This window comes from Pongo abelii, chromosome 21 (genome assembly GCF_028885655.2).
Source record: "Pongo abelii isolate AG06213 chromosome 21, NHGRI_mPonAbe1-v2.0_pri, whole genome shotgun sequence".
Lineage (NCBI taxonomy): Eukaryota > Metazoa > Chordata > Mammalia > Primates > Hominidae > Pongo > Pongo abelii.
In genome coordinates, this window is record NC_072006.2 from 44,578,937 (window position 1) to 44,723,115 (window position 144,179).

Consider the following 144,179-nt stretch of genomic DNA (forward strand, 5'->3'; position numbering starts at 1 on the left):
GGTGGCCTACAGACAGGCCATAATACCCCAAGTACCTCTGAGGACATCACACATTGCAATAATTGACATTCATACTAATGACTTCAGGTGATCAAGAAATGTTTATGTTAGGCCTGTATATTCTAGTTAAAAGACTTGGAGGTGTATAGTACAATTAAAATTTTTCTCCATAATTAGTTTTTGATATTTTATGGGATTGGCTTTTACTATGGGTAGAATTCACTTGGGCAGAAAGCCTCTTTCCCCAGTGACTAGGCTTGTCAGATATAACAAATAAAAATACAGGATGCCCAGTTAAATTTGAATTTCAGCCAAACAACTAATCAACTAATCACTTTTCAGTATAAATATATCACATCCTATATTTGGAACACACTTATGCCTCATGCAATATTTGGGACACAATTATACTAAAAAAATTGTCTTTGAAATTTAGATTTAACTCAGTGTCCTGTGTTTCATTTGGAAACCCTACCAGTGACTAAAAAGCGACCTATATCTCAGAATCGATACATTCTGGAATCGTTGCACTTAAGAAATGTGGCTAATTCTATGAGTCAACTCCACAGAGCTTTTCAGAAGAACTCTATAAACTTGAGAATAAAATAGCCTTCTAATGCAAACTACTGTCTTTCCTCTCAAAGTCTCAAGTCAAGTGAGATGAAAACTTGAGACAAACCTGCAGGAGGAATGCAAATAAAGATTATAAGCTCTAGGAGAGTTGATTTCAAGGAGCAAATTAACTCACTAAGGCCCCTTGTGAAATCACCTGCATTGAAATGAGTTTTATGGTAAGGGCTAAGACTTTTATTGAAGACAAAGTATCATGACATTCATTATTAAAATTTCCATGTAATGTTATTGGAGATCCTGTAGTTTGTTTCTCTCCCTCAGTCTTGATCTGCCTGGAAGTCTTGTGTAACTCTCCTCTACCTGATTAGCTGCTTCTTTCTCTGCAAGTCTCCATTTTAGCTCTAATTCCATGATTCTGTAATTGCCTGTTTATCTGTAGAGTTCTTCCACTAGATTATTTAAAGGACAGGGATGTATTTTCTGACTTTGTATTCCCAGTGGTAGAACAGTGCCTGGCATGCAATGAATACACAATGGATGTTTGAATGGATAGAAGAGAGGGAGGAAGGATGGATGGATGGATGGATGATATGGTTGAAAATATTATGTTGTACTTATGGAGAGGCAAAAAGTTGGCTCTTATGCTTGTGTAAGAATAGTCGTGGTCACTTTATTCATATTTGCTACAGCTTAAAAAAGCCACCTTGTCCACAATAGAAAAATGTATAAACAAACTGGTATATTAACCCAATGGAATTCTACCTGGTAGTAAAAAGGAACAAACTACTGATGTAGTATGCACAACATGGATAAACTTCAAAAATACTGTGCTGAGCAATAGAAGACATGTAAGAGTACATAATATATGACTCCTTTTTTGTGAACATCTAAACATAGAAAACTAACTCGCGGTAGAAAAACTTAAAAACAAAGTTTTTCTGGGAAATGGAAGGTGCTGGGAATTTACTGGGAAGGGGCATAAGAGAATTTTCTGGGTGATGACATTGTTCTATATTGATAGTAATTTAGTTGGATAAGTGCACACATTCGTCAAAAGTCAATAAACGCACACTTGAGATTCACGTGTTTCATTTTAAACAAACTTTACCTCTTAAGAGAAAAAAATGTAAACAAATACTGAACTCTGTCTACATGCTGTAGTATTTAGAGGTAATGTAATGACGTCTGCAATTTGCCTTGAAATACTTCCAAAAAATAAAATGGATTGATGGCTGGACAGAGAGATACACTGATACAAGATAAAGCAGGTATAGTAAAATGTTAATGGTAGAATCCAAGTGATGAGTATACAAGTGTTCACTGTAAATTCCTCTCAATTTTGCTGTATTAGAAATTTTACATAACAAAATGCTGAGGTGAAAGGGAGCTTCTGGTTCACATAACTATCAGAGGGCTGCACACTAGAAAGGACTCTGAGGTTCCCTGAGGATATTTAAGACCTTGCTCAGGGTGTGCAAATTACCTCTGAGGCTTTCTAGAGAAACAATTCATCTATCACTAGACCCCCAAAAACCACTTGGCCAAACTAGGTATAACCAGAGAGAATTCTACTCAGAGTATTTTTCATTACCCCAGCCATTCCAGCACTTTCTCTCTTGGAAACACTCGCCGTTATTTAAAAGCGAGAATAAAGCCCCATCTCCAGGACTCCAGCTCCTTCTCTTGCACCCATTGGTCTCTGTTTGCTAGTGTCTGACTGAGGGAGGCCATGTCAAAGTTGATAACAGGTAGATGGGAGATGACTGACTCCGAGGATTCATGCCAGGCTCAGCTGCTCTCTTCTGCAGAAGTGTGTGCCTGAAGATCACTCTCCCTGACACAATCCTGCAGCTGCTGAAGGAGAGGATTTACTCAGATGAAATTTAGGCCCAAGGGGAACTGGAGCATCATGCCCACAATTAGAAGTGACATGTGACCCAGGAGCGAAAATCTGGCTGCCAGAGAAAGGAGTGAGCTGATTCTTTTGAGTTGTTCTGATTTAAGAAAACTGCCTTTGTAATTCCTCTGCAAAGGTCCCAGAAAGTTTTCTGTTTGGTCAGTTAAAATACAAAATAATAATAATATTGAAGGTAATAAATCCCTTTTAAGAATGAAAAATGTCACAGGCACCTTAGGGAAGAGAGAGGGCTGAAGAGTTCAACCACATACTACTGGAAATGTCTGGGCGTTGTGGTCTTCTACTCAGAGACAGATTTAGATTCTGTCCGCCGACACACAGGGGAGTAGTGCACTTCTCATCACTGAAGGTATGCAAACAGACAGTGGATGAGAGTAGGAGAGGTCCCTAAAGATGATTAAAGAATAGAATGGTGTATGGACTGAATTGTGTCCCCCCTAAAATTCATATGCTGAAGTCCTGATCCCCTAGTATCGGAATATAACCACATATGAAGATAAGGTCTTTAAAGAAGTGATTACGTTAAAATGAGAATCTTAGGTTGGAGCCCTAGTCCAATACGACTGATGTCTTTATAAGAAGAGAAACAGACACTAGGAGTGAGCACGCACAGAGGGCTGACCGTGAGAAGAAGCAGTGAGGGAGCCACCATCTGCAAGCCAATGGGAGAAGCCTCGAAGGAAACCAACACTGCCTCTAGAACTATGAGGAAGTAAATTATTTAAGCCACCCAATCTGTGGTATTTTGTTAGAGCAGCCTTAGCAAACTAATGCACTCTCTGAAAACTTCTGAGAAGTGCATTATCCATCTTTTTGACAATGAAGCTCTACTAGCCCAGAGGTGCTCAAACTGCATTGTGCATCCAAATCATCTGAACAACTGTTGAAATGCAGGTTCCTGAACTTCACACTGTAACTATGAGAACAGTCTTCCTGGCTTATTGAACTATGCTTTCAGGAACATTCTTTTGCATTCAAGTTCAGTGAGGATGAGGACTGTCAGTCTTGCTCCCTTTGATTCCCTACACTAGACTAGCGCTTGGCCTAGACTGGGCCTTCGATAACTATGCACAAGTGGGGCTTGAAGTAGATGGTTTTCCAAATTCCATCTTTGAAGGTAAGCTGCAAGGGGGAAAGATCTTCAATTTGTTCATAACATAGAGGATTTCTCTGTATTATTCCAGACACCTATTCTAGTCCTTGACAGATGGTAGGCATTTAATAAATAATTGTTGAATGAGTGAATCTTATAAGATGTTCTAGAGAACTCTGCGTTAGTGAAATTGCAGTGCCAAGAACAGAATCTTTTAAACTTCTATGTTGGCTCTTGATATAGTTTTATTATATCTATTATTTCATCTAATTATTTTATGGTTTGATTTTAGATATTTGGAAAATACAGGCAATTAGGGAGAACATTAAAGTCTCCTGAAATCCCAACCCTAAAATATAACTATGGTGAATATTTTGGTTCATTTTCTTCATTCATAAAAATATGTATTTAGATAAGTTCAAAAGAAATTGCAAATACAATAATTTATCTCTTTTCCAAAGATTACATTTTCCCATTTTGCTGCATATTTTCTGAAATAGAATCTTTAACAAATGCATAATATTCCATCATGAGGATGTCATATTTAATCATCTAAAATTTGACTTAAATATAATAGAAAAGAAGAAAATGAATGTGCATGTCCAAAAAAACATTAATTTTGGAAGTTGCATTTATGGAGGTGAAATTTGTTTCCATGTTTTATTAGGTTGGTGCAAAAGTAATTGTGATTTTTACCACCACTTTCCCTGGCAAAAACCTCAATTACTTTTACACCAACCTGTAATTGGCTATTTGGATATCTCCTCCTTTTCATAATTTTGTGATTGTTTTATGCTTAGAAAACCTTTTTCCACATTCAAATCAGTTAATTAATAACTTCCACTTTCTTTAGAGGTATTTCCATTACCGAAATAATACACGCTCGTGATGCAAGTTTTGAAAGTATATGAAACCTGAAAGAACTTAGAAAGTTGTCTCTAATATTTTGAACTTCTGTTGTATTCCTTCCCATCAATTTTCAGTGCATATTTTTATATATTTGTTATTATATAGTACCTATAAAATTGTATATACTAATTTTAAGTTTATTTGTATGATTATAAAATGAACATCTGATCACTGTATAAAATCTGGAAACTACACAGTACTACGTGGAGAAAATAAAAACAACTAAAACCCATTCCCGCAGACAGAATCACTGTTACATTTGGTATACAATACTTACTTCCAGTTTTTTTGGTTATATATATTTTTACATAATTGCAGATGTGCAATATGCACAAAATTACACTGATTTTAATCATTTATTATTTTGCATCTAGAATTTATACTCATGATAGAAAATTACACATATAAAAACAAAATGAAAAATTAAAATCACTAATAGTAGTAATTCAAAACGATATATTTTAATAACTTTGTATATTACCTTATAGAGTAGTATTCATGTCTTCTTTGAAAGGTAGTCAGAGAATATACATCTAATATTATGCATATATGTATATACATATATATCACATAATACACATGACACAATACTTGTATTCACAAGTTGTCTAGGTAAGGTAATACAAACAGAAGACTAATGACTGATGTGTACTCGTTAAGCCATTCAATGTTTTTTCTTTTCTTCTATATTTTGAACGTCTCTCAACTTTGCCCTTCAAGTTACCGCCTTGATTTTCTGCAGAGAAATTCTACCCTTTACTCCCTCCAATGATGAGTTTAATTATCTCCTTGAAAATTAGCTTCCTTATGTCAACCTGGTCTTTGCCAGTTTTTTTCCTCCATCTATTATTGTCTTACGGCTTTCTGTTTACCATTCAGAATTTGTACTCTGTTTTTTGGGTTTTAGTTTGTAAATTTTTTTTCTACTTTCTTTTTTTTTTGATTAAACTTTTTTTAATACAATTGTAGATCACATGCAGTTTTAAGAAACAATACAGAGAAATTGTGGTAACCTTTACCCAGTTTTCCCCAGAATTATAATGTTAACATCTTGCAAAATCATAGTACAATTTTCACAACCAGGTTATTGACACTGATACAGTCAAGATACAGAATAGTCCTATATACTTCTTGTTGTTCTTTTGATACTCATGCTCACCTCTGTCCCCCTCCTTTGGCCTCCCCTTGCACCTGATCCCTGGAAACCATTAATCTGTTCTGTGTTTCTATAATGTTATCATCATAGGAATGTTTCATATATGGAATAATACATTACACACCTTTTGAAATTTTTTTTCATTCAGCATAATATCTTAGAAATTCAAATAAGTTACTGGTTTTATTTTTATGTTTTGAGACATTTATATAAATGATACATGTAATTGTGAAGGACAAACTTTAAAGTGATTTCCATGATCAAGACTTTCTAGTATTTATACATTTGTGTAATCCTTTCCCCTTGAGTGTGAGCAGGACCTCTAATTTTCTTCTGATCCATGCAATGAGGCAAATGCCATGTATGTGATTTGTTCATGTGTTTATGTTAAGCATGTATCATCATCTTGCTAGAGTCTCTTTCTCCCTTGCTGATTTTGAAGAAGCAATATGCCATGAAGGAAGTAGTCATATTAGAAAATTTCATGTAGCAAGGAATTTTGAGTGGTCTCTAAGGGCTGCAGAAGATTTCTTGAAAGAAACTAGATCTTTCAGTTGTGCAGCCATAAGAACATAATTATCCCAACAGACTGAGGGATATTTGAAGTAATTCCTTCCCCAGTGGCGCCTCTGATGAGACCACAACCCTGGCTGTCACCTGGAATGCAGCTTGGTAAGATGCTGAAGCACAGAGTCCAATTAAGCCATGCCAAGATTTCTGACCTACAGAAACTGTGATATAATAAATGTGTATTATTTTAAGTCACCAAGTTTTTGGTAAAACCAATACAGTAATCTACTGCAACTTCCTTTTTCCACTCAATGTCATACTTTTGAGATTTGATATATTATTTAATTGTTTTACAGAATTTCAATGTCTATACAAACCACAACTTCTCTATTCTACCACTAATAAAGGGTGTGTTTCTGGTTCTTAGACATTAGAAAGCAAGTGTTTTAGAGAATATCCTTGTACTTACTCAGGACATATACAATAGTTTCTCTACAAAATACATCTCAAAGTGAAATTACAAGTATATGTGCATGTTCAACATTACTGCATATTGCCAATTTGCTCTCAAAAGTGGTTGCATAAATTTTGTACAGGACGATTCCTGGTTCCACACGTTGTGACCACACGTTGTGATCAAACTAAGTAATTTTGCTACTGTAATCCATGTGAAATGACAGCTTTTTGTTCCCTAGTATTGATTACTGTTGAAATTGAGCATTTCATATGTTAATTGGTCACCTGGGTTTCAAATTACCGATTCATGCCTTTTGCCCATTTTTCTATTGATGATCTTTTATTTTTGTTATTGATTCATAAGGGGCTCTTTTATACTCTGGATTCTTATCCTTTATTGATTATAAGTTGCCAAAAAGCTCTTCCAATTTATAAATGATATTTCATTTAACTTATGGTAATTTGTCTATTTTTTCAACATTTCAAAGTCCAGTATATCCATCTTTTTCTCTATAGTTTGCATATTTTATGCCCAGTTTAAGAAATGTTTCCTCCCCAAAAGCCATAAAGATATTCTTCTACATTGCTTCTAAATCATTTCAAATTTGCTTTCATGCTTGGGTCTTTAAGCACTTAGAATTTATACTTTTAGAGTGAAGTCAGAATTTAGTTTTACTTTTCTTCATGGTTAAGCAATTGTCCCAGCTTCATAAATTGAGTAGCTCATTTTTTATTGACATAAATGCTGCTTCTGTCAAACACCAGTTTGTCTTTATACATGTGGATCTATTTTGAGATCATTTATTGGTTACATTTATCTAATATGTCTATCTGTGAGACAAAACCACATTATTTTAATTACTAAAATTTTAATAAGTCTTGAAATCTGGTAAGGTTGATTCCAGTGATTATCTTTCTTAAAACTGAACCTTATTATTTTTGAATCTTTACTTTCATATAAATTTTAGGGTCAGTTTGTCAAGTTCAATAAAAGAAACAAATTGAAAACCCTGTTGGGATTGGGATCTTCATTGAAATTATGTTTAACCTATGAATTAATTTGTGGAAAATTGCCAGTACTATGATACTGATTCTTCCTAACTTATGCATGGGAATTGTATCATAATCCTCCAAAGATATCCACTTCCTATGAATATGTTAGGCTACCTGAAAAAGGGAAATTAAGGTTGCAGATGAAATTAAGGTTGCTAATCAGGTTACCTTGAGATGGGAAGATTATTTTGCATTATCTGTGAGCCCAATATAATCATAAGTGTTCTTAAAGGTGGAGAACAGTCAGGGTCAGCATGAAGCAATGTGAGAACTGCTCAATCAGCTATTGCTGGCTTTGAAAATATAGAGGGTACATGAACCAAGAAATGTAGGCATCCTCTAGAAGCCATGAACCTAGAAATGCAGGTGGCCTCTAGAAGCTAGAAAAGGCAAGAAGATGGATTCTCCCCTAGAGCCTCTAGAAAGAAAGTAGCCCTGCTGATACCTTGATTTTAGCCCAGTAAGGCCCATTTTGGACTTCGGACCTCAAGAATTGTAAGATAATAAATTATGTTGTTTCTAGACACTAAGTTTGTAATAATTTGTTAAACCAATACACAGAGATAGGTAGGTAGGTAGGTAGGTAGATAGATTAGACAGAGAGAGAAAAAGAGAGAGGGAGACAATAGGAAACTAACTCAGGTCAGTGTGCATGGATGGGTGTTTGTGTGGGCACTGCATGTGCATGTGTGTACTTAAATTTATGGTAGAAGTTTCTTATAGGTTTGCATTTTGATTAGAGATTGTTCTCTTTATAATATGACTTATTTACTTTTTTCAAGACTAGCTTTGAGTCCAAGTATATTGTCATTTCTTTTAAATGTCCCACCCTTGCTTAAAAAGAAAATATATTTTCTGATTTTCTCAGAGTTATTTGTCAAGTTCTATATATGTTCAATAGGACCACACTTGCTATCTACACTGTTCAATTTTTTGTCTCTTCTGACATTTGAATTACTGAAAGAGAAGTATTATATTTTCCATATTAATTGTGAATTTTGCAATTTTTCCTTGCAATTTCATTCATTTTGAGGAGTCATATTATGTGCATATAAGTTTTAAATACCATTATTTTCTGCCTTTATCTTTATGTCATTACTCTATTTATTCATAAAATGCATTTTGTCTTGAAATCTACTTTTCTGTATTAATATATTCACACTATTTTTATTTTCCTTCACTTTCAAGTTTTCTATATCATATTTTAGGTGTTTTTCTTATAAACAACAATTGGTTGGATTTTGTAATTTTTAATTCAATTTGTGAGCCTCTGTTCTAACAAGTTTATCTGCTATATTGTGTTGACTCATATATCCATTTATTTCTATCATTTTATTTTTTTCCATTTACTATGTTTTTTTCTTTGCTTCCCTTTTTTCCCCTTCTTCCTACCTTCCACTGGATTTTTTTTTACCCCTTTCTCCGTGTCTTCCTAGCCTCTGATTGGTTTGGAAAAGTAATGTTCTTTTATTAATTTTGAATGGATACTTCAAATATTTAATATGAACAAGTGGCTTAGGAAGGATAAAGTGATTAGTATCTCAATGCTTGTTCAAAACAATTTAAGAACTTGGAATCCTCCAGCTCCAAATGTCCCATTCTATTTTACCTGCTATTTGTAGAACTCAATGTAGTCATTGTTGTTTTTATTTTATACTATCAATGCTTCTATAGATCTAGTTATAAGTTAACTAACATAGGCTGGGCAAGGTGGCTCATGCCTGTAATCCCAGCACTTTAGGAGGGCGAGGCATGTGGATCACTTGAGCCCAGGAGTTCAAGACCAACTTGGGCAACATGGTGAAACCCTGTCTCTACAAAAAATACAAAACTTAGCTGGGCATGAATGCACACTCCTGTGGTCTTTAAAAATTTTACTTGGGAGGCTGAGGTGAGAGGATCACTTGAGCCCTGGAGGCAGAGGTTGCAGTGAGCCAAGATGGTGTCACTGCACTCCAGCCTGGGCGACAGAGTGAGACCCTGTCTCAATAAAAAATAAATTAACTAAAAATAAATAAAGAAAGAAGTTTACTAATGTCAATGATTACCAATGCTTCTTCTGCTCCTCTCTTTCCTTATGAATTTGATTCTTATTTTTCCTGAAATGTAATCTTTAGTATCTCTTCCAGGGAACATCTGTAAGTGGTAAGTTCACTCAGTCTTTGTTTCTATGACAATATCTATAGTTTACCATCATACCGAAATGATACTTCAGCTGGATATAAGATTCTGGGATAATGGCAAATTTTCTCTCATCCCATTGAGGGTATTATAAGACAGTATTTTGGAATTTCTGATAGCTGTTAAGAAGTTTGCTGTCAGTACAATTCTTTCCTTTATAAACAACCTGCTTATCCCAAGCTGTTTTAAATAGTTTTCTTTTATCTTTGAGGTACTCACATATATCTCCCAGTTACCTAATTTTCTTTTGTTTTTTTTCAAACATGTTCTTCATTATGTCAGTTGAGGGTATAATTTCAAACCATGTATTTTTATCTTTAAAAATTTTATTTGATTCTATTTCAATTTAATCGATTCTTTCACTCAGTACCTTGATCTTAATAGTGTATTTATTCCTATACTACCTATGCTTTTAGTGATCTTATACATGCATATTTTGCATGTCTGTCACTCTATTATTTGATTATCTCAATTTGTGCCTCTCTAGTATTATTTGTTATATATGCATTTTTTATAATTTTTGATACTGTAGCTATCTTTAGATATATTCTCATCATAGTAATCCTGCCATTTGATTTTAGGGAGGTACTTTCTATTGTGCTTCTGTACCGTAGAATAGGGGTATATCGTCATTTAAACCAATTTTTATAGATTTTTTTAACTTAGTGGATCTAGACACAAAACTCTGTGAAAAGCACATCTTTACAGACTTTGTTTTTCATGAGAAACTTTTCATTTTATCTTTAATCCTTTTGTTTTAGTTTCTTGTTATTTATTCAGTTTATTCAGTAATATGAGTGTATTATTTTTATGCAGATACAACTTACAGAGTACACAAATCTTAAGTGTATGACTCAAGGAATTCTTACATATGTATGCACGTAACTACCACACAAATCAAGTCGAACTTTTCAGCACTCCAGAGGATTCCCCTGTGCTTTCACCCAATTGGTCTATGATTTGGAGTATATCTTTCAGATTTCCAAAGATAGCCACTATGCTGACTTACAGCATCATTCATCAGTTTCATCTGTCTTTAAATTTTCTATAAATAAAATCACACTGTAAACACCTTTTTGGATTTTTTTTTTTTTTTTTTGAGACTGTCTCACTCTATTGCCCAGGCTCACTGCAACCTCCGCCTCCCAGATTCAAGCAATTCTCCCGCCTCAGCCTCCCGAGTAGCTGGTACTCTAGGCATGCGCCACCATACTCAGCTAATTTTTCTGTATTTTTACTAGAGACAGGGTTTCACCATGTTGGCCAGGATGGTCTCGATCTCTTGACCTCATGATCCACCCACCTCGGCCTCCCAAAGTGTTGGGATTACAGGCATGAGCCATGGTGCCCTGCCTTGTATTTTCTTTTATTCAAAATTATGTCTGAGACATTAATCCATGTTGTTGCGTTCATTATGGTCTTTGCTACCTGGTATTCCATTGTGTGTATATACCACAATGCATCCACCCATTCTACTGTTACTGGACATTTGAGTTATTTCTAGGCTTTGACTCTTATGAACAAAGCTACTATGAGAATTTTTGTGTATCCTTGTGGTAGGGTGTGAACTTATTCTAATTGTAAAAATTCCTAAAGAGCAAAAGTCCCATTTGACAGCTGTTTTCCCTCCTTCCTTTTCCTAGAGATAAGCACTGTTTCCAATTTAGTGTGTATCTTTCCAAATCACCATTTTTAAAAATTCTAGACATGTATAAGATTTTATTGTGTTTTAACATAGCAGCCATCATGTGAAATATATCATTGTAAACCTTATTGTCTTTGCCATTTAAAATATGTATTAAAGAACTTTCTATGTTTGTATACAGAGTGCTCATTCATTGTTTTTATTTGCTACATTGTATTCCATTCTATAATTGTTAAGTAGAATTATCATTTTAGTCAAATATGGAGTTTGTCCCTCAAAATAGATTTAACAGTATCTCATAAGCTTTAAAACATGGTATTCTTTTTTATTTTGTAAATAGTTTTTACTTCAATTTTATGACTGTGCACTGAAATTTCTGCAGCATATGATTGTTTTTCCTCATTTAAATTCCCAATTATTTTGGAGGGAGGTTGGATGGGAAGATATGTTTAAATTCAAATGATTAATTTCAATGTTTAGTGCATTCTAATCCAAAAAATAGCCTATAAAATTTCTTCTGTGAGGAATTTAGAGGCATGTATTTTGATATAATATAGAATAATTATTGTATTTGAAAAGAGGCATTCTATGTGAGATATTAAAAATTCTATATGGAGAGAGTTAAATATACATATTTACATGTGCCGTATCATGACAATCATTACTGCCCTTCTGTATTTTTGCTCACATGGTCTGTTTTTTGCAAATGTCTACTTATATGGGTTCTAGATATGTATTATGTTACCAAGTTCTTTATCATTATAAAATGATTTCTTTTCTTCTTCACTGCATTTTGACTTGGACCTTAATTTGTCTGAAATTAATCTGTCATTCCTTTTTTGCTGTTCTTTCATATTTTCCTCCTCAATTGTTTCATGTCCTGTTTTTTTTCTCTCTCTCTCCCCTTTTTTTTGTAATTTTGTTTCAGGTTATTTTCTTCAAAGAAACATATAAATGAAGATTATTTTTGATACAACCAAGAGTCTTGATTTTCTACAAAGTGGTATTTTAAACATTTACATTTATTGTTGTATCAAAATGTTAATCATATTTCTGTGTCCTGTTTTATTTCTGTAGCTTCCTCTTTTTTCTGCTTTTTTAAAATTATGGAAGCTGTACTTTATCTTTATCTAATCAGTTAATTGTGAAGGTATTTTTGCCACTTTCATTGATCAAAATGTTGTCTTTCATTAATATTTATCCAAAAACCTTATTTAAAATACAACTTATCATATAATTAAAGTTGGTTTTGCCAGTTACTTTGTGATAACCTCTGTGAAAGGACTAATCATATAAACCTATCATCCAAACAGGGACATTTGACAGAGAAAGGAGGCATTAGGAATGAATAGTTACTATATGTATAAAACAAGAGAACTGTAGCATGTTCTCATGTCTCTTTTAGTTATACCAAATTTTATTTAGATAATCTAAGTAATGTCTCAGATTACTGTTACAACATTATTTTAATATGTTCATAGACAGTTTAAATGATTTTATATGCATGTTCAGTTCTATCTTATATGTAAGTCTTTGCCCAATAAGAAAAGTATTCCTTCTTTCTGTAATAAATCTCATTAATACATTTATTATTATTTCTTTTGCCAAATATATCAAACATTGGGAAATTGGATCTTTGTTCTCTTACCACCATAACTATTTTCTTTTACCCCGTTCAGTGGCCAAAGACTTTTTCTCTAAAGAACCAGAGAGTAAATATTTTAGGCTTTGTGGATCATATAGGGTCTGTTACAACCATTAAATTTGCCAGTGTAACATGAATTAGCCACAGGTGATACTTAAAGCAACCACTGTGATGGTGTTCCAATAAGATTTTATTTATAAAAACAGGTGGGAGTCAGATTTATCCTGAGGGCTGTAATTGCTGACCTCTGAGCCAATTTGTCAATTTGTCTTTTTCTTCATATGTTTAGTTATTCTTATGGAGATCTTTTTCATGTTTTTTTGCACGTTGATTATAGTTTTACTGCCTCCCATGATAATTTTGACTATAAGATGAATTTTTTTTTCATAAACATTCTTAGCATTTTTTAAATCAACTCCTTTTTGTCTTTCTTCCTGCTTTTTTTTTTGGTCTCGGCATAGTTTACCTTTTAATGCTCTCCACTTTTATTTAACAGAATCAGTATTTCTTTATATTCTGTGAAAGAAACCCCAAAATTTCCTATGGTCTATCATTTCCCAAAATTTTAAACACATTTACATATATATATTTGTTTGCTTGATTGGCATTCTAGTTTATTATCACTGAAGAAGTGAAAAAAAAAAAAAAACATTTCACAATCACATTTTGTAACAGTCAGAACTACAACTCAGCTCTCGACCTGCCCAAAATCTCCTTGGTTGTGAAAAGATCAAATTCTTAGTTCTATAGCAGAACAGCTTTAGCCCAGTTCTAAAGGCCTAACAAGCACCAAAACCATATGGCTCTTCTGGATTATGCATGATTTTTTCCTGCCTTCCACTGCCTGTTTCTTCAATACTCTGGACCAATGGAACCAATGGAAAAATAGTAAGACTGCCAGCATGGGCCTCCACCCTGAGTCTCCCTCCCTGTGTGGCTATTTATACATATACATCCTAAATTCCTCCACCAACAATTAGTTGTTGAGAGCCTTCCAGGAGCCAAGCATTTCCCTGAGTGCTAAGGATTCATTGGCTAAGGATATTATATATCAAGCCAATGTGTTAGTTACAAATGAACTAATTTCAAGGAGGTGATCTTGAAGAAAAGACCAATGATATAGCTGCTGAGATGAGATTTAAATGATTAGAAGGAGCCACCATGTGAAAATCTGGAGAAAGAACTGACCAACTGCAGGGAACAAAAAGTGCAAATGTCCTAAAGAGGACATTTATATATATTATATATTCCAGGATCAGAGAGGCCAGTGTGGCTGCAGGATGGAGGATGGCGGGAGACAAAGCCAAATAAATAAGAAGGAATCAGCTGGGCGCAGTGGGTCATGCCTGTAATCCCAGCTCTTTGGAAGGCCAAGGCAGGCAGATAACCTGAGGTCAGCATTCTGAGACCAGCCTGGCCAACATGGTGAAACCCCATCTCTACTAAAAATACAAAAAAAAAAAAAATTAGCCAGGCATGGTGGCAGGCGCCTATATTTCCAGCTACTCAGGAGGCTGAGGCAGGAGAATTGCTTGAACCTGGGAGGCTGAGGTTGCAGTGAGCCGAGATAGAGCCATTGCACTCCAGCCTGAGTGACAATATTGAAACTCCATCTCAAGAAAAGAAAAAAAAAAGAAGGAATCAGATGACAATAGACTTTGTAAGCCATGGTCAGGAGTTTGGCTTATGTCAGAAGTACAACAGGAGCACTGGGAGGGTTTTAACATGGAAAGATCCATGATCTGATTTATGGTTTTGAAAGATCAAGAAACCAACACGAAGGATATTGTAATAATCTAAGTAAAAGATAATTGTGATATGGTTTGCAGTGTAGTAGTAGTGAAGAAAGAGAGAAATAAATGGATTTGAGTTTCTAGCCTAATGACAGTGCCAATAGATTCATATGAAAGTTGAAGAAAATCAAGGAACCAAGAACATTGGCCATATTTGGGCTTAAGTAACTGAGAGGAGGGATTTATTGCTATTTAGTGAGGTGGAAAAACTTGGAATCCAGCAGGAGATGGTAAAATCAAGATTTTTACCCTTGTCTATTAGATATCTAAGCGAAGGCAGTCTCCCAGTTTCCAAAGTTGAATTCTGAGGCTATTTCCTCTATGTATTTCCAGTGTCTTTTAGAAGTTGTTGAATCCAAATCAATGTAATTGGTAGTACTACTGAATACCTGTGTGTGACCACCTTAAAGAGTCGTGTAACATGTAACACAGGAGTCAAGGAGAAGGTCAAGGCCAAGATTTCTACTTTATTTCAGTCATGAGATTTTCTGTGTTGTTAAGTAGGTAAAGGTGGGCTGCCTGCTAGTTATGATTCTCAAGGTGGTGTCATGGTTCCATAGTTAGCTAAATCTCCCGGATTTTGGCAATAGATTCATTGGCGCAGCAGATTTTTGTCAATGCCTGGCTCATAGTCTCTTGATACTCAATGTTATTTATACCACAAACACTTGAAATTCAATTTTTGCCTAAGGACTTTTCTGGCTGCAGAAGCAGGCTTGATCTGTACACGGAGAAAGTCAGAAGTGCTTTCCCTGTTTATTTGCTGGACAAAGACCCCATCTTCCTGACCTAGGATGGTACAATTCTATGGTGTGTTCTACACCATCTTCCAGAGGTTCCCAGAAATAAACCCCAGCTTCCCATGGAGGTAACCTATCATTCATACACCTTGTACTGGCTTTCTTCCTTTCTCTCTCATTTTCCTACTTTTCCTATTAGTACTTCCTAGATTTAATTCCCAAATAAACTACTTGCACCCAGTCTCAGAGTCAACTCTTGGGGTACCCAAAGTAAGACACCTATTATCTTTACTATTGTTTTATAGTTATATGTTTTGTGGTATTCTTTGATTTCATCAGTATTTTAATTAATAGCATTTGGCCTGATTTAAAAAAAAAAAAACATATCCTAGAATATTTTCAAAATACAGAAAAAGCCAAAAATAAAAAATAAAAATCACCTTGTAAGCTACAGTTAACATTTTGATATTTGTGGTATATTTTTTCTCCAGTCTTTCTGCTCTCTCTTGTCCTTCTTTTTCCTATTTTCAAGACAAGTGAAAAGAGACTATGTCAGAAACAATTCCTTAAATGCCATTTATTGCAGACACAGCCCTTTGATATTTGACATAAGGCCGTTTTGTATGTGCACAAGCTTTACTATAGATACTGTGGTGTAACTTCATGAATCTGGAGAATCCAGTGAGTACTACCCTTGGTGAATTGTTTTACATAGCATAATCACTGACTACTCCCCAAATCACTTTTAAAAAGAGAGATCAGAAGCTTTGCCTCCATTTTATAGATGGTAAAACAGACAAGGCATGGCTTTCATACGTGGAAGGCATTTCAAAGGTCATTTCCTTCACTCCTTGACCGTATTGGCTCATTTCTGCTTTGCTTTTTGAAAAGTCAATCTTCTTCGTGACCATGCAGAATTATCTGACGAGTTAATGTTGCCTAGCTGGCAACTTGAAATTGAGTCATTTTAAAACCTGCATTGTAATAATGGGAGTCCCTCATTTCTGAGCCTATAACTAATTTAAAAGCAATTGAAATCTCCCAAGGAGATCACATTGTAGTGGGAAACAATCCCCCAGAGTGAGACCATGAGACAGGCTAAGTCCATCAGGCAGGTATGCAGGCAGGCAAGCAGACTCCAGGAAGAGGGAGAACCCAAAATAGAATGGGGATGTACAGTTGATCATCCCATAGTCAGGCTACTTGATTGACTCCCTTAAAGTCCATGTTCTCACAAAGCAAGCTAATCCTGATGCATTGCACCAACTGTAAACAGAGCTCATATATTTGTGCATAAGTCTGTTAATCAACAAACATTATTAGATACCATGTAAGTGCAGAGTGCTATGCCCTGGAGAACACAAGGGAACAAAACTTCACTCTGTCATTTTGAACAGCTCACAGTGGTTTCCTTAAACATTTACTGAGTGACTTCAACTGTGTTTGTGTCAGTGTTAAGCATGTTTCTGCTAACAATCTTGAGATTTGGTGAAGTACAAATATAAAATAATTATTACAACTAAGCAAGTGTCATTAATAAGATGTATGGAAAGGAATGAGAAAAATTTGCTCTATCAAAGTAAATGTGTGTGACAACTTAGAGAAAAGTGAAGTACTATTTGAATGAGATAATTTTTAAAAGCTATGAAAGGTGGTGAAATGTCAGTCGATTTGGGGATTCAGACCATCTCCATGCTGGTTTACTGCTCCAAAGAAAGGAAAGGCAGCCTTCAATGCTCAGCTCTGAGTTTTAATCTAGACTTATAAGTCCACAGAAAATAGTCTTGAGAGCAAGGCTTTCAAAGAAGAGAAAAGGATCTTCTCAGACCTCCTTAAACTCCATGTTTCCATTTAGGAAGTGAAGCTTAGAAAAAATAATCATAGACCGGGACAGACATGGATATGTGGAAAGGAAATGTCTCCACACAGGAAGGGTTAAACCATCCCTTGCTGGAGGATGCAAAAGAAAGTAGAGCAAAGTGTTAAAGACTAGCACCTCCCTCTCCAGTCCTAGTGGGATAGAGTTGCCCCCCACCCTGCAAGTGGGCAGGAGTTAAACATTGAGATGAGTATACCAGCTGTCATTCTCCCAATGCCACAAGGATGCATAAACTCTCCGCTACATCCATATGCTATCCAAGCAAGAAAGTGAGGTACAAGGGGTAAAACACTGGATGTAAGGAGAAAAAAAAGGATGTCTGAGTCATTAACCAGAGAGAGAGGAAGAGAGAGAGAGATTAGGGTTTAAACAGACTATGTAATTTTAATATCTTTGGTGACAAGATTGAGCATTTTTCACCAAAAGAGGTCCTGCGAATTAGAAGCAAGAGATAGAAAGTAAAGATAGTTGCATTCGCTTAATGAAATGAGTTACTTAAAAACCACCTTCAGATATTAGAGAAGTTGGTAAAATAGGAAGCTCTTTGATGGCATTATGGAGAAGGAACCTTAAAGTATTTGGATACTTAACCTGACAAAACATATCTTCCTTTAGGTTCACTAATGAGCAGGAGTGCTTGGAACCATAACAGTACATAGGAAACACACTTTATGCTGAGACTTTGCTTCAAACTACAAAATGGAGAACTACATTAGCCTGTGCTGAATCAGGTAGGTAAAACTTTATTAGAGGTGATTAGCTCCAATTGGTTTCACACCTAAACATGTCACTGGGATACCAAAATAAAAGTGATGAATACACTTTAGAATGTTCAAGAGAATGTTCATCAGTCCCTAGTGCCTAGTGCTGAGTTAGTCCAGGGCGGATAGAGGCAGTGGTCCTCTCTGGCTACCAGGTAAGAGGCAGAGGAAGAGAAGTCTTTGAGGGTGAGAACAACAAGCTTCTTCTCATATAAAGATAGCAGATGGGTCCTACCCAAAACTCCTAATGTAGATAAGAGTGAGAAAGCTGTGCCCACTTTCTCTACCTCATTTCATGCATGATGATTCCATGCACCACTGTTTCCAAAGATAACCCCAACAATTCACCCTGAGTGGTTACTATATGAATGTAAGTTTCCTCCTATCAAGAGGTGAAGTCTATTTCCCCTACCCTTGAGTAAGGCTGGCTTTATGATGGCTTTGACTAATAGAATGGTGGTGGAAGTGATATTGTATGTGATCCCAGCCCAACTTTCAATGAGCCTTGTGTTTTCTGGCTTTGTGATTTGGGACCACCACCATGAGACCACCACATAGACCACCAGGCTAGCCTACTAGAGTTAAGAGTCCACATGGAGGTAAACCAAGGCATACTAGATGACAGTTGACACCAACTGTCAGACTTAAGAATGTTCTTTTTTTTTTTTTTTTTTAGATGGAGTTTCACTCTTTTTGCCCAGGCTGGAGTGCAATGGCACGATCTCAGCTCACTGCAACCTCCAAATCCCGGGTTCAAGCAATTCTCTTGACTCAGTCTCCCGAGTAGCTGAGATTATAGGCGCCTACCAACATGCCTGGCTAATTGTGTATTTTTAGTAGAGATGGAGTTTCACCATGTTAGCCAAGCTGATCTTGAACTCCTGACCTCCAGTAATCCACCTGCCTTGGACTCCCAAAATGCTAGGATTACAGGTGTGAGCCACTGCTCCCAGCCAGAATGTTCCATCTTGTATGTCCCAGCCCAGCTGACCCTCCAGCCAAAGCAGCCACTTGTGTGAGCCTAGTTGAAGCCAGCAGAGGAACTGACCAGCCAACCCACAGAATCGTAACAAAAATAAATTGTGGTTGTTTTAAGTCACCAAGTTTTAAGGTGGTTTGTTAGGCAGGAATAGATAAATAAAGCAACTAACAAACATGATGTGTTTCTTGTTTCTGACCCATGTGATTAGCATCTTGGATTCCAGGGAATGATAGTGGGGGCACCAATAGAAGTGCGGGGACGGATGGGGTAAGATCAAGCAGGGAGAGTTTCAAGATTCCATTGAAACCACCCAGGATCAACTGGGTTTGGCATTAGAGCAATAGCTCCATTTTTCCTTTTCACTTTGCTTGTTGGAGAGTGCAGAGAAAGAGACACTAGCCTGGGAGTCAGGACCTGTGTGTTCTAATTATTCACCTTGACCTGTAGATGACTTAAGCCACCCATGCCTCAAAATGCTCAACTGCCCTGCCTATCTCACAGAAAGTGCTATTGTATGGACTTAAAGAGAAAAACAACTTTGGAAGCCCTGAAACTTGTTGCAAACATGAGACATTGCTATAAATTAGATCCAATGCTATTAATTAGATCCATTGCTGTTTATTGAATCCACAACCTCCTCAAATTATTAGATGGGATAAAAGGAAACATTTTATGGCTGGAAGTCATCAGTACTATCATCTTGCAAATACAGACCTTTACAGAAAAGGTGTGTCCAGCATTGGAACCCAGAGCACAAAGAGCAAGTTGTTCCAGAAGGATCCCTAAGCCACAGAAAAGAAGAAAATCTATAAAAACATGAATCATCTGAGCCTTCTGTCCTCATTTTCAGAGCAACAAAACTGGAAAATGTATAGCAGTATTTTCAGAGCTCTCCATGTGCTCTGGGGATGGAAAATGAATAGAACTAGCCATAACTCATCACCTGTCATGTGCCGGATACTCTGTGAAGATGTCTTCTATGTGTAATCTTCATTATTCCCTTCAACTGTCCTGTAGGATTACAGAAAATTGATATTCAAGAAGTTAAGCTATACTATAAGGTTCAAAGGAGGAAGGTGATGGGAGTGGAAAAGTTTCTATGGATGACAGAGAATATGAGGTGGTTTCAAAGGATAGGTAAAATTTTAAGTGGAAAAAATAGGAAAAACTCGTACTGTAAAATAAGCAAGTATGAGGTAAAAAATGATAAAACACGATGCTCGTGTGGCACAATTTGGCTGGAGCAGAGCCGTGTATGTAGAGAGTAGTGGGAGATGAGATTAGAATGTGGGGCTGAGACTCTATCAGCAAGGATTCAACCAAAGAGTAGAACCAGTAGGAAATATATGGACTTCATACATGGAAGCAACTTTACACAATTGTGGAAGCTGGTTAAGCAGTCTCTGCAAAGCTGTTGTTCTTTGCATCTGATGCTGGAGCTCAAATCCTCCATGGCAGGCAGTCAGGAAGGGAAGAAGAAGAGTGGGCTAGAACTCTTAGAACTCAATAATAAAAGAACAAATAACACAATTTTTAAGTGTGTAAATTATCTGAGTAGACATCTCTCCAAAGAGGATAAATAAATAATCAATAAGTACATGAAAAGATGTTCACCACCAATAGCCACTAGGTGATGCAAATCAAAACCACAATGAGATACCCCTCCATACCCACTTGGATGTCAATAATCAAAAACGCAGATAACAACCAGTATTGGAAAGGTTGTAGACCCATTAGAATCCTACTGCCTTGCTTACCAGGCAATAGGACAGTCACTTAGAAAAACATTTGGCAGTTTCTCAAAATAAGTTCTCATATGACCCAGCAATTCCACTCCTAGGTATATACCCAAGAGAAATGAAAACACATTTCCACACAAAAACTTGTACACAGATGTTCATAGCACTGTTATTCATAATAGCCAAAAAGTAGAAACCATACAAATGAAAGAGTAAACAAAATGTGGTATATTCATATAATGGGGTATTATTCAACAATAAAAGGGTATCAAGTACTGATACATGCTACAACAGGGATAAACTTTGAAAAAAATGCTAAGACAAAGAAGCCAGATAGCAAAGTCTACATATTGTATGATTCCATTCATATAAAATGTTCAGAATAAACAAATCCATAGAAGAAACAGAAAATAGATTGGTAGCTGCCTAGGATTGGGGTTGGGGAAGGGGTGAGAGAGGGGGTAGAAATAGGGAGTGACTGTTAATGGGTATGAAGTTTCCTTTCGGGGTGATGAAATGTTCTAAATTTGTTTGTGGTATTAGTTGCACAACTCTGAATCTATTAAAGACAAATTACACATTTTACATGTGCAAAATATATAGTATGTGGATTATATCAAAATACTGGTGTTTTTTAATTAAAAATAAGAGCAGGAATGAGCTGGAACCCCATAAGGATGGGCTAAAATCCTTGTCCATTTTTGTTGCTTCTGATCTTGGTGACAAAGGAGTCCTGCAGAAATGGGATCTCTTTATCAGGGAGCTAAGTGCACATGCAGGGCTAGGAGCCAGAGAAGCTAAAGAGGGATCCAAGGGCAAGTAAAGCAATTCATGCCCAAATGCTTCTTAATGCCAACAAGGTGAATCAGCACATTCCCAACCATGCATGCTGCAAAATGGCTGCCACTTTCCTTCTGCCCTCCCAGTCTCACAAGAACTTCCCTTGTGACTCACCCTAACTGGAAACATAAAAAAGAGGACCCTAAGAAATGTAGTCCAGCCTAGCCAAGTCGACACATTGCAAAGCCATTACAGACTCTGTTGCTGGGAGCTTTGAAGGCAGGAGGAGACATTCTTCAGTGGGAATCTACAAAGTGTTACAACTAGGGAAGTAAAATATTCTAACCTGAGCTTTGGGAAAATAACCTGGCAGCAAGAGGGAAAATAGTTTGTAGAGACAGGAAGATCAGCTAAGGGTCTGTTGCATAAGTGAGAGTTAGTGAAAGTCTGAAAGGAGGGACATGGGAAGGTAAGAGGAGAGAGAGACAGAAAGAAGGTGGATTAGTTCTACTTCTTAGTGTCATATGGGTGCTGTGTTAACATATTGGAAATAAGGGATGAGGTAAAGAAAGAAAAGAGACATAACTGAATTTTTAAAGCTCCGAGGCTGAGAAGATGGAGTTACCATTAACAGAGACAGCAATCCAGGAAAAGAAGCAGATTCGGGCAAAAGAAATGATGAACCTTCCAGGCGCAGTGGCTCATGCCTGCAATCCCAGCACTTTGGGAGGCCAAGGCGGGCGGATCACGAGGTCAGAAGATCGAGATCATCCTGGCTAGCAGAGTGAAACCCCATCTCTACTAAAAATACAAAAAATTAGCCGGTCTTGGTGGCGGGCGCCTGTAGTCCCAGCTACTTGGGAAGCTGAGACAGGAGAATGGCGTGAACCCAGGAGACGGAGCTTGCAGGGAGCCGAGATCGCACCACTGCACTCCAGCCTGGGCAACAGAGCAAGACTCCATCTCAAAAAAAAGAAAGAAAGAAAGAAATGAACTTTCAGGTGTGATAGTATGACCTATCTGGAAGTCAAAAACTTAGGAGTAAAATCAGAGGTTTGACATACAGTCTCCGAATCAGTCTCTGTAGTGGCCATGGGCCAATGGTTCAGATCAACAAGAGGGAAAGGATGTAGAGAGAATGGAGAAGGGTCATTGAAAGCCTGAGGGAAGCACTCAGAGAAACAGCAGGATAATCAGCAATGTTAGACTTCCCAGAAATCAGATGGTAATGTTTCAGGAAGACATACATAATTACTTCCAAAACTCAAGTCAGGACTAGGTATACACTGTGGTCACAACACCAACTAGATTGGGGCCCAATAAATGCTGTAGAATGAGAGGTGGAATTTTTTATCAAGATTTCCATTAAAGAGTTGAGCTTTCAGATCCATAAATACAGAGTGGTATAAGGTGAGCAAGCTAGGGCATGCAGTAGTCCAAAAGCAGAGGAAAATATGTTCCAAGAGGTGATTTTGTTGATGTTATTCATCAGCCATGCTTTCCCTGTCTAAGGTTTTTGAAGGCCACTTAGTGACAGATCCAGAGCCAGTTTTTGACAACAATGATGACAGCAACTTTGAAGATGTTTGACAGAAAACAAAAGTGGGAAGAAGGACAGTGTGTTGAGTCTTAAAGCATTGAAAGATGGTTTTGTTGGATGGAGGAAGTTTGGACATATTGGCAGGAATTAGAATGGATGGAACTGAGCACAAAGCGAGGATGATGTAGTCTCATTCTGGAGAAACATCATGGACTCATTGGAAAAGTTGATACAAAGGTGTGAAACCCTGGAAAAGTGTCACGTATGTGGGATTCCTGCATGCACTACATTCATCATGACGGCCCAACTCACCCACTGGCCAAGAGAGCTTGAAATCATTTCCTCAAGGGAAGGCCACATTGCTGAGGAAATCATCCCTCCCTGGAAATTTCTGATCCTGGTTTCCCTCGTTTCTCTAGAAATGATATCTTAATTGAGTTTTAATCATTTTCATTTCTCAAAGTTAATTACCCTCTAAAGGTGCCATTATGGCCTAATCACTGTGCCTGCCTACCTATGTGTGTGTATGTGTGCATGTGTGTATGTGTGCAGGTGTTGGTGTGCATGTATACACACAACTGTGATCATCTGATTGTCCTTCTTCATGAAAAATAACATTGTTACAATCTTGATACTACATGTAAATACAGTTGGTAACAAGCCTTTCAATACAGAAAAAAACAAAGGCAAACAAACAAAAAAATCCTGGGAAGTGTCTTCACGTTAATGTCTAGGTTATAATTTCTCACATTTTTCAGTTTCTTACACACTTACTGTCTCAGTAATATTCTCCTGGCAAGCGTAGGCCAAAAGGAAAACCTGATCCTTTTATTAGGGAGTTAGGTCCAAAACACTCAGTATTTATGTCTTAACTTAACAGCTATTGAAAAGAGTAACTCACATACATTCAAATAAATTCTCCAATCACCTGGTCTCCAATCAGCCTCATCTTTGTTTCCCACACCTCTCTACCTGAAACATCCTCCCAGCTCTGTCTCTACCCACAGCTCCTGTCCTCATCACACAGCTCAAGAATCCCCTGCCTGTCATGGCATGCCTCCACTCTCCAAGAGAATTGCTCACGCCTTCCTCTGTGCTTCCAGAGGACTCTAGCCCTGTCCTTAACATGCAGCATCGCAGTTATTCACTAGTGAGACTGTATACCTTCAAGTGAGGGAACATGTTTAATTCATGGCTCTTTCCTCAGCTCCTAATGGGGTCTGCCACCTTCTAGGTGCTTACTCCATGTTTATTCATTGAATGAATGATCTATGTCACCAAACTCACCAAGCAACTTTGAAGTGAAAATGTAAGAGAATTGTAGGTGCCAGCCTACATATAAATGCACAGCCACATATACATATGCAAGTCTACATATACGCATGCATTTATATGCATGCTAACATAAACATCTGCCTACATCCCAGTTGCCTGAATAGTAGTTCTGGATCCTCTCCCTGGGAAGAACACAGAGAAATTAAATAACTTGCTCTGGGTGTGTCGCATGGCTAGTATATTGCAGAATTAGGATTCAAACTCAGGCAGATTAACTCCAAAGTTCATGTTCTTGACCAATATGCACTCTGATTCTCACTCCTCCTAGCGAAAGGTCTTAGGAATGTATATACAACCAGGAAGTCTTTTCCAAAATAAATGAAGTAACTTAATTATACTTTGCCCCTATCCTCACTCCTGCTGCCCAATTCTCCCTCTGACTACTCATCATTATAAAAATATATGAATTCAACAAATTTAGCAAGTGGGCATTTATGACTCTCATCTTTTCCAAGCATTGGAATACTGATCTGAGCAAAATATGGCCTTTGTCATGAATGAGAAGGAAAGACAGAGACATTGAGGTCTGTAAGAGGACAATGCACAAGGTATTGGAGGAGCATTAAATAGGAGGAAGCAATTCAAGCTGCAAAAAAAGACCACAAAGGCCTCAGAGGAGTAGGATACCGGGGCCATAAAACCCACGGTTCCCATTCAAAACAGCCAGATAAAACATATTCCAAAAGATATAGTCAATTCCTGAATGCTGCAGATGCATTTGAGCAGGAAACCAGGGATCGTCTCAGATGTGCCAAAGCCTTGAGCAAGCCATTCCTCAACGCTGGGCCTCAGTTTCCTCCTCTGCAGATGCTCTATGGATCATGCTGGATTGAACTATCTTTAGCTCTAAAACCTCACCTCATCCTTCATTAGATTCCATATATATGATAAAGTATTCATAACAATGCTCCAAAAATAAGAAGAAAGCAAAGAATTTAAAGTAAATGCAGTTATTTTAATCTTGGGCAAAATAACCCAGAGACCTAAGGGAAGAGACCAATGGCCACAGAACCCATGGGTCTTCCAGCCCTGATCCATCATCTCCCTTCTGGAATTGCAGAGCAGGAGCACTTTGTGCTCCCTGCTGTTCCTCATACTCTGAAACTTACCCCCAGTGAGCACAGATGAATATCACCTAGCCCCTATCCTGTGCCTTCAGTTGTGCTAAACCTTCAATGCCTATGTTGCCTTGTTTCATCTTCTCAACAACACTGTAACACAAGATTATCATCTCATGCTGAGAAAACAAACTCAGAGAAATTAAGTCTCTGGTGTAAAGTCACACAGCAAAAGTCAGTTGAGAATCCAGATCAGTATTATTTTCCATTTAACCTTCCTTCTGCTATGGCACATAACCAGCTTTGACAGTGGGCGATAGAAAAGGGATACAGAATAAGAAATGGGTCTAGAACAAGGGATGTCTACAGAGACAAAGCTCAGGGAACCTGAAGCTTTTATTAGCTGAAAGTTTTCCCAGGATATCCATCCTCTGTTAAAAGCACAGAGTAGAGACTGAGCACAGTGGCTTACACCTGAGATCTCTGCACTTTGGGAGGCCAGGAATTCAAGACCAGACTGGGCAATTAGTGAGATCCCATCTCTACAAGAAAAAAAGCACAGCCTGTAAACGCTTTGATTGTTTAACTTAATTTAAAAGGAGGTATCTTGCATTACTATTTTCTTTCCATGACTGCTTGCTGCTGTCTTCCCTTCTCTCAAGTGCTCCCCACAGCTGGTTGTTGTCCTTTCCCATCCTTCAAATTTCCTCAAGAAAATGCCTCTACTGGAAACAAATCCTGAGAAGGGCAGCTCCTGGACTTTCCCGAACATGGGACAAAGTATGTCAAGCATCACACTTACATACCCTAGTTTGCCAACCCAGCCATCAAACGGCCCAGGCATTGTGCATCGGTTTAGGTCTTCTGAGAAGTGGGAGCCAAAATGGAAATAGATGTACAAGAGATTTATTGGGCGAAGGACCTGTAAAGGATAAAAGGGAGAGAAAGCAGAATAAGATTGGAGAGAACCTTTGGACTGCAATGCAGGTCTGACACTTGACACCAGGCCTGACACCTCTGAAGACAGAGGAGGAAAGAAGGAAGGAGTGCGTCACAAATTTGCAGCAACTGGCATCTGTCAGCTCACCACACTCCTCACAGCAGGTTCTTTCTTGAAAGGAAATGTGGGAAGCACATTTACGTGGCTGCCACACAGTTTGATCTTCTCCAAAGGCTTCTGCAATTCAAGTAGATTCCTGCACCTTGGGAGGAATGATCGACTCTCTGGAAAAAGTGGTTACATTTTGCAGGGTCGGTTCCTACACAACCCGCAAAAAATAGTTTGTTTATTTAAAAAAGCCAGGATGTCTTCAAAGATACACCTGTCTCTTGTATTAATGTCAGATAGTATTGAAAGAATGGTGGAAAAGGGGTTTTGTTACCTCTAATGAGTATGATTTCACAAAAAATAAAGAACAGGGAGAAAAAGAAAATCCACCAGAAGAACAGTTCTGTGGAGAATCATTATCTGTCACAGAATTTTTCACATATAAAATGCTCACTAATATGTATTGACTGAGTGAACCATTTCCATATTTCAGCTACTGACCTCTACTTTAATTGTCTTCTGGTGGAGACCATTCATTCTTCAAGCATATATGTGCACCTACTATGTGCCAGACATTATACTCAGTGTTGCAAATGCTGAGATAAATATATATGGCTCCTGCCTTTAAGAGATGAATACTTCAATGGGAAAATATTCAGAGTAAATGGAAATATAAGCAAATATTTATTTTTAGGTTCTCCTATAGCAGGATGCACAAGACACTTTGATGATTGCTATGATTAGCATGTAATCTGTTGCAAGGAACATAAAACCCAATTCAAATTGGCTTAAATAGGGAGATATTGCTTCTCATAAGTGGTCTCTTGGAACACAGTTGTATTTTCCTCTCTTTCTGTGTTCAGGAAAGTCATCTGCAGCCTAAACGTTTCTCTTTCTTACAGAACCTTCATATTCATGCATCAATACCCCTATTTTTTCTACCAAGTCTCCTAACACTACAGCCTTGATGATCCCTTTCCCAAGGTGTATGGGCAGCTGACTAACCACCTGGAGTCCTCTGTAGTGCCCTTGTGCCACTCAACCAAATCCATACTTCAGGGTTTGTTATTAACAATGTCCCACTTTCTGGAATCAAGCTCTCTATCATGTAAGATGCCTTCAGTTGTAAATAACGAACAAATTTAACTCAAAGTAGTATTTACTAAAAAGAGGATATCTGGGTGAATAACAAAGATCTTGATGTTGGAAAGTATTGGGTTGATTCAGCATTTCAACACTGTCATCATTTCTCTCTCTCTTCAGTTTGCTGTGGTGTTAATTTCATCCTAAGGCTGGTTGTACTTCACGATTATGATGTCTGCTAACAACCATGAAAGGTCCACGCCTCCTCAGGCCATGTCAAGGGATGGGGAGAACACGTTATTATGAAAAGCTCTCTAAGTAAAATGAAGAAGTGCAATTCCAAAAACTCCTAGATATCATACCTTCACATTTTATGGGCCCACATGGGACCATGTGCTCAGGCCTGAACCAATTGCTGTAGCTAAAAAATATGGTTTTACTAATGAAAATAGCCCTGAACCATGTATAAGAGTTCAGTCTTCTTCTCACAAAACACATGACTTTGAATTGGGGAGATGTTGATCTAAATAACAAATTAAGGTTTTTATAAAAGTGGATGCTGGAGAGACAGCCACAGTTTCCACTACAACGATGATAATGATGACAGCAAACATTTCCTGAAAGCTTCTATGCATGAGACCCAGCTCACAGCTTAAGATTCCTAGAATGGACATATCTATGCTCATACCATGCCTCCAAGAAATCCAGCCAGAGAATCATGAGCCTAGCCCTTCTGCAAGCCCCAGCTGAAACAAAAATCCAACCCAGCTCAACTGAGTCTCCTCTCACCCCTTCCCTTATCTCTAAACACACTTATTTTACTGCTGTATTTGCTTAAAGCATGGGGCAGACATAATTACTGAATTTAGGCAAGATCTGGAAAGAACCTCAAAGCCATTTTTACTCAAACAGAAATCATTTTTTCTAATGAGCCCACCCATCACCTCCTGACCTTGGAGCTTAATTAATTTTACACAAGAAAATTGCTGGGTGCCCCTGACCCCTGCTGTTGGAGACATTCCCATTAAGAAGGTTACTGCCTCCCTCAGCAGGGACCCAACTGAAACTGGCTATAAGGGCTCTGTAAATCTGGCACTTGTCCGGGCAGGAAAACTGAATTTTCTGAAGCAACTGGAGAGGAAATAAAAAGTAAGTCTCACCTCAGCCAGAGTTGCCTCCTTGGTTCAGAACTGCCATCGTCACGATAGAGTTTTCAAAGAAGCCACAGGAAAAGCGTCTGCCTGGGACTCCCTGATCTCCACCTCCTTTCACTGAGCTGACTCCTTGATCCTTCAGTACTCATCTTGGCTGCTCTTCCTTGGGGAAGTCTTCTTGACTCTTCCTTCAACCTTGCAGATTGTGTAGGCTACAACCCTCTGCGTTTGTCACACCCATGGCCCCTTTTCTCTCCACCATGCATCTAACCCAATTGAGCAAAATGGCTTGCTTACTTACCTATGACCCCCTCTAGATCATGGATGCCTTCAGAATAAGAACAGAGTGTATTTAGAGCCGGGTGCGGTAGCTCACGCCTGTAATCCTAGCGCTTTGGGAGGCCGAGGCAGGCGGATCACGAGGTCAGGAGATCGAGACCATCCTGGCTAACACGGAGAAACCCCATCTCTACTGAAAACACAAAAAATTAGCCGGGCGTGGTGGCGGGTGCCTGTAGTTCCAGCTACTCAGGAGGCTGAGGCAGGAAAATGGCGTGAACCTGGGAGGCCGAGCTTGCAGTGAGCGGAGATCGCGCCACTGCATTCCAGCCTGGGTGACAGAGCCAGACTCCGTCTCAAAAAAAAAAAAAAAAAAAAAAAAAAAAAGAATAAGAACAGAGTGTATTCAACTTTCAACTATATTCTTAACCTCTTAGAGGCTCGATAATTACCATGGAAAGAAGGAATATTAGGGGATAAATAGGTAGACAGATGCCCAGTAGATGAGTGTCTTGTTCATCCTGTTCTCATAGCTCCACAGGCCTCATCATAGAATCTTCATGACGTAAAGTTGGAGCTGTCTGCTTTCCTACGCTGCAAAGCTTGATGATGATGTGGTATTATTTCTGTCTTCCTTCTCCAGCCCAGAATCTGGGAGCTCAAGGGAATGGCTGGCAGAGGAAGCCTGAAGGGGATGGTGCAATTTCAAAATTCAACTAGGAAAACCAGATGTCCTACTCTTGGAGTTGTGGAGTGCAGGTGAGGAACTGCCTGTCACCCTTCACTACTAATGAGCTCTTCTTCCCACCTTTCCCACAAAGTGAGGCATTTAGGGGGAAAAAAATCTTTTCAGCCAAATTCAACTGCAGAAACACAGGCTTAAACAAATATAAAGTGGTTCCTTTAACGGAGAATTTCTTAGAATTTCAGATCATTGTGTGATATGAAACTGCAGGGTAGGGACATAAAGGTAGAAAATTCTTTTTTTTTCTATAATTAGTAACCAACTGGATATTTTGTTGTTTACTTAGGGGTCTAACTTATTAAATTACTGTCATATGGAATAGCGTTTCACAAATTTATTTGTGGCATAAAACAAGTTTCTTAAAGAGATTTGGAGGGGTTCTTTTTTAATTTTTTTTCTTAGAGACGGGATCTCATTCTGTCACCCAGGCTCAAGTATAGTAATGTGATCCTAATTCACTCTAACCTGGAACCAGGCTCAAGCAATCCTCCTGCCTCAGTTTCCTGAATAGCTAGGATCACAGGCATGTGCCGCCACTCCTGGCTTTTTTTTTTTTTTAATAGAGATGGGGTCTCATTTTGTTGCCAAGACTGGTCACAAACTCGTGGCCTCAAGTGATCCTCCCACTTCAGCCTCCCAAAGTGCTGGAATTAGAGGCATGGGTCCCCATACCCGGCCCTGTTTGGTTTTTAATTTAGAATTTGCCGTGGACCAATAGGCAGTCGTATTCTCCACAACTAGTGCACAGCTCATGCTGCATGTCATCAACCTCTTTTTTCTCCCTCAACCCTAGTCTCTCTCTTTCTCCCTCTCTCTCCCAGAGAAAGAGAACATAACTGGAAAGTGAGCTGGTGCACTAAAGCATCACCATCATCTGTCCATTTCCCATACTACGAGATACCTCTGTATTACCCAGTCCCATGGCAGAAGCTTCTGGAGGAGGAAACAGATTTCCCTTGCCCCTTCAGTTGAAGAATGAACATCAGGACCAGAACTTTGACTTGCCAATGAACAGGGTGGCCTGGTCTAGTGGAAACTGACAGCCTCTTATTTCTCAAGCTCTGCTTGATGAAGCTACGTCAGACCAAAGATGCTGTGCAAGTAGGACCTGGCTTTGGAGGTGAGATCTCTCATCATCACCATCCACCAGACACTCTTACTCTAATCTGTCTTAGCCATCCAACAGCCCACCTCCCACTGTGCTGGCTTTAAGATCAACTGGGAATCCTTTGTCCATCCCCAACTCTAGTGACAATGACTCTATGTAAGAGGGAGACAAAGCAATGGAGTGAAATAAGTGTCAATCAAGGAAAAGAGCTCCTTGTCTTGTCTGGGCTACCCAACTCTGAGCCCTCTGGCTTGCATGGCTTACTTCTCAGTGAGCTGAGACTTGAGCCCCACCAGAAGGGATCAGTTTCACAAATATCTTCACCAAAAAACACCTCCTTTGCTCCCAGAACAGGAATGCCACAGTGCCCCATCCATATCCATGGGTCAGTCTTAGGATTGAAAGAGCCTAGTTTCTGGCTGAAGCTCTCACCAAGAGGATTACACAGGTGTATCAGACTTGTTTTAGATTCAGGGGGTACATGTGTAGGTTTGTTTCCCAAGTATATTGTAATGATGATGAGGTTAGGGATATGACTGATCCTGTCATCCACATACTGAGCACAATGCCCAATAGTTAGATTTTCATTCCTTGCTCCCCTCCTTGACTGCCCCCTCTAGTTGTCCCTGGTGTCTACCATTACTATCTTTAGGTCCATGTGTACCCAATGTTTACCTCCCACTTACAAGTGAGAACATGTGGTATTTGGTTTTCTGTTCTTGTGTTAATTCACTTAGGATAGTGACCTCCAGCACCATCCATGTTGCTACAAAGGACATGACTTTATTCTTTTTTGTGGCTGTGTAATATTCCATGGTATATATGTATCACATTTTATTTATCCAATCCACCATGGATGGGCACCTAGGGAGATTCCATCTTTTTGCTGTTGTGAATAGTGTTGCAGTAAACATGTGAGTGCATGTGTCTGTTTGGTAGAACAATTTGTTTTCTTTTGCATATATACCCACTATTAGATTACTGGGTTGAATAGTAGTTCTGTTTTAAGTTCTTTGAGAAATCTCCAAATTGCTTTTCACAGTGGCTGAACTAATTTATATTCCCACCAACAGTGTATAAGCATTCCCTTTTCTCTGCAGCCCTACCAGTGTCTTTTGTTTTTGACTTTTTAATAATATGAGCTTTGTTTTTTATCTGAGTCAGTATACAAAAGCCAGAATAGATCTTTCTCACCCCAGTCATCAGTTTGGACATATATTGGAAATTCAGGGAGTAAGTTTCTCTCCAGGTGACTTTTTTCTATATATTTCCTCTTCTTAAGTGATATAAGGCTCCCCACTTATGTTGGTGTCAAGTGGCCAATAAGAATATCAGTAATAACCATAGTTATAGGATAGTAATGAGTTAGGTACTTGATATGACCGGGCTCTTTGTCACCATACAAATCTCATCTTCAATTGTAATCCAAATTGTAATTCCTATGTGTCTGGGGAGGAACCTAGTGGGAGGTAACTGGAGCATGGGGGCAGTTCCCCCATGCTGTTCTCATGATAGAAAGTGAGTTGTCGTGAGATCTGTTGGTGTTCTAAGTACATCATCCCTCTTTAATCTGCACTTCTATTTCCTGCCACCTTGTGAGGAAGCACATGTTTGCTTCTCCTTCCACCATGGTTGTAAGTTTCCTGAGGCCTCCCCAGCCATCCAAAACTGTGAGTCAATTAAACCTCTTTCCTTTATAAATTACCCAGTCTTGGATACTGCTTCATAGCAGTGTGAAAGTGGGCTAATACAGTACTACACTAAGTACTTTGCATATATAATCTCATTTAATCCACATGTCAACCTGGGAGGAAATAGATACAAGTATCCTCATCTCAAAGATGAGGAAATCAAGGCTCAAGAAAGCTATAGTAGTTGCCCAAAGTCTGCATCACTCCAAGTTCAGTACTTTAAATCAATGTGTTATATTATCTCTGACTCCTGTAATGAGCCTAAAGAGACAAGGGGATGGAAGACCCAGATCTTCCCAAGGGATGAAAGACTGAACAAAGCATTCTGCCCCTCACGTCTTCTGACTCCCCATCCAAACTTATTTGTCAGATGAAAATGGGCACCAAAGTTGACTTTGAAAGGGAAAGTAATGCTAAAAGAGAGCCTAGTTTGGAAAGGGGTGACTAAGACATCAGGATATAAATGTTTTCTTGATGTAAGAATAATGTGTGAACAGTGTTCTTATTTCTAAGCCCTGAGGTTTTCTGGCATCAGCCGGACTCACAACCACAGCACTGTCAGGTAGCTGGGGTGGAAGAGATCAATGGTCAGCCAAAGACTCCTGTTCCCCTTCTGTATCAATAAATGACAGCTGAAGAGCTCTTACCCAGCAAGGGACTACATTTCTCAGGCTCCTTTGTACCCATCCGTGGCACCAAGTTGTGGAATGTAGGCAGAAATAATCTGTTCTACTTTCAGGCCTATTGGAACCTCACACACTGCCCTCAGCTCTCTCCCTCTATCAATATAATGGCTAGTGTCAATGCCCAAATGACCTAATTACCCATGAGGAGCCCACCTTCTGCCGCCAATTAGACTTTATGTGAGTAAGAAATATATTTCTTTTATGTCACATCAGTGAGGTTTTGGGTTTTCTCCATCATGGCAGCTAGCAACACCTTAACTAGTAAAGAGACCACACTGGCTTGATGGACTTGGGCTCCACCACACTGAAAGGACCAGTTTTCTCTCAAGACAAAAAAGATCTTGAGGACCTCAGCCTGGACCCATATCTCTATGGGTTATAGGCTAGGTCCCTAACCCTAACTCATCCTATCTTACTCTTAAGCCCCATCTTACCCTCTCAACAAATGTCTTCCTGTTGTAGACAGCAGCCAGCAGTCCCTGAACCCAGATAACTTCCTCTTCAGATCTCTGCAAGGCCTAAAGGATCTTTCAATTGCTTGAATTCAAACTCACTATCCACACATGCCCCTCATACTCACACCCATTCCCAGCAAATTGTCCTTCACTACTCTAAGTAGAATCTCTATTGCATTAAGCCATATCTATACCTTAATTTAATGTTTTATAAATTGTGGAATGATATCTAGTATTGTGATGGTAAGTTGAGATTAATCAAAAATTTCAAAAAATGAAATAGAAGAGAATACAAAATATCAAAATGCATTGCACATAGCAAAGGCACATTTTGCTTTGATATCAGGATATAAATGTTTTCTTGATGTAAACATAATTTATAAAAAGTGCTCTTATTTTTCTTATTTCTCAACAGATACAGATACTTCTGTATCTGTTTTGTTATACTTCTGTATCTGTCTGTGTGTCTGTCTGTCTGTTAATCCATCCATTCACCTGTTGGTCTGTCCATTCATCCATTTATTCATCTATCCACCCATTCATCCATCCATCCATCCATCTATCTATCCATCTATTTATCTATCTATCCACTTATCTACCTATACACACACATATATACACACATAATATATGTATAATAAGTCAATGTAAAATATATGTCTTACTAATTATTTCAGTCAAAAAAGTTTGAAATCTCTTTCCTGAATGATATGTCCCCTCACTCTAATAAATTCAAGTCCTTCCTTTTAGGGGTTTCTTCTTTATCTAAGATTGAGTTTCCCCGGGATCACTGTCAGGGATACTACATATACTTTCTTATATCAAATCAGCTGAAAGCTTTAATGATGCATATACTTTCCTTTTTCTTTCTTTTTTATTTTAATTTGAGATGGAGTCTCATTCTGTCACCCAGGCTGGAGTGCAGTGGCACAATCTCAGCCCACTGCAATCTCCACCTCCCAGGTTCAAGTGATTCTCCTGCCTCAGCCTCCCAAGTAGCTGGGACTACAGGTGTCACCATGCCCAGCTAAGTTTTTGTATTTTTAGTAGAGATGGGGTTTCACCGTGTTAGCCAGAACAGTCTTGAACTCCTGACCTTGTGATCTGCACGCCGCGGCCTCCCAAGGTGCTGGGATTACAGGTGTGAGCCACTGCGCCTAGCCATACTTTCATTTTTCAAGCCAGCTCAAAGCTTTAAATAATTTAAAAATGTGGACATCCAGTTCATTTATGATTCCTAAAATTTTGTTCTTTTCTTGTTTCCTCTCTTTAAAGTGTGTTGTATCTTTATCTCTGTCTGGAGAAAATTGGTCCCAGCCAAGTTGTAGGGTTACTTCTTCAAATATACACATGCTTATCTATATAATGCTGTGTGTATCCCTTGTGTCCAAAAGCATACACCCCAGGATGATCCACGTGGCTAATTAAGAGTTTGACTCACATATTTTTGATAAGAAAATATTGGGAAAAAGTCTAAATTATTTATAAACTAGGATTATGTATTAAAAGCTAATTCAATATACGTGTCTATATAACAAATATTTATTGAGCAACTACTGTGCAGCAGGATGAAGATAAAATGGTATAAGAAGAGATTCCTATTTTTCATGTACCTTATGGTTTAGTTATTAGAAAGTTATTTTACTGCCAATAAATATAAGGGAGAAAAAAATTCAAAATTATCAAAGTTTTTAATAGGGACTAACTCACCAATGACTTTGATGTTTAATGAGGCCAAAACTCAGTATTTGGATCTCTTTGATGCTAGTATCAAGGATGTTGATTTTCTTGCCCTCCTGGTAAAGGGAAACTGGATATGCTGAAAGCTCCTTGGCACGAAAAGCCAAGACCAAAGACGGTAATGAAATCATGGTGCACTCAAGTCATCACCAACAGGGCAGCAGAGGTTAGAGGCACCCAATTATAGGGAGCCCCTGACTCATGCTTCCTCCTGGTTCCCTGCCTCAGAGACAGCTGAGAGGCTGGTCTTGGAAGTATATCTTTAAAGATGGTTGATGTCTAATTAACAAGGGACTCAGTAACATCTTTCTGAAAGTCCCAATTTGATCATATTCTCTTCCAACCAGTTGTATCACTTCAGTGGCTTCTCATTGCTATTGGGCAGAAGACTGAAATCCTTAAGCAGTCCTACGAATTCTTCCATAATCCGGATGCTGCCTGCTTGGCTCCTGCATCTTCTCCTCATTCTCTGGAGAATTCAATTGCACATACGATATACCTTCTTACATTGGGCATTTGAACATGCATGCCATTTACCTGAAATAATCTCTCACTTCTTTCCTTGCCTTTGTTTCATCCAGTTAATGTACTCATCTTCCAGACAGAAGCCTAGGGATCATTGCCTTAGACAAGCTTTCCTCTACCTTCCTGGACTGAGTCAATTCCACTTATTATTTACTTTAATGGCACCATGTATAACTTCTCCATAGCACTTTAACTTAATTGTAATGTTATATCTTTGATTAATATCTGCCTGAGGGTAGGAATAATGTGTTTTCTATTCCCTTTCATTATTTTCTTTCTTTCATTGATTCCTTTGGGTCCTAGAGCTGTGCCTGGCAATAAGTAGATTCTCAATAGCAGGTTGTTGAATAAATGCACGAATAAGAGTGGGAGCATATTGCTCACATCTGGAACAGCATAGCCTAGCAGGATAGGCTGCCTAAAATTTCATTTGTGGAGGAAAACTAAAGAGGACTTCAGGATAAGTGTCTAGTCCACTACACAAAAGAAACAGAACCTGAAAACAGATAGTGAGGATGAAGATCACTCCTTCTTGAATGGGTAGAGAGCCTCTTCTCCAAATATAAAAGCTAGAGTGACATTTCCTGGGTTCCATTCTGGGTGATGAAAGGGAATGTTTGCAGTACATAGTTGCTTCTCTTAAACATATTCCAGTAATGTCCTAAGGTTAAGAGAGCTACAAGTAGGTTGAGTGAGACAGGCTATATTTTTTGAAAATTAGTAAGAGAAGGGTAATATCAGTGATAAAAGATCTATTGCACTTTGAGGAGACCCATTTTGCTAGTGACATTGGAGTCATGGTCACATGGGTCCCTTCCAGGCTGCTATGGCACAGGACAGCTGGGCTGAGAGGCCGCATGGAAAAGCTTGGATTTCATGAGTAGGTTGAAGTGAAAGACCTTTGTGGATCTCAGATGGGAAGACAAGAGTTCCCACTCATGCATAATAATCATAGTGACATTAAATACCACTTACTGAGCATCTATTATGTGTTAGGTACTTTAAAACTTTACTTTTAATGTTTAAAATGCTCTGAAAGTTCAATTTTATAATCTCTATGTTACAAATAAGAAAACAGAGGCTCAGACTGGTTAAGTGACTTGCCCAGCTGCTAAATGATAGAACCAAGACTCAAAAGTGGCTTGTGGTGGTGGCCATGCTTCTTCACTCACAGAACTGGCCCTGGGGGCTGTCCATGAAGACAAATGAACTTTTGCATTGTCCTTAAATAAAAATAAATTACATAGACATTGCAACCTACTTTTCACCAGGTATCAAAGGCCTGGGGTACATTCCCAACACAGTGTGCTTTCTTCCTCCTCAATTCCCTTTGAAGTTAGTGGGAAGTCAGCACCTGGAGGCTGCAGAGAATCATAGTGGGGCTGAGTGTCCATCTTGATTTTACAGTATCCATATTTTTAATAAAATAATCCAGAATCAATCTCTATCTATCTACTTATCTACATATCTATATTTTCCCAATTTAATATGGTAGCACCAAATAATTTTCTAATTCAATGACAAAAATTAAACTTTCTATAAGCAAAGTAGGTCAAAAATAGCTGCTTTAATTATTTAAGTAATATCCAAACAGGCAAACATCAAAAGAAGCTCAAGTTGCAACACAAAGAAAGAAAAAAAATCTTTAGAATCAGCAACTTTTCTAAGGCAAACAAGATGATCTCAGACACATGCACAAGCTAAGTTTAAGGCTTTCTCTTTAAAAAAATTGCAATTTCATTGATGATAAGATCATTAATAATGCTACAACATGTCCACAGCATATTCTTATCAACCCAGCATTCTGGTCATATTTACATACAGGCTATTTATTGCCATGGAGTTTCAATGAGGAAAAACAAATTCATTTAAAAGCCTAGAAATTAATAGGAAGGACTGAGATACTGATGAGTTTCCTTGATTCTAAACATGGCTGGCTATGCTAACAGCTCCTTTGGAATGCTTGGCCCTCTAGAATATAGCCAGAAAGCCAGGTGAGCATTTTCCTCACTAAATGCTAACTCCCTACATTCTGCATCATTTTGTCAGCATAAAGTCTCTTCTCTGGCTTCCCTCCTTTAAAATATGAGCATTTCTATGGCCCTAGAAGCCCATTCTTAATTCAAATCTTTTCTACCTGACATGTAATTTTTTTTTTCTCTCCTTAACTAAATCTCTTTGAAGCATCAGGCACTGTATTGGGCACTGAGGAATAAGAACACCAAGAAAACAGCTGTCAAAGATCTCACAGAACCCAAACAACTAAGGTATAATCAATAAAATAATAGATGCATATCCAGGGCTTCAAGAATACAGAAAAACTGAAGGCTTCACAGAGGATATCACATTTGAGCTTGAGTCTTATGAGGGAAAAAATAAACTAGAATTTACAATAAGAAAGAAGGCATCTCTGGCACTGGAGGCACTCTATGCGAAGACATAGAGAAATGAGAATGGCATGTTCTTGCAAGAAAACGCTGAGATGGAATAAGGCTGTCTCCTAGGGGCGGCCAGAAATGTAACTGTACACGTATATTGGGGCTTTCTACATCACCTGGGACTTGGTTTTATCTGGAGGGCCTATGTTGACAAGGATTAACTGGCCATCACTCCATAAAGTCTTGTACAGCGTAAATTTGGGTTCTATTCTGTATTATGACTTACTATACAACTAAGACAAATTCCTTCCCATCTCTGAGAACATCCACTGCAAATCTTAAATGCCTCCCCAAAATCTTTCCCCAGTGGCTCCTGCCTCCCAAATTGTGCTGTCACTGATAGGTGGGCCAGCCACTTTCCCTGGGAATGCTGAGCCCTGGGCCTGGGCCAACCAGCCACATGCCCAGAGTTCTGGCTCCTCCTCCACTTCCAGACTTAGCAGGAACACCAATCTGCCTTGGTGGCATCTGGCAAACAAAACAAACACCAAAAGGTCAGGTGACATGTCCCAGAAATCAGGGAATTAACTGTCCGTGGGCTGAGTCTTGACTAATGGGAAAAAGGAAATGGAAGGGAGCCAAGCAGATAACATTTCCCCTTTCCTGCCCTGCAGACTACTCCATTTCTTCTGCAGCCAGTCCACCCAGGTTCTTCCTCTGAGGTGACTTGGCCTATTGTGAAGGAGCATCCATGAGGACACCTCACTTCCCATTGCTTCCCAGGATTCCTTGCCCTACTTTCCCTTCCTCACCTTCTCCTTGTTCTGGTCTGCACCTTCCAAGTCAAATGGATAAGACCCTCAGTTCTTGCTTCAGGTTCTGTTTTCTCAAGAGCACAGGCTCAACCTGTTTTTGTTTTCAAAATAAGACAGATGGCCAAGCGCCCTCAAAGTTACTTCTGGGTCTGAGATTCCAAAGTCTTAGTTCTAACATTCAACAGAACCTTGACCAAGACTTTTCACAGGCCGGGCGTGGTGGCTCACGCCTGTAATCCCAGCACTTTGGGAGGCTGAGGCAGGCGGATCACGAGGTCAGGAGATGGAGACCATCCTGGCTAACACGGTGAAACCCCGTTTCTACTAAAAATACAAAAAATTAGCCGGGCGTGGTGGCAGGCGCCTGTAGTCCCAGCTACTCGGGAGGCTGAGGCAGGAGAATGGCGTGAACCCGGGAGGCAGAGCTTGCAGTGAGCCAAGATAGCGCCATTGCACTCAGGCCTGGGCGAAAGAGTGAGACTCTGTCTCAAAAAAAAAAAAAGAGTTTTCACAAAGCAGGCAACTCATGTCCATCATAAAGTATGCAAGTCAGGGCACCACTTTCTGCATTGGGAAATGTTTCTAAGAGGTTTCTAGAATTACCCCCACTTTACATATGGGGGATCTGAGGCTCAGAAAGTTTAATTCACTTGCCCAATGCCATGTAACTAAAAAGAACCAAAATTCAGACTCAGACAGTCTGATTCCTGAGCTTGTATTATTTGTCATTACTGAACACTGTGTCTCTTAGACTCTTCTGGATTTACTCTTCAAACCTGATTAAATTTTCCATTTCTTAAAGACTGGAAAAAAATTCAAAATGGAATTATGGGAGAGAAAAGCAAAATGACATCTCCTGGGCTGCACCAAAAATACAAGGGAGAAGGGCAAGAATAGTATGCCCTATCATTTAAGGAGCCAAGGTCATATATTCAACAACCAGTTGGTTGTCCCACATTTTAGCATTCTTTCCCTTAACTTTTCCTTGTAAGACAAATCTGTAAGCCAGAAAAACATTCTTAGTAAGAAAAAAATAAAACCCTGATTTGGGTTATGAAAATGTAGCTGCTGTAAACCCAAAGAAAACATGTCAGTTCAACTCCACCTAAGATCGTTTTATGCCCCAGTATAAATTCTAACATGAGCTTCAGGAGTGGTATGTGAATCTTGTTTTTGTTGTTGTTTTTTCTTTCTTCTTTTTTTTTTTTTTTTTCAGATTCATGGGTCTCTTGAAGAGCTAGTCATCCTAGCCTATTAATAATTTTAATCTTAATTTCTTTCCCACTTCTCCTACTCTCTCCAATAATGAAAAAAATAAGACCTTAGCCATTTGTTTCCCAAAAACATGGAGCCTGTTTCATGACTATTGGGAGCAGATGTTAACATACATCCCCCAGGAGTCAGTGCAGGTTTGAAACCATAACAGGAGCAGACAACTTACCTCCAGCAAGGCTGTTAGGTGCAAGGGGTCAGAGAGATACAAAACAAGTATTCCCACTGGCCGCCCTGTCCCTGAAATGCCTGCCCTTCCATCTACAACCCCAGCCTTCCACAGGGCTCATCATCCTTCACAAATGACCCCCAATCTTCTCCAAGTAAATGACTTGATTTTCTCTCATACTTTCTCAATGCATGTGACAGTTTAAGGGAGGTTACCAAGAAAAATTCTTCCATACACAAGACAATTCTCCCACTCACATTTCCACACAAGCACACAAATGACCTCATGGTTTTTGAGGAAGGTCAGCTCATGTTTCGGAGTCTAAGAATGCCTAAAGCAAGAGCAAGGAGGGGTGTTGTGGCTGTCAGAGGCATGGGAAACCACAGCTTGTTCAGGAATCCTCAAAGGGCATGTGCTGGAATTTTTCAGGATTGAGGACCAGAATCCACATGGTCAAAGACAATCTCAATTTTGTATATCTTTGTAGCTTTAGAGTTTTGAATACTTTAGCTTCCCAGGAAGATATATGAGATGAAAGCTTCGCAACAAATATTGAATGAATTAATGTATGAAATGAATGAATTCAATTGTCTCCCCATCCATGATAAGTACAAATTACTTCTTCCTCGAAGACAACCTGATTTTGATGTTTTTGAGGTCAGGCAGCCTCTTTATCATTTACAAACAAGAGACTTTAATCTCCTCGAGCTTGTCTTCCTTACTGGCACAAAGAGCATTATAGTCTCTATCTCAAAGAACCTTGTGAATATTGAAGGGGCTCTATACATATAACTACCTGACACACAGAGGTGCTTAGTTGTTGCTAGTTTACTTTCCCTCTTTGCCTTCTCCTTGTTATCTGAATTCCCTAGTCCATAATCCTGGTTCCACCAAGCCAAGGTCAGTGCCTTGGGGTCCTGTGCCAGTTTCTGACCAGGGAACACTATACCATAGAGTCCTCCAGATCACAGGCTCTGAAAGCCAACTTTTTTTCACTTGAATACCAGCTCTATCCTTACTAGCTGTGTAACTTTAGGTAAGTTACTTCACCTCTCTGAATACCTGCTGCTTCTTCATCTTTCAGATGGGGACAATAATAGTACTTACTTTGAAAGGATTTTGTGGACACATGTAGAGTTTAGAATCACGTCTGAGCTGAGAACTGCTCAAAAAGTGTAACTGGTATTATGTCATCTATATAAGTCTACTCTACGTGAAATGTGAACTTCTCAAGCCAAGAATCAAGGTTTCAATCCCTCAGGCCCACAGCAGATATTTTGTCATCTAGCCTGACTCTCTAGGCACTTTCTGCTATTTGGGCAAAGGCTAGCTTGCTCTCCTTACCCTGTACTGCCCACCATCTCATCTTTCCAAACCTCAGAAAACTTGGGAACTTTCTGAGCAGGCCCAGGAGTTTGGGAAGTGCAGCATCATTGGAGCACATAGCAAGCCTCTGAGGCCCCTCTTCAGAATCCCAGGCCTTTGGGAAGCACACAGTGAGGCCTTCCTGCAACACACTCTCCTCCCATTAATGAAACCCTTAGGTTGGGTCAAGTTTCATGTGGAATTCATGACATTTTTAGCTTTATGACAATGCCTGAACCTCACCTCCACCCCACCCCATTTTTCTGTGTGTGTGTGTTTTTTTAGGTGAATGGGTACATGAAGGGCACAATAAGGTTTATTAAGTAAGAGACAGAAATGCTTGCAAACTTTTACTGCTCCTCCCCGGCCCATAAACAGTTCCTCAATCCTTCTTTGCAAGGTAATGAAACCTGGAGGGAGGTGAGCTCTGGGACCCATGGGGTAAGGGTGGGTTTGCTTCCAGCCTGAGGCTGAAACCCAGGGTGAGCCCATGGAGCCTCCTTCCCTGCTCCATCCTCAGTGGGAGGGAAGTAAAGGGGGAACCCATAGAGCTGAGCTGCTGGAAACCCAAAAAGCCTGCACCCCCTCAGATTGCATGTAAAAAGCAGAGAACTGCAGATCTCAGAGGCTAGAGGCAGCCTGGGGACCCAAGAGGAACCTCGGGAAACTCTGCAGTCAGAGGCCATTCATGAGGAAAAAGGCAGTACAGAGCAAGGGAGAGACCACAGAAAATGAGCTAGAGTGCTGTGTCCTGATGTGTGCTCTGATGCTTACTGGTTAAGGGTCCCTGAGCAAGTTCCCTGACCTCTCTCATCCTGTTTCCTCATCTGCACATGGGAATAATGAGATACTGGGATGTATGCATGAGGTCATCAATGCAAAGCAACTCACACTCTGCCAAGAAGGACCCAGGAGAATGACATGCAAATCATTACTTAAAGAGTGGGTTCAACACACAAGGCCTGAAGGATTATTGACATGAAGCTATGTGGAGTTAATGATAGCAACCAGAGAAGTTACCAGCCGCATGTATGTTTTGGTGATAGGCTTGCCATCTTCTCAGAGAGCCCAGAAGAAGGCATAACCAGGAAAAGCCCTCAAGGATGTTGGCAGACATCAGGGGTGCTAAGAAGATGGGCTAGAAGCTCTCCAGGAGTTGGCACCTGAGGAGTCCACCTGTCATTGCACTACCAGCTTCCTCTTCTGGCTTGTGCACAGAATCAGGTGGCCCTGATTTTGCCCAGTGATAATCCCAAGCCCAGAGCCAGCAGTGCCTGGACCTGGGCTAGGATGGACTTGTGACCTGTAACCCTGTGGCATGCAGGACAGCATATGATGATGCACTGTAGCAAGGAGGGATGTAGAGATCCACGTCTGGGCTCAAAAACACATTGGCACAAATAGAAAACGGGAATTGCGTTTTAAGAGTCACACTCATAGGCCAGGCATGGTGGCTCATGCCTATAATCCCAGCACTTTGGGAGGCCAAGCCAGGCAGATCACGAGGTGAGGAGATGGAGACACTCCTGGCTAACATGGTGAAACCCCGTCTCTACTAAAAAATACAAAAAATTAGCCAGCGTGGTGGCACACGCCTGTAGTCCCAGCTACTCAGAAGGCTGAGGCAGGAGAATCACTTGAACCCGGAAGGCAGAGGTTGCAGTAAGCCATGATCGTGCCACTGCACTCCAGCCTGGGCGACAGAGAGAGACTCTGTCTCAAAAAAAATAAAAAAGAGTCACACTCATAGTAAAGTATCAAGGCTTCTAGTCATCAGTTATGTCTTTTATGACACTTGACTGAGTTAGGATTTTTACCTTCAATCAGTCAAATTTCCATTTGTGAGGCATGTTAACAAAACCACATTTCATTTCAAACATTCAAGAGATTCTCTAATAGATCACCGGCGTCTTCCTTTTGGAAAAGTTACAAGAATGTACACTCCGCCCAGTTGAAAGATGAAGATAAAACCAGAACTAAAAATTGATGAAAAAAGTCTGCTAGGGAGCACTGAAATCAATTAAAATACAGGTAAGATTAAATCGTTATTTTAATCTTTGTAATAAAATCATGTGCCAGAGTCAATATTTTGGAGAAAGTCAGTATTTAAAGTAAATAACAACAAAACAACAACAGCAATACTAATTATATACCAATATTTTGTATCTAAAATTACAGAACCTGTTAAAATACTGCAACGTGGAAGAGGAAAATGGTAGAGAAGAAAGTAAAAGTATGATAAAATTCTTAAGCAGGAAGAGCTGAGTTTAATGCTGAATACATAAATTATAAAACAATAATAATAATAAAGAATATAAAGGTATTAAAAACACCCCACAAAAAGCAAGAAAACCAAGGAAAAGGTAAGGACATGTTAAAATAAATTTTTAATCAAGGTGATAGAAGAGTGAACATAAGAGTTATAATTTTAGATATATCTGTAAAATATCTGAAAAAAAAAGATTCTTTAATAAGAACCAAAACTTAAACAGTCCTCAAAATTTCTGAAACTGAATTATCAGTTAAAATAAAATTAAAAAGTAAATAATAGTCACACTACTTCTATCAGACAAAAGATTAACTTGGATAGAAAAGCCCACTTTCAAATAGTAAAACCCCAATCCACAAAGAAAAAATGAGAAAAAGATGCAAGGAATAATAATAATAAAAAGTTAAGTGTTCATCTCTCAGTTTTTAAATTATAGAAGATTTTATTTTCTTCATTTGGTTTATCTGCATTTTCTACATTTTCTTCAGTGTACACAGCAGAAAAAGAGTTATAACTTTCCCTTTATTACCCTCCCCATTTCCAAATAAGCAAATGCAACTCAGGTGTCATCTCTTCGTGGAAAAGCCCCTGACATTACAACCCCACTCCTAAATGAGCCCTGTGAGGTACCCTTCTCAGGGATGTGCTAAGCCAGCCCCCATAAACTAGAGAGCGGGGTATGCACACCTCTTCCCAGCTCCATGTGCAGCCACGTCAGGTTAGTAGCTTGAAATTCGCCAGGGTGGAAGCATTTACACCATGGGAATCAGCAGATGCTACAAATCAAGATCTCTCCCACCTACAGCCAGTTAAGTATTTATTAGCACACCACTGTTTATGTTTCTAGAAATCTGTGCACGTCCTTCTATAATTTTTATCATCTTGCACTACAATGTTTAACTTGCTTTTTTCTACCACAAATTCATGAACACCTAAGAGGCAGGACATTTCCTATGTTATCTCTTACCCACACCACGGCACCTAGCACATAGCTGGTTCAAGAAAAGAGAGAAAAAAGAAGGAAGGGAGGGAGAAGCCAAAGAAGGGAGGGAGAGAGAGATAAGGTAACTGCTTTCTTCCTTCAAATGTAATAAAATTGGCTAATTATTTATAAGTATCAACCACAGCCCATTCTTTGGAGCATGAAATTTTTCCAACTATCACCAAAAGAAAGACCTAGGTTTGCTTGCTCCTGATTTCTAAGAAGAAAAGGGCTTTGCAAAGCAGCCCCTTACCTCTAGAACTTCCAGCCAGACTAGAAGGTAGAATGGGGTTATTATTGAAAAGACATTCCTGAATACAAATTAGCATAGCAAATCCCAGTTTTGCTTAGGACATTTCCTGGGGATTAACAATTTTCAATCTGTTTCCTCATTCAGCACATGGGAAACATGAGAACTCTCCCCTCACTATACCTTCTGTCATTTCATCGAGGACCAAGTATTCAGAAAGGGCACCATAACCATAAAGTACTTGAAAAGTGTACCTATTTGGTTCCTCCTCACTTTCAAAATGTATTGGAATCTCTTTCCTGAAAACAAACAAACAAACAAACAATCATTTTGCTATTATACCCTAATAGATATCTTTTTGGTAGTAGCTTGTTCATGCTTATTAAGATTAGGTATTATAATATCACCATTAATATAAACTCCTCTTCTCCATGAATACGTAGACCCATAACAGAAGAAGCAACAGAGGCCAAAATCCTCATGAAATTAAACAAAGCAAACCATAAAACAGTGGGAAGCTCAACTGGCTTAGCCAGTTTTTCTGATACATACTAGATATAACCACTGAGCTGTTATTTCCATTGTCCTATTCAAGTTCCTTCAGGTTATATGTGCCAGTATGTGTGTATGGTAGCGCTGCATAGAGGAGAGAAGGAAATGGAAACCACTAATTATTGAGTAGCTACTGGACTCACTCACTGGCTCAACAAATATTGACTGAGCAATGTGCCAGCACTGGCTCAGCCCCTGGGGATACAGAGGAATGAGACAAACTTTTAGAGTATGCAATCCATTGGAGAAATGGGACACAGCTGTAATAAGAAACACATAAACAACATAATTACAGATTTTAATAAGTTCTAGTAAGAAGTGAAACAAAGTGTTGTGATGCATTGTAAAGGGAGAGGGATGTAGTATTTAGGAGGAACAGGAGAGAGTTCTCTGAAGAGGTGACATATAAGCAAATACATCAATTAAAGGGTAACAAGAAGTTGGTTAAGCAAAGGTCCAGGAGAGAAGCATTCCCAGCAAAGGAAACAGCAGAGGCAAAGACCTTAAGGTATAAAAGAACTGAGCACATGCAAAGAACATAAACGAGGTCAGTATGGCTAGAGAGGCTGAGCAAGAATGAGTGTGGGAAATAAAGTTAGAGACGCATTCAAGTACTAAACATATAGGACATTATAAAGAGTTTAGATTTAAATTTAAGTGCAATTGAAGCATTTGAAGCAGCAAAGAGATATGGGCTGGATTCAATAAAAGTTTCCTTCTGTATATTATATGAAGAGTGGAGTAGAGGGTGCTTGGATAAGAGCTGGGAGACCAATTGAACTGCTGCATGGACTTCCTTTCATCATATTCTGGGATTTGGAGGCAAAAAAAGAATTTAGTGCATGTTCACTGAATCCACTGTAAAGTTTTCAAATTTGTCCAAAGGAAACATTCACTATCTTCACACCTTTCTCGTATGTCTGGCTGTGAAATCTTGGGCAAATTACATCACCTCTCAGAACCTCAGTGTCTTCATTTGTAAAAGTAGTTTAGCTGAATCTTCCAGAATATCCAGTAAATGTTATACTCCTTAATTTCTTGGAAAGGAAAATGACTCAGATCTGCTGGAAATAGACCAGGTAGCTCCAGGCAGTTCCCTGGGCCAGGACACAGCCAAGCTTGGGTGGAGCATCAAAGGGGCCAGGGTGGAGACCCAGAGAGGCCTAGATACCTGATTATGCATGCAAAGTCCCACATCCTAGACACAAAACTTCAGCTCAGGAATGTGGCTTAGGTGGGGCTTGCTAGCAATGGAAACAGCAGAGAGAAAACCAGGAGACACTAGAAGAAAAAAATCAAATTAATATTTAAATAACTGTAGGGTGGAGAGATGTTGTTAAATTAGCAAGCAAAGTCAGAAAGCATGAAGGCAAAGATTGATAGAATTTATTTCACGAAACATCCAAGGCTATCTTAGAAATCGAAAATAAAATCATGAATAACCCAATTAAAAATGGGCAAAAGACATGAACAGGCATTTCCTAAAAGACTGAGTGTTTCTGTTACTCTGGAGAACCCAGACTAATGCATAAACAACAAAACAGTGTGTTAGACCAAGGATCATGATTAATCAATTCTGTGTACCTGAGATCTGAACAAGAAGAAAAAATAAGAAAGAGAAAAAGATAAACCCTTGCCAAATTGTTAAACAGTGTTAGTAATCAGGAAAATACAATTCAGGACAACTATGATCTACAATTTTACACACCCTCAACTGGCAAAAATTGAAAGTTTACAATACTAAATTATGGAGAGGATTTAGGTCTACAGAATTTCTTACACATTGCTGGTGGAGCATGACATGGTATTACCACTTTGGAAAATAATTGAGTAATGTCTTCTAATATTAAACATTTTTATTGTCTATGAGCTAGCAACTCTACTGGATGCAATAATACACATATATCAAGACACATAGCCAGGAATATTTAGAGCTACAATGTTTACAATAGCAAAACCCTAGAAACCACTCAAATATCCATTAATAGATATTCACAAATGACAGACGCATGATATATAATATGTAAAAATGGTATATTTTAGCCAGGTGCAGTGGCATCATACCTGTTTTCCCAGCACTTTGGGAGACCAAGGCAGGCGGATCATTTGAGGTCAAGAGTTAGAGACCAGACTGGCCAACACAGTGAAACCCCATCTGTACTAAAACTACAAAAAAAATTAGCTATGTGTGGTGGTGCACACCTGTCATCCTAGATACTAGGGAGGCTGAGGCAGGAGAATCATATGAACCCAAGAGACAGAGGTTGCAGTGAGCTGAGATTGCACCAATGCACTCCAGCCTGGGTGACAAAGTGAGACTCCATCTCCAAAACAAACAAACAAAAAGGCTATATTTATATATTATATATCACGCATCTGTCAACATGAATTAAGCACAATGATGTTACAAGTAACCATGTGATAAATTTTAGCAAAATTACATTAAATGAAAAGACTACCAAAGATTGCTCACAAGTTCTTTAAGTTACTGGAAAAGTTATATATTTTTATATCAGAAGTAGTTATATGGGTTTTATGTAAGTAAAAATTCATTGAACTGCATACATAATGTTTGTATATGTTATTTGTATGTACATTATAAATCAATTCTAGTTGTTTTTTAATGAATTGCATACCCTTTTTTTGGGGGGTCTGGGGTGATGGAGTCTCACTGTGTGGCCAGCCTGGAGTGCAGTGGTGCGATCTAGGCTCACTTCAACCTCCACCTCCCAAGTTCAAGCAATTCTCCTGCCTCAGCCTCTCAAATAGCTGGGACTACAGGTGTGCACCACCATGCCTAGCTAATTGTTGTATTTTTAGTAGAGACAGGGTTTCACCATGTTGGCCCGGGTGGTCTTGATCTCTTGACCTCGTGATCCACCTGCCTCGGCCTCCCAAAGTGCTGGGATTACAGGCATGAGCCACCGCGCCCAGCCGCCTTTTTTATGAAGCTACAAACCACAATTTTTAAAACCTATCTTGTAATACTAAACTCCACTTTTATTTAATAAAACTAAATAAAAATGGATTCAGGATGATAATGACCTCAGAAGAGAGAAGGTGAGAATGGATTGAAGGGGGAGGACCAACCATGTTTATATGTGGCTTCTTGTGAAGAGACTAGCGGAATTGGGGAAGGAACTTCACAGATGTCTATTTAATAATGTAATAACATTATTAAAATTGCTAAATTAAACAAAATTACAAACACAGGCAAAACAACTAAATAAAAGGAGGCTGTGATAGTTAATTAGGAAGCTGTGATAGTTAATTTTATGTATCAATTTGACCAGGCCATGGGATGCCCAGATATTTTGTTAAATATTACTTCTGGGTATGTCTGTGATGGTGTTTCTGGACGAGATTAACATTTGAATTAGTAGGCTGTAAAGAAGATCACCACCCTCAATGTTAGGTAGACCTCATCTAATTTGTTGAAGGCCTGAATAAAGTTTGCGTAACAAAGTATTTTCCCTGTGCCTGCCTGACCTCAAGCAAAGACATTAGTGTTCTACCTTCAGACCCAGACTGAACCACATTATCAGCTCTCCTGGGTCATCAGCTTACCAGCTGCAGATCCTAGGACTTCTCAGCCCCCATAATTTTTTGAGCCAATTTCTTATTTTCGATAGATAGATAGGTAGATAGATAGATAGATAGATAGATCAATAGATAGAAAAATGGAAATATATGTATCTTAATATATATATAGAGAGATAGATGGATATATAGGCTATATAAATAGGCATAAATAGACATGAAGATAGATGCAAAGATACACACAGATATATGTGTGTGTGTATTTGTATATATATATGTGTGTATATGTGTGTGTATGTATATATACATAAACACAACCACAAACATATCCTATTATTTCTATTTCTCTGGAGATCCCAGACTAATACAAAGACCATGTATGAACAACAAAACTATGTGTTAGAACCAGGGATTATAATTAATCAACTCTGTGTACCTGAGTTCTGAAAAAAAATAACAAGAAAGAAAAAAAGATACGTTTTACTATGGGAAACAAAAACAGAATAAAAATTCTAAATCAAGTGATAAACATAGAAGAAACATTTTGGTATCTATACATGTCACAGAAAAAAAGTTAATACTTTGAACATATGAGGAATTCCAAATTGAAAAGGAAAAAGCAAACACTTCAATTGATAAAATGTGTAAAACACTTGATCAGAATTTTTTTAAGTAAAATGTAAAAGGCAAAGAGAAAATGTTAAAGTTTACTTAGAAACAGAACAAAAATACCTTTTTTACATATATCTGAATATCAGGAGCCAGATTTTCATTATTATAGAAGTTTACAAATATAAAAATGAAAATATTAGTGTTTGTACACCCAAAAGGCCTCTATACCCACAGTATTCAGATCTTGGCTTCTAAATACTATTCTCCTTTAAAAGTATTGAGGACTTGTCGGAAAATAGGCAGACTTCAGGGATGAAGCAGAAAAAAATAGAAGGTAACTCTGAAACATCATGTTGCATCAGGAAAAAAGGAAGTGTTCAAGGAATGATAGGGATGTATCACAAAGGTACGGACGCCAGCTTGAAAAGACTCCCACTAGCAACATCTAGGACAATTTGAGCACCAAAAGTGGATGATAATCCAGTCAATAAAATAAGAATCTAGGAGTCTGTGATAATGTAAATAATCAATTAATCAATTTGAATGAAGAAGAAAGCCTTCCTTACAGAATATTGCCAACTTATAAATGTAGGAAGAACAATAAAGTTAGAAAATTATTGATAAATGCTAGATCTAGGGGTTGAATGTTTGATGAGAAACAGTGTATTGTATAATCTCAAATAATTTACCTACAAAGGGAGCACCAGTGGAAAACCAGTAACCTTATAATGGAGAATCAGACAGATATCTACTGAACCAAGTGACCAAAATTAATACCTCTAAAAATGGACAAGTAAATATCATCACATTACTCCTTTAGTTTTTCTGCCAAAAATGCATAATCTGAGTCTAACCATGAAGAAACATCAGACAAACCCAATTTTAGGGACATTCTACAAAATATCTGACTTGTACCCTTCATAAGTATCAAGGTCAAGAAAGGCAAATAAACTGTTTCAAAATAAAAAAGACCAAAGTGGCATGACAACTAATGCCGTGTGTGATTCAAGATTAAATCCTGGAGGGGAAAAAACAAATCATTAAAAAGAATATTAGACAATTGATGAAATATGAGTATGGACTATAGGTTAGATAACAGTATTGTATTAATGTTAATGGTTAGGTAAGAGGATGTTCTGTACATTCTCAAGTATTTACTACAGGGGCACAGTGTTTCTAAATTTTGTTTCACACAATTCAGGAAAAATTTATATAAATAAGATAGAGTTAGAAATATCAGTGTTATGTGTAGAAAGAGACAGGCATGTATAATGATTATACACACATACATATACAACAAGTGAAGACAAATGTGAAAAGGAAGCATTGATGAATCTATATAAAAGATATTCAAGTGTTCCTTATACTCTTATTGCAAAATAAACAGTTGCTTTACAATATTTACATACACATACATATAAACAACTATACTCTAAGTAGGTGGGAATTCAAGGAAGTAGGTACTATAATATACTGCCAGTGGGTAACATGTAAGTAGGTATTACTTTTCTAAATGTGGACAGTTGGAAATATAAATCAAAACCAATAACTTTGACATGGCAAAATAGAATTATGAAGATGGATGTGCATAAATCCAGAGCTACAAGTCTCATAATACTGGAAATCTAGGAAGTCTAGAGATAACACAAATGACCAATAAGAGGAAACCAAGTGAACAAATTGTGGAACATCCATTTAGCGGAATAAGGATACAATCCTTAAAAGTTTTAGTGCAGAAAGCTATTTTATTACATAGGAATTTTTATACACTATATTAAGTGAAAAAAGCTAGTAGTAAAAAAGAAGGATGTGTAATTTGAACCAATTGTGCAAAAAAAAATTACATATTAAGGTAGAAGACATTATTGGCCCTAGTTCTTGACTCCTTTCTGGATCTACATCCTTTGCCGTTGACTTTGGAGTCAGTCATGGGCCTTGCTTTGACCAACAGAATGGGGCTGAAATGTGTGTGCACCAGTCCCAACCCTAGGTCATAAGTGCCCTCACACATTCCCACTCATTCTCTTGCATTTCTGCCTATCTCCATGAGAAGAATACAACTGGACTGGTGGCTTTCATTCCCAGGAGGAAAATGAGAGCCACTTGGAGTAGAGCAGATCTACACAGCCAAGTCCAGCCTAGGTCAGTTAACCCCTAGATACCCCTTAGATTCATGAGATTAAGTGACTGCTGCATTAAGGCCTGAGATGAAGATGGCAGCATTTTCTGGAAATAGCTGATTGCTGTGTACCTGAGCTACACACCTCAAAGGATTTTTAAGGGCTACCTCTGGGTTGCATTATTACAGATTATTTCTATTTTCTTTTTATATGGTTTATCTATATTTTCCAAATATTTGAACTGCATATGTATTGTTCTTGGAATTTTTTTTTAAATGACCTATAAAATGATGACAAAAGTAATTCTAATGAGCTCAAGTTCAGTGGATCTCAAAGGATTCCTGGAAAATGAGTTTCAACACTCAAAGAAATAGATAGCTTCAATTTATTAAATGTCCATTATAACCCAGGCACTTTAATAAGTGCACCCTTTTTTTGGAGGGGGTTGCTTCACTATTCACAAAGCAAAAAAGTTATATAAGATGATTTCCATTTTAGAATTAAGAAAACTGTGATCATATAAGTTGAGTCAGATGCCTAAAGTTACTCAACTATGAAGTTTCAGAGCTGGAATTCAAACACAGGTGTGCCTAATGTGAATTCACCATCCCTGATTGATAGAGACCTCTCTTTTCCCTGATCCAGACAGAATTCTGCTGTTGAGCTTAATAACTCAGCCCTCTATGGGGTCCTGAATGTGCAGCATTGCTCTGTTACTGTGAAATTACCCACACTATACACCCACCTCCCATAAGGTGGGATAGTAGGTTAAGAAAGCTGCAAATTCTTTGCCACTTTTCCCATTCATAGGTGGAATCTAATTCTCCTGCCTTTGAATGTGAGCTGGCCTTAGTGCCTTGCTTTACCAACAGAATGCTGCAGAAATGAAGACCTGGGCTTCTCTGATGTCCTAAAAAGATTTTGAGCTTCCACTTGACCACTTGGAACCCCATCCCCTAACTCTGAGGAAGTCCAAGCCACCCTTTGAAGAAGCCCACATGAAGAGAATTGAGTCCCCCAGCAGACAGCCCCTGATCAGCTTCCAGCACCAAAGTGTCAGTCCTGTGAGTGAACCATCTTGGAAGTGAATACTTCAGCCCCAGCCCCAGTTAAGCTGCCCCCAGCTCATAGCATGAAGCAGAGAGGAACTGACTCACCAGGCCTTGCCTCAATTGCTGATGCATGAGCAAAATGAAAAATTACTGTTGTTTGAAGCCATTGAGTTTGGTATAGTTTGTTGTGTAGCAATATATGACTGAAATAGTGAGTATCCTCTTTTTAAGTGATGAAGGTAGGGAGGAACAAAGGAAAGGGGGGAGGAAAAGAGGAAGGGAGGAAGGGAAGAAGTATTTGTCACATCATTTCATGGAGAAAATTGCATAAATAAGTAAAATTCTTAGTAAGCAAATGCACCCTGACTCCTAAGCCTCAGTGAAGGGTGCAGTTCTAGCTCAGGATCAGGCTGCTCTGAGGCTGCTCTCCTTGTCAGCAAGATCAGATTGGTAAAAAGGCTGAAGTTACTGATGCAAACCCGCACTTCTTCAGGCAACTGCAAAAGCAATGTCCACAGTAGAGAGGCAAAAGCTATGTTTACGCACTTTCCTGTGTATTTATTTATCCTGGCACAGGCATTTTCAAACTTGTCATTTTAAACCCAAGGAATTTTTCATCCATTTTGGAATTTCAATCACCATGTTACTGAATAAAGGAGATGATGTAGGGACAGCCAAGCTCTTCTGAGTGGCACAAATCCCATGGCCTCGGCCTCCAGGTAAGCTAGTCCCTGGTGACCTGCTGCCAAAAAGCATTCAACCAAAGGAAGCTGGACCCTGGCCATGAAGTGGCATTCTTGTGCAAGATGCTTATCTGAATGGCAGCATGCTTCTTGCCCTTGAATTGTGATTAAATCCTGATAGAATAGACTCTTCTCTCGGGGTCTCTAATTTCTAGAGTGGTAAACAACACCTAAAAGTCCATCTGGTCCAGACACCTGACTCTAGGCTGAGAAATAAATAAATGCTCCAGGACAACTTGTATACCAGTCATTTGCCCATTTGTTCTCAGATCTCAGACCCTTCCTCTGCTCAGCTCTATATTGTATATGGCTGAGTTCTTAAAATTACATTCCCCAAATCTCTCAAAATTGGCTTATGATTAGGGTTGGCCCACACTAATCAGAGGTACTGGTGGGAGACTGAAGAAGAGGAGGAAGGGAGAAGCCAGAGTATCTTCCCCATCATTCTTTGACTTAGGCCAGTGACTGGAACTCTCCTGGCTCCCATTGGTGCAGGATGGATTTAGCTCCCAGGATCCTAGGCTCTGTTAGCTCCACCTCCTCCCCTCTGCACACACATCCCAAGTTTAAGCTATTGATTTCTTACTCCTGATGTTCTGGTGCCAATCATCATGTTTCTACCACTGATTTCTTAGCTTCTTCTACTCCAGATTAAATTTCCAATTCCATCCCATACTTTAAAGCTGCTGAGATATCTTACAGGATAAAGAAATCCTCATCTGTCTACCCTCCTTCAACCTGGTACAATTATGGATCCTTCTTATCCATGAGCCCAGCTCGTCCATTGAATCTCATGAGGTCATCAGGGCTTGGATCTGAGTTCCTTGAGTCAGTATGTACTTAGCTCTCAAAATGCTCCATTTTAGAGTTAAGTCTTCTTCTGTGGGTAAGCAACTCCAGGTCAACTTACATAAGTCCCTGAAGGTTTTGGACTGTGCTGTGTATGTATTTTTATTAGCAGCACCCTGCCACCATCAGGCATAGAAGGAAAGTCCCAGTCCCATTCACTCTTCTCCCTCCCAACCAGTCATCCATCCAACCATTTATCCACCTTTCCTTCATTCCATCCAACCATCCATCCATACATCCATTCATCCATCCAACCCCTCACTGATTCAAAGGATCTTACAGATTAAATTTAGAGATTTGGGAAATAGAAAGAATGAGAACTAAAATACACTTCACCACCTTCTACTTAACTGTGTGGTCTTGGCAAATTATTTACATTTCTGAGTCTTAGTGTGCCCATTTTACAGAATATGAACTAAGAATGAAATAAATCATTTAGCTACTCCAAGCTCCAGTTTTCTACTCTGTAAAATGGGATCAGTAATGATACCTACCCATTGGTGGATATTGTGAGGAATAAGTCAGACAGTCCCTATAAAGTGCCTAACATATGACCTTGAACATAGCGAAGAGCAAATAAGTGTTTGTTGTGATGATGATGATGATGGTGATGATGATGATGAAGAGGAGGAGAAGGAGGAGGGGAAGGACAAGGAGGAGGAGAAAGATGGAGATGGAAGAGGAGAACAAGGAGAAGAAGGAAAAAAGGAGGAAGAGGAGGCAAGGAAGATGATGATATTCCCAGAAGCAATTCACAGGTCCCTCCACCTGGAAGTGAGTCCATATAAACTTTGAAAATTCCTATGAAGTATTCTGTCCATCTCCTGTGGTCCAAGCAATGCCAAAGGCCCATATGGATCAGAATCCATGAGGATAGACATGGAGACCAAAGTCACATGAAGTTGAACAAGTCACTGACGGACCACCAGTAGAGGATACCAACCCTCTGTATATGGATGCCAAAATATAGCCCTCTCAGAATCTCAGCCCTCTCTGTGAAAAGGCAAAGCTACCATAGGCCAGGCCCAACTTACGGTAACACAGGAAGACTGGATTAGATCATGTCTACAAAGCACTTTGGACTCCTTGGAGGACAGTCATCTATAAATAGCAGGTGGTGGTATTATTATTAATCAGGCCAACCTTTTATTGAAGCTAATTGCTACTGATGCCAATGAGACATTTATCTGAGTATAGCCAAAGAATCAGGCTCTACAGCAGTGATCCATTATTTATTCATCATTAGATTAGCGGCCAAAAAAGAAATGCATCTTATAAAAAGCAATAGTATTTATTGTCTACAAGAAGCCCAAAAGAGAAAAAAATATCATCTGTTTTTCTGGTCATAAAGACTTGGGTCCCAATGCCACTCCTTGCTGTGACTGGGTACATGATAATAAGGTGAATTCCTTAACATTTCTGAGCCTTCATTTCCTCTGCTTCAGGGGTTGTGAAGATGAAATTAGGTGATGAATACTTGTCCCAAGCCCACTGCCAGGTGTCAGGTAAAGGTGTGGCAGCTTCCAAGGCCCATTACTTTTTTTTTCTTTTTTTTTTTTTTTTTTGAGATGGAGTCTCACTCTGTCACCAGGCTGGAGTGCAGTGGCACAATCTCGGCCCACTGCAACCTCTGCCTCCCAGGTTCAAGCGATTCTCCTGCCTCAGCCTCCCGACTAGCTGGGACTACAGGCGCCCATGACCACGCCCAGCTAAGTTTCGTATTTTTAGTAGAGACGGGGCTTCACCGTGTTAGCCAGGATGGTCTGGACCTCCTGACCTCGTGATCCACCCGCCTCAGCCTCCCAAAGTGCTGGGATTACAGGCGTGAGACACCGCGCCCGGCCCTAAAACCCATTTCGAATGCTTAGGGCTCATCATTTGTTACCGTAAACTAAACTGTCTTGTCCACACCATCCTTTGCCTCATCAAGTCTGGGCTTTTATTACCAAGGAAATGGGTCCAGTTTTGGGGCCAAAGAAAGAGCAGGGAGATATGTCAACAGAAATCCAAGGTAAGGTATGCATTATGCCACGAGGCCTTACTCTTCTTTGAATAAGGTTGACTCTCCAACTCCCTAATTCCCTGTCTAGCTATGACTCCAACCAATGAAGAATTACTGTGGCCAATGCCATACTTTTCTGCTGCCTGAAGTCTAGCCAATAGCTGCCTTCCTCACCCATCTCTTGCTTGCTGGCGATTGGAGGGGAAAAAAAATGGCTCACATGTTTGAACTGACCAATGAGTGAGAGACAAAAGCCACAATGATAGACTGGCTTCTAGGTCTGCATAAACTATAAAGGTGCCCCCAAATAAACACTGTTGACCCACCCTCTGTGAAGAATCATGGGTTACCATATCATCACATTGTTTGACAATCTCCCTGGGGCTCAGCAGAGAATAGCTGACCAAAAAATAAATAAATAAAAGAAGAAGAAGACGGAGTCAAGATCAGCCTGGGCAACATAGCAAGACTTCACCTCTATGACATGTAAAAAAAAAAAAAAAAATAGCCAGGCATGGTGGCACACACCTGTAGTTCCAGATACTTGGGAGGCTGAGGCGGGAGGCTCACTTGAGCCCAGAAATTTGAGGTTGCAGTGAGCTGTGATTGCACCAATGGACTCCAGCCTGGATGACAGAGCAAGACCATGTCTCTTAAAAAAAGAAGAAAGAGAAGGAAGAGGAGGGGAAGGAGGAGGCAGAGCAGGAGAAGGTAAAGGAAAAGAAAAGAGAAAAGAAACAAGAAAGTGTCGGTTTTCTGCTAACAAAAGCTTTAAATTTAGTGACTTAAAAATACATATTTAATATCTTACAGTTCTGTAGGTTAGAAGTCTAACACAGATATCACTGGGCTGAAACTGAAGTGTCAGCAAGGCTGTGCTCTTTTCTAGAAGCTTTATGTGAGAATCCATTTCCTTCTCTTTTCCAGCTTCTGGAGGCCACCCACATGCCTTGACTCATGGACTCCTTCCGTCTTCAAAGCCAGCAACATCACATCTTTCTGAATCCTCTTCCCTCGACATATCTCTTTCTGATCACAGCCAGGAAAGTTTCTCCATTTTTAAGTGTTCATTTGATCATACTGGGCTCATGAAGACAATCTAGGGTAATCTCATTTTAAAGTCAACTGATTCGCAAGTTTAATTGCATCTGTAACTTTAATCTTATTTTGCCAAATAAGGTAACATTTTTACAAGTCCTAGGATTAGGATGTGGGGCCCCTCTAAGAAGCATTACTCCAACTACCACAATCACTAACCATTTGCCTCTAAATTGTGGTCCCTGGGCTATTTTTCCTCTGAATTACCAGGGTAAGGTTGATGAGTGTGGAGATTCAAAGGCCACATCCAAGACCTTCCAAATCTGATTTTTTTTTTTTTTTTAAGACGGAGTTTTGCTCTTGTCACTCAGGCTAGAGTGCAGTGGTGTGATCTTGGCTCACCTCTGCCTCCTGGGCTTAAGTGATTCTCCTGTCTCAGCCTCTCGAGTAGCTTGGATTACAGGTGACTGCCACCACGGCAGGCTAATATTTGTATTTTTAGTACAGACAGGTTGTCATCATGTTGGCCAGGCTGGTCTTGAACTCCTGACCTCAGGTGATCCGCCCATCTTGGCCTCCCAAAGTGCTGGGATTACAGGTGTGAGCCACCACACCTGGCCAAGAATCTGACTCTTTAGGGTGGGGTCTGGGCATGGTAGATGTCAACAAGTTCCCCAGGTATTTTCTATGAACACTCAAGTCTGAGAACCTCTTCAAACAGTCCTCCAACGAGGCCATTATCTTCCATTGACAAATTAAGAAGTTTCTGCATTTGTGTTTGCTTTGTTTGAAGTTGTCTCTCTAATCAATTGATGAGGCCGCTTGTAATTAGAACAAAAGTTTCCAATTTTAGATAGAGCGTCTAATAGTGTATCAAGTAACTAAAGTATGTACTCTGAAGAAGCTGGCACCAATTTTAGTTCAAAAAAATTCCATCTACAATCACTAAAGAATCTTTGTTATTTATGCTGCTTTATACCTCGATCATTTATCAAAACGTTTTTCTGGGGTAAATCCTGTGCTTGCTGTTAAGATACTTAGGTCAATTTGTAGGCTGTTAAGTAAAGGGCTCAAACTTTACTAAATGAACCCACATGGGATTGGTCTGAGTCTTTGAGACTCTAATCTAAAAAAAGTCCTGTTGGTTTCTTTCCTTGATCTAGTGTCAGTCCATTTAGAACATAAGGGGTACTCCCCTCCTAGAAATGAAGTGCCGTGTGTGCCCAGTCCCCCCTGACTGGTTTCCCTGACAGTAACTGAAATACCAGGACATTGGACTAAGGGCACAAGGCTGACACACAACACCGCATCTCCAGCCTGTAGCTCCCCCATACTTTCAAGGCTAAAGTTTACTTCTTGCACATTCGTGACTACTGTGTATGGAAGAGGGATACAAAAAAATAAAAAGGCATAAAAAATCTAACACATGGACATATGAGGGGGAACAACAGACACTGGGGCCTGTCAGAATGGGGTAGGTGGTGGGGGAAGGAAGAGCATCAGGAACAATAGCTAATGGATGTTGGGCTTAATACCTAGATGATGGGCTGATCTGTGCACCAAACCACCATGGCACCCATTTAGCTAGGTAACTAACCTGAACATCCCGGACATGTACCCCTGAACTTAAAATAAAAGTTGAAGAAAAAAAAGAATCTAACTGTTCTGGCTCTTTACATGTATTACTTCATTTAGTCTTCACAATTCTGGAAAGTGAACTTGACTATTAAATTTACCCGAGGAAAAACAGGGGATCAGAGAAGCAATCCCTTGCCCATTAATGGCACTTAAAAATGGCCCATCTGGAATTCAATTAAAAATGTCTCTCCTTCTCTTGGTGGTGGGATGTGCTCTGGAAAGTGCCTGAATTCTGTCAGTCATTCAAGCTCTACTCTAACTAGGTTTGTGAAAAACAGAAGTAGAGCTTACACCCATTGACCAGAGTATCGGGGAGGGTAAGATGCTTTATTGGGATATCTCTATTGAGGGGATATAATTCTTTACTTCCCTTTTATAACAAAGAACTGGCTTAATCAGAAAACAGTGTGAAATTCTGCATGCTTATGCAACTCTCAGCACTTCGGGATATGCACAGTCAAGGAATTCAATGGTAAAATATAGGTGGGTGACAGACCATCAATTAATTAATCAATTGAAATAATTTTCAAAATAAAATATGGAGTATCTACCATTTGCCAGGCACTGAGCTCAGGGTCTAGGGTTGAGTGGTTGTCTAAGTCTGATTTGCATTGCTATAAAAGAATACCAAAAAGTAGGTAATTTATAAAGAAAAGAGGTATATTTGGCTCACGGTTCTACAGGGTGTACAAATAGCATGGCACCAGCATCTGCTTCTGGTAGGGGCCTCAAGAAGCTTCCAATCATGGTGAAAGGGCAAGGGGAGCCAGTTTGTCATAAGGAAAGACAGGAAGGAAGAAGACAGGGGAGGGGTGCCAGACTCTTTTTTTTTTTTTTTTTTTTTCAGAAACAAATTGCTTTTATTTAATACTTACATTAAACAGAGGTATAGAAGATAGACAACCAGGACATTTATATAGCTAAGTTTTCATGCTTAAGTTAAACACCAGCCTCCTAATAGTGTGATTCAAATTTCAGTTACCACAATATATTCACTGTGAGTAATTTCATAATGAACAAACCTTCCTGTTAGCTCCTTAGTCTAGAAATCACAATGTAAATAACAGGTGCATGTCATGATCACTGATTAGCCACATCATTCTTCCCAAAGTCTGTTGGTAACTGGTCACTACAGATCTGTTATTCAGTGTGTCCACAGACAACAAAGCATGTAGTTATGTTGTCTCCTTGTCTCCCAGTGATAAGTCCATATAAAATTTTACAAAAATGAGTAACAAAAAGAGAGAATTGGCTAACAAAGGTGAAAGTTCAGCACACAAATGAAAAAGGATTGCACTAGAAGTGAAACTCAAATCCAACATAAGTGGAGCTATAGAAGAAATTGCTGATGCTGGGAATGTGGATGCTTCCACCATTCAGGAGACACAAGATAGGCGGTAGAGGAACTTAGTCAAGGTGAACTGAGCAACGTCAATGAGGAAAGTGTTGTGACGAAAAGCATGAAGTCATCCCAGGGAAAGTGACATCAGCAGAAACCTTCACATTAAAGGAATTCTTTTTTTTTTTTTAAATCTTTTTATTATTATTATTATTATTATTATTATACTTTAGGTTTTATGGTACATGTGCACAATGTGCAGGTAAGTTACATATGTATACATGTGCCATGCTAGTGCGCTGCACCCACCAACTCGTCATCTAGCATTAGGTATATCTCTCAATGCTATCCCTCCCCCCTCCCCCCACCCCACAACAGTCCCCAGAGTGTGATGTTCCCCTTCCTGTGTCCATGTGTTCTCATTGTTCAATTCCCACCTATGAGTGAGAATATGCGGTGTTTGGTTTTTTGTTCTTGCGATAGTTTACTGAGAATGATGATTTCCAATTTCATCCATGTCCCTACAAAGGACATGAACTCATCATTTTTTATGGCTGCATAGTATTCCATGGTGTATATGTGCCACATTTTCTTAATCCAGTCTATCATTGTTGGACATTTGGGTTGGTTCCAAGTCTTTGCTATTGTGAATAATGCCGCAATAAACATACGTGTGCATGTGTCTTTATAGCAGCATGATTTATAGTCCTTTGGGTATATACCCAGTAATGGGATGGCTGGGTCAAATGGAATTTCTAGTTCTAGATCCCTGAGGAATCGCCACACTGACTTCCACAAGGGTTGAACTAGTTTACAATCCCACCAACAGTGTAAAAGTGTTCCTATTTCTCCACATCCTCTCCAGCACCTGTTGTTTCCTGACTTTTTAATGATTGCCATTCTAACTGGTGTGAGATGGTATCTCATTGTGGTTTTGATTTGCATTTCTCTGATGGCCGGTGATGGTGAGCATTTTTTCATGTGTTTTTTGGCTGCATAAATGTCTTCTTTTGAGAAGTGTCTGTTCATGATAGTATATCTAGAAAACCCCATTGTCTCAGCCCAAAATCTCCTTAAGCTGATAAGAAACTTCAGCAAAGTCTCAGGATACAAAATCAATGTGCAAAAATCACAAGCATTCTTATACATCAATAACAGACAGACAGAGAGCCAAATCATGAGTGAACTCCCATTCACAATTGCTTCAAAGAGAATAAAATACCTAGGAATCCAACTTACAAGGGATGTGAAAGACCTCTTCAAGGAGAACTACAAACCACTGCTCAAGGAAATAAAAGAGGATACAAACAAATGGAAGAACATTCCATGCTCATGGGTAGGAAGAATCAATATTATGAAAATGGCCATCCTTCCCAAGGTAATTTACAGATTCAATGCCATCCCCATCAAGCTACCAGTGACTTTCTTCACAGAATTGGAAAAAACTACTTCAAAGTTCATATGGAACCAAAAAAGAGCCCGCATCGCCAAGTCAATCCTAAGCCAAAAGAACAAAGCTGGAGGCATCACACTACCTGACTTCAAACTATACTACAAGGCTACAGTAACCAAAACAGCATGGTACTGGTACCAAAACAGAGATATAGATCAATGGAACAGAACAGAGCCGTCAGAAATAATGCCACATATCTACAAGTATCTGATCTTTGACAAACCTGACAAAAACAAGAAATGGGGAAAGGATTCCCTATTTAATAAATGGTGCTGGGAAAACTGGCTAGCCATATGTAGAAAGCTGAAACTGGATCCCTTCCTTACACCTTATACAAAAATCAATTCAAGATGGATTAAAGACTTAAATGTTAGACCTGAAACCATAAAAACCCTAGAAGAAAACCTAGGCATTACCATTCAGGACATAGGCATGGGCAAGGACTTCATGTCTAAAACACCAAAAGCAATGGCAACAAAAGCCAAAATTGACAAATGGGATCTAATTAAACTCAAGAGCTTCTGCACAGCAAAAGAAACTACCATCAGAGTGAACAGGCAACCTACAAAATGGGAGAAAATTTTCGCAACCTACTCATCTGACAAAGGGCTAATATCCAGAATCTACAATGAACTCAAACAAATTTACAAGAAAAAAACAAACAACCCCATCAAAAAGTGGGCGAAGGACATGAACAGACTCTTTTAAACAACCAGCTCTCTTGTGAACTAATGTTGTAGGAACTAATTAGCATGAGGAGGGCACCAAGCCATTCATGAGGGATCTGCCCCCATGACCCAATAACCTTCCACTATGCCTTACCCCCAACATTGGGGATTCAATCTCAGCATGAGATTTGGAGGGAACAAATATCCAAATTATATCAGTGATCCTCAAACAATTATTTGTTTGAGCTATATGACGTTGCCAATATTTGACCACCTCACCTATAGAAATGGCATTTCATATAGTTCAACCTATAATTACACAATAAACTATATTAAAATTTTGATTAGAGCTATGAACACTCTAAAACAAGAGGAAAGAGGCCGGGCATGGTGGCTTACACCTACAATTCTGGCACTTTGGGAGGCCAAGGTGGGTGGATCACCTGAGGTCAGAAGTTCAAGACCAGCCTGACTGACATAGTGGAACCCCATCTCTACTAAAATTAAAAAAAAAAAAATTAGCCTGGCGTGTGGTGGCAGGTGCCTGTAATCTCAGCTACTTGGGAGGCTGAGACAGGAGAACTGCTTGAACCCAGGAGGCAGAGGTTGCATTGAGCCAATATCATGCCATTGCAGTCCAGCCTAAGAAACAAAAGCGAAACTCTGTCAAAAAAAAAAAAAAAAAAAAAACACGAAAGAAAAAACTGATGGAGAAGCTGTTTGTCTGGAGCACCAGATGTGATAGAGGTTGGCTCAAGATGCATCCATAGCAGAGGGCAGGGAGATCAGGCAGGGTCTGGCAGACCAAGGAAAAGATTTTGGATTTAATCCTGACATAAAGCTGTTAAAGAAAATTTCCCCAACATTTTGTTATGATATTTTCCAAACATAGAAAAAAGTTAAAAGAGTTGCACAATGAATTCCCAAATACTCACACTACCTGGATTTTACAACTAACATTTTGCTATTATCTGTCAAGTCTTCCATCTGTCCATCTATCCACCTATCTTATTTTTTGATCCATTTTATGGTAAGTGGCAGTCATCAGTACATTTTACCCCAAACTCTGCAGCATGCGTGTCATTAACTATGTAATATTAGTGACATTACATAGTTAAAGAACTTAAAGTTCCATATTTGTACAGTTTGTTAAGGAACATGTGCACGACAGAAAGTCACAAATTTTAGGTGTCTTATTCAATGAGCATTAAAAGATTTTTTTTAACCAGAGGTGTAACTTGGCTGCAGCTTTTGGGTAATTAATGTCTGGGGATCATGAGGAGATGGGATAGATGAAAGAAATCATTTGAGGGGCTATGAAACTAGTTTAGAGAGAGAAGATGGTAAGAAAATCCAGTGGTGGCCATTGGGACAGAAAGAAGAGGATGGATTTAAAAGATGTTTTAGAGGTAAAACAGACAGACCTTGATGATGAATTTGATTTGGGTTGATGAGGAACAGGCAGGGTCAGGTCGACTTTTGGTTTCTGGGTGGATAGTCTGAGATGAGCCAGACTTTTGTAATGGGATTGAGAGGAGAGTCATGAGTGCAAGTTTGGACATGGACCCTCAGGTGCAGACTTTAGTTAGTTAGAAAACAACTAAGGCCAGGCAGGGTGGCTCTTGCCTGTAATCCCAGCACTTTGGGAAGCCGAGGTGGGCAGATCACTTGAGCCCAGCAGTTGGAGACTAGCCTGGGCAACACAGCGAAACCCCATCTCTACAAAAAATACAAAAATTAGCTGGGCGTGGTGGCATGCACCTGTAGTCCCAGCTATTCAGGGAGCTGAGGTGGGAGGATCACCTGACCCCAGGAATTTGAGGCTTCAGTGAGCCATGATGACACCATCGCACTCCAGCCTGGGCAAGAGAGTGAAACCCTGTCTCAAAAAAAGAAAAAAAGAAAGAAAAGAAAAGAACTAACACTGAACTGCATGTGGAGTTCCCCTTGCCCCTCCCATCCTTCATCCTTCTCTGGATTCCACCCAGAGTTGGTAGTTAACAACCAACTTTTCCATATGCACACCTAGGGGACCAGAATACAGAGTCCTGACTCACTGTCTGAGGTCACTAAACAGCTATTTTGGGAACATCTGGAGGCTTGTCTCTCCATTTTCAGGAGGAAAACTGTAAACGCAAGAAGCCTTAGTGGAGGCCAGGGCCCACATGCTGGGCAAACTGGCTTTGCTCCTGGGCTTCAGGCAGGTCCTGAAATGTCAAGCCCACTCCTTTCTGTCATCTAGAGCATCCCCAGGGGAATGGCCAGTTACCGGACTCTCACACTCTTCCCATTAGGTCATCTCTAATGCCAAAGAGGTCCCTGACAAAAAGACCTCATTGGCTACTAGGTGCTTCCGACTCAGCCATCATTGGAGGATTGTGGGTTTGAACTGGCGGTCCAGACAGAAACTGGCTGACAACCACAGGGGATGCGTTGTTGCCCCATCTCAGGCTTTGAGTTCCTTGAGGACATGGATCACTCATCTCCATATCCCACAAATGGGCAAGAAATGATTGAGGAAGGAAGAATGAAGAGAGGACATCCCACTCATCAGACATTTGTTATATTCCAGGCACCAAACTGAGCACAGGAACAAAAAGATGCATTAGACACAGACCTTACCTAGTTGCAGAAACAGGAATGGAAGATAAGCATGAAAAAGGTATGCAAAACGCAGAAAGACAACAAACATCTACACGATCAGGAATAAGGTTCCCAGGACAGGTGACATTTGAGATAGGTTTTGACAGAGGACCTGATAGAACTTAGGCAAAGGGAGGAATAGAAACTGCAACACAGTGGGGCAGAAAAGAAAGAGGCTGTGGGTTCAAATCCCAGCTCTGCCTTTTTATGTTGGGCAAATGAGGTCTTTCGAAGGAGGTTGCTAACTCCAGTCTCATACGGGCTTCTGTAAGCATGCAGTAAGATAATATATGTTCTGGGCAGATCATAATAAAAGCTAATCTTTATTGAGTTCTTACTGGCTTGTGCCAGAAACTTTCTATAATTTTCTCATTTATTGCTTACAACACCAAGTATTTGTCATATGGGGTATGATCTTGTAAATTAATTCATTTTTCATGGGAGGAAACTGAGGTAAGGAGATGAGCTAATTTGGTAGAAATAGTACTTTAGCCAGGCAGGATGATGGCAGAAACAAAATGATTAACGGTTATGTTATAGCCCCTTCTTTTCCTCAGAGACTCTTCATTGTTTGTGGATCTTGGACCTTTATGAGAATCAATTTCTCCCCCAGACAAAAAAAAAAAAACGCTTATTCATTTTGTTTGTAAACTCAGGGAGTTTTCAGAACCCCCAAAGTCTGTTCACAGACTCCACATTTATAACCCCTCTGACACCAAACTCCCCGGCCACGCTGTGCAGAACTCACTCCATGTGGCCAAGATGGGAAGAGAAAAAAAACCAGAAGAGCGGCTCAGAGAAGATGCCTCCAACTTGCCCAGACTAGTGGCAGTTGGAGGCTGCCATGGGGGGAAAGCAGGCACTGAGCACCCTGCCCTGGGGAGGAGGAGGAGGATGCATCAATGACACCACACTCAGGGTAAAGTGGGATGGCCCTGAGCCAGAGGGGCACCTCCTAGGAGCCCCGAGCATCGCTCTGAGTCAGGGTGGCAGTCACTGAGGCCATCGTTGCCTGCCAGGAAAGCACAAGGGAGAAGCCCAGCAGGAGCCAGAGCTGTCTGCACATGGCAGCAACATCAGAGCTCAGCCTGGGCTGTGGGGCGGGGTGACATTGGCACAGCTCAGCCATGTGTCTGCAACCCAGACCAGCCCTGGCCTGGGGAAGCTTGGGGAGGGCCTGGCAGAACTGCCTCCCAAGAGAGGAGGTTGCACAGGACAGGATCCCAAGAGGCCTGAGATGGGGATGAAGCTGGGCCAGAGTGAGGCCACTTCCCCACAGCCCTGGAAACGGGAGGTCCCGGGCTACCTTGGGAGGATGAATTAGCCCACATCCTGCTGGCGGTTGAGGGGATTACATTATTCTACCTTCTAATCTAGAAACGTTTATAGAGGTTTTTTTTTCTTGCAGGGGTTTCAAGTACTTATGAGTTTATTTTTTCAACTTTTTAACTTTGAAATGAATATAGACTCATTTCAAGTTGCAATAATAGCACATGGAGTCCCTTGAATCCTTTGCCCACCTCCCTCCAATGATGACATCTTATCATTGTAATACAATATAAAAACCGAAAGACTGACATTTGTAAAACACTGTTAGCTAGGTCACACTCCTTATTTAGTTATCAAATGTGTGTGAAGCTTTAAATAAATGGTTTGCATTTACAGGACCTCATCTCAGTGCTGTTCCACCTCCCAGGCCCATGAAGTACAGTTGGTGTTAGCTTGATTGGGAGGCAGAGCAAGAGACAGAGAGGGGTCAGGAGAGAAGAATGGAGACACAAGCAGCAGTCTTTTCTGAGGTCGAAATTATGGCCATACCATGTGGCTCAGACACAGTCAGACTTGACCTGACCCCTCTGTGAACCATCGCAGCACAAGACACAGGCCAGGTGGCATCCTTGGCACATACCTGGGAGCTTCCGTGCCTACTTTCCTTGCTTATTCTATGCAGTGGGTTGAATGGTGCCCCTCAAAAGACATGTCCATGTCCTAACCCCTAGAACCTATGAATGTGACCTTACTTAGAAAAGGGGTCTTTGTAAATGTAATTGAGTTAAGGATCTTGAAATGAGAACATCTTGGATTATCCACATGAACCTTAAATACATTGACAAGTGTCCTTATAGGAGACATCCAGAGGAGAGACACAGAGAGAAGAAAAGTCCACTTGAAGACAGAGGCAGATTGGAGTGCTGCAGCCACAAGGTATGTGGACACCACCAGTAGCTAGAAGAAGAAAGCAGGAATCCTCTCCTAGAACTTCCAGGGAGAGTAGGGCCCAGCTCATACCGCGATTTCAGGCTTCTGCCCTCCAGAACTATCAGAGAATAAAATTCTGCTGTTTTAAGCCAAGTTTGTGGTCATTTGTTATGGCAGCCCTGGGAAACCAACATATTCTATAACGCAAATGGCCCCTCTGCACAGCCCTTGCCCTTCATAGAGCAGGTAGACAGACTTTACTGGTTGTAACCAGTAACAAATGGTCCTCAGGAATCAAGGCAGAACAGTTGATGCCAGTTCACCAACAAGGAAAGCTGGGCACAGAGCACTCTGCTGAGCTGCCCAAGGATGCAAAGCTTGGGTGGTTGAGCAGTGACTCAAACCCATCTTTTGCTTATGCCCAAGCCTCACTAAGATCCTTGCTAAGATCATCCAGGGCCATTCTGAGGGACAGTTGGTTGCCTGTTGTAGCATGTTTTTGTTCTAGAGTTCAATCTCTTCATTTTTAAAAATTGCCAACTGACAAATGTCAGCATCTCAAAGAAGGGCATTGACCAGGTACTTGGCTATCTTTTCACGTGTCCCTGCCTCCCTCCGAGACAAGGGGTAAAGGGAATGACCGAGAAGGTGGGCAGGGGCACCCCCCACGCAGCAAGCCCTAGGGAAGGAAGGTGGAGTCTGGATCCCCACGAATGTCCAATGGAACATCCACTGCCTTCTGCTGCAGCTGTGGGCAGCTGCTCTTCCCTGGCATGCCCCAAAAGGGCCCCCTGAAAGCCAAGTTCTCAGCCAACCAGTCCCCTCTGTGCTTCTGAAGACTAACACAGGCCAAGTTATCCCCACAGTCCTAACCTGGCCTGCCAGAGCATCTTCCCCCTACACACTTTCCCTTGGAGTCCAATACTTTATTTTTATTTTTATTTTTGAAAAGGTATTACATATACATGGGAGGAAAAAAAAATGAAAACATCATCTCTCTCCCACTCAGAACATGAGTTCCTGAATTCTTCCCAGAAATAACAACTATTACCAGTTACTTGGGTTTCCTTCCAGGCAGAAGCATGTAGAGCTAAACATGTCCATCTTTTATACAAATGAGAGGATCCTGTGTGCATCATTCTGCGTCTTTTCCCATTTGATATAGCTTGAAGATTTTCCCCAAACAGTACACATTCTTGATAACAGCTTCCACAGTATTGCCTTGCATAAATAAACTGAAATTTCTTTCATCTGCCGCCTGTAAAGCAACGCTTAGGGTGTTTCTAATATGTTCTCACCATAAACAGTGCTGTGATGCATAGCTTGTACACTCATATTTGTATTTTTAGTAGAGACAGGTATGTCTCTACTTCACACATATGTAAAAGTGTCTCCATAAGATCAATTCCTGAAAGAAAATTTGTTGCCTCAATGGATACATGCATTTTAAAATTTAGTAGAAACTGTAAAATTGCCCTCCAAATGGCTTGTAGGAATTTATCCAGCCAGCCAGCAGTATCTGTTTCCTTGCAATTGTACCCTAATGATGTGTGATCAAATCTTTTGTCTTTGCAAATCAGCTAAGTAGCAATAAACATATGAGTGCTATGAAGGATCTGGTGATGTGATAGGAATGTGTACATATGAGTATGTATGTAGAAATCATTGAGCTGCACACTTAAAATTAGAATACCTAAGGTACTTTATGCATGTGTTACCTCAATAAAAGGAAAAATAAGGCCGGAGGCGGTGGCTCACGCCTGTAATACCAACATTTGGGAGGCCGAGGTGGGCGGATCACCTGAGGTCAGGAGTTTGAGATCAGCCTGGCCAAAATGGTGAAACCCTGTCTCTACAAAAAATGCAAAAATTAGCTGGGCTTGGTGGTGGGCGCCTTTAATGCCAGCTACTTGGGAGGTTGAGGCAGGGAGAATTGCTTAAACCTGGGAGGCAGAGGTTGCAATGAGCCAAGATTGCGCCATTGAACTCCAGCCTGGGCAACAGAGCGAGACACTGTTTCAAAAAAAAAACAAACAAACAAACGAAAAAAAACAATATGAAGAAAACAGGATGCTGAGATTCAAGAATAAGAGGGTCCCTTCCTTACACTGGGTGGTCTTGAAGTGCCTCACTTGCAAGCTTAGGAATAATAAGGCTCCCACACAGGAGTATCTGGAACCCTCGTGAGAGAAGGTTTCAGATACAAGGAAGAGCACTGACAACGGACAGGAAAGGAGGCTGACTTGCTTGAGGAAGTGAAAACAGCAAGCTAGGGGGACTGGTCCCAGATGAGGTTGGAAAGGTTATCAGAGTCCGGATCAAACAGAGCCTCTTAGGCAAGAAGTTGGGGTTATTTTCTCATAGAAATGGGAAACCATTGAAAGGATTTAAGCACATGAGTGACAGGATCCAGCCAGTTTTGTTGTTTTGTTTTTTAATCACACAGCTGCTGCCTGGAGAGTGGATTTTAGGAGGGAAAGAATGAAAGAGCAGAGACAAATTAGAAGGCTGCTGTGTTTTTTTAAGCTGAGAGATGATAGTGGCTTGGATCAGGATGATGATAAAAATAGACAGAGGTGGAAAGATTGTGTATATATTTAGGAGGAATGATCTATGAGACATCTATCCTGATCAAGAGACTGTCAGCTTTCTGGCTGGGCCTAGTAGGTGGGTCATGGTGCCATTGTACCAAAAGTGAAGAAGGCTTAGGTAGGTTTAGATTGAGGTCATAGGGAGAAAAATCAAAAGTCTGGCTTTAATCATATTAAGTTGTAGAGGTCTAAGAGGCAAGAGACATCAAACTGGAATCACCCAGAAGAGAGTAATTGGTGGGCTGTGAAATGAAATGTCTGTGTTTACGTGCACTTGCACAGAGACCCAAACTACCATCACCCCTGCTTTAGGCTGAAATTTCACAGAATTGTGGGCATTGTCTTTCTATAGCCATGGGATCAAAACAACTGTGTTTTATCTCTGTTTCATGGGGATAGTACTTTTGTCCACAGTTTGACTCTAGGCTCTTCAAGGACTGAATGTTAAATCTCCTAAACCCTCAGGACCATAGCATATGCTCCCCAAACAGGTAAGTGGCTGGGTTAAGGGCTCATCACAGATTTAGCTCATGGGATCTCAAATGAAAGCAGTTACCCGAGCTCAGATCAGTATCCACTAGGAGAAGCATGGGCCTGGCCGTTGGCAGGAGGAGAGAAGAAAGCCCAATTCCCCAACCCATTGGATTCAAAAGACCCCACGGGCATTGCTTCCAGCATCCAAATGAGCAAATCCAGAAGTCATTGTCAATGGTGCTGGGCCTGGTGCCACCTTTGTCAAATGGAGACTGCGAAAGTTTCAGGAAATCCCACAGAACGCCTAATCCCTCTTTTTTGGGGGGAAAAACCGCTACTATCAACCCATCTGTCCCATAGCAAATGATGTGCCATCAAAAAAGCCAATAAGGCTCCCAAACTTGGCTTATTTTATCTGTCCCCAAAACTAGCCATTACCTCTGTCCCACAGTCTCCAAGTTTAGTCCTTCCAAGCTGTGCTCTGCAGGGCCGCTAACATGCAAATCTTAACATCCCGCCTCCCTTCTTAAAACTCCTTGATGGTTCCTGTTGCCTTTAAGGTAAAGCTCAAACCAGTCACACGTATCTTTTATGATCTGGCCTGTACCAACTTTTCCACTCATACACCCTGACTTCCAGACTCATACACCTTCTCTCTGTTCCCCGAGCATGCTACAACCTCATTTCTCAATTCTTTCCTTGAAAGAGCTAGTTCATATTTAAAAGAAAATAATATGGGGAGATGATAAGTTCTTGGGGAACACAGATTAAAATGGGATAATCTTTTCCAGTTATAAATTGGTAAAAATTGTTGAAGATTTAAAATACTTAGTGGTTAGAGAGAGGGAAGAAGCTGGTTTTTTTTTTTTAATTTTTTATTTTTTCGAGATGAAGTCTTGCTCTGTCACCCAGGCTGGAGTACAATGGCACGATCTCAGCTCACTGCAACCTCCGCCTCCCGGGTTCAAGTGATTATCCTGCCTCAGCTTCCTGAGTAATTGGGATTACAGGCACACACCACCAGGCCTGGCTAATTTTTGTACTATTAGTAGAGACAGGGTTTCACCATGTTGATCAGGCTGGTCTCGAACTCTTGACCTCATGATCCGCGCACTTCAGGCCTCCCAAAGTGCTGGGATTACAGGCATGAGCCACCAAATCCGGCCAAAACCATTTATTAATCTGTTGGTAAACACACAAGTTATGTCATATTTAAAGTCCTGCACACATTTAAAAGGCAGATGTGCTTTCACCCCAGCCATCAAACTTCCAGAATTCTTGTCCATCGGACTATTTGGACTGATATATACATAAAACATGTTTACTCCAGCCTTATTTGTCATAGCAAAAATAGGAGACAATTTAAAAGCTCCAAAAAACAGAGCAGCTAAGTCATTTATGGCACATCCAAAGTGGTGAATTCTAAGAAGTTGTTAAAAAGAATGAGGTGAAATCATATGAACTGATTTGGAGGGATGTGTACGTTATTTTGTTAAGGCTGAAAAAATAGCTGTAAAATCAGATTATATGATCCAGTTTTTGGCAAAAAAAAAAAAAAAAAACAAGAAAAGAATAAAGAGAGAAATCTAGTATGCACATCATTTCTCTCATGGTAGTTCCCCTGGGCAGTGGGAGTGGGGAATGATGAGCAAATAGGAAAGACTTTCATATTTTACTTTGTACATTGCTATATAATTAACATATTTTCTTCACAAACATGCAATCCTTTTGAAATTAAAAGAAGATATATATAATAAGTAATCATTAATAAAAATTTTTAAAGAGCCACAGGACAATGAGTTAGCAAGGGCAATTGCTGCTGATAGTTGAAGAAGAATCAAGCCTCAAAGAACATGGGAGAATGTTCCCCAAGATCTGAAAGGAGGTGGTTTAGGAGGTGGAAGTAAGAAGAGGGAGGCCATTTGCACATAGAACCCATGTTCAAAGCAGCCTTCAGAGCAGGCACTGCCAGGGCCTTGTTTGTGCAAGGTGGCAGCTGGGAGACCATGTTACAAGAACTGACTGAGATCAGAAGGTGAATAGCATGTGAGACCCTGTGAGGATCACTCAGGACCGCTGATCTCCTAGGACCAGTTGTCTGGCCATTGCTGAGAGCCATCAGCTCTGTATCTGGGGCCCTGCTGGGGCCAACCCTTGTCTCTGTTCACATGACCTGGTGGGAGCATCCAACAGAAACAAATGTAAGATGAATATCTCAAGAGAGAAATGATTCTAAAGGAAGGAGGCTAGAGCTAGTTTAGACTATAATATGGTGTCTGGACCTCAAGTCTATCCTTTGTCCTGCCCCCAGTTCTCATGCCTGAGTCCGGAGCCAAAGGGTTGTGTGAAGAATTAGAATGAATGGGGTGCTGGTCACATTCTTTGTCTTGATTTGGGTGCTGGTCGCATAGGTATATTCAGTTTGAGAAAATTCAGCAACAGCCGTACACATAGGATGTGTGCACATATGCATATTATACTCAGTAAAAATTATTAATAAAATTAAATGTCCCTCAATCTCCACTGTATCATTTTTCTTAAAAAGATACAGCAGATAAGGAGGGAGGGTTCTTTGGACCTTAGGAGAGCAAAATGAAAGGACTCTTCTGTTTACTTGGGCATCTCAGGGGTCATAGCCTTCCTCCCAGCATGAGTGGAGCCCACAGTGATGGTGGTGCCCATGAGCTCTATTGTAAACGCCCAGACAGGGTTACGGATGTATCCATAGCTAGAGATACAGATTTATGCACCTGGGAATTTTACTCATATGTTTGATGTTAACAGAAAAATTCCTGAAAGGATGCAAACTAAACTAAGGACTGTGGTTACCTGGGTGAGTCATTCCTACTTTTTTTTTTTTTGAGACAGAGTCTTGCTCTGTCACCCAGGCTGGAGTGCAATGGCGCAATCTCAGCTCACTGCAACCTCCGCCTCCCAGGTTCATGCCATTCTCCTTCTTCAGCCTCCAGAGTAGCTGGGATTACAGGCACCCACCACTACGCCCTGCTAATTTTTGTATTTTTAGTAAAGACAGGGTTTCACCATGTTGGTCAGGCTGGTCTTGAACTCTCGACCTCAAGCAATCCACCCGCCTCAGCCTCCCAAGGTGTTGGGATTACAGGCGTGAGCCACCGCGCCTGGCCTTGTTCTTACTTTTTGTATCACTTATTTCTTCATTATTTGATTATTCCTACAACAAATATATTTTTAATTACAACTTGTTAAGGTCTTTTCTCCTCTTGCTTGTTGACAAACCTTTAGACATCCTTGAAGGTGCAATCTTTTCCTCATGACACTTTCTCTGACTTCTTTGTACAGGTTTTCTCAAAGTTTTGTCCTCCCACCCTGACTACTTGTCCCAGAATCACCTGGGGAGATAGTTGAATTTGTAGATTTATGACCCTCTTCCCAGACTGGCTGAAGTATAATATCTGGAGCTCATGAATCTACATTTTAAGGCAATTCTGTTGCTCATTGTAGTTGATCATCTTTGGGTTAGATGATGAATTCCTCTCTTTCCTAGGCATTCAGACCTCCCTAACATCTGCATTCTGTGGCCCAGGGTTTATTGATCCCAGGACTGTCTTCTCCATGAGACTGCAGCCCCTCAATGGCAGTGACTATATCCAATTCAACTAACTTTCCTCAGGGTTTCACATAGGACCCATGACATGAGATGTTCAATAAATATGTGCTGAATGAATGAATGAATGAATGAATGAATGAATGAATCTTTATCATCACACAATCACTGGGGTCCTAAGGATGAGACTTGCATGGTGGGCCAGTGCAGACACACAGCTGGGCTTGGTTCAGGTACATTTTTGCCACTCTGAGAAACTCCAGCCTGTGATCCCAGGCTGTCCTTAGTAGAGAGGAGCCAGGATTGGCGAGATAATAGGGAAACTTCAAAAGCCAGTGAAACCAGCCAGAGGAGCAACCCAGTAACCCAGATTATGGGATTCAGTTTCTATACATTAGGCTATCTCACCATTAACATTAAAAGAGCTGTGGCATAAATCATAAGCAGCATGGTTCCAAAGATTAAGGACCCCTCTTACCAGCAAATTCAAGCTCCCTTAAGAGTATAGAACAGTAATCACAAGCTTGTACTGCAAAGCCAGTGACCTGGGTTCAATTCCTTATTCAACTTTTTAACTATGTTTTGGGCTTGTTTCCCCTATGATTCTCAGTTGTCCCATCTATAAGCTGAGAAAAATACTACTGCTTAACTCCAAGGGTTGTTGCATCAGGTTAGATCATCCATGCAACAAATATTCCTTACAATCCTTCTGTGTGCCCGTGCCCTGTACTGTTCCAAATGCCAGGGAGTTAACAGTAAACAAAGCAAGCACAAAACCCTGTCTTGAGGGTTAATTCATGTAAAGCAGAGTCCGTAGCACAGAGTCATTGCTTCAGGTGGTCAAAGGAGACTCTTTATATCCAGACCTGATGGACCTCAAAGAGCAATCTCTAAGCTGGCTGTCAGTTCCTGCATCTAGAAATTAAGACACGCAAAGAAGGTAGCAAAAGTCATACCCAGATCCTGTGCAATGGTCAAAGAGGTATAGTAAATGGCTAATAAATAGAAGCTGTGAAAATTGCAACTGTAATACCCAACTCGCCCTGGTGGAGCACAGAGGCAGAGGCAGTGCCTCTTAGGGCCCTGAAGCCCAGAGAGACAGGAGCTGTGTAAACAAAGCGCTTCAGGAGGAAAGGATGCCAAAATGTGTCCCCAGCCACAGAGTGGCTCAGCAGACTCCCCCGGCTCCAATTCTTGGAAATAAGTAGCTCCTTTTTTCCAGAAGAAAATAAACTTAAACAGGAAAGTGCTTCATGATTCAGTGGGTTACTCGGGGCCCTGGAAATGTGAGTGTGTCTGAAGACGTCGGCAGTGGTTTACGGAGCACCCCAGCATTGGGGAAGAAGCCCAGTTTCCTGAAAGTGAGCATGGCCCGAGTCTGTGTGTCTTTATGCCCATGTTCCTGGTACAGTGCATGCTAACACGTGCCTCTGTACATTTGTATAGCGGGTGCACATGTGTCCAGGTGTGTGTGTGCACTCCCATGCAGGTTGGTGGGAATAAGTGCCTATATGTGGCTTTGCCTCTACTCCTGAGAGCCTGGGTTTGTAATTTCCACACACATTCCTCTGTGTGTGTGTGTGTGTGTGTATGTGTGTGTGCTGTATGCACCTGTTTTTGCTTGTGTCTATGCCTGTGTGCTTGGATAACTGCAGGCATGCTTTTGTGATGAGCAGAAGAGGAGAGAGAAAGCAAAGACAGCGAGGAAAAGACCTGAGCCAGGAGAGGATGGGGTTCAAAGCCTGCGGAGAAATGTGGAGTAGGTGCTGAATCCTCTTGAGAGATTTCTGTCAGGGATGTTGTGAGGAAACAGACCCAGAGTGCCCCACCACAGCCTCCAGGAATGGGTTCTGGAGTTCTCTCTGATCTGGTGGCTGCTCTGATGTCAGGGTATAAGGTGGCTCTGTGGGCATACAACAGCCCAGCAAGATTTCCAAGGAGCTCCTCCGCAGCCCCACCCAGGGAAGCTGGCCCATCAAGTGGCACACATTAAGACTTTTAGTAAAGGGGAATCATGAGCCCCCCTGTCAGCCCTGGACTGTAGGAATTATGACTCTTCAACAGGAGGGGAATGAAGGCTGCTCCCAGCTTCTGGGCACTGCTGGGAGATCCTGGAAAAGAATAACCTGTGAGTCCAGCCTACGCCCTGGGCCCTCGCTGTCCCTCACCAGCCAGAGAAGCTCTGTGGCTGATACGGCGTATCGCTAATAACCCCTACCCACCCCAGGAGAGCTGGGCCCAGGCTTCACAGGAGAGAATCAGTTACTCACATAAGGAAATTACACTGCCGGAGGTGTTGCCATCAGTGGAGCGCCTCTTGGGAACTTAGGCATTAAGCTAAAGACAGTGACAGGGTCAGCGCTAGTGGGGCAAGGACCAGTGAGGTGAGAAAGAACAGTTTCCTAAAGAATGTGCAGACATTTCAGGACTCTCGCCTCTAGGAAAACGGAGAGCTTCCAAGTTTTGGGAAATTTTAATCAAAGAATATTTTCTTTCTGTCTGGTAGTGCAATTACCCCGGGCTTGTCCCGCAAGCTGAGAGGGCCTGGCCTCACAGTTTACAAAGACAATCGCCCTGGACACCAGATTCCGCAGTCCTGGGGGCTATAAGTAGCCTGTGCAGTGGCCTCCACTTCCTCATGTCATTTTCCTCTGAGATTTTCCTGATCCTCTAGCTGACCACACCCACTCCAACCAAGCACACAGAGCTTCCAGAGAAGTCTGCCCTGTCTTCAGTTCCCAAGCTCAGGCATGTGCAAATGAGGCCCACTCCTAAGCAGGTGGCTGTCCCACCCCATTCTGGGACTTTCTTATGGGATTCACCCTCAGTGTCTAGTCTTAGTGGTAAAGGATAGAGCACAGTCTCAAATTTCTAGCTGGGATTGTAAAAAACTGCCTACCTGCCTATCCACAAAAAGACACATTCAACATGTAAGAGGTGAGGACCAAGACTCTGTCTTCTCCAGAAACACTCTCAGACCTGCTAGTGAGAAGCCAGCTGGGACAGGCTGCACTGATCTCTCTCCCTGACACCTCAGTCCTATCACCAATCCTCCATCCCATCCTCAACCAAGGTACACTTTTTTCCTGACTGGCAAATTCCATTTTAGGACCCTGGGAAGTCCTACATGTGTCTGCCTAGGACTCAAAGCTCAAATAGAATTGGAACTCAAGACCGGCTATAAATGGTCCAGGGTTTCCATTACCTCTGCATTTGAACCCTTCTAGAGAACACCTTTAGAGAGAGCTGAAGCTAGGGACATAGTCATTATACTGTCACTGAATACCAATTGCCGTCATCAGGAAAAGAGAGAGAGAGACCGCTGTGCCCTGGCACTGAGACCAGAGAAGGGTAGTGAGCATGAATTATGTATTACACAAGCAATAGAGATAAGAGTGGAATGGGGGAAATCATAACCCTATTAATAATGGAAGTGCAGTTTGTAAACTCTCCACCAGGAATAATTTGCATTGCAATATAAACAGGGAGTATAACACAGAGCAGCTGGCAATGGCGCTTTGGTAAAATGTAAAAGCCACCATTTCAAACATTAAAAGTCATGATTAAATTATAAGAATTTGTTCAGCAGCATGTACAAGGAGAGGGCATGTGCTCTGACTCCATCTGAGCACAGGGTCAGCCCTCCCTCCACATGTCTTTTAGGAGCATGAACCAAGGACTTGCTTGGGTCCTTGAGACCTTGCCAATTCCTATATTATTAGTAGTAGTATTTGTTGTTGTTGAGTGCCTGCTATGTGCACCACTGTAAGCGTGTTGTGTGCAATAATAGTTAATTTTTGAAGCAACACTATGAGGGAGGTCCTATAACATCTCCATTTTATAAATGAAAAAAACAGAGGCTAAATGGTTTGCCTTAGGCTGCAAAATTGCTAAGCTGGAGGTGTTGCGGTGCAAACCCGGACAGTCTGAGCTCCCAGCCCACCCTCCTCAACACTATGCCCTGGTATCTCTTTGGGAGCTGCTCAGGTGTTCCTTTAGGCACCTCTGAAATGGTGCTGGTGGGATGGAAAATTGGAACCAACCTTTTAAAAAATGACTTGGTGGTATATTAGGAACTTGATCAACCTGTGACCAAGCTGTTCTTCATTTCTAGGAGTCTCCTGAAAAGAACTTAATACTGATAGCTACTGAGGTATAATAATTATTAGATATTGATGTATAAAAGCTCTGGGTACAAACATGGGTTTTATTACCACATTATCATGAGAAAAAATTAGAAATAACCCAAATGTCTGATATTCATTGAATTGTTAAACAATAATAGGCTGGGCGCGATGGCTCACACCTGTAATCCCAGCACTTTGGGATGCCAAGGCGGGCAGTTCACGAGGTCAGGAGATCGAGACCATCTTGGCTAACATGGTGAAACCCCGTCTCTACTAAAAAATACCAAAAATTAGCCGGGCGCGGTGGTGGGCGCCTGTAGTCCCAGCTACTCGGGAGGCTGAGGCAAGAGAATGGCATGAACCCAGGAGGCGGAGCTTGCAGTGAGCCGAGATCGCGCCACTGCACTCCAGCCTGGGCAACAGAGCAAGACTCCATCTCAAAAAAAAACAAAACAAAAAAACCCAATAATAATGCATAAATATTATGCATCCAAAAGGGGCATTGTTGATAAAGAACTTACAATAACATGAAATGTGCTTGTTAAGTTAAACAAGTACGATGTAAAAGGATAGACTCTCTATGAGCTCCACTGAGTAAAACAATATATAGAGAACTGTGGGCATGTAGCTACAAGTTTACTAATGTTCCTCTGTGTGTCAAAAAGTATACGTGTTTCCTTTTCTATTTTCTGCATTTTCCAATCATATATTACTTTTACAATTTTAAAAATTATATAGATAGATATAGATATGTTGATACAGACATATTGATTGATTCATTCTGTTACTTAGTATATGTAAATTTGAAGGTGCCCTCACCATCTCAATTGTAAACAATTATAGACACCAAACAGAATGAGAACAACCCTCTTTGTCCCCAGCTTGTCATCCCTGTCCTCAAAGTCCTGTAGGTCCCACTATCCAAGGAGTTCCCCTCACTCTCTATTGAGTGCCTCCCTCACTAAGCCATTGGCTCAGAACTGCCTGGAGCAGAAGACTGGGACTGGAACACTCTCCTCCACACAACATAAAGAGTGCACCATGTGTCACACACTTTTCTCTATGGTTTCTATAAGCATCAGACCTAGGGGAAAGCACCTGCCATCTGTGTCTGTGGATCTAGAACCCGACAACCCCATGCTTGCTCCCAGGAAACTAAGGTGAAGCTGGGAGTGCCATGGAGAATTCGAGAAGGCATTGGTCTATGAGACACTCCTGGCTCTATACTGACCACCTGGCTGTGTGTTCTCAGGTAAGTCACCTGAGTTCTCCACACTGCAGCTGACCCCTCCATAAAATGGGAATGTTTGACTTGAGTATGTGAAGGCTCTTTTCCTGCCATGAGAGTGTGCACACATAAGGTCACATGAGTTTGAGACAAATCTAAATGGGAACTATTTCAAGGCTGTTGTCGAGCATTCCAGTGCATGGAAACATAAAGGCCCAGCTGCCTTGCCAGTTCAGAAGCTGGCTGCAGAGAAAGTGAGGGCAGTGGAGTTAGAACAAGGTGGCATGAACATGTGGCTGGAGTGAGCTTTGGGCAGGGTGGCCGGGCTCCTGGCCTCCCTTATTGGCCAGAGTGTTGTCATCTGGAATACAAGCAGATGGACTTTGTCACCAACAGATGATATCCCATCCAATGACCTGTAAGAGTCTTAATGATGAACACCCTGGCAATGGGCAGGCCATGGCTCCTCCTGGAGGCTGATGGAAACAGGGAAGATAACTGGATTCTCCAAGATGAGAGTAGCATTCAAGAAGTGGGATGTCACAAGACTGGGGACCTAGAAGCCCCAAAACTGCCAGGAGGCTGAGAGGCTCTGAGCCCAGGTTGGGAAGGGAACAGACAGCAAACTACACTCCCCAGTGTTCTCAGCACATTATTGACATTCCAGAGAGGAGAGGCAGAGAATTAATTTCATGATGACTTCCTCCCCCAATACCCATCCCTCTCCCCTGCCCACACAATCCCCAGCCAAGTCCAAATGAGGGCCTGAGACTTGCAGGAAGACAAATGATCACAATTTAAAAAATGCTCCAGAGGCCCCCACATTCCGTTCTTTCATTCGTTCCTCCCCAGTGTCCCACAAGAGGCTGCAGACCCTAATCCTGGGTACAGTGGCAGTGGCATGCAGTTGGTGCTCAGTAAATGCCTGTTGGCTCTGTACTAAATATCTTCAAACTGCCCTGTGAGACATCACTTTCCCAGAGGGGAGGACGAGCATTTAGCATTAACTTGGTTCTTATTCTGCAAAGCGATCCCAGTTTCCGCTGCCTCTGCCTGTGAAAGTCTCCCTACTGCCAGTGTCCCAGGGACTCACAGTGGCAGGAGGCCTGGGGGCTTTCTCACAGCTGCTTTTAACATTTCCTTCTGGTTATGCCCCACTGCTCTGGTGACTGATGCTATTTGTCAGTCACCACCCAGGGGAGTGATGGAGAAAATTTGCCCAGGTGCCTGTCACAATCCAGGTACAGCCGTAGGTGCTGACACCTTGTCACTGTGTCACCCCGACCTGATCTTATTGGTCTTTACATGTTGCTTCCCAAAGAGACATCAGGAGATGTCAGAGGCTAAGTGGGGGCGGGGTGGTCCCTGGATCCCAGACTCACCTCCCTGTATCTGCAGCAGAAAGGTAGTCACAGAAATGCAGGAAGGAAAGAACACAGCCTTTGTGGAGCCTCGAAAATTCTGGGCTCTTGGGGCAATGAGGGAAACTGAGGAAGGAGAAAATGTCAGGAAGCAGGGTCTGCCCAAGATGGGGCACAGAATCACACAGCATTCGCCTTTCGGGATCTGATTATAAGAAAATAATCAAGCACAGGGACCACGACTTATGTCCAAAGATGGGCATTTTACTGCCATGCATTAGAATGGGAAAATTAGAAATGCCTCTGCTTGGCCGGGCGCAGTAGCTCACGCCTGTAATCCCAGCACTTTGGGAGGCCGAGGTGGGTGGATCACAAGGTCAGGAGACCGAGACCATTCTGGCTAACACGGTGAAACCCCGTCTCTACTAAAAAACAGAAAAAAATTAACCGGGCGTGGTGGCGGGCGCCTGTAGTCCCAGCTACTCAGGAGGCTGAGGCAGGAGAATGGCATGAACCCGGGAGGCAGAGCTTGCAGTGAGCCAAGATCGCGCCACTGCACTCCAGCCTGGGCGACAAAGTGAGACTCCGTCTCAAAAAAAAAGAAAGAAATGCCTCTGTTTACTACCCTGGGCAAGACAAAACACTTCACTCTCTAAGCCTCAGTTGTATCAGCTGCAAAATGGGAAAAACAGTAATACTTTATGAATTTGCTACAAAGATTAAATGAGATAATGCACGGAAAGTGCTCTGCATAGTGCTTGCTATAGAGTAAGTTTTCAATTTTAGTAAATAGCATTTAGTAAATAGCCAGTAGCAAGTAGCCGTTACTAAAATTGCATCCAAAAATAATTTATCAGTTACACAAATGGTGACATGCCAAAAAATAGTGTGAAATAATAAGCAATTTAAAGCAGGTTTCTTTCCAAAGAGATTTGCAGTGAAGGGGACCAAGCTTATGGTATAATTTATAATAATATGTATCTATGTTTTTCCTATAAAATGTGCATATTTATAGTGAGGAGTGAACTTAATTTTTTATTGGAACTTTACTGGAACTTTTTTTTAATCTATGTCCAAGTTTCACTAGTGGGGACAGGAAAGTCTTGGCTGAATGTAGGAGGGGTCCAGGAAGCCAGATGGAATTAAGGAGCCTGTTTCCCCTAAGCAGATGAAATCCTGCTCTGAAAAATATTTGCTGGTTATCCCACACTGATTTAGTCTGTTCGTGTGTATGTGTATGTAGGTGGTTGTGATTGTGTGTTTGTGTGTATGTTGTGTGTATGTGTGCATTTGTGAGTTTCTGTGTGGTTGGGTATATATGCATGTGTGTTTGTATGTGTGTCTGTTTGTGTACGTGTGTGTGTCTGTGTGCATGTGTGTGTTTGCATATGTGTCCCTTGCTGCATATGCATTCCCTAGAGCAGTGTTTCCAGATTGTTCAAAATGCAGATTCTAAACCCAGATGCCTGACCAGAGCAGGGAGTATCCTGAACTCTGAATAAGTGTCAGTTTTTTAGGGATTCATATGCACAGCATATGAAGAGTTTGGTAACTCTAAAGACAGGTATCTTACCCTGTTCACTTTCAAATCACCAGTGCCTGGCATAGGACCTAGTACATAAGGGGTCCAACAAATGGTTATTGAATGAATGAATCAGTCAATCAATCAATCAGTTAACCAATTCATATCTTCCCAACTTTGAGGAAAATACGCATATCCTGAACTGTACTAGAATGTGAGTTCCCTGAGGATGGGAACCATGAACATAGATTTTCAATAAACTTGGTGAATTAATTAGTTTTTCCTAATATCGATGTAAAGGAAGGCTCTTCTTTTCCTAGAAAGACTGTCTTTCTTAACAGAGCTCATGGTCACAGGGGAAACACAGAGGAGCAGAAAAGACTCTTGGCAGTGTCCACCCATGCCAGCACATAGTCTGTCTGTAGGAGTATGGGTACAAATGAAAAGTGGGGCCAAATATTACTCTTATAGCAAAAGACTGAATAAGAACAAAACTAGAAATTGTAGCTGCAGCCACCTCTCAAATCTATATGATTTTTCAGAGCTATCAAGGTTCTTTATCCCATTTGATCCAAGACAATGGAGTCAGTCCCACTTTGACAGATAAAAAGATAAAGTGATTCAACCAAGTTTCTTCAGCTCCTCAGGAGTATCACCAGGCCAAGAATCCTGGTTGTCAAGTCAAGCTTCATTTTCAGGATTCTTTGTTAGTATAATGATGAAAAGACTGTAATTTTCCTTTGTTTCGCCTTCTCAGCTCAACTATAAGCAGATCCCGACTTCAGGAAGCACCCAGCTAAATGAGTTGGATGTGTCCCTCCAAAGGTTTAAGCAATGAATTATTATTTCACAGGTGCCTCTGATTCACCAGCTCTGAATAGCTGGACTGGTTTGGCTTGTTTACACGCAAATGCAAAAGCCATTAGGGAGCCCCAGTTCCAACACTGCAGATTTTGTTCTAAGTACCAACATCCCAAAACGCTCTCCATTACTTACCTGGAATTTCAAAATCATGCAACAAATGTAAGTTACAGACAAGATTTTTTAAAAAATAATAACAGCAATGCCAGAGAGGAAAACAGAAAAAAAGAAAGAAAATATTTTTCAAATATTTTCCCAACTGTCATTTTAATAATGGCCTATCAACAAAGTATGCTAATTTCCCTCCACAGATACCTGTGAATGCAAATGCAAAACAAATAGTAATTAATGTCTCTGTGTGAAAATCAAGCAATTTCTATTAATTCTGCATCAGATATGAGATTATGCACATTCAAAATCATGATCTGTTTTCAACAGCAACAGTGACAATTGTAAAGAAGAAATGGTGAGGGGAGGCTCTGGAGTTAACAAAATCCACATAGCCATCCTTGATATGACCTCTCCCAGCTTCCCAACAAAATACAGTCAGCTCTTCGTATCCACAGATTCAACCAATCACAGACGAAAAATATTCAAAAGGAAAAAATAAAAACAACAATAAAAAATAAAACACATTTAAAAGCACAGTATAACAACTATTGTAGTTACATAATACATTACATTAGGTATTATAAGTAATCTACAGATGATTTAAAGTACATTAGGGGATGGGCTTATGTTATATGCAAATACTACTATGCCATTTTATGTAAGGGACTTCAATATCAACAGATTTTGGTATCTGTGGGGTTCCTGAAACGAATTCCCCACAGATACCAAGGGACAACTATGTATACGAACACTCTTGGAACTAAGAAAAATAATCAACCAAGTGTCAAATTCTAAGCAAAAGTTTTACTAACTATAGCATAAAAGGAAACTGATAAAAATAGCATTCTTAATGGTGCGTACTGACATCTGAACCAGAGTATCAAGGCTGGAAGGCACTGTTGAGCCCTAGCTCACAAGCAGGGACTCCAGATCTTTGCTGATTAAAAAAGCAGACACCCTCCCCTCTGGTATGCTCCAAGAGCTTCCTAAACCCATCTTCCCTGAAACTACCAGGAATGGTCTTCTTTTTTTTTTCTTTATTTCAAAAAAAAAAAAAAATTGGATACCTATTGACCCATCCTCTAAGTTCCCTCCCTTCACCCCTCACCCTCCACGCCCCAACAGGCCCTGGTGTGTGTTGTTTCCTTCTCTGTGTCCATGGAAAACCAAACACTGCATGTTCCCACTCATAAGTGGGAGATGAACAGGAATGGTTTTCTACTTCAGTTTAGAGACTAACATCTGACTGCAATGTCACATGGAGGGAAGTGGAAGAGATCCAAGATGGGACACGTTAGGCAAAGTCATAAAAGGAGGCCTGGAAGCTATGCTTCTTAGAGGTTGTGAGGTTTCAGATATTATTTCTACCAAAGGGGAGAGAGAAGACTATCTCAGAATGTCCAGAAATAAATGATCTGTTTCACACTCAAAGAATCAGGGAACAAAAGGTCTCACAACAGTCCAGCAAAGTACATTGTAGTCAATGCATGAAGGAAAATAGAAACCCATCCACAGCTATGCTGTCCAATATAACAGGCACTACTTATATGTGGCTATTTAAATTTAAATTAATTAAAATTAAATACTATTAAAGATTCAATTCCTAAGTTCATAATCACATTTCCAGGACTCAGTAGCCACATGTAGCTAGTGGCTATCATATTGGACAACATAGATAGGGAATGTTTCCATTGTCATAGAAACTTCTATTGGATAGCTCTGATCTAGAGCCTGAAAAGCCTGAAAACATAAACTCCAAGTGACGGATATCTTTCACTTATTCATCCTCCCCTACCCTATACCATGCTCCCAGAAGGCAGACCAATATGGCATATGGTAAAGGACTTCTTGTTCTTTTTTTTTCCAACTAACTTTTATTTTAAGTTCAAGGGGTACACATGCAAGTTTGTTACATGAGTAAATTGCATGTTGTGGGGGTTTGGCATACAGATAATTTTGTCACCTAGGTAATGAGCATGATACTCAATAGGTAGTTTTTCAATCCTCTCCCCTCTCTCACCCTCCACCTTCAAGTAGGCCCCAGGGTCTATTGTTCCCTTCTTTGTGTCCATGTGTACTCAATGTTTAGCTCCCACTTATAAGTGAGAACATGCAGCCAATACTGTATATTTGGTATTCTGTTCCTGCATTAATTTGCCTAGGATAACGGCCTCTAGCTGCATTCATGTTTCTGCAAAAGGCATGATTTTGTTCCTTTTTATGGCAGTATAGTATTCCATGGTGTATGTGTACCACATTTTCTTTATCCAAAACACCATTGAAGCACACCTAGGCTGAAAGAATTCTTGTTCTTTGGTCTCTGGTTGACTTCAGCAATAGGAGGGCGCTAGAATGACACTATAGGACAGGAGAGTGAAGTGAGGCCTTTGTTGCTTTGGTTTCTGACTTCCTCCCTATTGGTCATTGTGATTTAGATGTCCCTCTGTTAAAAGCTGTAACTCTTGGCAGGCAGCTTTCCATATAACTATTCTCTGGGCTCTGGTAACATTTCCCTCCTCCTCTTGATCCTTCAGGCTGAGGGTAAGTAAGAATGCATCACAAGCGACTCGACTTGGGGCACTGCATCATCCCTTTTTTGTTTTTTGTTTTTTGAGACAAGAAGTTTCATTTTTGTTACCCAAGCTAGAGTGCAATGGCATGATCTCAGCTCACTGCAACCTCCGCCTCCCAGGTTCAAGCAATTCTCCTGCCTTGGTATCCCAAGTAGCTGAGATTGCAGGTGCCCACCACCATGCCAGGCTAATTTTTTGTATTTTTAGTGGAAATGGGGTTTCACCATGTTGGTCAGGCTGGTCTCAAACTCCTGACCTCAGGTGATCCACCCGCCTTGGCCTCCCAAAGTGCTGGGATTACAGGCATGAGCCACCGCACCTGGAGTGTGTCATCCCTTTTTAGAGCTCCTAAACTCTTCCCACACCCTGGGAAATGATCCCTTAATAAATCTTTTGTCAACTACCTACTATGAGGATGTTGTGTTTCCCCTGAGTGAGTACCCTGATGGGTCAGATTCTGCTCTAACTTAAGTCTGAGGAAATGACTTTATCAAAATCTACAGAGACAGCAGAATCTATAGTCTCCTGGGGCAGACCATGGATTTAGAAGTATGTCTTTCCATTTAACAATGATTAAACAAAGGAAAATAGCACAGGAGTTAGCAAATATTTTTCACGAAAGACCAGAGAGTAATATTTTGGTTTTTAGAAGCCATACAGTCTCTGTCGTAATTACACTGCAGTGTAAAAGCATGCAGCCATAGACAATATATAAATGAATGAGTGGGTCTGTGTTCTAATAATTTCATTTACAAAAACAAGGAATAGGTTGGATTTGGTCCATGGACTGTAGTTTGCCTAAAGATGCCAAAAAACGCATGCCTCCGGATTTATTTACTATAAAAAGAAGAAAAATATATATATATATGTGTGTGTGTGTATGTGAGTGTGTGAGTATGTGTGTGTGTGTGTGTGTGCACGTGTGTGTGTAGTTCTCTATAAATTGCAAGAATGTATGGCTTCTAGGAAGAGAAGGAGATAAAAAATGAAACAAAATGCAAAAGCAAAATGCAGGCTAAGGTGAAGAAAAGTCTTGCTGAGATACCAAAGGCAGAGAAACAATTAATACACTCTTAGAATTATAGTTTACATTAGAAGCAATAAAGAGCAGAACTTATACTGCAGAAAACTAAGTTTCAGAGAAATAATAAATTTGAAACATATCTTTTAGAATCTGGAGTTGAAAATAATGAGCAAACAGATGGCATATATGAAGAATAGAGAAAAGTGATCCAATTTACAAAAAGAAAAGATTAGTGTTCCTTAAAAAAGTCTCTAAAAAAGTAATGACACTGAAACACCAATCAAATCTATATTAGAACATTCTTGAACTGAAAATAAAAGATCTAAAATTGCAAAACAAAATGGTATACTCTGCACAAATCATAATTGATTTAAAAAAAAAAAAGAAACCCACAGCTTGATAGCAAGGAAAAAAATAACTTATAAGTATCCCAGGCAGAAAACAAAGCAAAGCAAAAATAATAAAAACCACATTGTTTGCAAAAGATTAAAAAGAAAAAAATCAGATTGGGTTGACCTCAGAACTCTCCTTGATGAAAAATTGAAAATAAACATAATGGCTCACAATGTGGAAATGGTTAGGTGTACTTACAGTACAACCAGATGTTAGAATATTATGCAACTATCAAAAACAATATAGTATTGAGACAAATATAATAACAAATATAGTATTAAAAGAAAAACAATATAAGTATCTTCCAATCTCATTAAAAGATTGGAAAATACATAGGATAAAATATTTAGAAAGAAAGTTACACACAAGAACATGTATAATATGCATGTATGTGTACTAACACATCTATTGTATTTCTTTCTAGCCTTTTGTCTACCTGTATATGCAAGTAGAAAAATACTGAGTATTATTGGCACATCCTGCACCACTCAATAGTTTAATTCTCCCAATATAACTATGAAATAGTAACAATATATCCCACAGCACACTTAAGAACACTGAGGGTTGGAGAGGTCACGAGCTTGTCCAGATCATCCATAGTTGGTGGCATAACCAAGATTCCAATCAAAATCTAAAATGAATGTGTTTCCCTTATGCTAGCTTAATGAGGGTGGTGGCTGTGCTCTGGGGGAGGGGAGGAGATAGGAAGGATGAATCTGGGTCCTGAGAGAGGATAAGGCCCTGGGTCTTGGTGCTATCAGCAGTAGTTAGGCTGGACAGATGGGACCAGTTTTCCTTTACCCAGCATAGCTCTGAGATGTCCCTTCAGAATGTCAACAGTGACCCATCTCCCTTTGGCCATGATCTCATCTCTGCGGAGCCTGGAAGAACCAACGGAATTCAACAGAAACCCCAGGGCTGGCTAACTTGAAGGATGACTGATGTTTTACCAATTTATCAAAATATGAATTTAATGTTGTAATCTCCTTACATCACTATGATAATTCTCTGTTTATAGTTAGAAAAACCTTAGGGAGAATACTACTATCTCCTCTTCCAGAAGAACAGACCAGGAGCAAAGCCACAAAGATCGTACACAGTTCCGAAATATTTACTTCTTCTGAAGGAACATTTTATAAAGTCAAATTTCTGTGCTGGGCTTGCTGATGGACTTAAGTCTTTGGGCAGTTTTACAGACAAAGCAGCCAAAAAGAAAAAAAAAAAGTAGAAGAATAGATAAAAAGAGGACACCTTTCTCCAAAAGGGGGTCAGTAGAGAAGGGTGTGTTTGTTCAGGACTTTCAAGTTCTTTATGAAGTGAGAGACTTTGCTCATTTGTTAATTGATGCATTCATTCACCCAAAACATCTTTATGAAGCGTGAGCCGCAGAGTTGGACTCACAGAATAAGAAGAAGTATCAAAACATTGCTCCTGTTTCCAGGAACCCACAGTCTGGAAAGACATGGGTGGGGGTGTTTAAAAAGGAAAGAGAGTCACATAACCCATTGTGTGGTTTAGAAAGCCCATTCTGTGAAATAAGCAAGTGGTAGAACCAACATATATTGCAAAACCATTTATTTGAATAAAAACAAAACACATCCAAAGTAATGCTATATAAATATGTAAACATATAAAGACCAACTAAATACGTTATCACATTTATGATTCTGGTTGCCTTTGGGGAAGGAAAAAGAATTAGAAGAATTAGAATGCAGGTGACTTCCCGTTTATCTTTAAAAATGTCTTTCTCAAAAAGAAGGTTCAAAATAAACACAACACACAAAAAACACACATTGTATGACTGTATATTTGTAAAGTTCACAAATAGGCAAACTAATCTATGCTATTGGACTCAGGATAGTGGTTACCTTTGATCAGGTAGGGTGGGGGAATAACAAGAAACGGGCAAAAGGAGAGGCGGGTAATGTTCCTTTCCTTTTTGTGGTACAGTTATATGACTGTTCACTTTGTGAACATTCAACAGATGTACATTAAGATATATGTACTTTTCCATATGTGTGTTATTTCAATAAAGATAGATGATAGATAGATAGACAGATAGATAGATGATAGATCGATAGATGATAGATAGATAATAGAAAGAATAGAGGAAAAGCATCTGTTGATTTGGAGTAGCAAATATATGGCTATTAGCTATAATATCTCTGCACTTTTCTATATTTTTAAATGTTTTTTCCTAGTTATGTAAATAATAAAAAAATAGAAAAGACAACTCTAGCTGCCCTATAGAGAAGTTAGAGAGTGGAGTAGGCAGACCAACTAGGAAGTTATTGCAAGAGCTCAAGTTAGAAAAGATGGGAGTGGAGGGCCAGGCACGGGGCTCACACCTGTAATCCCAGCACTTTGGGAGGCCGAGGTGGGCAGATCACGAGGTCAGGAGATCGAGACCATCCTGGCTAATATGGTGAAACCCCATCTCTACTAAAAATACAAAAATTAGCTGGGCGTGGTGGCGGGTGCCTGTAATCCCCGCTACTCAGGAGGCTGAGGGAGGAGGATCGCTTGAACCCAAACCCAGGAGGCGGAGGTTGCAGTGAGCCGAGATTGCGCCATTGCACTCCAGCCTGGCAACAGAGCAAGACTCCATCTCAAAAAAAAAAAAAAAAAAAAAAAATGCAGGGGAGAAGATAATGGTGAATTTGCAAGGTCTGGTGACCATGGGTCATCCCTTCGGTTGCTCTGTGGACTTTGAGCAATCCATCTGTGTGATTAACCCCATACACCAAGGTCTCAGTCACCCCTGAACATGGGAAGAACCCCTCGTCATCTGCAGGGTGAGATGTGTTTTGCCCTGAAATCCCCTTCCCCAGTGCCTCCCCTTAGCCTGCCCTCCTCTGATCCTGAACTCCCAGCCAAGGACTCCCCCAGAGCCCTTTAATTGGCTTAAACACTAGACAGGAGATTCCCTGGAAGGGGTAATCCATGATTGAACTAGGGATAATCAGCATGATTCGTTTGTCTGATTAAAAGCTCTCACTCCCCATTATCACCTACCTGAGAGGAAGCCACACAGGGCTCTGACAGCAGGTAGGCAAAGGCTCAGGGCCTGACACCGTGGCAGGGTGGGGAGGGGGGCAGAGTAGAAAGTGATTGAATGACACAGGGCACAAAGCTCACAGCAGCACTTGTCCGAAAGGAACTATAGAAACAAAGTAATGGGAAGGCCAGTACTCACAACATGGAAAATATCCACGTGGTGGGGCTTTGTGGGACCATGCACATCCCACAGAAATGCCTGTGATTTGGGGATGTTTTTCCTTTGATCCTCATAGATAAAGGGTTTCTGCTTCCCCACCTCAGAAAGGAGCAGTTTGTGCCTGAGCACTTGCTATTCCTTTCTTCATTCCCTCCCTCCTTCCATTCTGTGAGAGGAGAAATGATTGGTCTGACTGGTGAATGAAAAGAGTTTTCCATTCACTGCACCATATTTGCCAGGGCAGGGCTGCCATTCTGAATCATGAGGTTTCCTCTCAACCTCTCTGTCCTCTATTCTTTTGGACATTGCTATTCTCAGAGTGAGCCCACTTTTCGGCATCCTCTATGTGGTCAGGTCATGAGGGCAGCTACCTGCCTCTTGCAGACCAAAAGGGCCTGTGTTCTCTTTGCTTCACTTTCTTAGCATGCAGTAGATTGAAGAAACTCAGCCAGCCTAGTACTAGAGGCCTGGGGAGAGAAAAAGCAAACCCTCTTTTGCCGAATGTTCCCTGTAATAGACTGTACTATTGTTCCCATTCTTTACATCTTCCTGTACCTTTATCTTCTGCCTGTGCCTTTGGCATATTCCCCACCAAAGAAGGGGTATATTTACCTGCTGGTCAGTTGACATACTCTGGGCTTGAATCCATGCTACAGGTTGGGTCCAACTCTGCCTCACACATCTCTCCTTCTCCACAGATCAGTGGGCCAGTTCATGCAGGCTTTTCCCATGGAAATGGTAGGAGAGCAGAAGCTTATGAGTGGAGACATGGGTTTGTTCATAGGATTTGCTTTGGCCAAAGTAATGTGGGTAGAAGTAACTATGTGAACTGTGTGCCAGATTCAAGCCTGAGTATTAGAAGACATCACATGTCTCCACTCACAAGCTTCTACTCTGCTTCTGCCATTTCCATGAGAAGAGCCTGCATAAACTGGCCCCCTGATCTGTAGAGAAGGAGAGATGTGTGAGGCAGAGTTGGACCCAACCTGTAGCATGGATTCAAGCCCAGCCTATGTCAACTGACCTGCAGGTAGATAAGTGAGAATAAATGCGCTGCTTCAGGACACTGGGTTTTGGTGTGGTTCCATGTGCAGCATTATTATAACAAGAGCTAGCTGATACACCCCATCATCCCTGGTTCTCCAGGTCAGTAAAGAAAACTACCACTTTAGGGCATAATGCTAATATTTTGCCCAGTTTGGCTGAATGCTTTGGGTTTTTACTTTATCGATCAAGCCAATGGAGAAAAGTTTCAATAAGTGGTAGGAATAGAGCACAAAGTCTAGGGTAATCATATGTCCCAATGGACCTGGTTGGCCTTGATTTATACCTGTTATGCCAATATAATTAGCAATAGCACCCTTCTGTCCAAAAGTACATCCTGGTTTGGATGATTAAATTATATCACCCTAGCCAAGCCCAACAAAATCCAGCCTAAACCATGTCTTCCCTACACTAACCATGGGCACCTCTTTGTGGTCAGTTGATACCCCAGAATTTTTTAAAAAGCCATGTCCTGGAAGGCAGAAGGCCTGGACAGCAATTCTCATGGCAGCAGGTGAGGTAAAAATAATTCTTTTCCTAAATGCAGTCTATCTGTACAAGATTTTATAAAAGTGCTATGGGGTATTTTCTGAGAAATAAACTCCTTAATATGACTTCATGGTAAGAGTTCTATTTCCTTTATTCTCAGGAGTCCTAGGGAAGAAAAATATGCCCCCTGGCAGTGTTCCATAAAACTAATGATGTGGGGGAATACGTGAATAATTGCCTGAATCGCCGGGTTACATATCTGTTAGGAAATCTCTTGGCAATATAAAGAAGGGGCTCAGGACAGTTAAATTGAAGTCAAGTGAAATAAACTCCTGCTGCATCAGCTCGATGGTCTTGTGGGTCAAGGGAGCTGTGGCAGCCGTCTCTGTGCTTTGGGAATGTTGGGTCTCCAAGTTTTCTGGGTTCAGAGCAACAGGGACATAGGATGAGGAGTAGAAGGAAGGAATAAACAGGCATGGACCAGACATTGCAGGGACACAAAGGGCAGTGCTGGAACCAAGTCTTCAAAGCTACAGATCAAAAACTTGGGCAAGGCGCAGTGGCTCATGCCTGTAATCTCAGCGCTTTGGAAGGCCAAGGTAGGTGGATGACTTGAGGCCAGGAGTTCAAGACCAACCTGGCCAACATGGTGAAACCTCATCTCTCTAAAATTCAAAAATTAGCTGGGTGTGGTGGTGGGTGCCTGTAATCCCAGCTACTTGGGAGGCTGAGGCATGAAAATCCTTTTAACCCAGGAGGCAGAGGTTGCAGTGAGCCAAGATCATGCCACTGCACTCCAGCCTGGGTGACAGAGCAAGACTGTCAAAAAAAAAGGGAGGGAGAGAGAGAGGGAGGGAAGAAGGAAGGAAGGAAAGAAGGGAGGGAGGGAGGAAGGAAAGAAGGAACGAAGGAAGGAAGGAAAGAAGGGAGGAAAGAAGGAAGGAAAGATTACTGGTGAGTGGTCAGATAGATGGATAGATGAATGAATGAATTCTAAGTGTGGGGTTATTCCTTGTGCAACATTGATATTGTACTTCATAACATTATACTTCCAAAATTATTAGAGTAAAAGGAAATGATTCAAAAAGCAAGGAGAGGTTCAGTGTGCTGAAAAATACAGTAAGCCCAATTCCTTTCTCACCCACCCTACTCTCAGCCATGGAAAGAGGACTGATATTATAGCATCAGAGATCATCCAAGACAATACAGTGGTCCCTCAGTATCCTCAGGGGATTGGTTCCAGAACACCCTGTGGAAACCAAAATCTGCAGATGCTGAAGTCCCTAATACAAAATGGTATAGTATTTGCATAGAACCTATGCACATCTTCCCATATACTTTAAATCCTCTCTAGATTACTTATACCTAATACAATGTAAATGCTATATAAATAGTTGTTATACTGTATTATTTGGAGAATAATAAGAAGGAAAAAATGTCTACACATGTTTAGTACAGATGCAACCATCCTTTTTTAAATTTGTTTTCAATATTTTTGATCCACAGTTGGTTGAATCCACAGATGTGAAACTCATGGATATAGAGAGTTTTATATTTTTTGAGAGAGAGATAGGGTCTCACTATGTTGCCCAGGCTGCTCTTGAACTGCTGGGCTCAAGCAATTCTTCCACCTCGCAATCCCAAAGTGCTGGAATTACAGACATGTGCCACTGCACCTAGGCCAACTGTGTTTTAAATTATTCTTCCAGGGTAATATAGAAATTTGGATTAAATTCTTGAATTTGAACAAAGTAGACACCAGTTTGCACAATGCAGGACATCAATCCATCCATGCCCTTTATCTCCAGATATCTGGTGTGGATGTGCATTCATGTCAACACAACATTTTAAATTGCATGTTTTCCTCCTTCTCATCCATGTGTCTTCAAAGTAAACTGAAGAATTATTTCACTGGAGCCATAAACCTCTCGGTCTCCCAAGACATACATATGGACTCCATGTCAATTTTCTCTCCCACACTGCACCTGAACTATTTCAAACTATCTTCCCAGTTGACCAAACCAGAAACCTCAGAGTCACCCACTACACTGGCCTCTCTCTAACCCCCAACCCGTTAGTCTTTCTCTCATAAATCCCTCTAGTTCTTCCAGCCCACAACCTGTCCACTCTCATCCAGGTCTCCACCACATCTCCCCTAGGTTGTAGGAGAAGCTCTTAGCTGCCTCTTGGCCTGGGCTTTCTCCTTTAAATCCATCCTATACCTAGAAACCAGAGGGATTTTTCCAAAACAGAAATTTGCCCTCCTTGGTCCCCTGGCAACCCATCAATGGCTCCATGCTGTCTTTAAATTAAATCTGAACCCCATGTGAGGCTCTGCACAATTTGGCCTCTGCTTGTTCTTCCAGCCTCATCTCACCACTCCCTGCTTCTCACCCGAGGCATGGCAGCCTCCATTTCTCTGGCTCCTTGTTTTCTGTCACTTTCAATCATTAGACCCCCTCTTCTAGTTCCTGGAACTCAGTTGCTCACTCCATCTCAATCCTTTCTTTACCTAAGCACCACTCTTTCACTCCACAGGTTTTGGTGAAGCATCCTACCATATTCTGCAAGAGAGTATCTCAAAGTCCTCCTAGCTTAACACTTAACAACATAGTATTATGTTAGCTTGATCAACTCACTCTCCTCCCCTTGTCTGAAAGATCAGAAAAGGCAGCCCCAGGTCAATCCTGTTTGTGTTTCTAGCACCTAGGTCAATTCCTGACTTAAAGTAGGTATTGGAAAAAACTTTTCGAATTCCAAACAAATCCATGAACTGAGGACAACTGTTTGTTTATTCAACATATATTAATGGAGGGCCTGATATGTGTCAGGTATAGTTCTCAGCGTGTGGGATACATCAGTAGAAAACATAAAATGCCTACCCTGGTGGTGCTTACTTTTCAGATGGAGGGAGACATTTATTTACATATTTAACAAATACTTATCAGGCAGAGAATCATTGCACACACAAAAAAGATGGGGTGGCCTGGCCAGACATGTACATGACAGATCAGTTCTAAAATATTTTCCTTGTTTCTAGTTTCTACTTCAATGAAAAATTTGTCATCATCTTATTGTTACAGTCCTGGAAATTCTCAATGTCCTCTTTTCCTGCTCAATGTTTCTCTGTAACAGTGTTCATCATCTAAGATAAAGAGCAACACAAACACATAGTTTGTGCTCGATCAAGGCTTGTGGAATACAGAAACAAACAAGAAACTCCTAGAGCTCATTCAGTAAACTTACAAACAAGTAAGAAGATGAGCTTATGATCAGCCTTCTCAAAGCAAAAGAGAAGAGAAAGAAACAATTTTTCTAAAAGCCCTTCAGAAAAGGGAGAAAAGCTTTGCAAAACTCAGAGAACCCAGGAGCAGTAACTGATCTTTATGATCCAGTACAGAAGCCTGAGTAACTGCAGGCTGTCTCAGGTTTTAATACAAGGTTATTTACATAGTTGCCTAATTATTATGTCTCAATATAGGGGAGGAAAAAAGGCAAGTGTTTTTCTACTCTCTATTTGCCTTAAAGATCTAAGGATAATAAATTGTTAGTTTTATTTTTAATTGGTACATGCTTCTTCCAATTTCTTTTCTTTAAAAAAATCAATACGTGGTTTGTGAGACTTTTAATGGAGAGTAAAGAACTGTGACTAGACTTCTTCCTTATTATTGAGATAATCTGTCAGCACTTATCTTTTAAAGGGGCCTCAGGTAAGGCAGACATGATTAAGTTTTTGCAGTAGTAAATGCTGGGCCATTTCTAGAGTTAAAATGATATGAAAAATATAACTGCATCAGGCTATGCCTGATAAAAGACAGTGTCTCTTTTGCAAAAATGTGGGCTGTGGGTCTGGTCTGCTGAGGCAGGGCTCCCAACATCTTGGAAATGTTGTGCCCAACCACTGCCCACTGCCCTGGCCGAGCTCCTGCCCCCACTGAGCTTCGGGAAGTGACTGCGGCTGTTCCCAGCGAGCCTGACCAGAGGCAGAGGCCACTGGTAACCTTAACCCCACGTGGGCAGGCCCTCATCAGAGCCTCTCCCCAACCCTAAAATTAACCAGTAAGTTTTTGGAAGGGGAGGTGGACAGAGAAGTGCAGGGCCCTGTTTGCTATTTGGAGCCCAAAGGAAACAGGAGCCTGGGAGTTGACACCCTGGGACTGAAAAATTGTAATTGTTAGACAAGCCGAGGCATGTGAACAAGAGCTTCCCTACCCCAATCTGCAAGGCAGACACCCTGAGAGTGTTAGAGTTGGCATGGGCAGGGTCCTTCACACTCTGAAGTATGTGGTTACCCAGCAGGCTGGTGGGCAGAGCATGGAAAAGTCCGAATCAACCAGTAACCAAGTAAATGGCTAAGGCCAAGTTCAGGTAAGGCCCTGCCTACTAATCCAACTCACATTACCTGTGCACCTCATTGTGCCTGTGCCAGACAATGTGCCTCAATTTAACCTTTGCAAAACTTGTCTGATATGGACATTTTTATTCTCATTTGATAGATAAGGGAGTAAGGGCTCAGAGAATTTAATTAACTTTCCCAAGACCACACAGCTAAATGGCAGGACTAAGATTCACTATCAGTCTGTTGTACTTCTCAAGTTATCTTTGCTCTACCAGACATCCCAAGCAAAGAAGTTAACGTGATGTAATGGTGAGGAGCATGGGCTCTATAGCCATAGTGCCTAGGTTTGAATCCTGGCTCTGCTACTTACTAGCTATGTGGCTTTGGGCAAGTTACTTAACTTCTCTGTGCCACAGTTTTCTCATCAGGAAAACAGGGACAACAGTTGTATATTTATCATTGTGTGATTAGGAGAATGTAAATATGTGAATATTTGTCAAGTACTTAGAAGAGTCCCTGGTATATAATGAATGCATATACATGTTTCATGTGTGCTAAATAAATAAAAGAAAGGGATCTTTTCATTCTCACCACACAAGAGTTCATTTTCCAGTCTCTGGACTCAGAAGAAGGTGTTTTGCAGTTTCCTAACATCATGGAGTCCGAAAAGTGCTTTTGCTACAAGGGTCTCACTTTACTGTCACAACAGCTGTCTAAAGAAGAAAGGAAGATTAGACCCATATAACAGAAGAATACACTGAGACTTGACAACATGAGGACCTTCATAAGGTCATTTAGCAGGTAAATAAAGAGGAAGAAAGATCCAACTTGACCTTTCTGACCCTGAATCCGTGCTATGCCCACACTCTAAATAAAAGCATAAACTTGTGAGTTTGTGGATGAAAGCTTGGCATTGCGTCCAAAATGAGGCCATGGGACAGACTGCTGCTGCCATTTAACCCCAGCTCCCGAGAAATTCCTCAACCCTTCCCATGAGTCAGGGACTCCTGGACTCAGTGCTGCTGTGGACTGCCCATTATGCCTCCCCACTGTACTCAGGAGATGGAAGACTCTCTAGAGTTGACCACTGTGAACCAAAGACAATAGAGTGTTATCTTTTTGCACAAAGAACAAAACAGAACATCAAGAGTCTTAGTGATTTATTCAAGTCACATGAGTTCAGTGAGTAGGGAACTGCATCAAGAGACAGCTTCCAGTTAATTTTATGAACCTTGTACGCATTGCCCAATATGAGTGTTCAACCCCATGGTTCCCTGTTTTTTTTTTGTTGTTTTTTTCTTTGTTGTTTTTTTTTTTGTGCAATCAATGACCTAAATTCTAGGGAAGTTAGGGTAGAACTAGAGAAGACAGGGAAGAGCAAAAGAAAACAAAATGTGCTCAGTTTGGTTCAGAGGAAGCGTGAGGCAGCTGGATCCAGATGGTGGGGGTTTGGGGAACTGGATAAATCAAGAGAGTTGAGGTCCTTGGGAAAAACTGAAGATGAATGTTTTCAAGGGCATAGAAACATGGCTCGTAGCAATGCTCCTGGAGGCCCAGCAGAGACCAGCAATACTTGATCTTGGGGATCAACATTAGTGTCTTAATGCTGGTTATTGTCCCAAAGTAAGTAAGGTGTGCAGTGTTCAAGATCTGTCCCATTCCAACGATGAGGAAACCGAGGACCAACAAGAGGTGTGCATTTTAGAGCCCCTCCCCATCCCAGGCCAATGGCCACAAAACCAATTCTGCCCCTCCTGATCCTCTCCCAATGGGACCAGGACAGGCCATTTGACCCAAGCCTGTTCCTCAGGGATTGACGATAAAAATGCCCACATTTTAAATGTGTACATGCTACAATTTTCTGATTATAAAATCAATACAAGCTTATTTGAAAAGAACGTGGATCCGCTGGTGTGTGCACATACTTTCTTCTGCAATGAATGAAAGGATTTATTACCAATGGTTTCATCTGGGAAGATTGTAGGTGAGAAGGAAGACTTTGGATTTTGTTTTTGAGCTGTTTTAAATTGTGCGTGTGTGTGTGTGTGTGTGTGTGTGTGTGTGTCAAAAAGACATCTGGGAAATGGGATTGTAGACCACTTTGTTTGTCTTATTATGGTGTCATCTGTGTCTCCATAGTAAGAGAGAGAAAGAGGAAAAGGAGGAGGTTAATAATCTATTTTAAATAATTTGAAAACTAAAGAAAATCAAAATCAACAGTAATCATACCATCTAGATTTAAAGGCTCATATCATTTTAGCATACCTTCATGCTGAAATAATGAGGATTATTCTATATCTAAATTCTAAATTATTCTTTTATTTATCTTTATTTTATGTTATGCCACAAATAATTTTACATATCATTAAATATTCTTCAGAAGCATCCACCTAATGGCTGTAGAGGAGCCTTCCTAGAAAATAACTTTTTATCTATAAATTTCATGTTCATTGAGCACTTCCTAGGTGTCTCCTGCCAAGCACAGCTTCCATGGCGAGGGTTAGATGACACACACCATGGCACAATGTGTAACCAGATGGCTTGATGCCAGACACTATGTGCTTAACCACTTTACTTCTACATGGAGCATGGTTTCTTAAGCCAAACTTCTTTTGTAGAACATGTACATTGTTCCCAATTTGTCACTATTGAACAACCCTGAGATGTACATCTTTGTCCATAGATCTTTACATCTCTGAGTATTTCCCTAAGTGAACACTTCACAAAAGAGTTGTTTGACTCATAAGAATAAAAATGTTTAAGGCTCTTGATGCATTTCCCTAAGGAACCCACTTAGCATCTCCACAACAGGGTTTGAGAAGGTAAAAATTAGATCTCTTTTTTTATTTATTTGTGACTTATTTCATTACAGTTGAGCTGATTTTTCAGTTTATTAGCCATTTACATTTCTTAGTAGTCAACTTATTGTTTTATGTTAACTCACCTCACTGATACAATAATAAATTTGGTGTTCCTTTAGTGTAGGTATGGGAAATTTCTTTAAAAATCAACAATATTCTTGTCTGGAACACTATATTATTTTCTAGAATGCACACGCATTGTCGAATTATATGAGTGCTGGTCCTGGAAGGAAACAGATGGTGCCCTGAATGGGGATAACTGAGGAGAGTTTATCATAGGGAGCATTTACAAGGGTGTGAGCAGAGTTAAGGAGACCCAGAAGAGTTGGTACAGCATCCGGGAGCTGGCAACACAGAGGAGCCATTACCTCCCCTCAGTTTAAAGGGGAGGGAAGAGCCTGGAGAGAGTAGCTGTGGTTGTCAGAGAAGCACTAGGCAGGGCAGGATGCAGCCAACCCTCAGAAGGTAACGCTCTGGTGTCCTCATCTCTTCCACCTCAGGGTGCGGGGTAGAACTGCTACACCATCTCCTGTGGGTCTCATGGTAAAGCAATAACGTCTAAACAGGAAGCCATTAAGGCCCCTATTTTGATCAAAAAAACAGCCTCTGTAAGTCCAGACAGGATCCCAGGGGACCGGCATCCCAATTCAGGGCCTAAGCTGTAGCTCCAACTGGCTCCACCTCCTCTGTGTGTTTCCCTTCCTTGATGCTTTTAAAGGAAGTTGCTGTCAGATGGAAGGCAAAACTTAGGTTTTCTATGGCACAGTTTTCAAGAAGGGCAAGTCATTCTTTGGCTCTTTGGGAAACTCCCTCACCCCATACCCCACTCAGACCACCTCCAAATGCTCTAGGCTGGGGCTGCCATCGATCCCTGATAACAGACACCCAAGGGAGATGGTGTAGCAATTCCACCCTGCACCCTGAGGCTGCTTGTCTCAGCATGCAAGAACAGCCTGTGCTGCCGCAGGAAAAGTCTCCTCGAGCCTGTGAAAGAGATGAAGGAGAGCAGGGCATTACATATAAGCCAGAGTGACTTGGAAGTCTGCAGCCTGTCTCCTTTGAAGGAAGACAGACAACACGTATAAGAATAATGGCTTACATCAATGGGCCCCAACCTCCGGCCACATACTGAGCCAACCATTTCATCCTCATGACAATCCAGTGAGGTAGGGACTATTTTTATCCCCATTTGACAGATTAGTAAACAAGATTAGTAAACACAGAGAGGTTACAGCTTGCTCAGGTTCACTCTGATGCCTTGAGCTGGTGAGATGGAGGAGCTGAAATGCAAAGTCAGGTGGGTCTGGCCCCATACCCTTCACACACATCTTCATGCTGCACTCTGAGGGAAATGACATAGGGCCTGGGATAGAAGCCTGATTCAGCTTCAAATTATTTTAAATCTCTGAGCCTCAGACTCCCCCTCTATTAAGAAAATTAATTTTTAAAAGCCATTGATTCCATTAATGCCCCCCAGATTGTTGTAAAGCTCATAGGAACTGCCTGCATTTGCCCAGTTATCATATGACTGTAATTTGCTTGTTTGGGTCTCTGCTCACAGGTCAGCTCAACCAAGAGGGTTCCTCTGGTGACCCATGCAAAACAGCAGGGTCTCGCCTCCCTGCCTCACCACCCAGACATCCTCTTACTTCTTACTCTATTAATTTTTTCTCATAGCACCTATCACTAGCTGGCCCATTATGTGAGTGTGTGTATGTGAGTGTGTGCGTGTGGTGTATGTAGTGTGTAGAGTGCATGTGGAGTGCATGTGTGGATTGTGTGTTTACACATGTGTACTTTTTGTTTAATGTCTGACTCCCCCTCTATATGGTGACCCCCAGGACAGTAGGGACCTTGCCTGACTAGCCCACTAGAGTGTCCCCAGCACAAACAATGACACTGATACAGTTTGGATATTTGTCCCCTCCAAATCTCATGTTGCAATATGATTCCCAGTGTTGGAGGTAGGGCCTGGTGGGAGTGTCTGGGTCATGGCCTCGGATCCCTCATGAAGAGCTTGGTGCCTTCCTGGAGATTATGAGTGAGTTCTTGCTCTATGAGTGTTCCTGAGAGCTGATTGTTGAAAGAGCCAGGCACCTCCCTCTCCTCTCTCACCATGTAACACCTGCTCCTTTTCACCTTCCACCATGAGTAGAAGCTCCCTGAAGCCCTCACCAGAAGCAGATGCTGATGTCAGGCTCCTGGTACAGCCTGTAGAACTATGAGCCAAATAAATCTGCTTTCTTCATAAATTACTCAGCCTCAGGTATTCCTTTATAGCAACACAAGCAACCTAAGACAGGCACCTTGGCATATGCAAGGTGCTCAACAAATATTTGAGAAATAAACAAGCAAGCAACAAATGGGTCGTGAATGAAATTAAACTGTATGGCACTTGGTACACACTAGTCACAAAATGTGTTTATAAAATTTATTTTATTAGACTCTGAATCCCAGGTGACTTATGATAAATGAGTTCACATAAAATGAACAAATTTTTGACCTATCCTAAACAAAACACAAGAGCCAGTATGCAGAAGATAAGGGGAATAGAAGTATTCCAATAACTTATTTTTTGAGAAGAGTTATAACAATTGAGTACAAATTTAAGTTATGAGCTTCTTATTAGCAACAGCAAGGAGGTAAACCAGATGAGATGCCACAATTCTATTACATGCAGAAACCAGTATACTATCGCCCAGTGCTAATATCTTATCAGATACGTTGAGTGAACAGGAAGGTATTATGGCTCCACTTGGCCTCAGCAGATCTGCTTGAAAGAAATGACACAGCATTTAAATTTTGTTCCATGTGGTCGACTCAGTCCACTTTCTCTTCTTTCTCTGGATGCAAGCCTATATAACTAGCTCCCTTTAGGGGGAAAATGCCTGGCTTCCATAGTTTTCCCTTCTACAGCAGAGGTGCTGAATAGGATGAGCTACGTGCCCATTTCCTAGGTTGACCAGACACTCTCTGAGACTGCTGTGAGATTTCCTGGCAGGGATCAGTTCACAAATGTAGCATGCCTCTTCAAGAGTGAGAAGACTTTGAGGGAGATACACCTGAGAGCACTCAATAATTGAAAGGCAAGAAACACCACAACCAGAGCAACCTCCCAAAGGCAGGGACCATCTGTCCTTGGAAACAGCAAACTTACTCAAATTAGAAGCCCCCGTGCGGGTGTGTATGAATGTTGATTCATCCCTCATTAAGCACTGACCCTCGAAGGTAGCTACAAGCCAGGGTGTCAGCTGACCAGAAGCCGGAAAGAGGTCAGAACAAATATTTCAATGATGTACTGCTGTCCTGCCCCTAGAAGGCGCCCCAGTGCAGTGGGAGGATCTTTGGAGCCCACCAAGCCTGGATTCAAATCGGCCCCCTAACTGGTTAGCCAATTGACCTTGAACCCTTCTTTGCACATTGTTCCCTCCATCTGCAGAAGGTGATTGACACCATTGCCCTGTGCAGCCTATCAGCTACAAATACAAGTCCGGGGTCAGGCTGCTTGGGTTTGACTCCTAGCTTACTGATGGGGTGTCCTTGGGCAAGCACCTTGTGTTCTTGCTTTGATTTTCTCATCTATAAAATGGGTATAGACATACTTACATCCTGTGACTATGGTAAGGACCATATGTACTAAACCACGTAAAGCCTTTAACCCATTGATGACGGAGGTTGCAAATTTTTTCTGTGAAAAATCAGACCTTGGCGATGACCTTGAGAAGTAGGATATAAATAACTCCCACAAGCTTAGTGTTCCAATAACGGAATACTAGGTATACACGGGTTAAGACAGTGCTCTTAAGGATAAGATGTTACTGTTTTGATTCTCCAAAATTTGGGGTTTGGTGTGAGGCCAAAAACATGTGAGTAGTTGGCACAGTGCCAACACTTAGTGTTTTCATCTCTTTCTTGTGGAAAGCCAGATTCAGTCTAAACCCTGCTTGGGGGTGAGAGTAAGGTCCCTTCTGCAAACCCAAAAAGGGGTCCCAGGGACAGTTGGGTGAGGAATTCCAGGCCAAAGCTTTTCCTTGGATGTGGCAGTAAGAACAGAGTGCACTGGGAAGGGGCTGGCCAGCGCCTGCCCCCCTGGGAGTCACAGGAACAGAAATAGGAAGCCCGGGCTGGTATTTACAGTAACTCTTCAGCCCCTGACCACATTGTCTTGTCTGTGGTGCATTTATTTTGGGGACAAGCACTGAAGTCATTGCTGCCCGAAAGTGCTCCAGGCGGGCCTGCCTGTCTCTGCTTTCCCAGGAGAGCCCTGAGGTGAGGGAACCAGACCCACAGGCAGGCCTGGAGGTGCCCTGAGTCTGGAAGGCTGACCACAGGCCCGGCTCAGGCCCCTGCCAGAGAACAGGCCCAGGCTCCCCAAGAGGCTTTGAGAGGTGCCCCCAGAAGGAAGCTCAGAGGAGGACGAGGTGGAGGGAGGGATATCCCACCCCACCCACCCACGCCCTCATCTCACTTTCCTTTTCCTTCAAGGGCCGCCTTGGCCTGCCTTCCTGGCTGCAAGTGTTCCTCTCTCTCCATTTCTTATAATTCAGCAGGGAAAAGGGGAAGTGGATTCTTCAAAGCCTCTTACTGGCCTCAATGAGCAAACGCATGGTCCCAGGCCCGGGCTCTGGCCTAGGCAGGCCTCTATTAGCTGCAGCCTGCCTGAATGACAGGCAATCCTAAAATGCCTCCATTCAGGATATCTTTGCTTAGCAGAAGCATTGAGCTTCCCTGGAGGCAGGCCTAAGGCTCCCCTGTGAATGGAGGCTTGATTTCTTCAAGACTGTCCTATCTGGGAGGTTGCTCTGGCCAGAGCCTCCTCTTCCTGCCCAGACACATTACTGGAATGGAGCACTCCCCAACCTTCATGCCTGTCCTACTCTGTCCCCCCAGGCCAAAGAATCCTGGGGAATAGTGCCGGCTCTACCACATTCTCACAGTGAAACCTTAGCTTCCCCATTGCAAAATGAGGAGACTGAATAGGGCCCTAGTTTATCCTTTATCTTTAAAGAAAACCTTCCACAAAACCCTACTTTATACCACAAGGCTTTTCTTTTCTTTTCTTTTCTTTTCTTTTTTATTATACTTTAAGTTCTAGGGTACATGTGCACAACATGCAGGTTTGTTACATATGTATACATGTGCCATGTTGGTGTGCTGCACCCTTTTCTGAAGGCAAGTGGGGACCTGTAGCCACCTCTGCCTGCCAGCATCCCTACCCTCCTTCCAAAACCAACTCCATGGAAACATTTAGGTAGAGCCACCATAGACGGTTGTGCAGGTTATGCACTGTACAACCTTAGGAGCTACAGTGCATGTTGTACACTATGAGGCTGGCTCCCCCTAGAGTTGTCCAGAGCGCAACCAAATATTGTGTGTTCACCTCTAGAGCTTCATGAAGCAGAATTTTAAAACCGCTAGACCTGATTATCACTTTGCAGGCTTGGAGAGCTGACACTCCTCTATCAGGTTAGCATTCAGCCAGTACTTCACTTACCCTAAGGTGTGAGTTCATAGTGGCTTAATCCACTAACATTCCTTAGGGGTGTTTGTGTATTCACTGGACACAAAAACTGTTTAATGCCCAGGTTTAAAGGGCATAGCTGGAGAATGCTAGGCATTGTCTAAGACAAGAAAGAGACACTGAGGTCCAGGAGACTCCCTTGTGTCTAACAGTTTATTCAAGAATAGCAAATGCCCGCCTGTCTGTGACCAGTGTTTTCTTGGGGCCAAGAATTATGCCTCTTGGGAATTTTGACCACCCCAGAAGATATATGCCATTTTTACTGAATAGAGGAGAGGAAGAAAATTCAGATTTATCCCCTATCCGCTATTAGCCAGAAGTTATGTTAGCACTGTGACAAATATCATTTCATTTATTTTCACAACTACCCTTCTGGGCTGTTATTATCACCTCTCGGAAACAAGTAATGTGAGGCTGAAGGGAACTAAGCATGTTGCCTTAAGTGACAGAGCAAATAAGAGGCAAACTTGTGATTGGAACCCATGTCTGTGTACACTCAGAGTCAGTCCTCCCCTCCCTCCCGCCGCCATCAGATGGAATCCCATCTGTGTTCTGGGTATCAGCATCCTCTGAGGAGTTCACTAAAATGTGCATTCCGCTTGAAATCTGAATTTCTAGGAGTCAGTCCCAGAAATTTCTATGTAATTCCTCCCTGCCCTCAACAAGGGATTCTGGTACAGAACCTGGTTTGTAAACTAGTGTTTTGGAAGTTAGGTTGACGTTTGATAGTAGAAATAATCTCACTAGCTTAGGGAATTCCTACATCTTTGTTCATGCAAAGGAGGATATCTTTTGTCTTCCATCCTTGAAGGCCCAATTCCAATTTAACCTTCTCCAGGAAGCCTTCTTGGACTGCTTATCCAGCATGTGGTATCTCCTCTGTTTCCTACAATTATCTCCTTGTGCTCTCTAATGCACTAACCACTGCATGCCTTGGACAGGCTATCTGCATGCTTTTACCTCTCCTAGCCTTGAAACTCCTCCTGGACAAACCTGGCTTTCTCATATTAATTTTCATCCATTCACACTCATTATCATGGAGGATGCCAGAAACCTGGACAGAGCCCTAGATGTAAATCAAAAAGCAAGCATTGAAATGAGCTATGTTGGATAGAATGATCAAGGAACTTTATTAGAAACCTATTTCTAGATGGCAAACCTGCAGATCCCTCAAAATCCTCAGCTGCTTCTGGCTAATTTGCCTTTTATCACTCAAATCCCTCTACCAGAAATAATCTCTCTCTCCAATATATCCACCTGGTGAACTTCTCTTGACATATTTCAATCATCATCTCTTTGCAAAATCATTCCCACTCAGAGCAGCATTTACTACACCTGCTTCTGGGAAAGCTCTGCTATGCTAGGACCCACCAGAGGTATCCTATACTTTATTGTATGCCTTTCCCCTCTGGGCTGCAAGCCTCTGCAGGACAGAATTAGGTCTTACTCATTCATCTTATTCATTCCTAGGGCCTTAGTGTTTGGACAGGCACATATTAGTAGCTCATGAGAAGAATGAATAAATGAATGAATGAGTGAATGAATGGAAAAATAACAGTAGCAGGTCTGGGTAACATCTCAACAGATGGGTCAGTTTTTCTCTCTAGAGTCAGTGTTTCTACAAGAACATAAACAAAGGGCAGCCAGCTCGCTACCAAGACCCGGCTCCACAGATTTTCCTGAGAGTCATCAGGTAGCCCTGGATGAGAGAAGAAAGTCCCTAAGATCAGCTGCCTCTCTACCTGCCAGAAGTGTTCCCAATACCTAAGACAAAGCTAGGGACATGATAGATAGTTCAACCTTACCTCCTCCCACAAGGTCTCTCTTTCATAGTGTTTGCCTACTGGAGAAATTTCTCGAAGTGGATCCTGGAGTGTCACAAGAGCCCTTCACAAAGCCATTCCTACAACAAAACATGGCCTGGCATGGAGCTCTCCCTCCTTGCTTCTTGTCCCAGAGTCTACGGACATCAGAAAAGTGACATGCATGGAGATCCCAGGGGCTTCATCAGCACATTCAGAGCCAAGTCACAGGGGTCAATGTTTTTTCCCATTTCTGCTCATAATCAGTAACAAATGCAGCCATGGCTCTGAACTTGCTTTTCTAGTACTTTTTAAAAAGACCTTTAGCCACAGAATTTTTATTAGCTCTTTTTTATGTTTTTGTCATTTAACAATAAGAAAATTCCCACAAATTGAAGCCAGACATGTTTGTATGGGCTATCAAAAGCACCTATATTTTTATTAGGTTCATCTTTATTTATTCAGTGTCCTTAGCTCACTAGTCATGGGTTTTCAGTGTCTCCTCGTTGTTCTGAAAGCCAGAAGACGCTGGCATGTGGTGCAAGTTGATTCTCCACTATGCCTATATGCCTAAAACCCCTAGAAAGTTCTTTGTTAGGGAGAGTAGGAGGGACATGTGAAATGAAAATCTTTATTCCATTTGCATGTATTCAATTGAATATGCCATCCTGTACATATAATTAAGCCCTGATATATATCATAATTATGAAACTGGCACAATTTTGTATCTCATTAAAGTGGCGTGATTAGAACAATAGAATGTACGCCGTACACCCTCCCTCCTTTCAGGTATAAACCAGGCCAGGTTTCTATGGTGCCTTGGAGCCTTTTACATAATCTGTCTATCGCAGAGAGGACATGGGCTCCTGGAAACCACTTCAAATGTGCAGTCACCGACACCTACTCAAGCTGGGACCATGCCCACCTACTTGGTGCTCAGACTCAGACTCAACCATTCCTCTCCATCTCAGGCTCAGTGAGGAGAAAAATCAGTATTCCTAAGTGGGAAAAGACCCAACAAGTCGCTGAAAAAGTTACTTCCGTTTATATGTTTGCTTTTAAGTGAGCCTCTTTGGGGCTGTTAAATGGCAAAGTGGCCAGAGCACAGGAGAGGTGGCAGCCAGCCCAGCTCCCCTCTCACTGCCTTGCAACCCCAGAAAAGCAATTAACCTCTCCAAACCTTGCTTCCCTGTTTATTAGTATTTATTTATTTGATTTTCTTAAGCTTGCCCTTTGTGGTAAGAAATCACCTCAGGGCACAGGCACAAAAGAGTAACAATTCATTAAACTACATAAAACTGAGCTGAGATGGCTGACAGCCTCGAAGTCAGAGACAGCCAGACAAGCCTTTTTTAAAGCTTTGGCCCCCTAACTTGCCAGAACTACCATAGGAGTCCAAGAACGCAGCAAGGAAGCACTCACTAGATGGGGAAAGAGGCTCCAGCTCCCAGAGATCTTGGGAGGCATTAGCAGCAGTGCCCAGGCAGGCTGACCGTGCTCTAGGAGCAAAGCCCATGTCAAAAATGTGGAAGGTTGGCCGGGTGCGGCGGCTCACGCCTGTAATCCCAGCACTTTGAGAGGCTGAGGCAGGCAGATCATGAGGTCAGGAGATTGAGACCATCCTGGCTAACACGGTGAAACCCCGTCTCTACTAAAAATACAAAAAAAAATAGCCGGGCGTGGTGGCAGTTGCCTGTACTCCCAGCTACTCAGGAGGCTGAGGCAGGAGAATGGCATGAACCCGGGAGGCGGAGCTTGCAGTGAGCAAGATCGCGCCACTGCACTCCAGCCTGGGTGACAGAGAGAGACTCCGTCTCAAAAAAAAAAAAAAAAAAAAAAAGTGTGGGAGGTTCTCCTTAGCTTTAAAGGCAGTGTGGGAGCTACTGAGAATCTAGAAGAAAATCTGGTTGAGAACTGACTCAATCAAGCAAGGTCTGAGCACTGTCAACAAGAGTGACCCCTGCTCAGAGCCAGGCCAGAACCCCCACTAGGAGTTAAAAAGAGGCAGAGGAGCCCACTCTCCCTGAGAATTACAATTGTCCACCAAAGGAAAATGAAGTGATAAGCTCCATCCCCAGGGGAATCCAAGCAGAGATGGAGACCTGCTATGTTCCAGAACCATGCCAGGGATCTGCATAAAATTCCGAGGGAACCAGATCACCAAAGTTAGGAGGAACCATGCCAAGCAGGTGAGATACAGCTCAATCTAACACTAATTCACACAACACCTTCTACACAGAAACATTTTTTCAAGACTCCATTGATAAAGCCTACTGTATACCTTCCACGGCCCTCTGTCTTTTCCACTGGACAACATATCTTAGATATCATTCTATGTCCATCCAGGAACAGGGTCTTCATTCTTTTCAATGGCTACAATTAGAAGCATCTATCAATATATCTCTTTTTTACATTGAGTTTCCAGTGATGTGCATTAAGATTGTTTCTGGTGATCCGTTATCACAATCTTTGCATATATGTCACATGAAAGTGTATCTTTAGGTCACATTTCCATGAGTGAAAACACTAGGTCAAAGAGAATGTGCCTACGGAATACTGATGGATACATTGCCTGGAGTGCAGTGGCACCATCTCAGGTCACTGCAACCTCAACTTCCTGGGCTTAAATGATCCTGAATAGCTGGGACTACAGGTGTGTGCCACCACACCCGGCTTTTTTTTTTTTTTTTTTTTTTTTTTTAGAGATGAAGTCTCACCATGCTGTCCCAGCTGGTCTCAAACTTCTGGGCTCAAGAGATCCTTCCACCTCAGCCTCCCAAAGTGCTGGGATTATAGGCATGAGCCACTGTGCCCAGCCTGGTTCTTTGGCTGTACATGCCCTCTTCCCCTAAAAGTCTCTCCAGGTTATCAACTCATATAGTCACAGGGCTGCACTCCCCAGATGAAACATAAATCTCTATTTACAGAAGCCCATGAACACATTCTGAATACTTAAGCTCAAGAGAACAAAGCCTGAAGAGGGAATGTCTCTAGTCTGAAGTCCATCTTCTACTTTCCCATTTCTTTTTGTAGGGTCTGTCTCTTCTTCATACTATTCTTATCCATAGCACCCAGTCCTTTCCCTTCCTGAAGGTGCAACCCTAGACTTAACCACTAGACAAACCCAGCAGAATATATTGCCCCAGTATCCATATAAGATCTATACATATGGTGCTTCATTCTTGGCATTTTTCTCTCTCTAATCACTACTGCCTTCTAAAGAAAATGTGGTATACTGTTTAACAAAAGGCTTATGTTCTGCTGAGCATGTCGATAAGTTTGGATAGACAAATATTGGCCAAAGATGGAGCTGAAGCTGGAAAGAGCCAATACACAATAAAACCAGAGGAATTTGGAGATTCCAAGAGCAATCCATGAAAGAGGGGATAAGGAGGAGAGATAGAGAAGGGGGAAAGGAATCAAAAAGCCATCAAGATATCAGGAGGTTGGGAGTTGTGTTGTCTGGGGAACAGGCCAGTGATAGTTCTCCAGAGGTCCTGGGACCCAAGGACATTTCAAACAAGGAGGTTATCTAATGTTTACTCCGAAGCAGCTGTGAAGCTGAGATGTAGATGCTATCTTGGTATTCCTAATTGCCAAGCCATCGTTGAAGTCCAAAAAGTTATTATTTCTGTATACGTGTAAGGCAGGGGAATAGAAAATCAAGGAAGGAGCTGACCATGCCTGGGTTAATATGGCATGGATCAGTAAGTGCTCTTTCAGAGGTGAGCCTCAGGGCCCAAGATGACCATGGAAATATTAGCTTATGGGGATTCCCACTCTTAGCAAGGACCTCCATTGATCAAGAGGTCCAGAGAGTAGAGACTTCACCTGATCTCTGGACCAAATTATATTGCACATTTCTGTACCTTTCTCCATGAGGGTAGGCCAAGATGGCTATTCTCATCACCACAACTCTTCTTTCAGGTTGCTACATGGCCTTCTTCACTTCATTCAGGTCTCTGTTCTAACAGAAAATCATTCCTGATCACCTAACTACAGCCATACTCCCTGCCCCCCACCTTCTCCACCCCCTAACCCTGTCACCTAGCATTGTATATTTGTTTATCCCCTTATTGTTTGCCTCCCTCCCTAGAACATAAGCCCTGTAATAATGGGAAACTTCTCGCCTTTGTCTTCTTGGTCCCCATTACCTAGAACTATGTCTATCACAGAGTAGGTACTCAGTAAATATCTGTAGAATTTATTAAGCAAGCCAAGAATGACTGGAGTACATAAACATGAAAACATTTGGACATTGTTTAAAACTAAGCAGATTAATATATTGAGTGTCTCGATGTAGCTGAGAAAACAACTATTTCATAAGGAACAGAGTGAAATAAAAGTCTAAGGGCTTAAATTTTTTTAATTAGTCCTTTTATCCTCATGTTTTGCAGACTAATAGCAACCACAGACTTAGACACATAGAAGGATTTTATGAATTGCACATCTCTCAGCAGGGTCTGACTGCCTGCATGGACAGGGAGGGTGAGTCCCAGTCCAGATAACCATGAACATCCATGAGTAATTATGACCAAGATCCTATTACCAAGCCAAACCTTGCACTAAGAGTTAGGCATGTGTTACTGAGGTCAGCAGTTGGCTCTTCTGTCCACTGCTTTGTGCCAGCCCAGACAACTTAATGCTCTACCAGTGATTATACAAATTGTGCTCTCACTTTTTTTTTCAATTACAGAAGTAGAGAACACGTCACGGTCCATACGGAGAAGGAACAGAGCACTGAGTTTAATCCAAGAGTTGTCTGCATTTCCATCATCAAACTATTACTTTTCCACTCATCCCGCCCCGCCACCATTCTCCCACTCTGTGTTCAGAACAGCCATCACTGCAGAGTAAGATGCCATTAGCCAGACATTGAGGTCATTAGCTGCATCCACACAGAAGAGCACGGAGGCCAAAGGCAGCCTTTGGAAATCATACTCAAGCTACCAAAGTGAAGAGAAAGCCCCTGGAGATTCAGGGGAACAGGATCTCTGTCCCAAATAACCCACAGCTACACAAAGAGATGCAAGGAAGTGAGAAGCTACTTCATGATGTAAGACAGTGTAGATGAATTACCTAAATTACTCAGAGTACCTGTCTATACAGCCTCAGCTTACTTGAGAATTGTTCTTCCAGGCTTCATTGAAGCCATGAAATAAATAAAAAGTCATGGCACATAAATAAATATCATAGAAACCCCTCCCAATATAGGGTTGCTCTCCTTAGTGGGATGGTGATAAAATCAAGTCTGCATTCCTTTATAGCATGCATCAGTGTTAACAACCCAGCATTGTTTAAGTGAATTTGACACATATCTGTGCAAATAAATTAATACTCTCACTTTGACTGACTTTTTGGCAGAAACAAACAGGATGTCATGCCAATTTATGAGTTGACCTGTTACAAGAGCCTTTCTGAAAATAATAAAAGCCATGCAAAGTACTTCAATATATTTTAACACCAAAATGAAAGAAGTCAGCTTTTCTTTTTCCTTTTCTCTCTATTCACCTAAAGTCCTCTGACCTGTTAAACTGTGTAATACAAATATGCTAGTGATAGCAGTTGTGAGAGGAAGAATAAAGGTAACAGGAAATGGGCAGGGAGCAGGCAGGAGATGCATGTAACAATTTATCAAGGGAAGAGAATGACACCTCATTGTCTATATTAAGAAGAGCTAGAAATAAATCAATAAACCATTTATTTATTCTTCCTGAACATCCAACATCCAATATTATAGCATAACATATATCTTTCCACATGTCCACACTACCTTTTTTAAAGAATAGAGTCAAAATTAACCAAATAGCCAATTTATAAAAACAAAAGCGTTGAGAGTGACAAATTTGACCACCTTTTCCTATCACTTCAGTTGATTAAATATTTCTTTATTATGTTCTGCTTTTTGATTATTTAGTCTATAAACAAAAAACATAAATATACAAGTCAATGAATTTTTGTCTATTTATAAATAACTATCCACGTCCATAGCTTCAGGAAGTTTTCTCATGCTCCTCACTGGGCAATATCCACCTCCTACCCCAGAGTAACTCCTTTCACCTTTGTGAAAGGGTGAGAGTGACAGCGGTGTTGTTGTGTAAGGTATGATTTCAATTATATAAATTTCAAGTAGGAGGAAAATTAAACAAAAGTGAAAGAAGGTGACTTCTTTAGATATTAGCAATTTTACTACCTTTGGATATTGATAAATACCTTGACCTATAAGATTAATATAGTTTAATTATAATCTATAAGATTCAGATACTTATCTTAATATTAATATTTTTGGATCGTTAGCTATCTCCTGAGCTTGAGTTTTTAGATATTAGTAATTTTCCTCATTCTCAAATTTTATATTACTGGAATCATACATTATGTTCTCTCTTGTGTCTGTCTTCTTTAGCGCAATATGATATTTATAAGATCCATTCATTTTGTGGCATATATCCTTAGTTTACTATTTTTTATTGCTGTGTAGTATTCTACCGTATGAACACACCACAATTTGTTTATTTTCCTGCTGATGAGTATTTAGGGCTATTATGAAACAGCTGCTGTGAACATTCTTGTACAAGTCTTTTTTGTGAACATGTACCTATGTATGCATTTCTCTTGGGAATGATTTCTCTTGTTCATAGGATAGGCAGATATTTAACTTTATTCAAAAAAGCCACAGAGTTCGGCAAGGAGGTTGTACCATGCTGTTATTTGCTTTTAAAATAACTACTTTTTGACCAAATACAACTTATATCCACATTTCTTGTTTCCTTACCTCCTGTGAATAGTTTATTCATGGACAGACAGATGTTGGGGATGGCAGGATACCATGAAAGAACACAGACAGGCTTTGGAATGAACTTCAGATAAGCTTCAAAACTCAATCTCCCCACTCACTAGTTTACAGACTTGAATCAAAATTTTACTTTTAGGCCAGGTGGATTGCTCATGGTTGTAATCCCAACACTTTGGGAGGCCGAGGTGGAAAGATTGCTTAAACTCAGGAATTCAAGACAAATCTGGGCAACAGAATGAGACCCCCGTCTCTAAAAAAAAAAAAATTGGCCTGGCGCGGCGGTTCAAGCCTGTAATCCCAGCACTTTGGGAGGCCGAGGTGGGCAGATCACGAGGTCAGGAGATCGAGATCATCCTGGCTAACACGGTGAATCCCCATCTCTACTAAAAATACAAAAAATTAGCTGGGCGTGGTGGCAGGCGCCTGTAGTCCCAGCTATTCGGGAGGCTGAGGCAGGAGAATGGTGTGAACCTGGGAGGTGGAGCTTGCAGTGAGCCCAGATCGCACCACTGCACTCCAGCCTGGGCAACAGAGTAAGACTCTGTCGCAAAAAAAAAATTCAAATTAGCCAAGTGTGGTGGCACACACCTGTAGTTCCAGCTACTTGGAAGGCTGAGATGGGAAAATCACTTGGGCCTGGAAAGTCAAGGCTGCAATGAGCCAAGATCATGCCACTGCACTCCAGCCTGGGCAACAAAGCGAGACCCTGTCTCAAAAAAAAAATATATATATATATATATATATAATTTTTAAACATGTCAGTCTCTGTATTTCTTTGTAAAATAGCAACATTACCTATTACTCTATAGGCTTGTTGTTAAGAATGAAGTGAGGTGAGACAGGTGAAAATATCTAGCACAGGTTCAGCCACGTGGCAAGTACTGGATAAAAGCAAATTCCCAAGTCTCCTGGCATTCCCTGAGCTTGACAAGCATCTTTGTTTTGGGGTGTTAAGGAATTCCCTCTCTCTTTCTCTCTCTCTCTGTCTCTCCTAGGCCCCAGAGATTGGGGAGCAAGGAGGTCAGGAAAAGAAAGACCCTGCAGAATGGAAGGTCAAGGGACCGGATGAGGATGAAAATCCACCCTCCATGGCAGAAGGGAAAAGCTCTATTTACAGTAGGACCCAGATGGAACTGATTTGTTCAGAGCCATCTTATTCCTGAGTGTGATATTTGTCCACATCATAAAACCACAGGCTACAATGTGTCTGACATTATACCAAGTGATATAACCCCTTCTAATGATATTATAATAAATCCCAAATGAGGCAGCCATCACTGGGCAGCCTTTTCAAAGTGTTCCTGAAATAATTTTTACAGAACAAGGGATCTGCATGCCAAATGCAGAGGCTCACATGAGGCCAGAGGAGTTAGCTCAGGCATACACATGAACACAACTGTGGCTTAGCTCTTGGCTGGGAACTTTTTCTTTCTGTATTAATCTATTGGTTTTTATGAAAGTCAAAAGGTTTTTTTTTTACTTTTTTATATGAATGATGAAATTGGACATTTTCTAAGTGCAATAAAATGTCCCCCAGGGTGCTTTTTTTATTATTATTCTTTAAATCAGCAGTTTTTGTGCCTCTTCATTAGTACAAGTCAACGACCTCTCATCTTGGCTTCACCTCCAAGAAAGCTGACCACACTTCCTGCCATCCTGGTGGTAGAGGCTTGTTTTTCTCTGTTGTTTTGCTAACATGCATAGGTATATTTCTGAGACACCATGTGATCTGCTTCCACAAGCATAGGGAGCTTGCTGACTCAGGAACCATTGAATTTTTTTCTAAGACAAACGTGTAGCCCTTTCTGCCCTTAAAGGCAAGAACCACAGGAAATCATGTGTCTTTACTAATAGGGTTGCATACACCATCCTCCTGGACTGTGTTCTTGGAATTAGTAGGATCTGGAACAAGAAAGAGTATCTCTCACGATCACCAGTACCCCACCACTACCATAACCAGCGTCACCATTTCCATGACCGGATTCACAACAACACCATTGTTACTCTCACCCTCGTCACTTCCCTTGCCTGTCTTTCCCACATAATTATCCTTCTGGCCATTCCCACTGCAGTGGATAATCTATTGTTTGCATCTTCCCAACACACCTCTTTCCTTCCCTTTCCCCATGTCATGTGGTTCCATCACTGGTCCAAAATTTGAGCCCAAGATATGAATATATCTGTTTTACTGATATTGGAAAAGACTTTTTTTTTATTCTGTCACTGGAATCACAAGGCTGGTCTGGGTAAGTCTAAAATTGCTAGAGATCACTAATTGCCAACAGGAGAAAAAGAGCTTATTTAACATGAAATATACACCGAAGGGAGCAAATCAGAAAAGAGGTGGGAAAAAAAGAGAGAGAAGCTCTTTTAAAATTGTTGAGCCACGTGGATTCAGCCATGCCCATAGTTTTAGTTATTTAAAATGTTAACTGTTTTGCTTACACTGCTTTGAATTGGGTTTCTTTTGGCATAAAAATGAAAGGATTTGACTAAAACCACCATCCCTGTTACCTGGTTCATATTTCCCACCTCTACTCCAACTACACTCCAGCTTGGCATCCGATATCAAAGTGTTTGCTGGCAAGCCAGGGCCTGGGGTTGAGATTCTAAGGGATAACTATGATCTCCTACCTAAGTAAGCCTAAAGATGAAGCTACACTTCTTAAGGGAAAGCAAGTCCTTCATGCCAAGGAGACTAAACACAAACTTCAAGCCTGGAACAATTAGGATAACCCCAAGTCTAAAACAAGAGTAAAAGACCTGAGATAATTGTTGCCAACACTAACAGAGTACAGGAAATTTCCTTTATGGACTAGCATTTTGGATAGTGAAGATAGGAGGGTGACTTAACAAATACAAACCAAGATGGAAGGTACCTCTTTCACCAGCATCACAGTCCACCAAGTATCAACAGCATCATGGTGGCTGTCTTGCATTTCATCTTTTACTGGGCATTTAGAATTCAGTAGATACAAAGAGGGCCTCTACTTTGCAGGAGTATATATTCCCATAGGGTGGAAACACAGAAAGACAAATTCAACAAATAAACTTTCACAAGCAACAAAAAGCTATTTGTCCCCAAAAGAGTGGCTAAGATACGAGGTGGACATTAATATACATTTGGAGCTGTTTGGGTCTTTCTTTTCATAGGATTGGCCATCTTTAGAAGGCAATTATTTTAAAATAGCATTTTATTTCCTCTGGTGGTACATTTCTACACCTTCCACAATGGTACTGGTTTTCAATGCTTTAAAAACCACAGTAGAAACACAAAGAAGAATATGTATGCATTCTCATTTTCTTATACCTTCCTCCCAAAAATCAATTTTACCACCATTCTCATCACTTCTACTATCACTAGAATGGCACAATCCTGGGACATGGGCTGGGAAGAATGATAAATCCTTTCTCATAACTGATAACGCTTGCTGATAACATGTACTCTCTTCCTGGTTTTAAAACTAATGTATGTCAATTATGTATTTGTTAAATACATTTGTTTACAAGTAGCAAAAACCAACTGAAGAAAACATAAGCCTTGAAGGGGCCTATGATAGAAGGCCATAGGAGTTACTTGAGAACCCAAGGTGCAGGCTCCAGCCAGTTCTCCAAACAGACTGGACCCAGGAAGTCCCAGATATGTCCCTTCTTTCTGCTTCTCTCAGAGTCTTTTGCTCCAGTCCTCTCTCATTCTATGCACTAGCTTTCTTCTAGCAGTTCCCAGAGGATCCAGAGCCTAGACAGCCAAAGCATTGAAAACCAGCACCACTGTGAAAGATTTAGAAATGTACCACCAGAGGAAACAAAATGCTATTTTAAAATAATTGCCTTCTAAAGATGGCCAACCCTATGAAAAGAAAGACCCAAATAGCTCCATTTCATTTTCTTCTGGGTGCTACTAATGGAAAGCAGCCTAGTACGGTGGGTGAGAGCTGACTCCACATTCTGCTAGCTGCATGACTTTGGGTGAGCTTTGCCCCTTGAGAAAATAAAAAGAAATAAGGCCCTCTTCAGAACAATGCTCATCCATGGAAAACACTCTGTGAGCAAGGGCTAACATAATTATTAATACAAAAGGGTTAGATGACCAGTTCTTTTGATTGAAAACACGCTGAAGGATTGTGGACATTCAAAGATAAGGCAGAAGATACCTTTAAAATTAGGAATCAGATATTATAGACTCACTCCAATTAACAAAGAGAGAAGAATTCCAAGTTTCCCAGAACAAACTGGGAGGAGAGAAATGGAGAGAGAGAAAAGCAGTATGGCAAGAGAAGGAGGCTTAACATGGTATAGTGTTACCCATCTGGAGAGCCAAATGGACTTTGAATAACAGGAATATAATACAAGGGATCTTAATCCAGGGCCCATGGATCCCAGTTGATACGGAGATAAAATTCAGGGAGTCCTTGAACTGAGTTGGGGGAAAAATTACAGCTTAGTTTCACCAACCTCCAACTAAAAGTTAATTAATATTTTCTTCAATTATAAATGCAGACTACACATCACAATAGTTATTGGTAACTTTTGTGGCTTTGCAATCAATAGAAATCACAAATGGTCTCATGTCATATTACAGTTGTTGCATACATTTCAAAATATCATTTATACTTATCATTACTTTAATATTATACTCAATTTCTGTCTAACCTGTGTATCATGTTACCGAATGCATTATTAATAAAGAAGCACTTTACATCACTGTATCACCAGTTTGCTTTTTCTTAAATATTTGATAACTTTATTTCAACATAATTCATTTTCTTTATAATCCTGTACATTTTATTGCAAGAATTTAAAAACATAATATTTGAAAGGGTCTATAGTTTTCACAAGACTGCCAATAGGGTCCATGAAAACAAAAAAGAAAATCTTAAAGTATCTCTGATATAATATAGGATGTATCCATTTTTTATATGGTATGTGATAATAACTCTTCTCTTAAGCCATAGACTTTAGTAAAATTCTAGTATGGTACATGCAACAGATTCATATTCCAGACTGTTTGAAGGAGGACTGGAGGTAGAAATAAGAGAGAAGGAACTATGCCCCATGCATTGGTTAAGCTACCAGATCAGAGCTATAAGAACCACACACTTTGGGAGGCCAAGGTGGGAGGATCGCTTGAGGCTGGGAGTTCGAGACCAGCCTGGGCAACGTAGTGAGATCCTGTCTCTACAAAAATAATTTAAACACACACACACACACACACACACACACACACAAAAGAGAGAATGGAATAATGGAATTCTAAAGACAAGAAGTCACTATCAGAGGTGATGATGAGAATGCAAGTCCTCAAGGAGCCACACAACTCATTAGGAAGATGTGGACTTTCCACAGGACATGGGATGGCAGTTAAAATCAGCACTGTCTAACTCAAAAGTGGCAGGATGGCCCCAAACAGACACCTGTGGCTTTAATAATATAAAGACCACCAGTAACCCAAGCACCACCCAGAAATAATTACCATTTTTATGCTCATATATGTCTTCCAGTTATTTTTCTGTATATGTGTACATGTATGTTGTTGTATTCATATGAAGAAAAGTTTATTGTATTAACATATATGAATATAATCAATTTTCAAAACTATACTCAATGAAAGCACACAAATCTTACTTTTTAAACTTTGTCATGCCCAAAACATAATTTTTGTGGTTATATCATGTTTCATCATAGGGAGATGCCATCTGCTGTCACTAAATCCTCTAATATTTGACATTTACATTGTGTTTAGTATTTCACTTATAAATAATGCTATACAGAAAAATTCTTATACATAATTTTTATTAAACTCTGATTATTTCCTTAGAATAAACTCCAAGTTATAGAAAAATTAGGTCAAAGTCTACTAACACTTTACCACTCATGAAATTCATTGCCAAATCATTTTTTGTTACAATATTAATAGGCTCATCGGCAATGTGTAAAAAACTCACTTTGTCATCTTTTTCATCACTGCATATTATCCTTTTTTAAAATATTATTTTTTTGTTTTTAATTATAAGGCATATTTGTAGCTAACTTGGCAAAGTTGTCTGCAATAGTACTTCTCATTGCTGCATGCACCCCTCCTTTGCAATTTGACATTGCTCCTCCTTCTATCAAGTTGAATGACATGACAGGAAACAGAAATAAGTGTCTCAGCTAGGGTCCTCTAGATCAACTGGCCCCCAGCAAATCCACCAGCTGACTGCAATAGAATTGTGTAACCATGGGCAAGACCAACAGAAGAAACACCCAGCTGAGCACAGCCCAAATTATTGGCCCTCAGAGTCATGAGTCAATAGAATGGTTGTTATTTTAGCCACTAAGTTTTGGGTTGATTTCTTACACAGCAGTAGAAAACTGATATAATGTTCACTTTTGTCATAAAAATGTATATTGAATTTTAGGGAAAAGTAGTAAAATGAATCCAGTATTCCACCATCCAACATAGAAGAGACCACTGCTAACAGTTTGATGTATTTTGTTCCCATCTCTTTTATGTCAGTGTGCATGTACTATATTGATATCAGAACTATAAACTAACCTTGCTTTTAAAGATTGTTACAAAAATTCTACAAGCACACCAGCAAATGTAATTCATTAAAATATTAAAAACAGTTATTTAAAATCACTAATAAAGAGATTATTTAATGCTAGCTATTAATGAGAGCTATTTAATGCTATTATTTAATGATACATTACAAATATATGTATCAGGTCAATGAAAGTGCAATCATCTGGATAAATATTAATAAGTAATTGGTAAGTTTGATGTACATTTTTTAGGAAAAAAATCATAGAATATAAGGAATAGGAAAATTCAAACCTAATATGACATGATTAAAATGTCTACCTTGAAAGCAATAGTCAATTTTATACCTAATGGCACTATATAAGCAGCATTGCTATTAGAAGTAGGAGCAAGTCAAGAATGTTCCCTACAATATCATCAATAATAATTGCTCTGGAAATTCTAGTTAAAGCAATAAAACAAGAAGAATATTGAAATGCAACTATTAGAAAAAAGAAAACGAAATTATGAACACTTACTCATGACATTACCACACATCTCAAATCCTAAGACAATCAAATAAAAACGTGTTAATTTGAAGATTGAGTATAAGGGCTTGATATAAAATAAATATACATTTTTTCAAAATTGCAATAATAACATATTAGAAAACTAATGGAAATTTATCATCTTTGTAACTTTAAAAATATTTAATACCTCCTATACGTAATTTAAAATATAAATCATCTAGAAATAAGCTAATTACTAAATGTGGAAAAAAAAGAATGAGCTTACATAATTGATGGCAAAGAGATTGTTTTATTAAACGATGGTGTGTCCATAAGTAATACTATCCAGTCATTAAAAATCATGTTTTTGAAGAATGTTTAAAAACTTGTCAAAAAGTTGTAATATAGGGTTAGGAAAAGATTCGTGATACAAAATACTATATGCAATATCATCTCAAATGTGTGTGTGTCTCTGTCAACATCTGTCTCTGCTTCTAAGAAGAGATCAATAGAAAGAGACGTGAAGACAAGCTGAGCTGTTGCTCTGGCTCCCTCATCTCAGCCAATGGCTTGTTCCCCAAAGCTGCCCCTAAGACCAGAGCCTGGTGCCAATGATGTGTGACATCCTCTATTCTACTTTGGAAGAGAACCAGCCTAACAAGCCTCTACAATCCCTGTCACAGATGGAGTTCTCTACAGCAGAGATGAGCACCTGGCCTTGGGAAACCAGAGAAACAGGTCAACTGAATGGGTCACCACCATCAATGTTCTGTAAGGGTGAGAACTCATTCTTCTTCAGCCTTCATTGTGCCTGGAGACCATCATCACCATCACCCCATGGTCATCAACATGCTTGGGCTTCCCAAAAGAAGCCCAGTGCTATATATCCAAGCAGATTGGACTATTTGCTAAAGATGAGTCTAACTGATTCAACATAGGTATGCTTCCCCTTGCTGAGAAACTGAGGCACCTATGATATAAATAAGGTGAACAAAGCCCACTGAAAGTCAGATTGACTGGTGTTCAAATCCTGGTTCTACTACTTCCCAGCTCTGGGATTTGGGGCATGTTACTAAATCTCTATGAACCTCACTTTCTACATTGTAGATGTAATTAGTAATAATATGTACCTTACAAGACTGGTGTGAGAATTAAAGAGGATATAGCATCGTACCACTTATTTCAAGGTAATAAATTTACCTTGGTCTCCAAAAAGGTAAAAAAGTGAATGAGAGCTTGGGGCTTCTAATAAAAAGACTGTTGTTGGAGGAAACTCAGACTCACCATGAGTCACTTCAAATGTGCTAAGGCTGTGGAACTGCAGAGGCTATCAGTGCAATGTGAATGGTACAAAGTTGGGTCCCAAACACAGGGCTGGAAGTCCACCAGTATCTTACTGCCCATGATGGGTAGGATTGCCAGGAGTAGCAAGTAAGAACACAGGGCAGTTAGATTTTATTTCTAATAGGCAATGAATTATTAAAATGTGGGGTATAAAAGCATGTCCCGAATGTGTAAGTACGTATTTTTCTTCTGTTCATTGATATATCCCAGACCCCCAGACTATGCCTGACATGTAGAAGACACTTAACAAATATTTCTCTACCATGAACAAATTTCTGAATATGTAAGCAGAACCCCATGAACAGTATGAAATAAAAGATTTATAATAGGAATTAGCCCTAATATGACTGTTGGAGCTGGTGGAAAAGAGTACAGAAGGCTATAGACTCTGCATCTGGTGGTGGATCTGAAGTTGCTACAGGCTAGCAGGGTTGGCAATCAGGATATCAAATGATGTGAAGAAGAGGAGAGGAAGGAACTGGGATCCACATCTGTCTCTTTCCATGTCTAACCTTGACAACTGGTAACTTTCAGAAGAAGCGGACACCGTTTTTCATAGAGCTGCACATATACCTGAACCAGGCTCAGAGAAACTGATCAACAAGATTTGGTTGAAGGAGCTGATCAGCAAAATCATACAAGGGCTGCAGCAGTGTGTGGAGCCCTACACTTTCCATGATTGCGTTAATGATCTTCAGAGTAAAATGAGAGCTGCTTCCTTTCCACCTTCCTCATCTCAGGTAAATTTTTCTTGTGGCCATCCCCAACCTAGAACCATACAAGGAGGGGAATGTGGGGAAACACAGTTCCATCTTTGCTAAATTGGCACAGTTCAAAACCATCACCATCTACCCTTTGCTCAACTTGGCATCCATGCATAACTCTTTTAATAATACCCAAATAAAGACACCAGCAAAGTCGTATTTCTGCTTAACATGATCCAACTATTCTTCAAACAGTTGAAAACATGCTATCACCCCAAAAGAGGATACAAAGTCCCACATGTCACTTTAGCCATCTCTGGGTAATGTTCATTCATCTTGCAGCTAAGCCACACCTAGTCACAACCTTTTGATATTCTGTAAGTTACATGCAGAGTTACAAGGTTTACTTCTCTTAATGTATCGCATTTGATGGAAAGAGAATGAGAGTGGAGAAAAAGAAAAGACTTGGTTAATACAAATATAATTATATCAAAATAATGAAGAAATACTCATAATTACTATAGGCCTTATTTCTTCAACTGGTCACGTGGTCATGGCTGGTAGTCCTGGTGCACTCTTACCACCCTTTTCACACTCCCTTTGCAATGAGCAGGTAGCCTGGCTCATCATGCTTTGTTGCCTGACAAAGTGACCCAAAGCTTCATTCCTGAAGGATCTGGGTTGTCAGCTGTCCCACCTGTATTTGGTCATGGTGGTTTTTCAGCTTTTATCACCAGACTTGGAAATACTAACGGGTGCCCCAGGGAATGCCCTACATTCCAGACATACTCCACTTACCCATATTATGTAGTAGCAACCCAGTTTCTCCTTGGTATTCAGGATCAGTCACCCTAGCCAGCACAGTAACTCCCTTCTTTGTGGGTCCACTCAGGGACATGAGGAGGCCAGGAAGCAGTCTCAACTTCCCTCTAATTAACTGTTATTGTGCCCCTTTTGGGGGAGCATTTTTCCCCTGGGGGTCTAAGTCTTCTTGGTTAGGAAAGGTTAGGCTGGGTGCGGTGGCTCACACCTGTAATCCCAGCACTTTGGGAGGCCAAGACAGGTGGATCACTTGAGGCCAGGAGTTGAAGACCAGCCTGGTCAACATGGCAAAACTCCATGTCTACTAAACACACAAAAATTAGCCAGGCATGGTGGCAGGTACCTGTAATCCCAGCTACTCAGGAAGCTGAAGCAGGAGAATCACTTGGATCCAGGAGGCAGAGGTTGCGATGGGCCGAGATTGTGCCACTGCACTCCAGTCTGGGTGACAGAGTGAGACTTCATCTCAAAAAATGAGGAAAGACAGGTTAAATTCACAGGGAAAGATGCAAAAACTTTGCTCTCAGACTACTAGGGTACTAGTAAGAGGAGTTCATTCCCAGACCTATGAAACCTGGCTGTGGCGAAACCATCACTGATTATTCTTAGCCCCACAAAGTGCTACCACCCAGTCAGTGCCATAAAGTCTCCAAAAGGCTTATTCCAGAATCCTATCAGCCACTTGCTTTGGGCTGATGGAGGACGTTGAAAGGCCAGTGAATTTAATGAGCATGAGCCAATGGCTGATCTTCATTTGCTGACAGATGAGTCCCCTGGTCATAAGAAATACTCCTGGAACACTGATGGTAAAGAGGGCCCTCTGAGATCCGTGGTGGTTCTGGAAGCAGCATTTCAGGCAGAGAAAACAAGTCCATATCTAGAGTAAGTGTCTGTTCCCATGAGAACAAAGCACTGCTCCTTCTATGATAAAAATAATTCAATGTAATTACCCTACCACCAGGCTGATCCCCGGGGAAAGGTGCCATATTGAGGACTCAGAGTGGGTCACTCCTATTAGTAGGTAAAGCAGTGAGCAGTCGTCATAGCCAGAGACAGCAACCTTGAGGAGTGAAAGTCCATGTTTCTAAGCCCATGCAAAACCTCCATCCCTGCCACCAAAGCCATTTAGTTGATGAATTATAGACATACAAGTGGCAGGGGAGGCACCAAGAGACTCCTGAGTTACATCTCGTTGTTCTGTGAGCACAAGCACAAAGCAGGAGGTAGGAAACGGGGCTAATAGGAATAAGGAAGACTCAGGACTTTAGAGAACAGGCGGAAGTGACCAGAATTTACGATTTCCCATGGGTGGGTCAGAAGAGTCAAGATAATATCAACATCTTCCTCTGTATCCTGGAAGCATCTCAAATGAGCACAGAATCTGTAAGGGATTAACTGTGTGATCTATTCTGATATCCTGCTCAGCAGATGTGCCCCAGAGGAGAGAACTTGCCCCATCCCCACTCACAGGTGGCAAGATTTTGGGGGGACCCAGAAAGAGACTGGTACATCAGAGCTCATGGAACTCCCCTTTGGCCCATGTCCTTTGTGATATTCATAGACCATTGATGGCTCCTTCATAATGGACCTCCAAGAATACAAATCAAAGCAAAGCAAAGAGTTCTATACCTCCCTCACTTCCACCTTACCCAAGCTTTTAACTTTAAAAGCCTCAAAGAAAAGATGTCTCCTCTGTTTTACATGTCCCCCTTCACTTCTGATATGGCACCCAATTAGCATGACTTAATAGCACAAAATAGGGCAATGCTGAATGAGGACCCTCCAGTCCCTGCCCTCAGCCCTCATCTCCCTTTTTCCTGCCTTCTCTCCATTCCAGGAGACTGTTGTTACCACAGCCCTGGAATTCCTAGCATACATCACAATGGCCACCTGGAAGTTCACGGGAAGAAAGCTCAACCCCCTGACATCAAGCAAACGGTTGTTAGTTCATGGCAATTAGCAGCTGTACTTGAGGTTGGGGAGATGAAGTCATAGTCCAGGCTCTGATCCTTACTGGTGGTGAAACTTTACCTTGACCCCTCTGCTTCCTACTCTGTAAAATGAAGTTGGGAACAGCTCACTGAGTGACTGTTGTGGGGATTAGATGATATTTGTGGAAGAACTCTGTAAGGGGTAAAGAGGTATCACCTTATAGGCTAATGTCATCATTTTTAAGGTGGGGCAAGTGACAGTCAGACACTCAAGTTAGAGCAAAGCCAGGAGAGGGTTGCACTGGCATGGAAAGGGGTAAATAGCCCACCTCCGCCAGCCTCTCTGGAGGGTCAACTCCAAAGTTATTAGAGTTTTAAGTTTTGGGTAAAAAATGTTTGTCCTTAGAGTTAACTCCTCACTTCTTCAGAGTTATTATGTCCCAGGTGTTTTTTTCTGTTTGTTTGTTTTTGTTTTTGCTTTGTTTTGTTTTTTTGAGACGGAGTCTTGCTCTGTCACCCAGGCTGCAGTGCAGTGGTGCAATCTCGGCTCACTGCAAGCTCTGCCTCCCGGGTTCACACCATTCTCCTGCCTCAGCCTCCCGAGTACCTGGGACTACAGGCGCCCACCACCACGCTTGGCTAATTTTTTTGTATTTTTTTAGTAGAGATGGAGTTTCACCATGTTGGCCAGGATGGTCTCAATCTCCTGACCTCGTGGTGTTTTTATTTTGAAAAAGGGAAAATACGTTTTATGCCCTGAGGTCTAATCACGAAATACCTTCACTCTTCAAGTCTGACCGGGAGCCACTTGCCTCAGAATGACCTGGAGTGTCGTTCAAATGCAGATCCTCAGGCCCCATCCTTGACTATCACTTAATTTTTCTGAGCCTCAGTTTTTGAGTTTTGAGGCTTGATGTAACTCTTGCCCTAAACCTCAGTAAAAGAGTTTCAATAGAAAAAAATGAACAAAAGAAAAGCTGAATGGCTTGCAAGGGAGAGGTAGAATATGTATCCAGACAAGATGACTCCTATTGTCCCATCCAAATCAGGCCTCCATTATCCCAGGTCCCCAAAGATGTCTTCAGTCTCAAATAACCGACGGAGTGGCCCCATTCTTATCCACTGTGCATCCTGGCCAAGTGCACAGTAAGTGGACCTCTTGGCCGGGCATTCTGCCAATGCTGGAGCTGTTAGGAAATAAGAATGTGTGTATTTATTGAAGAAAATAAAAATGTTCATGCGACGTTGCACAGAGACGATTTATGAGATTTTATGAATGTGTCACCAAAAGACCCACTCAGTCACTGCCAATGTTAGGTCTGCAAAGACCTGGGGGCTCAGGCAATAAAGCTCCCTGATGGAGTCAGTGGGCAGGACGTGCTTGCGGAGGGGAGTATGAGCCTTGTGCTGCAGGTGCCTGCACCTGTGAGTTGTGCGGAGCCAAGTACACTTAAAGCATAAGTGTGTATACGGGTGTAAATAAATGTACACACACTAGTGGTGTGCAAGGGAGTATGCATATATGTGGACCCCATGAGATTGCATAGCATGGGCTACTCCTGGTGTGACTAGGAAAAGAGGCTGAGCCACAGTGCAGAAGTGGACCCATTATTCACGCTCCCTTCAAAGGACACAGAGTTCTCGCTGCTCAAAGGAAGGGGTTAGTCATCACCTACTTCTAAGACCAAAAGCCTTGGGGCATCAAGAAAAGCAGATTATCAAGAGAAAAATGTCTCTAGCTGAGCATGCAAGAATGGATAGAGTCTGGCCAATAGGAGTAAGAGCAGGGTCCCATCTTGCTCACCTCCTCTGCTGGGCCTGAACTTCTCATTGATATTACAGCCTATTTGTTCCAGGTCTCTGAAGCTTCTCTGAGTTCTGTGAACCAGGTTTACGCCTTACCGCCCTCCTGGGAGCATTGTCTTGTGCTCTCCAGCTGCCAGGCTGGTGCAAACCACAGAATGAACAAGCTCTCCTACTAAGCCCCTTGGAGCCTAGAGTAGTTCACTGTTTTCTGACGGTTACCTTCTATTGGAGAAAGTTCAAGAAAATGCATAGAAGATATGTTATTAAAAGAAAAGGGAGGAGGAAGGAGAAGAAGGAGGAGAAGGAAAAGGAAAGCAAGAAAGAAGTGCTTTTAGGGTGAGTCCATCTTCATAAAAATAGCCTTAAGACCCCTTGTGGGCCATGCAAGAAGGAGGGGTGCCTACTTCCTCCCTCCCTTTCATTCCTCTGCAACAAGAAGAGAATCATAAGTTTTGCAAGAGCCCTTTGTTTGCCTGGGGCACGCCATCATCACATGCATCTTCTCAGGCACATGAGGGAGGTCACTTCCCTACGAGACAGGGAAGAACCCTGGGCAACTGTGTCTTGTGAAATGAAACCAGCCCTTTCAATGTATCTCTTTTGGTGACCAGGATGATTGGTCCTGCTTGGAGTCTGAGGTGAGGGGGCAGGATTCTGTGAATGCCTACCCTGTGCTGCATCCTCAGCTGGGCGCTGTCCCATAGGCTATTCAGTCCCCACCTTAACCTAAAAGAGGAAACTAGTGTAGTCATGGCATACATGGCTAAGATTTTAAGGATCCAAGGGGCTGTGACATTGGATCAAAGACTTAAAGATGGCAAATGGCAGAGCCGTCTTCCAGGTGGAACCAGAGACCCATTCCTCTTGTGCTCCCAGCACCAACTGCTTCCCTCCCTCAGAGCCTTTAAAACACTGCACTGCTTGTCTCTCTCTCTCCATTATCCTGAATGCTCTTGCAGGTCAATAACTAGTTCTGCACTCCTCATCCCAGAGGTCAGCACAGGCTGGCATGGAAGAGGAGATGCCTACGAAATGGCTTACAGAGGGAAGGAGGAAAAATGGAAGTGTCCTGGAAGATGCATTTCTACTCAGCGTCACCCCTCCTGACATTAGGAACTAGTTAAAGCTCCCTGATGGCCACGAGCAAGAGTCAACATCTCTGCAACCTAAGCCTTCTGGTATCTGATATCCCCCACCATCTGCCCTCTCTCTTGCCCCAGAGCGTCTCCAGGTGAGCAGAGATTATGATTGCCAAAGGGAGCCATTTCAGGCCTCAGACCCCCAAGCTTCACCAGAGAAAGCCCCTGTCCTGGTAAAATATGATGTCACTTTCTCATTCAGCCTTGATTAGCTGTTCTGTGAGACAGGCAGAGTAGGGATTTGTTCATATCTATACTTGCCCCCAGGGAGTAGCAACAGTGGACTCATGATATAAGAACTCAGTGACCCGTGGTACCTGCCAGTGGCCCACAAAATTGTACTGTTGAGTTGACTTCCTCCAAGTTTTTGGAGGGGGTGGGTGGGACCAGAGCTGGGCCTGGTTCCACTGCAGAGTGTCCAGGTCACTAGAACAACCAGGAGAAGGAAATCTAATGGCTGGATCACAGTTATTGATGTTACACTTCTGACCTTTTCTCAAATCCTTTGCAAACCATTGTTTGGATTTGCAAAACTGGAAACTATCAGCGGAAGGTCTTGACTATGAGCAAAGATAAAGTTATGAACTCTGGGAACTGCACTGTGCCAGAAAAGTGCTTCCCAAGCTTTCATGTGCAGACAAAGCACCTGGGGATCTTGCTAAAATGCAGAAACTGATTCGATAGGCCTGAGGTGAGACCTGATGCTATGTCTCTAAGCAACTTTTGGGTGATGCTGCTGGTCCATGGATTACTCCTGGAACAGCAAGGGGCCCAGGCTGGAGTTGGCTTACGCTGGCTAAGACTAACATTCTATTCACTTCCTTGCCTCAACACACAGAAGGAGCCCAGTGCCTGCTGGGAATATCCAAACTCTCTACCTTGCAAGATTCCTTCCCAGCCAGACCCTACTTCACCCTCCTTCCACCCCCTCCCCGCAGCTGTGCTCCAAGCACAACAAATGGCCAGATTTATCCCAGGCTGGTCAAGCTCTATTCCACTAGCCCATCCTTACCACTGCTGGTTCCTCTGCCTAAAATGCCCTTCTTCGAGGCTTTGGAAGCTCCTACTCATCTTCCGTCACACTTTCCCCAGTACTCGTTTTGCTTCTGTTGCTTGCCACTTGTATGCAAATTACCTCCCCTCTCTAAGCCTCAGTTTCCTCATCTATAACTTATAGATAGTAATAATGTTTACCCCAAAGGGCGTTTTCTAAATATTGAAGGAGATGATAGACATAAAATGCTTAGCAAAGTGCCTGAGACATACTAGGTAATTAAAACAATAAACTGATGTAACTTCCCTCTGTGAAATCTTTCTGGAATTTTTCCATTTACCTGATTTTTATTGCTCCCACAAAATCTGACTTTTACTTCTATGGTGGCCCTTATCACTGAATTTTGCAATGACCTATTGGCTCTAGACTGTCTTATCTAATAAGTTACAAGCACCTAGAGGTCAGGTTCATGTTTTACCCACATCTGCTTTCTCGGGATCTAGCCCAGAGACAAGTACAGAATGAACACTCAGCAAGTAGAGGCCAGGACAGCCACAGCCAGTGGCATTTAGGGGTGCTCTGTATCTAATGGTGGCATAACTCATGGAGCAGTACGGTTAACTGGAAGATTCAGGAAAGCAGTAGCTCTATTTAAATGAGAGATCCAGATAAATGATGATTTCATATCTAGGTAAGACATTACTCTTTATTTACTCTTTATTTTTAAAGGATTTACCAAGATTTTCTTAAGTGGATTCCATACTTAAACAGAACACAGTGGTCTTTGTATAATCTTTCCAAAATTGCTTGGGGACACCTAAAAGGCATTAATCTTTGCCCCCAGAGACAAGGCGACTGAATACTTGGTTTGTCTGGGACCATTGTTTTGCACTCATTGGCTGGTCCTGTTATTCCTAGCATCCCATTTTATTCTTTTAAGGTCTCCTAGTTTGGACAAGAAATTATCAGGTCACCCTAATCAGTGATAGATGATACTGGATCAAAGTAATGGTTCAAGGAACCCCTGAGATGGTTACAAATATTTGCTATGGGGTTTTAAAAATATAGCACACTTCCCATTGAAAGAAGGAGTCTCCGTCCCTTCCCTTGAATCTAGGCAGCTTCATGACACTTTGACTAATAGCATATAGCAAAAGTGATCTACTGCAAGCTTCACCAAGACCTTAAGAAATTGGCAAATTCCACCTCTTGTGACTTAGGATGCTCATGATTAGAACTCAGCCACCATGCTGTGAGGAGGCCCAAGATATGTTGTGGAGAGCCTCCTGCGAAGGGGACCAAGAGCCAGAACCCTGGTGCCAGCCTTGTGAGTGGGTCATCCTGGCAGTTTATCTTCAGCCTCACTCGAGCTGCTTCAGCTGATGCTGTGTGGAGTATTGTGTATCACTTCCAAACCCTGCTCAAATTGCAGATTTGGAAACAAAGTAAATGATCGTTGTTTTCAGTTATTATTTGAAGGGTATCTTTACGTAATAACAGATACTCTGTTGCCCAGAAAGAAAATCCTGCCAGAAAATTCAGCATTTTGGACTGGTAGACACCTGATATAGAGTTGGGAAAGTTCCTGGAACAAATGCTTGCTACCATCAGCATAAGTATTTATATACACACACACACACACACACACACACACACACATATATATATATATACACACACACACACACATATATATATAACTGTCTTTGGTCAGAAATGTTTTGCTAGGGATTTCACCAGTTTGGTGACCACAGGGTTTACCAAAAAGTGTTCACCATTCACCGTAAGATAATTAGCAGCAAACCTAGTAACAAGATGAGTCACTCTGAGATGGTGACATGAAGGATTTTCATAAATTGCTCTGTCATCTTCCTTCTATATAATCATGACCAAGTAAGTCATTTTACCTCTTGAATCAACAATCAAGGTAATTTGTCTGTACAAAGAACATACACAGCACAACCCTTTCTGGGGAAATTGATATTTCAGACCCGGAGCTCAGAGATTTTCTCATGTATCATCACATCTTTCAGATGAGAGCCCCTTAAACAGGAAGTTTGGAAGAGTTCAGCTTTATGGCAAAAAAGGGAAGTGAATAAGGAGGGAGAGAGAGAGATGGGAGGGGAGGGGCAATGAGGGAAAGAGTCTGGAGGAAACATGCCCCTTACAAATTCCACCGCTCATGGGTGTCCCAATCATTCATTTGTTCATTTAGCAATATGTCTCGCCTGCCAAGCATGTACCAGGCCCTGGGCTGGGAGTGGAGCAACTAGCAGTGTTCAAGACACACTTGATCCCTGCCCTCATGGATGGGGCCCACAGCCAGTGAGGGGAACAGGCCATTAAGTAAGATGTGGCAGTAATAGTGTGTGTGTTGTGAAAAGGGAAGTGAAGGGTGGGGAACCACTTGTGGGGGTAAAGGGACTGGCCAAACTGGGGGTCAGAAAAGGACTCCCTAAGGAAATGACATAGAAGCCAAAACCAGAAGGATGAGTGGGGATTAGTCATCCTTTCCTGCCTTCCTCCTCTTCTTGAATTCACCTCTGTGCTTAGAGTAAACGAGTCCTCTGACTTTCATTTGTACACACAATCCTTCCTCCTCTTGTCTCCTGCACTGAGCTTTATCTTACCTGCACTGCCTTTAAAGAAGTCTCTCTTCACTAAACCTCTGCCTGAAACTTCATTGCTTTTAGGGTAAAAACCAAAGGCCTTAACGTGGCTTACTGTCTGTCATTGGTAACTTGGCTTCAGCCTCCCTGCATTTTCTTCCTGCCACAGGCCCTTTGCATATCCTTTTCCCTCTACCTAGAACACTCTCCCTTCCTCTGTCTACCTAGTTAACTTCTACTTATCCTTCAGATCTCAGATCACTTATTTTCTCTGGAAAGCCTCCATGACCTCCCTCAACTCATTAAAGTCTCCTGTTTTTAAGCTCTCAAAACCCATGGACCCTTCATTCTTAGCAGTCATGATAGGTACAATTTCTATGGTTTGTATGATAATTTGACCAACGCCTGTCTCCCCAGGGAGGCCACAAGCCCCAAAGGAACATGGGCTTGTCTGGCTTGTTTACTGCTTCATTCCAGCACCAGGGTTTAACATGAAGAAACAACCTAATTAAATGTTGGAGGCAAAGTGCTGACGCCAGAGTATTACTACTTCCAAACCCTTGAGAGTAAAAAAAAAATCCACTCAGTAAACTCATATATATTCTCTGAATCAAGTTCATAATAGCAGTTGTGACATGATGAGGAGGGCAGAAAACCACCATGGAGCTAGGAGACCTAAGCTAGAATCCCGTGTCTAATTGCCCTTTGGGTCTAAGTTTCCTCATCTGTGAAAAAGGTGAAATAATAGCATTCTCCCCAACAACTGCTTAGACTTACTGCGCATAATGAAACCACGTCAAGGATGTATACTTACCAGTTGATTATTGCCCAATGTCCATTGGAGAATCAAGAAAGGCCATCAGTACACCAGGCCCCACTGTTGTGTGCAGACTCTGCATGGGACAGGAAGCATGAGCTCTTGGACTCCCCAAGAAGGGCATCTGCACCAGCCTGGGCCACCATGGGCCCTGCAGTATTGATCACCAGTATTGCAGAGGGAACATTTGCCTTTATTCCCCTTTCAAATAATTAAAGTATGATATTTTATGGCCTGATAAAATTTACCGAGACCCTTGGCACGTAATTATAGTGCTTCTTTAAAGGAGACCCCATAAAAGATGCATGATTAGAAAGTTAAGGATCTGGATAGAATTGCAATGATGTGACAAATTATTTACAAGTGATAAACTGTCTGAGGGGGAAGAAATTCCAATAACCTCTGATGAAGGTTAACAATTAAAATAATAAATTCCCCAAGAGCAAGGGTAAACCTTTTTTCTTGGTCAAAGACTTAGACTCCACAGGCCCAGGAACAAGAACAAACCTTCTTGTCAAAGTCAAGTCCTGGTTTCTCAGGACATCTGTTCTTTATTTCTTTATGTGTCTATTTTTTGTACGTAGGCATTTACATATTTAACCTTTTTCTTAATTTATTTATCTACTAATTTTTCATTTTTATTTATAGCCATTCTTTCACTCCATCATTCTATTAATTCTTCCTTCCATTCATCTATCCACCTGCCCCATCTATCTCCATCCTTCTATTTATTTATTCATTTATCTCTCTACTCATCTATTCTCATCTGTTCATTTAACCCTTTATTAATTTACTAATTTATCTATCCATTCATTTACTTTTATTTTTCCTCCTCTATTTATTTACCAATCCATTCCCACCTACTCGCATTACTCACTTGGGCTAAGCAGATTCTTAACTGTGTCCTAAGGCAGCGCCACCCAGTAGAACTATAATGTGAGCCACATATGTAATTTTAAATTTTCTAGTAGCCATATTTCGAAAAAATAAAAAATAAATAAGTAAAATCAATTTAAATAATAAAGTTACTATTTAATAATTATTTTTGTTATTGTAAAGTGAGTATTGTAGCATAGTATATATTTATTTTAATATAAAATACAAATACCATTAATATTTAATACTTTTTTCACTTGTTTTATTTAACTCAACATATCCAAAATCTTATCATTTCAACATGCAATCAATATAAAAAACATTGAGTTATTTTGCATGCTTTTTGTCCTCAGTCTTTGAAATCCACTGTATTTTGAATTTGCAGCTCAGCTCAATCCAGACCAGCCATATATAAAGCTCTCAATAGTAACTTGTGGCTCATGGCTACCATGCTGGATAGCACAGCTCTAGGACTTCAGAGATGAATCAGACATAACATTTGCCCTTGGATAGTTTACACTAGGGTAACGATGGAGAATGTATTGGCTCATTTAATCTTCATTTAAGGTATAAGTACATGATACTTCTATTTTACACTAGAATAAGCCAAACCTCAGAAAGAAGCAGTAAAAAGTTTTGGAATCAAATAAATTGAGTCTCTTAAACTACTGTGGCAAACACTCAGGCAGAGCTTATGCTATGTAGCTATGACCAACTGAAGGGAATCATCTCACCTTCCCAAGAGCTGGCAAGGGCCAGGCGTCAGGCAAGACACCACTGGGAAGAAACAATTGCATCAGCTTGGAAGTAGGGAGGCAGATACACAACAGAGGAGGCCTTTCCAGGCAAAGCAGACAAGCAGAGAGAGAGGAGAAGGAACTAATACTCCTCAAACATCTGTTATGCCCAAACCAGTCCCTGAGTTCTCCAAATATCTCTGCACAGAGACTCGGGGTGTGAAAGAATATATTTCAGAGAATAAAAAAGCCCACATGGATTATAACTAGCCTTCTGCATCAAAAATTATAGTGCCCTATCCATTCATAACTAAGAGAGCTAGGATTCTATGGCCAATTAACTACAAGGCACCCAAGCCTGAAGAGTATGACGATGATGACAACGGTGATAATAATGGTAATAGCAGTAACAAGAGCTCACATGACTGAGCATTTTCTATCGTATTCCAAGTACTTCACCTGCACTGGTTCATTGATACACTTATTTTAGAGATGAGGAAACTGAGGCACTTTCCCAAAGCCACCAACCTACTGAGTGAGTGTTACTTACATAGACCCCCATAAAGAGCACTGAACTGGAAACAGACTCAGCCAGACAGGACAGAGGCTGCAGGATGGCCACGGAGGGTGTGAATTGAGTACCCTCGGATCATTGTTTCTAGGAAGTGCATAGTCCCATAAAGAAGAAAAACCTATGAACAAATAATGACCCGAAAGAGTTCTAGGTGCTCTGTTTACAATAGCAAAGACTTGGAACCAACCCAAATGCACATCAGTGAGAGACTGGATGAAGAAAATGAGGCACATATATACCATGGAATACTATGCAGCATTAAAAAAAGAATGAGTTCATGTCTTTTGCAGGGACACGGATGAAGCTGGAAACCATCATCCTCAGCAAACTAACAGAGGAACAGAAAACCAAACACTGCACGTTCTCACTCATAAGTGGGAGTTGAACAATGAGAACACATGGGCACAGGGAGAGGAACATCACACACCAGGGCTTGTCAGGGGGTTGGGGACAAGGGGAGGGAGAGCGTTAAGACAAATATCTAATGCATACTGGGCTTAAAACCTAGATGACAGGTTGATGGGTGCAGCAAACCACCATGGCACATTTATACCTATGTAACAAACCTGCACGTTCTGCACATGTATCCCAGAACTTAAGGTAAAATAAAAATAAAAAAGAGTTCTAGGTGCTGAGCCAGACATCCATATACAGTAGAGCTCACATGTGGGGGGAGCTGTCACTTCTCTTTAGGGATGAGAGAGGTGGTCAGGAAGGGTTTCACAAAAGATATGACGCTTAAGCATCATAAAGCTTTCTCTGATTCTCCCAACAGGAAGTAATCCCTTTCCCTTCTACAAATAAGCCACTTTGTTCAGGTCCTTGGAACCCAGAGCACAGGCTGTAGCCTGGGCCCCAATGGGCCAGTTTCAGCCTCCTCCTCCTTCCTCGCCCAGCACAGCCCGCTCACTCTGTGATTCCCTGCAGGCACCAGGCAAGCTTTACACTTACTCAACATGGATCAATGGAGAAATACAATCACTTGGATTTCTGAGAATGTATATATTTGTTTAGAAACCCCTGTCTTTCTCGGGTGCAGACAAAACACTGCCGGCTTACCACCTCCCAGAGACGCACTGTGGGAATGATTTAAAGGCTTTGACTGTCAGTAGCAATATCAATCAGACGCGCTTCCCAGCGGCCTCTGCCCAGGAACGGAAGAGACATCAGGCAAAGGGGCGGAAAGAGGGACACAGCACTGGAACCAAAGTCAGGTGGAGAGAGAGAGATAAAGGGGAGGGGGAGAGAGAGAAAGTGAGAGGCACTAAGAAAACACAGGGCAGGGGTGGGAGGGTACGAAAAAAGACAAAGGCTGGGAAAAAGCTATTCGGAGTTAGGGAGACTGAAAGAGTCAGGAAGGGGAAGAAAAACAAAGAGACAGAGACAGACAGGGCCAGACTCAAAGTAAGTCAATCAGACACCAAGATACGGATGGGGACAAAAATGATCAACTAAGGAGGGAAAGAGAGAGAGCAAGAGAGCAGGGACGGACAGAAAGAAAGGAGTGAAAGGAGACAGGGAAGCATGTTTCTAGCACACTGGACCACACCAGCTCCTCCCTGCCTGCACTCTGCTCAGCTGTTCCCTCTGCCTGGAAGGCTCTTCCCCCAGATTCTTGCATAGCTGGCTTTTCCTCCCCTTTCCAGCCTTTGCTGAACTGACACTTTCTCAAAAAGTTCCCCAGTGGCCACCCCAATGGAAGGAAGGTCTGCCCTGCTCATCCCTACCCATTGTTCTGCATCAGAACAGAACACCCCACTGATTTCTTTTATAGAACTCATGGAAATATGTTATTTTCTTGGCTTTTTATTATTCACTTGGGGCCACTATGGTCCTGGTATATCCCATGATCTAGAACAGTGTCTGACATAGAGCAGGTGGTGCTTCATAACTGAAGAACAGATGAGTGAATGAACAAGTGAACAATAGTAAAGGTAAAATCATTACTGAGCCAAAGCACTTCTCTTTGGCTACTCAGGTTATCCAGGTTGTAATAGTGCGATTTGGTGGCAGGGTTGGGTGTTGAATGGCAGTGCATGCCTGTTCTCAGCAGCTGGGCAAAGGTGGGGCTATCTGTGATGGAAGCATAGGACAGGAGCCTGCATCTGTGGATGGGGCTAAAGAAGATTCTGGGGAGACTGTGGGGTAGCTGGAGAGCTGGGAATTTTCTCCCTGCAGAGGCCCCTCTGCAGTTCCTTTCAGACAGCAGTGGTTCCATCCATGATATTGTCTTGTCTAAAGTTGAAAATGACCCTGTAGGCCAAAGTGCATGATTCCCACATACATTTCTTGAGCAGCCAAATTTCCTAACTTAACTAACGAGGTTCCCATCAGCCTCATTAGGCCTAAGATGGCTTCCCTGCCATGAAAGCTCTTTGTTCCTATGAAAAGAGCTCTTAGGAGCCATTGAGCAAGATCAGCTCCTGCTGATCAATGCTGAAGAGCACTCATGGGGAATCTTCCAGTCAAGATCAGAGTGCTTTGGCCTCCCAAAAATCCCTGGTAAAGGCCATTTGGCCTTCTGAAGCCAGACAAAAGGCAATTATATGCATTTCTATCTTTGGAAAATGTATTTGAGGAATCAGTGGTGAGGCCTGAATGCAGAAGATGCAGAGAGTCTGGACTGCCTGGTGAAAAGGATGCTGGCCATGAAATCCCAAAGTCAGGGGACCTCTTCAGGTCACTTACAGGGTGACTCAGTCCAAATAGCACTGGAGGCGATCCACAGCCTGCCACCCACCTCAACCCTTTCATTTCGCCTCTGACCTTTCTGTTCTTGCCCATATTTGTTCTTGCATAAATTTAACATAGTTACATTCATAAATTCCAGTTAATATTCTGCTTTCTAGGTAATGTATAATAAACATCTTGTATGTTTCCATGAGATCTTTGTCATCAACACTGCTGATGATTATATTGGTGCACCATGATTTAATTTACCACACCCTTGTAAATGGGCCTTTGAGAATTATCTAGGGTTTTGCTGTTCTAGATATTGATGTAATACACATCTTTTGCTTATAGCTAGTCCTTTCCTCAAGATCATTTTCACACTTTCAATATCAGGGTGTGACAATATGCTCTCATATTGTCCCAAAAGCTTGTAAGAATTTGGATGGTCACAAGCAGTGCATGCATGATTTTCATTCCAACCTCACCAGCATTGGTCATTAATAACAATTTTTCTTAAATGATTAACATAAATCATTTTAATCTCTTTGGTTAGAACTAAGAATTAACATTTTTGAAAATGTTTGTGTAATTTTTATATAATTTCATATGTGAATTTTTGTTTAGAGATTTGTTCAGCCCATCCCATTCCTATCTGCAACTGTAAATTTGGGGTGTAAGTCACCATCCATGGCCACCTCTGAAGAATAAAGAATTATATATTCAGGGCATAAAGTTATAAATTGTGGGCAGTACTCAAAGCTTCAAATCAAGTCTTCGCAATGCAGTAGGGGCAGCCTCATTAACAAGGGCAGCCACACTTTCCCCAGTCAAGTCTTAATATACCACAGGACTAAGCCAGAGGGTCATAATATTTATGCACTCTGTGCCTCAGGCACTGTGCTAAGCACTTTACATATATATTTCACTTAATCTTTACAAGGTCACTCAGATGTAGACATTAGAATTTCCATTTTACAGATGGAGCTGAAATAAGTAAAGTAATTGCCCCAACATCACCCAGCCTAGTGAGGATTCAAACCCAGATCTATGGATCCATAAAGCTATGATGTAACCACTGCATTAGCTTCTGAATAAAAAAAAAACATAATCAAAGCAGTTAAAAAATTGAAAAATATGATACTATCTCTACCCTACAGGTGATCACCGCTTTCCTGAATAGATATGTAGGAAGAGCCACACAGCCACGTGACCTATGTCGTTACAGGTGTTTGAGGTCAGGAAGCCATGAGGACAGAGGTGAGAACCCCTCACTGAGGAGCTGAGGAAGGCTTCATGGAGAAGGCCATGTCCCATGGAGTACTGAAGCATGAATGATAATTTGCCTCATGGACAAGAGTCGGGCTGAAGAGAGAAAGGAGGGCTGAGTGCCGGTTCTCACCGAGAATGTGTGCCCGCAGGTTGACGGGACTTACGAGTAACTACAGAAGGTAAGTTTTGGACTCGAATAGACCTGGTTTTGAATCCTGCTTCTTCTTGCTAGCTATGTGATTAGATAATCATTTCAGTCTCTGAGCCTCAGTTTGCCCATCTGCAAAACAGGCATGATTGTTTCACCAGTTGTTGAGGAGACTGAAGAGCATATGGCAGTGATGTGCTCGGGCTGGTACCTGGCAGAGAATCACTGTGCTGCCATCCCTGAGGACCTCCCACTTTTCTTGTGCCTCATCTTCTGCTTCTATAAGCAAACCTGAGAGCGTGTCCCTTGAGAAGTGGCCTCCAAGGACACACAGCTGGGAGCACATATTTTCTGCCCAAAGGAAGCAACCAGAGTGCAGAGAAAATCACCTGGTCTTGGATTTAGCTACACTTGGTTTTGCACCCCATTTACACCACTTACTAGCTTGGACCTCAGAATGTGGACAAGTGACTTACCTCCACTGAGGCTCAGTTTTATCATCTGTGAAATGGGGACAGTCAGCACTGTCTCACAGGTAATAGGACACATGAGCCCAGTGTCCTGGACATAATATACATCAGTATGCGATGGACGATCCCCAAAACCCCACCTCCTTATAATCAACACACTTGGGCACTGACTGCAATGGCCTACAAGAGATGGCCATGATTATGTTCATCTACAGCCCGCATCTGGGGACATCCCCAAAGGCCCCTGGGGCCCTTTAGCCTTCAGGATGCCCAGCCTGGCAGGGCCTACGAGCAGGAGCTGTGCCTCTGCCCCGGAGACCAACTTCTCCACATCCTTCCCCAGCTATTGCGGGAAGAGGCATGACTCATTCGAGGGAAGAGGGTTGGCACCCTCTCCCCCAGCCGCATGGGGCCAGCCAGCAGGCCTGTGGTTAAAGGACCTGCCTGAATTGCAAAACAAGCCAGTTTGCTGTATTCTGGGGTCACGTGATGCAGCCGGGCGCTGTAGATGGCCTTTTCTTCCCTCGCCCACTGACTCACTGCATGCTTGCTTGCAATCACATGGGCTCCCTGGGCCTCAGCTCCCCCAAGTGTTCTCAGTTACTGAGCTCATTTGGAGAAGAACTAAATTGGAAGGACTACTTCCTTTTTTCCCTTTTTTATTGCACCATGAATATATAAATATATTCTCATTATGAAAAAAGTGTAAAGACTATCAAATATAGAAATATAGAAATGGGAAACCACCCCTCAGGTCCTACCACACGGCCTCTGCAGTTGTAAATATGGTTAATATTTTCCTGAGTGTCTTCAAGGGCTCTGTCTTATTTTTTAATTGTTAGTTTACACAAGAAACTAACATTCCTCCTTTTAGAAATATTAGAATATTACTAAGAAGGCAGGAGTCCTCCTTGATGCTGTCATCTCCATTCCCATCCAGAGACAACCACTATTGTCAGTTAAGTGTTTCTCCTTCAATCTCTATTCTTTGTGTGGTGTGTATAGATTACATATATGTATAGATTACATACAGAGAGAAAGGAGGGCTGAGAGCCAGGTCTCGCAGAGTGTGTGCCCGCAGGTTGACAGGACTTACAAGTAACTACAGAAGGTAAGTTTTGGACTCAAATAGACCTGGTTTTGAATCCTGCTTCTTCTTGCTAGCTATGTGATTAGATAATCATTTCAGTCTCTGAGCCTCAGTCTCATAGCCTCATAAGAAAGGCTAGGTGTGGGGGACATTCCCATACTTATTTTCCCAACTGTATGTATGTATGTTTGCATAACTTGTATGTATGTTTCCATAACTTGTTTTTTCACGCATCAGAATGTCTCAGAGATTTTCCACGTTGTTACATAGAGGAGCCACAATTTCTTTTAATGGCTGCTTAGTGTCTAATACTATAAATGTGCCGTACGTTTTAATTGTTGTCATGTAGTGACTTTAAAATTGTCTCCATTTTTTTCTCTATTCATAAGCAATACTACGATGAATATTTTCCTATAATCCTTCTTTGCCCACATGCAGGTATTTTTTGAAGGTTGATGCCAAGGAGTAGAATCTCTCAATCATAGCTGCACATGTTTAGGTTCAATAGATACCACTGCATGGCCCTCCCAAGATAACAGTTCCTATTCTCTTCCTAAGTATCTACAAATATGCATCCGTGTGCACATGGAAATTCACTTTCCAAGTGTTCATGGTAAAATGGTCAAGAGGAAGACTGAGAAATACAAAGAATTTCTTCTCCCCAGGACTGAAAGTCCTGTTGAGGGACAGCATAGGGAGTAAGGAAGTGCCACAGGGCATTTAAACTAGATGGAAAGTGTCCACCATTGACTACAAACTCACTATAGAGATGGAGAAATTGAGGCCTCTCAAAAGGAATTGACTTGCTGAGATTCGGCTCCCAGTCCCTTCTTGCCAGGCTTACTCTCAGCAGTTACAATGAAGCATACCCCCTTGTGTAGGAGCCAGAAGGATAGTTTCCAAATTCAAACATGATTATGTCCCCCTCCTCTGCTTAAAATATTTCAGTAGCTAATTGTGCTCCAACTTCAAGACACCACCCAGACTTTTTTCAGTGTTCTCCGGACAGACCCAGGATCTCCTCTGCCCAGGGCCTTTGCATATGCTTTTGGCACTCTCTGGACTATTTCTTGCTCCTGCTGCTCCACACTCACACATCTTGCTAACTCCTACTCATTCTTTTAAAAGGCAGTGTTCTTGCTATGTTTCCCAGGCTGGTCTCAAACTTCTGTCCTTAAGCGATCTTCCTGCCTCAGCCTCCCAAGTAGCTGGGATTAGAGGCGCAAGCCACTGTCCCCAGCCTCTACTCATTTTTGAGATCCCAGATGAAACATTCCCTCCCCAGGGAAGCCACCTTGTCCTCCTTGACCAAACCAGAGCCCTCTCATTATGTCTCTTATCATCTCACGCTTCTCCTTCAGAGCACTGTTCACAGGTTTCATTTACATCTATGTGTGGAATACAGCAAATTCTCACTTAACATCATCAATAGGCCCTCAGAAACTGTGACATTAAGCAAAATGACCTACTGCATGCCATAGGAACTTACTTCTTGTTTGTATCAATTAGCTTATGGTAAAATGATTTTGTTATGTAGCACATTCTTTGACTTAAAGTCACAGTTTCTGAGAACTTACCAACAATGTTAAATGAAGACTTAGCATACTTAAAAAATATGTGACTCACCTTCTGAGTCTATAGGCTATATTTCTTTCTACTGGGTCCCCAGCCTTTAGCCCAGAGTAGATCTCAGTATTATATTAATGGATGAATAAATGAAGGAGTAGCTTTACTCCTCTTCCCTTACCCTATGACCTTTTGGTCTCACTCCTCACATCTCTCCCTGAGGCTTTCCCTTTGTCATCAGAGCTGAGGAGACAGCCTTGAAAAGTTCGTACCTTCAGGAGGCAATGCGGCAGTCTGAAAGTCACTGGGGCTTCAGAATCAGCCATGCCTGATTTCAAAGCCCATTCAGCCACTTGGATTCTGACATATCACTTTGTCCACTGAGACTCAGTTTCCTCATCTGTAAAATGGAGCAGCAGCCCCTGTCTTACAGGATTGTGTAAGGCATGAGCACAGGCCCTAGCCCAGTCACCTGCCTATTGTGGGTGTTCAATGCTGGAGGAAGCCCCAGAGACACCCGCTTCTCATCATCACCATACTGTGGTCTGAGGCAGGTTTCCATGCTTATGATAATACAATGTTAACATTCCCCATGTATTCAGATCTTTGCCTTGAATCTAGGAGGTGAGTTCAGCTCTAGCATCTGATGGAACCAACCAGTCGCCACCAGATGCAGATGCTAAGGGCCAATATGGGATGAGAAATGGTGTTTCCAGATCCCTGGAAGAAAAGTTGGTCATAAGAGGAGATGGAGGGGTATTTCCTGAGCTCCAGCTTCAGGAATCAGTAAGGGAGGCTGGGGGAACATTCTGCAGCCTTTGCAAGGTGCACATATGTAGTTTCAGAGCTGGCACCATGATCAAGAAGTCAGGAACACCCCAGAACTTCACACACTGCTCCTTTGGTTTCTTTCTTACCCATGGATGTGGACCTATGCCTTAAATCAGCATTGTTTCTGGACTTCATCATTTGTCAAGTATTCACTAATGCCAGGTCCCTGAAAGGTACTAGAGATTCCCTGGTGGGCAAGGCAGACATGGCCCCTGCCCTCCCAGAGCTGCCAGGCCAGTGCCTTGGCCTTAGCAGCAGCAAGGAAAGGGAGCTAGAGGGCTGGTGGCCTGCTTCGCCAGGTCTGGGTAATAGGAGGCCTTCTCGACAAAGAGGTGCTAAGGGATATTCCAGGGGAGCAAGAAGTAGCCTGCAGTCTGATCTTGACAAACAAGCAGCCAACCTGCCATGGGTCAGGAGGTGTCTGCTCTCTGGCCCTCGGCAGGGTCGTCTGGACAGCTCTCAGCCTCTCACCCTTCTCCAGTTAAGGGAGCAAAAGCAGTTAGTCTCCTGAAGTCAAAAATTGTAATTAATGAATTACCAACAAACCTGTTCTGTTTTTATTTTATTTTATTTTATTTTATTTAGACAGGGTCTCACTCTGTCACCCAGCAGGAATGTAGTGGCACGATCTCTGCTCACTGCA